Below are 142,884 nucleotides of genomic sequence, written 5' to 3'. Positions count from 1 at the left end.
AGAAGAAATTTGTTTCGGCCAAGAAACACAAGGAATGGACATTAGACCAGTGGAAATCTGTACTTTGGTCTAATGAGTCCAAATTTGAGATCTTTGGTTCCACCTGCCGTGTCTTTGTGCAATGCAGAAAACGTGAACAGATGCAGCGGCATGCCATCCCATGCGGTTTGCGTTTACTTGGACCATCATTTATTTCTCAACAGGACAATGGCCCCAAACACACCTCCAGGCTGTGTATGGGCTATTTGATAAAGGAGAGTGATAGAGTGCTGTGCCAGATGGCCTGGCCTCCATAGTCACCTGACCTAAACCCAACTGAGATGGTTTGGGATGAGATGGACAGCAAAGTGAAGGCAAAAAGGCCAACAAGTGCTTGTGATCTTTGGAAACTCCTTCAAGACTGCTGGAAAACAATTTCCGGTGACCTCATGAAGCTCAACGAGAGAATGCCAAGAGTGTGCAAAGCAGTAATCAAAGCAAAAGGAGGCTAATCCAAAACATTTTTTGAGTTATTTCACACTTTTTTGTTTATATTCGGTATGTGTTCATTCATAGTTTTGATGCCTTGACTGAGAATCTACAATGTAAATACTCAGAAGAATAAAGAAAAAAATATTAAATGAGAAGGTGTGTCCAAACATTTTTAGAAATCAAAGGTTTAAAAGACAAAATAATTAAGAATTTAAATTATGTTTTGCGAAGCTGAAAACGAATTAGATAGCAGAAATCCCAAAATCATGTAGTAATTATTAATATAGCTAAATTAATAATTACATCAGCAATAGAAACATTAAGGGATATTCTTAAATAACCAATCGTGACTGATAGTGATTTATGCTGACAGGTAAGAAAGTGGTACAGTACTGTTTTTAATATATATATTGCACACTGTGTCTGTATTACGGTAAATATAACGGCCAGAATGCTAATGTTGTTTTTCTGTAACTAAATTTAATTACACTTAAATGTAAATTTAAATTTAACTTTTTAAAGGGTAGATGTATGGATTATAAAGATTGTACAGTAATGTCAGTCAGCAACATTGTCTTGTTTATCTGTATTCAAAATTGCAAGATGAAAATTCAAGAAACATTTATATTGAGCTCATTTTCTGAAACTAAATACAGAAGTAAGTGGTTACAAATTTTGTAACACAATCATCATTCCTTTTTGACTTTGTTTCTGTAAAATAATCCCTCCCTCAAAACCTCCATTTACCAACAATGTAGAGCATAGCAGCACTGCAAGTGCCAGCAAGTTTGGATGGCACATATCTGAAAGAGATTCTGACAAAGATGTCAACATGTTAGATTATTTCTTAAGCTAATGGTTTGAGTTCAAGAGCTTGTATCACCCTAATAACTAATGAGAGATATACCTGAGATAAAGTTTAAGTTGGGAAAATATGGACTGGCCAATATATAAACTTGGAGGTCAGATGTATTTGCCAGGTCTCCTTTGGTTTTGGCTTTTAAGATAAAAACTCAGATTTAAAGGTTAAGTTATATCTGCAGATAACTTAAAGTTTGTGTTCCTTCAGTAAATAGAGGCTGACAAGAAGTTTGGAAGCTAGAGACGAGCATGTTGCACAGTAAAGGTGATTGTGGTTTGGAACCCCAGACTGTTCATATGATCTTAATTAAAGTGTAAATATGAGAAAAAATGCAGAATTCACTGTACCATTTGAAAAAAAAGAAAAAAAGAAATGCGGGTGAATTTGAGAAACTAAAGTGAAACTCTAAACACTATGAGATTGTCCTTCAAGTCTTCTTTGGTTTCAATAACTAAAAACTTGCATTGATTCAGGTCAAATTAAATAATATAAGGAAACACCAATAAGCTTCTTTATTTCTTATTCGAAAGCGATGGTAAATTTCTGTTCTTCAGGATAAGACCAGTTTGAACAAATTCTTCAGCTTTCACGTTCTTCCAGTAAAGTGATACAGTCCAATACTTCACTTTACTCATGCAGCAAATAAGACGTTAGTGCTTAATGAAAGGTAATCACGTTAAACCTAACCCTTCATAGTTTTTTATATATTGTCAGTGAGAATGTTTAGTAGTTTTTCGTCTGATGATCAAAACCTTAGGAAACAGTTTTAAATAAATACTACTCGGGGTTGGGGGTCATTGCTGATGATGACTTCGACCTCAAAAAGTTTAAGAGTAAAAACAATAAGTACTTTTAAAATGTTTCATGTAACAAAATGGTAAAGCTGAAACTTGACAAAAATAGTGACTTCAATTATCCCTCAATAAAAAAAAGAAAAATCGCATAATAAATAGGTGTCAGATGCAAAACTTTAATAAATCCTGAATATATGTTTTAACTAGTTAAATGTAGTCATGTTATTATTAAATTTAACAATTCAGACATTTCTGTATTTATTTTTTGTTAAAACAGCAAAGTGATGAATAGTGATCCATAGTTAAATGTAATAAATTGCGTGTATCAAGTTGTATCAGATTTCAAATTACTTTATTTTGTATTCCAACAACATTTAAAAGAGAGTGGGAAAATATATAGTACATAGTGAACTTCAGCTACTTGCACACTGGTTCTATATTACTGTGAAAAAGTTGGTCAGGATACATAAGTTTTAGTAATAAATTAAAAAAATATCACCATAAAATTCTGTGAAATTTCTACAAAAATACATATAAAAAAATACATTCTATTGTTGAGCACTGCACGAGACCAAACTCTTCTTATGTGCTCTTAATAAAGGATTAGGCATCATCACCATACGACAGTCAGAAACATTTAATTGTGTCCCTGTTTAACGGTTAGACAATTGTAGGAAATGTGATGATTCTTAAAGTGTTTAAACAGCAGACTATTCCAAATCAAATGAATATAAACCCATAACTGAGTCATTGATTTGCTTGCTTCATTTACTAACTTTTCCCTGAACAACACTGAAAATAATTTCTATTTTAGGTTTTTAAGATACTGACAAATAAGCAAAAATACATCTGAAATATGAGTAGACCAAGGTCATTAGAAAATGTGAGGCTTGTATAGCTGAATTGAGCTGCACACACACTCAGGTTTGTTACACTACCTGTACGAATTTATCTCCGTCCTTCTTCTGAATAGAGAACAGACGACAAGCATACAAATTTTGTAACACAATAATCATTCCTTTTTGACTTTGTTTCTTTAAAATAATTTATGGAACAGAAACCTGACTGCTGAAACAAAAATGGTAAATACTAGCAGAATAACTGTCAGCAGAAAGGCTGCCACATCAATCGAGTAGTACTGGATGTTGGACATCTTGTAAGACTCCGTCCTTAAGTGCGCCGCTCCTTTGTGCCGCATGACAAACTCGATCCAGAACATGGCTCGGTCCAGCGGTTTCATAGGCTGATCTCTTTGGATGCTGGACAGGTCCTTCATCTTCTCCCTGTAGCATGGTTGGTAGAGTACCTCCTTTAGCGCCTCCAAGAAGTTTTCTTTGTTCACTGTTGCAATATCAAGGACTTTGGCCACACCTCTTGCTTTCATCCTGAAGAAGTTATCAGCCTGGTCAAACATAAGGGGCAGGCCAACCAGGGGCACACCGTGGTAAACGGCCTCCTGTATCCCATTGGTGCCTCCGTGGGCCACAAACACTCTGGTCTTGGGGTGACCCAGGAGGTCATTTTGGGGCAACCAGTCCAAGATTCGCGTGTTATTACCAAGGGTGGATGGTCTTTTGCCTTTGTGCCTCCAAATCACCTTCTGAGGAAGCTCTGCAAAAGCAGCAGCAATGTCTTCAGCGATGTCCTCTGGAAGTTCTTCTACCAGCGTCCCCAGTGTCATCACAATGACACCATGTTCACCCGAGCTCTGCACAAAGTCCTCTAGCTCTTTAGACAGGGGCTTGGAGGGTTTGCACTGAAATCCTGACATGTAGACAACGTTTGGCATTGTGGGTCGAGGGAACTCAAAGGTGAAATCGTTTCTCATCAGCCAGATATCTGCTGACTGAAACAGCTCCATGTAATGTACGTCACTGCCAAAATGATGATGGACAAATGGTTTGTAAGTTGGTTCTGTGACATACCAAATTTGTAAAGTTGAGAAGAAAAAGTAGAGCATATTCTGGACACGCTGAATGAAAGTCATCTTGTCAGTCAGCTCTGACCCTGGTATGGGAATGTAAGAGAGTGGGGAATGTGCAATTGCAAAATGGCCATCACCCTGAATAGTCCATCGGACATTAAAGACAAGTGGAAGACCCAAACGGTGAGCCATAAGAACACCTGTACCAATTGCAGGATCAGTCAGAACCAAATCATATTTGTCATCACGGAGGCTCTGCATCAGCTTGGTATCCTCAAACATGCGTTCCACCATCTCAAGCACTTTGACATGCACTTCATAAAACGCTTTCACTAAATCATATTCTATTGATAAACGTGTCCACAGTGAAGCACCTTGTCGACGCATGATTAGTGTTTTCATAACAAATCCCCCAAAGCACTCTTCATCAAATCCGGCCGAGGAATTTATAGGGATGGTCTTGTAGTGAGGGGACTCTGACTTGATGTACCAGGTATCATTTGGCCGCACCACTGTGACTTCATGACCTCTGGAGTGAAGCTCTTCGATGATGATATTCATGTTGATCCAGTGACTTCCATCCATAGGGAACACCAAGACTTTCCCTCCATTTACCAACAATGTAGAGCATAGCAGCACTGCAAGTGCCAGCAAGTTTGGATGGCACATATCTGAAAGAGATTCTGACAAAGATGTCAACATGTTAGATTATTTCTTAAGCTAATGGTTTGAGTTCAAGAGCTTGTATCACCCTAATAACTATGAGAGATATACCTGAGATCAAGTTTAAGTTAGGAAAATATGGACTGGCCAATATATAAACTTGGAGGTCAGATGTATTTGCCAGGTCTCCTTTGGTTTTGGCTTTTAAGATAAAAACTCAGATTTAAAGGTTAAGTTATATCTGCAGATAACTTAAAGTTTGTGTTCCTTCAGTAAATAGAGGCTGACAAGAAGTTTGGAAGCTAGAGACGAGCATGTTGCACAGTAAAGGTGATTGTGGTTTGGAACCCCAGACTGTTCATATGATCTTAATTAAAGTATAAATATGAGAAAAAATGCATAATTCACTGTACCATTTGAAAAAAATAAAAATAAAAATAAAATAATGAAATGCGGGTGAATTTGAGAAACTAAAGTGAAACTCTAAACACTATGAGATTGTCCTTCAAGTCTTCTTTGGTTTCAATAACTAAAAACTTGCATTGATTCAGGTCAAATTAAATAATATAAGGAAACACCAATAAGCTTCTTTATTTCTTATTCGAAAGCGATGGTAAATTTCTGTTCTTCAGGATAAGACCAGTTTGAACAAATTCTTCAGCTTTCACGTTCTTCCAGTAAAGTGATACAGTCCAATACTTCACTTTACTCATGCAGCAAATAAGACGTTAGTGCTTAATGAAAGGTAATCACGTTAAACCTAACCCTTCATAGTTTTTTATATATTGTCAGTGAGAATGTTTAGTAGTTTGTTGTCTGATGATCAAAACCTTAGGAAACAGTTTTAAATAAATACTACTCGGGGTTATAGGTCATTGCTGATGACGACTTCGACCTCAAAAAGTTTAAGAGTAAAAACAATAAGTACTTTTAAAATGTTTCATGTAACAAAATGGTAAAGCTGAAACTTGACAAAAATAGTGACTTCAATTATCCCTCAATAAAAAAAGAAAAATCGCATAATAAATAGGTGTCAGATGCAAAACTTTAATAAATCCTGAATATATGTTTTAACTAGTTAAATGTAGTCATGTTATTATTAAATTTAACAATTCAGACATTTCTGTATTTATTTTTTGTTAAAACAGCAAAGTGATGAATAGTGATCCATAGTTAAGTGTAATAAATTGCGTGTATCAAGTTGTATCAGATTTCAAATTACTTTATTTTGTATTCCAACAACATTTAAAAGAGTGGGAAAATATACAGTATATAGTGAACTTCAGCTACTTGCATACTGGTTCTATATTACTGTGAATAAGTTGGTCAGGATACATAAGTTTTAGTAATAAATTAAAACAATATCACCATAAAATTCTGTGAAATTTCTACAAAAATACATATAAAAAAATACATTCTATTGTTGAGCACTGCACGAGACCAAACTCTTCTTATGTGCTCTTAATAAAGGATTAGGCATCATCACCATACGACAGTCAGAAACATTTAATTGTGTCCCTGTTTAACGGTTAGACAATTGTAGGAAATGTGATGATTCTTAAAGTGTTTAAACAGCAGACTATTCCAAATCAAATGAATATAAACCCATAACTGAGTCATTGATTTGCTTGCTTCATTTACTAACTTTTCCCTGAACAACACTGAAAATAATTTCTATTTTAGGTTTTTAAGATACTGACAAATAAGCAAAAATACATCTGAAATATGAGTAGACCGAGGTCATTAGAAAATGTGAGGCTTGTATAGCTGAATTGAGCTGCACACACACTCAGGTTTGTTACACTACCTGTACGAATTTATCTCCGTCCTTCTTCTGCATAGAGAACAGAGGACAAGCATACAAATTTTGTAACACAATAATCATTCCTTTTTGACTTTGCTTCTGTAAAATAACTTACGCAACAGAAACGTGACTGCTGAAACAAAAATGGTAAATACTAGCAGAATAACTGTCAGCAGAAAGGCTGCCACATCAATCGAGTAGTACTGGATGCTGGACATCTTGTAAGACTCCGTCCTTAAGTGTGCCGCTCCTTTGTGCCGCATGACAAACTCGATCCAGAACATGGCTCGGTCCAGCGGTTTCATAGGCTGATCTCTTTGGATGCTGGACAGGTCCTTCATCTTCTCCCTGTAGGATGGTTGGTAGAGTACCTCCTTTAGCGCCTCCAAGAAGTTTTCTTTGTTCACTGTTGCAATATCAAGGACTTTGGCCACACCTCTTGCTTTCATCCTGAAGAAGTTATCAGCCTGGTCAAACATAAGGGGCAGGCCAACCAGGGGCACACCGTGGTAAACGGCCTCCTGTATCCCATTGGTGCCTCCGTGGGCCACAAACACTCTGGTCTTGGGGTGACCCAGGAGGTCCTTTTGGGGCAACCAGTCCAAGATTAATGTGTTATTACCAAGGGTGGATGGTCTTTTGCCTTTGTTCCTCCAAATTACTTTCTGAGGAAGCTCTGCAAAAGCAGCAGCAATGTCTTCAGCGATGTCCTCTGGAAGTTCTTCTACCAGCGTCCCCAGTGTCATCACAATGACACCATGTTCACCCGAGCTCTGCACAAAGTCCTCTAGCTCTTTAGACAGGGGCTTGGAGGGTTTGCTCTGAAATCCTGACATGTAGACAACGTTTGGCATTGTGGGTCGAGGGAACTCAAAGGTGAAATCGTTTCTCATCAGCCAGATATCTGCTGACTTAAACAGCTCCATGTAATGTACGTCACTGCCAAAATGACGATGGACAAATGGTTTGTAAGTTGATTCTGTGACATACCGAGTATGTAAAGTTGAGAAGAAAAAGTAGAGCATATTCTGGACACGCTGAATGAAAGTCATCTTGTCAGTCAGCTCTGACCCTGGTATGGGAATGTAAGAGAGTGGGGAAGGTGCAATTGCAAAATGGCCATCACCCTGAATAGTCCATCGGACATTAAAGACAAGTGGAAGACCCAAACGGTGAGCCATAAGAACACCTGTACCAATTGCAGGATCGGTCAGAACCAAATCATATTTGGCATCACAGAGGCTCTGCATCAGCTTGGTATCCTCAAACATGCGTTCCACCATCTCAAGCACCTTGACATGCATTTGATACAACTGTTTCACTAAGTCATGCTCCATCGATAATCGAGTCCACAGTGAAGCACCTTGGTGACGCATGGTCAGTGTTTCTATTACAAATGCCCCAAAGTGCTCTTTATCAAATCCGGCCGAGGAATTTATAGGGATGGTCTTGTAGTGAGGGGACTCTGACTTGATGCTCCAGGTGTCGTTTGGCCGCACCACTGTGACTTCATGACCTCTAGAGTGAAGCTCTTCGATGATGATATTCATGTTGATCCAGTGACTTCTATCCACAGGGAACACCAAGACTTTCCCTCCATTTACCAACAATGTAGAGCATAGCAGCACTGCAAGTGCCAGCAAGTTTGTATGGCACATCTCTGAAAGAGAGTCTGACAAAGATGTCAAGATGTTAAATCGCTTCTTATGAGCAAGGGGTTTGAGTTCAAGAGTTTGTATCACCCTAATAACTAATGAGAGACATACTTGAGATAAAGTTTAAGTTGGGAAAATATGGACTGGCCAATATTTAAACTTGACCACTGCAGGCCAGACATATTTGCCAACTCTGCTGTGGTTTTGGCTTCGATAAGATAAAAACTTAGATTTAAAGGTTAAGATACAGATTTGAATTATTATCTTAAAGTCATGAGCTTCTTACAGCAGTGATCATCCCGAATAGTTGATCTCATTATTGATAAGTTACTGATTATTTGCTAGGTTTCGATACCTTTTTAACACCGTAGCCACAAGGCAACTGCAAAGGTTTTAAATAAATAGATATTACATATTCTGTTCGTATAGGGTTAATGTCTGGGTTTGGGTCATTGCCGATGTTGACTTAAACCTCCAAAGGTTTAAGAGTAAAAACAATAAGAACTTTTAAAAAGCGTCATGTGATAAAAAAAAAAAAAATAAAGCTCAAATCTGTCAAAATAAAAAAGCAACCCTTTTTTTAAAATATAAACAACCAAAACGTAAGTTATGAATGTTTAAGAACACATTAGATGTTATCTAGTCATTCTTATTAAACATAAGAATGACAGTTAAATCCAAGAGGCCAATTTATTTTCCTGATTAGAAGTCGGGATGTATTTAAAAAGCTAACCTCTGAGCCTTGTAATTTCACTTTGGGAATGTGGCATTGTAAAATACTGTGGTATTTTACAATGCACATCGTTAGTGATCTAGATTACTAATCTGAGTAAATAACACGACTCAGTCATTTCAGTTTATGATTGACAGCAAAGGTTGCCGTATAGCTAAAACCACCCTGATTCACACCGCCACCAGTCGTTCTACAAAAGATTTCCAGTTTTTTTTCACTAAGCTGAGGCACCCTACTTTAATACTTGCATAGCAGTGGGTATGAAATTATAAAGCAAAATGTAAAAGCTGCCATTATTTAATGTTAAATGGTAAATGGACTGTATTTGTATAGCGCTTTACTTAGTTCCTATGGACCCCAAAGCACTTTACACTACATTCAGTCATCCACCCATTCACACACACATTCACACACTGGTAATGGGAAGCTACATTGTAGCCACAGCTGCCCTGGAGCGCACTGACAGAGGCGAGGCTGTCGGACACTGGTGCCATCGGGCCCTCTGACCACCACCAGTCAAAAGACCTTTTGTGCTTGCAAGACTTAACATTTTGTCTTTAGTTCCAAAATTAAAATAATCAAAACAAAACTTTATAAGAAAAATCTTTGTTTTGCATCAAAAAAAGTAACTCCATGTTCTCTCTGTATTTAATTTGAGAAAGTCTGAACTTGTGTGACCTTTGAAGCTTCCTTCTTTTTTTCGAAAGAAAACAATTTTCCAAGCTGAAATGCATCCGATTCCAAAACAATTCATTCTTTTTCTCGCTTTTGTTCCTTGTGATCAGAACAAACTATGACTGTGAATGAGGATAGTTTATATAGTGAGATTCCTCCATGCAATCATAAAGCTCAGCCTTGTTATTGTTGAGAGGAGACATCTGGGAAATATTCTGTTCTGAGCTGGTCGGTCATGCATATTTCAGAACAGAACTCGCAGCGTAACTACACAAAGAAATGCTCTATAACAGCATTAAAGGTATTTGGGGTTTACATTAAAATGCCATTTTATCTTCTAAAAGTCTTGCTGATCTTGGGTTTTTGATCTAAGTACTTACCTAGAGCGTCCCTGTAAAAAGATCTCACGTTTCAACCAGAGCCTGTTGTTTGTGTCCAGCCTGCTTCACAGCCCGTCTGAGTGAATGACTGCCGTCGGGCTCTGACGAGCAAAACACCTCTGACCGCATCAGCTCTAAGGTAGCAGGAGTAAGGTTCAGAGCCTTTTGTAGTTTTCAGTAGAGATGGCACGATACCACCTTTTTATGTCCGATACCGATACCGATATCATAAATTTGGATATCTGCCGATACCGATATGAATCCGATATAGTGTGTTTTTTAATCAATAAAACTGTTTTTTTAATATCTTGCTGCTTTTTGTATAAGTTCATACTCAAGTTAAAAAACAACAACAACACTAAAGCTATTCTGTTATACCTGTATGTAAAAAAAACACACTGCACCCAAAATATTTCATAGATCAGCAACACTGATCAATCTAATAAACTTAAACCTACTCCATCCTCCCTATTCTGGTATTTTAAAGAGTACTTAGCAGAAATATTAAGCAACCTAACTAATAGGGTTGCAAACTCCCAGCAAAAGAAAATAGGGAACCACCCCCCACCTCATGATGCTTAATCAACATAATCAACTTTAATTTGATGCAGGGTGAAAAAAATTCACAGAAATCAATTATTTTTCAAGAATAATTAAATAGATTCAACATCTTTCTTCAACAGAATTGCAGACTGCACAGATGGTATTTTCCCAAAGGAAAATGTACTATAGCTTACTAGAGTATATTAGACTTAACAGTTACTATATACAGTAATGGACTTCTATACATTTTACATCAGATTAAAACTTTGGGTGTAAGATTCAGATAATTTTTAAATAATTAAAAGCTCGACATTTTAAATGAGAATAAGAAAGAAAAGTATGTCTTTGTGCCCCCTTTTCCCTGTTCATGCCCTATCGGCCCCCCTGGCTAAACTTTGCTAGATCCGCCCCTGCACAGTTACCAGCTGTCAGCTGCGTAGAAAAAGATCCTGGTGTAGAAAGTAATATTAAATAAATTCTAACAACAGCTTATCAAGCTTAAACGTGCTGCTGTTGTTCAGCCGCTGGTTTCCTCTTTCTGGTGAGAAGTGGGCGATAAAAAAACAAGAGAGACTGACTCGCGACAGAAAAGCCGATCAGCTGATCATTAATCAGTTTCACATTGAAGTAGCAGCAGGAGAGGGAGGGAGAGAGAGAGAGACAGTTGCTCTATATATCGGTTGTTAAGCTTAACGCGGGAATGCTTTACAAACATTCAGAGATGAACTTACACACTTTCTTTACTTCTCTCTGGGATAACTTCCTCGGAGATGAAATGTTTGCTAGCAGGCTACAAATACACACAGCCGCTCTATCACGTGACCACACTGCTCCGACATGCTACGGTTATGAGCCGAGTTACACCGCGTAACAAGTTTTGTGAGGTGCTTTTTTGATATTTAATGGATCGGATTACATTTTTTATTTCTCTCCAATATCCGATCCAGTAATTTAGGTCAGTATCGGACCGATACCGATACGTAATATCGGATCGGTCCATCTCTAGTTTTCAGCAGAAAGGTTGGTTACATAAGAGAAAACTGGATCAAATGTTGTGAACTCTGATCAACAGATGTAGTAGATAATACTGTTGCTACTAGGGATGGGTATTGATAAGATTTTCACGATTCCGATTCCATTATCGATTCTGTTTAACGTTTCGATTCTTTATCGATTCTCTTATCGATTCTTATTTTTAAAAAGAGGAGAACACACAGGTTGATTAGCTTTGAACTTTGTTTTATATCTTATCTTTGAACAAGGCAGAAATGTAGGAGTACAAACTCAATAGTGAGATCTTAAGCGATTCACAGCCTACTGCTCCTCGATGGGGTGCCACGAGAACCCAGGGAAAAAAAAAGTTGTAAATGTAAAATAATAATAAAATAAATATTCTGTTATAGCAATAACAAAGTATAACATAAGTTATTCAGTGGCAATTACACAAGAAAGTCCAGTAACATTCACACTCTCCTTTTTAAAAGTATATATGTAACTATATCAGCCAGCAAAAAATACAGTCAACTCAAGTCCAATGGAACTGTGCACTGTGCAATTCTGCATCCATCAACTATGGAGAATTAAAAATTCTTTTGCAGAAATATAAGCATATCTGCTTTTTCAGGAAGGATACGTGATCTTTCTGGACTTATGGTCTCTCCAGCTGTGGAGAACACCCTCTCAGGGGTGGAGGATGCCTGCACACACAGAAACCTTTCAGCCAGTGCTGACAGCAGGGGCAGAGTCTCTCTCTTGCTCCACCATCATAGGGCGGCGTTATCCTTGCAGGGGATGGGGGTTAGGCTTCTATACAGCTGGATCTCCTGATCCAATCTCTGGGCCAGGGAAAGAACGGGCTGCCGTTGTTGGAATGACTGCAGCTCGTTGTCCTCTTCTTCAAAGAGTTCCTCCAAGGCCGTTTTTTTTTTTTTTTTGCTTTACTGGTGGCGCCTGAAATTAAATGGACATGATAAAGAATTAAGCAAAAAATGAACAATCCATGACATTTAAATTATCATCACAATAAACTAAACTTACATAGTCTTCTTCATCCTCATCTTCGACACACTCTCCCGGTGTGTCTCCTTGCTCCAGGTGCTTGAGTAGAAAGTGGCAAATAAACAAACAAATCAAACTAAGTACCACAGATCCATAGATGAAAGGTCTCACTCTCACAATGGAAATGTGCTACAGTGAAAAACACCGTCATATTGAAATACCTCATCTGCTCCTGCCTCTGTCTTTGCTGCAATTGCTGCTTCCCTGATCCTGGAGCCAGACTTCATCCTTATCCACTTTGGATTTAAATCGGGGGTCCAAGATGGTGGCCTCCTCCAGGAAGCTCTTGATATCAGCGTCCTTAAATTTTTAAGAGGGAGGAAAATGGGACATCATGACAATCCTTCAGTATTTATAACTGTTATTTTATTTATGATAAATCCATCCATCCATCCATCTTCATCCGCTTTATCCAGGGCCGGGTCGCGGGGGCAGCAGCCTAAGCAAAGAGGCCCAGACCTCCCTCTCCCCAGCCACCTCCTCCAGCTTATCTGGGGGAACACCAAGGCGTTCCCAGGCCAGCCAAGAGATATAATCTCTCCAGCGTGTCCTGGGTCTGCCCCGGGGCCTCCTCCCGGTGGGACATGCCTGGAACACCTCACCCAGGAGGCGCCCAGGGGGCATCCTTGTCAGATGCCCAAACCACCTCAGCTGGCTCCTTTCGATGTGGAGCAGCAGCGGCTCTACTCTGAGCCCCTGCCAGATGGCCGAACTTCTCACCCTATCTCTAAGGGAGAGGCCAGCCACCCTTCGGAGGAAGCTCATTTCCGCCGCTTGTATCCGCGATCTCGTTTTTTCGGTCACTACCCACAGCTCGTGGCCATAGGTGAGGGTAGGGACGTAGATCGACCGGTAAATTGAGAGCTTGGCTTTTACACTCAGCTCCCTCTTCACCACGACGGACCGCTGCAACGTCTGCATTACTGCAGCTGCAGCCCCAATCCGTCTGTCGATCTCCGGCTCCCTTCTCCCATCACTCGCGAACAAGACCCCGAGATACTTGAACTCCTCCACTTGGGGCAGGAACTCATCCCCGACCCGGAGTGGGCACTCCACCCTTTTCCGGCTGAGAACCATGGCCTCAGATTTGGAGGTGCTGATCCTCATTCCCGCTGCTTCACACTCGGCTGCACAAAACACATGTAGACTGGTTGGGCAAACTCCCATGCACCCTCAAGTATCCTCGAGAGGATGAAGAGCTGGTCCAGTGTTCAGTGGTCCAGGACGAAAACCGCATTGTTCCTCCTGTATCCGAGGTTCGACTAGCGGACGAACTCTCCTTTCCAGCACCCTGGCATAGACTTTCCCGGGGAGGCTGAGGAGTGTGATCCCCCTGTAGTTGGAACACACCCTCCGGTCCCCCTTCTTAAAGATGGGGACCACCACCCCGGTCTGCCAGTCCATGGGTACTGCCCCTGATCTCCACGCAACATTGCAGAGGCGTGTCAACCAGGACAGCCCTACAACGTCCAGAGCCTTCAGGAACTCGGGGCGGACCTCATCAACACCAGGGGCTCTGCCACCAAGGAGTTGTTTAACTGCCTCAGTGACCTCGCCCCCGGAAATTGGCGGGTCATTCCCCTCATCCCCAGACTCTGCTTCCTCCTCGGAAGACGCGTCAGTGGGATTAAGGAGGTCCTCGAAGTATTCCTTCCACCGCCTGACAATTTTCTCAGTCGACGTCAGCAGCGCTCCGCCAGCACTATACACAGTGCAGGTAGAGCACCGCTTTCCCCTCCTGAGACGCCTGACGGTTTGCCAGAATCTCTTCGAGGCAGTCCGAAAGTCTTTTTCCATGGCCTCTCCAAACTCCTCCCACACCCGAGTTTTTGCTTCAGCCACTGCCCGAGCCGCATTCCGCTTGGCCTGTCGATACCTGTCGGCTGCCTCCGGAGTCCCACAGGCTAACCAAGCCCGATAGGACTCCTTCTTCAGCCTGGTGGCTCCCTTCACCTCTGGTGTCCACCATTTGGTTCGGGGATTACCACCAGGGCAGGCACCAATCACCTTGCGGCCGCAGCTCAATGCAGCAGCTTCGGCAATGGAGACGCTGAACATGGTCCATTCGGACTCAATGTCCCCCGCCTCCCTCGGAATGCTGTTGAAGCTCTGCCGGAGGTGTGCGTTGAAGATCTCGCGGACTGGGGCCTCTGCTAGTCGTTCCCAGCACACCCTCACTACGCGTTTAGGTGCACCAGGTCTGTCCAGCGTCCTCCCCCGCCACCTGATCCCACTCACCACCAGGTGGTGATCAGTTGACAGCTCAGCCCCTCTCTTTACCCGAGTGTCCAGAACATATGGTCGCAGGTCTGGTGATACGATTACAAAATCGATCATCAACCTACGGCCTAGAGCGTCCTGGTGCCACGTGCACTTATGGACACTCTTATATTCGAACAAGGTGTTCGTTATGGCCAAACTGTGATTAGCACAGAAGTCCAATAACAAAGCACCGCTCGGGTTCAGATCAGGGAGGCCGTTCCTCCCAATCACGCCCCTCCAGGTCTCGCTGTCGTTACCCACGTGAGCATTGAAGTCTCCCAGTAGGACAACAGAGTCTCCAGGTGGAGCACCTTCCAGCACACCCCCCCCCCCCCCCCCCCCCCCCCCCCCCCCGGAGGCTGGGTACTCCGAACTGCCACTCGGCGCATAAGCGCAGATGACAGTCAGGACCCGTTCCCCGACCCTAAGGCGCAGTGAACAAACCCTCTCGTCCACCGGGAAAAACCCCAACATACCGGCAGCAAGCCGAGGGGATATTAGAATACCCACCCCAGCCCGCCGCCTCTCACCAAGGGCAACTCCAGACTGAGACAGAGTCCAGCCCCTCTCCAGGAGACTGGTTCCAGAGCCCAAGCCATGCGTAGAGGTGAGCCCGACTATATCTAGCCGGTACCTCTCAGCCTCACGCACTAACTCAGGCTCCTTCCCCACCAGAGAGGTAACATTCCATGTCCCTATTGCCGGTCTTGGCAGCTGGGGGTCAGTCCGCCAGGGCCTCCACTCCTGGCCGCCACCCGGCACACAATGCACCCGACCCCTATGGCGCCTCCTGCGGGTGGTGGGCCTGCGGGAGGATGGGCTCATGTCTCCTCTTCGGGCTGTGCCCGGCCGGGCCCCATGGACTAAGGCCCGGCCACCAGACGCTCGCCCTCGGGCACCCTCCCCGGGCCTGGCTCCAGGGCGGGGCCCCGGTAACCCTATCCCGGGCAGGGTAAACTGTTCCATCGGTGTTCTTTTCATAAAGGTCTTCTGAATCGCTCTTTGTCTGGTCCCTCACCCAGGACCAATTTGCCATGGGAGACCCTACCAGGGGGTAAAAGCCCCAGACAACATAGCCCCTGGGATCCCTGGGACACACAAACCCATCCACCACGATAAGGTTGCGATTCACGGAGGATAAATCAATCATCAATTGTACCTGGTATCGTTTGGAAAGATCTTTCTAAATGCTGTCCTTTATGCTCCTTGTGAAGGCAGAGTCATCTTCTTGTACGGTGTAGTGTTGCTGTAGCTTTTGCAGGATGGGCAAAATCTCATCACAGGTCGGACTTCTGTCACTGGACACTGCTAGTGTGGAGGTGTAGTGCTTCCGCATGAGTACCACAAACTCCTCTGCTTTTCTTAAGTCATCATTGCCCATTTTAGGAAGTCTGCAATATCAACAAAGCAAAAATACAACAGATATGTTGCTTAAAACAAACAAAAATAAAACCTGAGTCCAAATTAAGCCATATTATCATTATTTTTCAATACCACTCACCTTTCCTTTTCTATGGATGGCAGGAAACTGCTCGCAGAATCTCTCCATCATCAAATACAAAGAGTTCTATCTGGTCTTTACATCTAGGAGCAGCATATGCTTGGGCAGCTCTGAGGGGTAACGCGTTCACAACTTAAATGCTAATGTAAGGTCCCATATGGTCCCACATATCTTAGTTTATAAATTTAATTTGATCATGATCTAATGATTATAATATACACAATCTTAAAAACCATATTTACTATGCTTACTGAGCAACTCTTGCTTCTCCTTCAGGACCACTTTTGCCATGTGGGACCTCTTCATCCATACAATCACAGAGCGAATTCTTGCCGCCCAGTTGGAAATGGCAGGACAGTTGTAGAGCTTCTGAGCTCCAAGGTTCAGGGTGTGTGCAAAGCATGGAAACTTGAGAATTTGTTGCTTTTTGACAGCTACATCCATGTTGGCTGCATTATCAACAGTGGCTGCCACAACCTTGTCTTTGATACCATACTCAACTCTGGCCATTCCTGACATAATGCAGCGTTACTGTGAGGTAATGATCTTGACTAAAACTTGTCCATCCATCTGCAGTGATGGCTTCCTTCAACACATGTTTCAGCTGAGAAATCAGATTAGCCTTTTCGACTGCATACCAAGCAGGGATCAAGTGGTTGGTTAAACTGTCTCTGTTTGGGGCTTTGTACTTAGGGTTCAGAGTCTTTATCATTTCTCTAAAAGATATAGAAATGGAAACGGATGAAACATCTGGTAAGAGGAGAACATGCAACTTTGACATTCCCTGACTTAGCCTACAATTAAACATTCACTTACCGAAACTCGGGGGCATCTACTGTGGCAAAAGGGTGCAAGCCTTTTACAACAAACTTAGTCACTGCTCGGTGACATTCGTCTATCCTGGCCTGTGTCATTTTACTTTTCCCTGCCTCTGTGAAAGGAGAAGCCACCCGTAGACTTCAGCGAGAACTGCCAGCATCTGAGCCAGTCTGTCTCTGTCTGTCTCTCTCGTCATGGTTATCTGAATGCACAGTAATAGCAGGTTTTGCAATAAGGTAAATCGCGCTAACATAATATGCAATGCTAGTTGCTTAGTTACCTGCAGTATTAACGGGAGAGGACGTGGAAACGCTACCGCTGCTGCTGGGTTGAGCTTCGCTAGTCCGGAGCGGATCAAAAACACGACATTCGTTGAAAGCTATCGCGTGTTTTTTGAGCAAATGCTTTTGCATATTCGTCGTGTTTCCTCCCTTTGATGAAATCTCTACTTTGCAAGTATTGCACGTTGCCCTGTTGTCATCCTTTCTCATAAAGTGTAACCAAACTTTTGAGCGTTTGTGCCGCTCTGGCGCCATGTTTCCTACTGGGTAAAAGACGCTACTCAACGCGATGGCGTCATTCGGGGCGACTGGAATCGATAAGGGAATCGTTTTTAAAAATGGCAAACGATTCCAAGGAATTAAAATAGTGGGAACCGGATCTCAACAAGAACCGGTTTTCGATACCCATCCCTAGTTGCTACAGGTTACTATAGACAAAGGCAAGTGTATCTGAAATGAATGGATGGTTTTGGGTCAAGACATTTGAGGATAAAATGGAAGTAATTGAAAAATTGAAGGCAACATAGAAATAACGTGCAAATGTGGAAAGAAAACAGTAAAACTTTATGAGAATACTACACATGGGTAATGTGTAATTATTAAACTGTTGTAATTTACTGTGACGTAAGTAGAAGGTTATCGGTGTGCCTAATCAAACAGTGTGTTCAAATAGTGAGTTCATGTACATGAACTTCATTACCTCGCCCTCTGACTTAAAAAAGTGAACGTGTTGGTTCACAAGACAAATAAATTGCACATTAAAACAAATAGCAGGCCATGAGTTAATGATCAGGAAAAAGAACATTAACAAGAAAAAATTCCCAAGTAAAGCTGCAATAGAGTTCGAAAGAGTTAATGCAAGTCTTCAAAAGATACATTATACTGTAGGTGTGTCCTATTAATTGATTAATTAATTAAATGATTCACATGATTCTACTGGATGTCCTCACACGGTAGATTAATTGCATTCAGAGACAACAACTAAAGATAAAAAGGAATCTACATTTCTGTTTATTAAAAACCAAATTGAGCAGCGCTGCTTGATATTAACTGACATGACTGAGTGAAGTCAAGGAAACCAAGACGGTGAGTAAACTAAATGACATAAAAGTTTGTAAGTAAAGATCCAAATCAGGGAGAGAAATATTATGGCATCGGTAAACTCAGTCTAGAACAGCGGTCCCCAACCGTTTTTGCGCCACGGACCGGTTTATGCCCGACAATATTTTCACGGACCGGCCTTTAAGGTGTCGTGGATAAATACAACAAAATAAAACTAGTACCGATACCGTAACACATACCATAACACACGTGAAAAGACCCAGGAAAACCGAGATAACGCTAAAAACGATAACAAAATAACGCTAAAAACTGATAAAAACCCTGAAAACCATACATTTCACACCTGAGTCTCAACTCTCGCGGCCCGGTATCAAACGACTCACAGACCGGTAGCGGCCCGAGGCCCGGGGGTTGGGGACTGCTGGTCTAGACAATAATGAAGGCAGAAATAAACTGACAGAAAGGAAGTGAAAATGCAGAAAGCAAAAAAGAAATTATCCTTCAAAATAAAGCAGGAACTAAACTGAAAAAGGGAAACACTGAGACACAAACTAAGGTGAAAATAAGAGGCGCACAAAATATGAAAGTTTAACATTAATTAACTGTGAGTCAACCCAAAAGCCATGATGGTATAATATTCCTCTCTGCCTTAGAGCCCTAAAATAATTGTCCAAAACTATTAACCACAAGTGGATCATCTTTTTCCTAATTGTTCCTCCCTTCTTCTCCAGCCCCCCCATCCAGAACTCCGTCCAGCAGCCGGACTCCCACTGTGACTCCGTCCCTGCCAAGGCGCTCGGACACCGTCCAACCTCTGCCCTCTCCCAGCAGCACCCTACAGAGACAGCATCTTGACAGACCCCAACCTCAACACACCCAGGTCTCTCCCTCCTCTCATGCGGACGGGAGCTGCTACACAGAGCTGTACCCTGGTCCTCAGAGCTATGTGGAGAGGCTGCAGGCAGAAGAGGGGTCAGCGGGGGTCGACCCACTGAGGGCCGAGGATGGGAATGTGTACTTTTCGCCTGTGGTGGAGACGGTCTCCTGTTTCAAACCCAGCAGGTACCAGTCACCACTGATGGGAAAAGAGAATAAGCCTCTAGAAGTGGGCGTCCTGCGGAGGGTGAAGGAGCTTCTGGTGGAGGTCGATCCCAGGACGATGGCCAAACACATCACCAAGGCTGACTGCATGGTACTGTTTATAGCTGCCCTAATCAATATTTGTAAAGTAATAGGGATTGTTTTTAAGGATGGACTGCAGCTCTGCAGAAAGGTTTAGGGATTGCTTTATTTTAGTCTGAACGCAGTAGCAACTATGCAGAAGGAAAACTAGTGCTAGCCATGCGTTAGTGATAACAAGTAACTATGGGGTATTTCTTTGAATGCAAATTCTAAACCATTTCTAAATCAAAGTGTTATTGATGTGTGAAAACATGCACATGTTTCAGGAGATTTTAAAGTGTATTTTCCTGCTCATCCTGTTTCCGCTAACTGAAATCTAATGCAGCAGTTCTTACATCTGTGTGTGTTCCTAGGTGGCCAGAATTCTGGAGGTCACGCCAGAGGTGCAAAGAATGATGGGCGTTACCTCCGGGATGGAGCTGCTCACGCTGCCACATGGACAACAGTTAAGACTAGACCTGCTGGAGAGGTGAATACTGTTCAACCAGTTCAGCTGTTCATTAGCGTGATAGAACGGTGTTTATCTGACATGAGCCTTATTAGACTTTTGTCCACCAAGTTGGTTTTTAGTTATCTGCAAAGTTATCTACTAGCAAATGTTTTTACAAACTGGAACCATAAACTATAATGCTGCTAATTAAGTTACTAGACTAGACTAGAGAGACCAACCTGGCTTTGTTACCAGGCTATAAGACTTTCATTTATACACAGGAGTCTGTGGGGTTTGGGTCATTTTTGTAGTCAGGCTCAAGTCATTAGGGAAACTGCTGTTTTTGGGACTTCTGCTTCGGCTTCCTTTTTCAGCCACAAAAGTTGTTACTTGAGTGTCACAACAGCAATGACATGGTGTGTTATTCATAATTTATTCATAGTAATTTATAATTCTTTCCATCTTTTTTTAGCCTTCTTTTAACTACATGATTTATTTAGTCTGTTTGAAACCATATGTCTGCTTTCCCTTTCAATGTTGTCTCCCTATTCCTGCTGTTGGAAGTCTTGTTCTGACTTTAAGGACCTCTTTAAGCAAAGTGTGATCACTGCGTGGGCTGATATGATGTGATATAACATAACATTCCTGCAGGTTTCAAACCATGTCGATTATGTTGGCTGTGCACGTGTTGGGCTGCACGGGGACGACTGAAGAACGAGCCTGCCTGCTTCACAAAATCATCCAAATCGCTGCCGAGCTCAAGAGCACAATGGGCAATATGTTTGGCTTCGCTGCAGTCATGAGAGCCTTGGAGCTTCCGCAGGTAAACATGCACTGCACGGAGCTTTGGTTATTTGTGTTCATGGAGATAGGGGAGGGATGCAGGAAACAGCCGGAAGAGCAAGGGATGTGTAACAAAGGTTGCCCGGGGTAAAGTTAAACCAGGGTATAGGTAAGAGATTAACAAATATTGACTTAATGGAACAGCGTAGTACAATAAACAGGAGGCTGTAACCCCTTGCCTACTGTGTATACTGCTATCAGTGTGCTTTATCACATCCTCAAACAAAAGGTGCAAAGTCATTTATTGATAACTTATTAACCTTTCAGTGATTTTATTAACTCAAATGCAGAAAAGTTTCTTCATTTTATATTTTTTCTTAGTTATTATTAATATATATTTTTAACTTGGCCTGTCTTTTCTGGCAAAGTTTCTGTACATATTCAAAACTGTCTTTACATAAAAAAAGACATCACCTCTGAATATTTTTAGGAATCATATACATCTCAACTATATTTTCAGACTGAAAAAAATAAAGACAGGGACAATTTCCATAAGATTAGCTGTCAAACAATTGTGGGTTCAGCTGTGCGGGTAATGCAAATAGTAAGACAAATTGAATAAAACAAATATATACAAAACAAGAGGAAGGAACAAAAGCAATAGTGTTGTTCTTCGGTCTTTCAGGTGTCCCGTCTGCAGGAGACTTGGATGGCGTTACGGCAGCGGCACACAGAAGGCGCCATTCTCTATGAAAAAACTCTCAGGCCATTTATGAAGAGCCTGAACGATGGAAGAGGTAGAGCGTCTCATGAACTCGACACCACATGATAAAAGCATGGAGAAACCATTCCTGCTCATATCTTGGTGCTACACCATTGTTTCCACAACAAACATGATCTCTGTATCTGTCTTTCAGAAAGCTGTCCGCTGTCCAACACCACTTTCCCCCACATCCTCCCTCTTCTGACTCTGATGGAGAAGAATGCGGTGGTGGGTGAGGAGGGGACAGAACTGTGGGAAACGGTGGAAGTTGGGGTGGAAGTGGTCATGTTCCACCTCGGGGCGGCGAGAACCATTGCCCAGCTAGGGGGCATCTACCGCTCTAACGCTGAGAGCAAACTACAAGGTGAGAGACGAAAACAAAATGCAGTATGTCTGCTTTATAACATTAGCAAATTAAATACAAACCTTTAGAAAATTTAAACACGAAAGACCGCAGGGATCCGTCTTGGGACCTGCTGTATTTACTTTCCACACACTTGCCATTCCACTGCAGGAACACGGATCGCATGTTAGGTGCTGCAGCTTACTGCTGTTCTTCATGTTGTTTCTAATGTGCTTTCACTTTTCTTTCCTTTCTTTTTTTAATACCGCTTTCCTCAAGTTCTAGCAGAAAAGTAGCCTAGCATTTCTTAGCAGCCACTTAAGCGTTGGTAGCCTAGAGCATGTTTTTATTTTCAATCTGGAAAAAGTCCAACACAGTAGTTCCAACCAGGTGGCAACCTGCAATAAAAATATAATAAAGTCAGATTGAGGCATGCATGAAATGCATGCAAGTCAAACTACATTTGAAACCTTTTACTGAAGAGACTGGTACATGCTGCAGCATTAAATAATCTGATTATAAAAAATAATTAGGAAAAGTGTTATAATTTCCTAAATCCCATTCTAAGGTCATTCTTGAGCTGATGGTTTATTTTAAGTTGAAGTTTATATTATTATTAATCAGTAATAAATAGCTTTACGACTGGTTGGCCAAATGAACAACCCAAGGCTGTATAGTGAACTGCAAGGACTTCCTCTTTCACTTCTCCTGTAAATAAACTCTTCTTTTCTTCTTCTGCTCCTGATGGGGTCTCCATCCATCTCACCCTATGCCCATCATCCTCTGCTGTCACGCCAACCCTCTGCATGCCAAATCTTTTCTGTGGTCTTCTTCTCTTCCTCCTGCCTGGCAGCTCAACGTTCAGCATCCTTTGTCCATTACATCCACTATCCCTCCTCTACATGTCCAAATCATCTCAGTCTTGCCTCTCTAAGAAACCGCTCAACCTGGGCTGTCTTCTGATACTCTCTTCCTGTCTATCCCGGTCACTTCCAATGTCTTTGTCTTGTCTTTTTGTCAGGAGCACCGCCTCTAAACCATGCATCATAGCAGGTCTCAATACCATCTAGTAAAACTTCTCTTTCGCTCTGGCTTCTGTCACACATCACCCCTCATGCTCATCCACACCCGCTCCACCCTGGCTTCACTCTCTTCTTCACCTTTCTTGTGCACTTGTCTATTCTGATGGTTAACCTCTGATATTTAAACTCTACCTTCATTACCTCTGCTCCTTGCAGCTTCCCTGTTCATCCCTCTCATTCACACATTCTGTTCTTGTTCATGTTTGAGACAGGTCCAGTTACAGGGACCTCTGTGGTAGAAATGGTAGTCCTCTTGTTCCTCTCTACACTCCTGTGCTGCTAATAATGTTAAACTGATGTGATGTTGCAGGTTTCCGGGAGCAGGCCAAAGTCCTGGAGCTTTTCCTGACCGATTTCCAGATGCGGCTGCTGTGGGGGAACCGGGGGGCCGAGGAGAAACAGGCTCTGCGATACTCTAAGTTTGACCAGGTGCTCACCGCCCTGTCCAACAAGCTGGAGCCACCCATCAGACGACACTGACCCCAGCACTGTTTTTAGAGGCCTTGTTTATGAGCTCATGCCTACATACATGGACAATTACTGTGTTGGACACTGAGAAGCTCCTCCACTGAAAGCTCATTAAAAGGGAAAGCGCTGTGATCTTTCAAACAAGGAGGCTTCCTAAGCGTGTAGACACCAGAACGAAGCAGTGCACCCACTTAGTTCAAATCTGTCACATGTAGCAGACCGGGATACTTGAAGAGTGAGACTGAAATTTTATAAATGCTTACCTTCCCGTACCAGCACTTTTCCAGTTCCTTTGAAGCTAAACTGATGTAACTCAAGGTTGAGGAACTTTATCTGAAAGCTTCAGCAGAATGACGACAGCTTGTGAAAGAAACCACTAAATGCTTTGATGGAGTCTCCAGAGAGTGTTTTTATTTTTGACTGAGGACTTGCACTGCTTCAACAACGTCACAGATCAACATTGTCCTGTGTTAGTTTACCTAACAAAGGACTGCATCTACTCCACAGTGGCACAGGATGACATGATTTGGAAGTGTAAATATGTGGTGCTATTTGAGGTTACCGAGGCTGTGCCTCAGTCTGATAGGCTCATGTTTGTAAATGTTTGAATCTCCCTAAAGGCTGGACCTTAGCTAAATCCACAAACATATGTCACATTGTAGAATGTAATAACAGAATAACTTTTTGTATCTTTTCAATTATTAGGATTTTATAATTTGAAGAGAATATTAAATGTAACCTGGGGTCAGTTTGTGTTTCCTCTTTGTTTCTTTTTTCTTCTTATTATAACGATGTCACTTTTAATGTGAGGGGAGTGAACTGATCCTAACTGCACGAGTACGGCACACAGGTGCAGATCATTTTTGTAATCTTAAACAGTTTTGCTCTTTATTTATCAAAAAGTGTAAATAAACGTTTATTTCACTGGAGGATTTATTGAATAAAAACAGTCATGCTTGTGAGCTAGCTGGCAACTCGAGCCGCGCTGCAGCATACACACCAACATGCCTCACTTTCCCCGGGCCATATAACAAAGCCAACCTCCTACTTTTTGTGGTCTATTTAGCTGTAAATTTCCCCTCTCTGCCTTTGACATGTCGGTGCTGAAGCTTTTCTAAATCACTGCCCTACTGTTTCAACGCTTCCACCATTAAAGCTTTTACCTACAGGCTTGAGGGGGTTACCGATCACTCCCCAATGTCAGTCTGTGTGTGGCATATTTCTGTGGAGTGATGAACTCGGGCCCTAAATGCCAAACTCTTCCTGTATTCTTCTGCTGTGGTGAATTTACATTTCAAAGTGAATCACCTGCTTCTAAACCCAGTTACAATCAGGAAAATGAAATTAACAAAACCACTTCAGATTTTTGACACTCATTAGTTAAACTGCAGGAAAAGACATAAAAACCTGGATGACCTGTAACTTTGCGATTCTAAATTCAGATAAAACTGAGGTTATTGTAATAGGACCGAAAAATCTAATATGATGAGAAATATGATATCTTACTCCAGATGGCATTACTTTGTCCTCCAGTAACAGTGTGAGGAACCTTGGAATATGTCTTCCATTTGCGCAAAACCTCTAAAATACCTGTTTAGTTGTAAACTTGTTATTAATCTTTGTCTCTCTTCCCCAGCATGTCTTTATCCTGTCTTCCTCCCCTCACCTCAATCGGTCACTGCAGATGGCCCCGCCCCTCCCTGAGCCTGGTTCTGCTGGAGGTTTCTTCCTCTTAAAAGGGAGTTCTTCCTTCCCACTGTCGTGAAAGTGCTTGCTCATAGGGGGTCATATGATTGTTGAGGTTTTCTCTGTATGTATTGTAGGGACTACCTTCCAACATAAAGTGCCTTGAGGCAACTGTTGTTGTGATTTTCACTGCTATGCAGATGACACCCAGCTCTATCTGTCCATGAAGCCAGATAACACACACCAATTAGTTAAACTGCAGGAATGTCTTAAAGACATAAAGACTTGGATGGCCACTAACTTTCTGCTTCTTAACTCAGATAAAACTGAGGTCATTGTACTCGGCGCTGAAAAGCTTAGAAATATGGTATCTAACCAGATTCTTACTCTGGATGGCATTACCTTGGCCTCCAGTAACACTGTGAGGAACCTTGGAGTCATTTTTGACCAGGACATGTCCTTCAACGCACATATTAAACAAATATGTAAGACTGCGTTCTTCCATTTGCGCAACATCTCTAAAATTAGAAATATCCTGTCTCAGAGTGACGCTGAAAAACTAGTTCATGCATTTATTACTTCCAGGCTGGACTACTGCAATTCATTATTATCAGGATGTCCAAAAAACTCACTGAAAAGCCTTCAGCTAATCCAAAATGCTGCAGCAAGAGTACTGACAGGGACTAGAAAGAGAGAGCATATTTCTCCTGTTTTGGCTTCCCTTCATTGGCTTCTTGTTAAATCCAGAATTGAATTCAAAATCCTGCTCCTCACATACAAGGTCTTAAATAATCAGGCCCCATCTTATCTTAATGACCTTGTAGTACCATATCACCCTATTAGAGCACTTCGCTCCCGCTCTGCAGGCCTACTTGTTGTTCCTAGAGTATTTAAAAGTAGAATGGGAGGCAGAGCCATCAGTTTTCAGGCCCCTCTTCTGTGGAACCAGCTTCCAGTTTGGATTCGGGAGACAGACACTATCTCTACTTTTAAGATTAGGCTTAAAACTTTCCTTTTTGCTAAAGCATATAGTTAGGGCTGGACCAGGTGACCCTGAATCCTCCCTTAGTTATGCTGCAACAGATGTAGGCTGCCGGGGGATTCCCATGATGCATTGAGTTTTTCCTTTCCAGTCACCCTTCTCACTCACTATGTATTAACAGACCTCTCTGTATTGAATCATATCTGTTATTAACCTCTCTCTCTTCCACAGCATGTCTTTTATCCTGTCTTCCTTCTCTCACCCCAACCGGTCGCAGCAGATGGCCGCCCCTCCCTGAGCCTGGTTCTGCCGGAGGTTTCTTCCTGTTAAAAGGGAGTTTTTCCTTCCCACTGTCGCCAAAGTGCTTGCTCATAGGGGGTCATATGATTGTTGGGTTTTTCTCTGTATCTATGAAGCGCCTTGAGGCGACTTTTGTTGTGATTTGGCGCTATATAAATAAAATTGAATTGAATTAAAAATTTGTGACTTTTGTTACAGGGTAACACGTGCAAAAATGCAAAAACCATAGAAACAAATCATGGAAATGCATCATTAAAAATGTGTCTGTGCCAAAACCCATATATATAAACCCAGGTAGAGAACACTGAACAAAAAGTTCAAGTTTTAAGTGAAGATTCTAAGTTTAATAGACTAGCAGAATTTAGTCTTTTAAGTTCTCCAAGGAGAAGTTCTGGTTGGAGGCGCCGTCTGAGAAACTGAGGAAGCAGCTGGAGGAAGAGCTGAGGCTGAGTGGCACAAACCTGAAGAGCCACGCTTGGTACCACGGATGCATCCCCTGGCAGGTCTGCCTCTGACATACGCACATGCAAATACACACTTTTTATTTTGCAGCTGTTGCATAAAAATTTCAGAATTTTTAAAAACACTTCATTACTTGTGTTATTTAGGGTTACACAAAAAGGAACTATGAATAAAGGATGTTTTTAGCTTTCATGCATTAACTTCAGACAATGTTGGGAGAATCAGTTCTGGACGTTATGCACTGTTACTTATGCAGCACTCAGCAGGAAATAGTGTGTTTCAGTCCTGAACATACTGGCTGTTCAATGTTTAGGCATCGAGGGGTACTCAGTTTGTACCAGACAATTACACAGCGTCACTTGCATGGAACTGGGCATCACACGGGCCAGACTGTAATGGACTGTTTAATTTTGACCAAGCATTTCCAGGGCTGCAAAAAGAAACCAACACTGAAGTGGCAAAAACATGCAGTTCCTCCAATGGCCACTTGAGGCTGACGCCATGTCAAAGTATATCCAGCAAACATAGACATGTTTACAGCCTTGTTCAAAAAACACTATTGAGCTCTCTTATCAACTGTATGGATTTTATTAATCTCAAGGGGATGACTGTTTTGAATGACAGGTGTGTCAACAGGTAGACCCAACAACTACCTGCTAGGCCTGACCTCCATTAAATTGACTCACTGAACTAGACCTCTCAACCAAGTTTGGTATCTTGCGGAGCACTTTTAATGATGCTATCTGGCAAATAATATGGCTTGCTTTGTAGTAAATACTTTCCATGAATTTGGTTGTAGGTAGCATTAGCTAGTAAGTTTAAATATGTATGAATATTCCAGCTCTAAGAAACCAAGAAATGTGGTATTGACCAAAGACGAAGCTTCAAAATGCAGAGGCTTAAATCAGTGAGTGATCTCACAATGGCTACGTCTATTTATAGTCCAATTGCCCAACTGTGGTTCTGACGGCTACGTCAGGTAATATCTGGAAAAGTATATGTGGGGGAGAAAAAAACAGTTCCCAGCATCTGCCCTACAAGTGTGTTTTCACCACAAACCAGCTGTGAACATTACGTAACAAAAATGGCTTTAGTTTCTTAGTTACTGATCGACGTTAATACAGACTAGAGCGTGGGATAGTAATCGATTAGAAATGCAGCAATGAAACAAAAACAAGAGAGTGGAAATAGTGGGCGGTGGTGGTTAAGGGGGTGTGGGGATGGTAGTGAGTGGGGGGGGGGGGAGGGGGGTATGCTCTCAAAAGTTGGTTTAATTTTAGTTTCTTTACTTTTCCTTTCACTTTTTTAAAACATTGGACTCCAGCTGCTTCATCACCAAAGTTGTGAGGCTCGTGATGAAGCAACTGGAGCTAAAGAAAATTAGTATACTTAACCAATCAGGGAAACCTTCAGGAGGACTACACATCTCCTGACCCAGAGTGTAAGTGAGCGTGAACCAAAGAGTCAAAGTTTGTTTCTCAACACGCAACAAAAGTCTTGTAGGAGTGTGCATTTCCATACTTGTTCATACAGTCGAACCCACTAACAGAAAAATATTTTTCCTGTGATGTGCTCTGTGGGCTGTTTTTTCACCGAATCGGTTGTTGGTTTTGTCAGATATTTGTCTAGGCTGTGAAAGGAAAGGATTTTTAGGTGTTCTCCTTATTAGGACAGGGATTGTTTTGTGCAGATATGTGTGAATATGAAAGGTTTAGTGTTAGATTGTTAATCGGAATCTACACAGGTGATACTGAGTAACAAAAAAGTAACATAAAGAGTAATGTAACAAAGTAGTTCTGCAGAGAATAAAGAAGAAAACTAAAACATAAAATGAAGTTTAAAAAAATATGTAATGCACCCATCAAGAAGTCAGATGTATCCAACATCCTATGATGGAAGGACAAGCTGACTGGCTGATGTGGGAATGAAGGCTACCTGAAGGGAAAAGGTTGTTGTTTCAGGGGAAAAGCTCATGCTGGTTAAAAAGCATCTTCAATCTAAGAGACTAATGAGCTCACTGAAGCATGGATAACTATATCACCATTAGAACACCTTTTCTTTTGCATCTTTTCTTTTTCTGTCAGATTTGCTGTATTGCTTCCTGATAAAACAGAGAGTATCTTTGGGTTTTGAAAAAACATATTATTAAAGCAAGCTTGTTTTAAAGAAATGCCTTTGCCCCATCCAGCTAGAACTGGATTCAGAGCAGAACTGAACAATCAGAACCTGTAGAAATAACTTCCATCGGTTTTCTTAATTGCTTATCCAGTTGAGAGTCAATGGGGCCTGTCCCAGCAGACAGAGGGTGAAAGGTGGAGTGCACTCTGGACAGTTTGCCGGTTTATCGCAGTGCTAACAGAGAGACAGAAAACATTCACATTTGCAAAACCCAGAGAGAACCCATACAGTCACAGGGAGAACCTGCAAACCCCACACAGCAAAGCCCAGACTGCAAAGCTAACCACTGCATTTATTCAGATACCACAGTCATGTAGCTATTAGGCCACAAGGGGGAGCATCGGGCTAAACTTTGGAGACAGAATAACGTTAGAAGGAGTTCAGGTATACTTTATATTACAAAACCCCTTTAAAAGGTTTTCCTCTCTGTTCAATACATGCCAGCCTCTATTCTAAGTTTTCATTTTAAATACAAAAATCAAAAAAGCAGAAGCAGAAAAGTTGATGCTTCCACAATTCTTATCAGTCATTTAGTGTCACTACAAAAAGGGAATTTATTGAAATAAAGGTCAGCATCATAGTGTTTGGAAATGCTTGTTTATTTTTCATGAATCCTGTTTACTTTAAGTTAGTTTGACTTAGGGATGCACCGATACCGATACTGGTATCGGGTATCGGGACCGATACTGTAAAACCGATAACGAACCGATACTAACTTATTTCATTAATCAGAGGGTGGATTGTCATTTTTGTTGTAGTTTTTTAGATTGGCCACTAGGGGGACATCCCGCGCAAAACAGGCACAGGGTTAGACGAGTAAAAAAAGAGAAACTGGAGGCTGCTGTAGCTAGGCTAAACAAAATGTCATTAGTGTGGACCGGAACAGCCAACTTTAACTCAGGTTTTGGAAAAGCGATGAAAAATGTCAAGAGAAAATCCACAGGCAGTTAAAATAAGAGGCTCTGACTCATTTTATTGCTCTGGATGACCAGCCAATGCCGGTCGTGGAAAACATAGGATTGCACCGTCTTCTCAGCATACTCGAGCTGCGATTTGAAATTCCCAGCCCATACATCAGGGAGATAATGGTACCAAAACTTTCTAAAGAGGTAAAGACAAGCAGTGTGTGCGATGTCAGTCCTTGGTTTAACGGCACAGTGGACTGATGATCCACGGGCAGATGGGGAGTTCGTTCGTCAATGCCAAATACTTTCGTTATTTTGTTCGTTTGTTTATAATATGGACACTCTGCAATAATTTAAAAGTTTATTTTATTCTCAAACCTAATTTGTATTTATTTTATTCCAAACAGAAGTGTTTATTTATTATTCTGAAAGCTCGAGACAGTGCCAATAGTTCAGTGATATTTTGTTAAATTACAATGTGGAGATCAATAATTTAAGAGAAGTGCTTATTTTTCACTTGAAATTTTTTTGTGGTCATTTTTATTAAGATATTATTTATTATCGGCAGAGAATAAAATAAAACCTGTCTTCCAATTCATTGCATTTGTGTGTGTGTGTGTGTGTGTGTGTGTGGTAGAAGTATCGGTTTTTGTACTCGGTATTGGCAAGTACTCAGATCCAAGTATCGGTATCGTATCGGTTTGAAAAAATTGGTATCGTTGCATCCCTAGTTTGACTTTATTTTTTCCCCTGGTGGTTCACCCTCCAGCAGCAGCCCTATCCAAGCCTCACAGTTTGAGAAACACTTTCAGGAATGAGATTTAAACTGACTTGGATTTCTTCCTCTAAGTGTTTAGATGTGCAAATGTAAAAAACTTTCACAAATATTCTTAATATCACTATTAAAAACAGATACATTTTGAGTTATGTGACTAGTATTGTATTTTTTGAACCCAATTCATTCCAAACATTTTTAAAATAAAATTAATATATCAATTAGACAGCATAATATAAAAGTGAAACATCACACTGCATCTTTAATCACATCAGTATAAATGTAAAAATGATGAAACGTCTAATAACTAACAGAAATTAAAACATCTGTTCAGGTGTCGGAGAGCCTTGTGGTGAACCATGGTGACTTTCTTGTCAGGGACTCTCAGTCCAGTCAGGGTGACTTTGTCCTTACCAGCCGGTGGGAGCAGAAAACGCTTCACTTCCTCATCGGGAAGGCGGTGGTTCAGTCCGCTGAGACGTACACTCGGGTTCAGTACAGCTTGGAGGGCGAGGCCTTCGACTCCTTACCTGCCCTTGTTCATTTCTATGTGGGCAGCCGGGCGGCTCTGACTCGGTGGAGCGGAGCTCAGATTCACCAGCCAGTCAACAGGACGTTGCCACTTAGCTACCTGGAGACGGCTTTCCGCACCACTGCCGTCACCTCATCGGGTCAAAAGGGGCTGAGGAACGGTAGCATGGGAGGAGAGGAGAGGGTCTGTCCGAGAAGGTGCGGTTCCACTTGTTTAATTCCTTTTAAGTCACGATTTTTATGTGTAACATAATAAACGCACAGCGTGAACTCATGTGAAAAACTATGACACACGAGGGCTGTAAATGAATTGTCTGACTTTTGACTGTTTAAGGCTATAAAGTTTATTTTATAGTAAGAAAGAAAAACATAATCCAATAAAAAGTTTCCCATGTTGAATTTCTTGATTCACTTGGGGGAAAACAATGGGGGGCTTCATAGAGCAGTCAAGTAAAAACATGAGCTCATCCTCTTTACAATCTTGTATTGTATGTGGTGGATGAAATTAAAATGAGTCCCGTGGTTCTATAATATGTGCCATCTCTCTCCATGTAGTCCTTCCTCTAACAACCACAAGGAGGCAGACGTGAACAGGCAACAGGATGGCCAGCTGAGTCCTGGAGAATTGTTTCTTTCTACTCCTTCCAGCTGCTGTAAGTTAAACCTTTTCTCCTCTTGCCTCACAGCTTGATAATCCCCAAATATTTATCAGAATTATGATGAACTAATAGTAAAGCAGTAAGAAGAGAGTCAAGAAAAAGAGACTTAACTTGGGTTGTTGTCGCTCCAACAGCCTGGTCTGCCTGGCTTTTAGTCAACAGCCAGGAACTTCAACCTGATTCAGAGGATCTGTGGCTGTTTGCTCTCTGGCTTGTATAACCTCAGCAGCAGGTCACTTGTGTAGACCTGGGCTAAACCCTTAACCTTAACCTCTTAACATACACCGAATTAGGGTCAAGCAGTGATTTAGCCACATACTAACTGAGCATTCTTTCAGAATCGACATGATTTTATGTTTTAAATATAATATTTTTTTGCTCTGTAGTTTACAGTAAAAGATGACATCTGATGAATAGTAAGAGTTAAAAGAAATCATTCAAAATTTAGCTTAAAGTGTTTCCTTATCCAGAATTTAGATACTAATTAGTTCAGTCTTAAGAGAAGCGTGACAGTGGACAGGCTGGACACAAACATAGTTGCTGTAATCTAGCTGATGTTTAATGCAAGGATGGGTCTCTGAGTTTCTATGTATAATGAAGAATATTTATATTTCCATGTTTTAAACACAAAAGGAACAAGGAAACAGGAAAAAAAGAACATAAGTATAACAAGAATAATCAGGAATTCTAATAAAGACATCAAACTGTTGATAAAGGTTCAAATTTAATTTCAAATTTAGGAAGTAATCATCACGGTTGATGCAAAATATCATTGTCAAATACATTTCAATAAACTTTAATTCACTGTGAAAGCCATGTGCTAAACATGGTCAGAATTTTAAATGAATGAAAGAATACATATTCTGTTTGGTTTATGAGGCTTAATAATAGGGTAAGGTTTATGATTGGGGTCACTGCCGATGATGATGCACACTACCAGTCAAAAGTTTGGACACCTTCTCACTTAATGGGTTTTCTTTATTTTTACAACTTTCTAGTAAAAATAAATGTTTCTGCTTTTGTAGATACATACTGAAGACATCAAATATATGAAGCATAATATCTGGAATTATGTATTTAAAAAAAGAAAGAAAAAAGATAAATAACTCTAAGTATGTCTCATATTTTAGATTCGTGAAAGTAGCTACACTTTGCTTTCTTGACATTGCTGCAAACCTTTGGCCTTCTCTAAATGAGTAGTCACTCAATGATGTAGTCACCTGAAATGGTTTTCACTTCACAAGTGTGCCTTGTCAGGCTTCATTTGTGGAATTTCTAGCCTTCTTAATGGGATTGGGATCATCAGTTGTGTTGTGCAGAAGTCAGATTGATACACAGCTGACAGCCCTATTTAACGACCGTTGGAATTCATAGTATGGCAAGAACCAATCAGCTAAGTAAAGAGAAACTACAGTTCATCATTACTTTAAGAGCTGAAGGTCAGTCGATCCGTAAAATTGCTAAAACTTTGAATGTGCCCCCAAGTGCAGTCGCAAAAACCATCAAACGCTACAACGAAACTGGCTCACATTAGGACCACCCCAGGAAAGGAAGACCAAGAGTCAACTCTGCTGCTGAGGACAAATTCATTCGAGTCACCAGCCTCAGAAACTGCAAGTTAACACACCTCAGATTAAAGCAGCAGACACATCTCTACATCAGCTGCTCAGAGGAGACTGTGTGAATCAGGCCTTTATGGTCAAATAGCTGCTAAGTAACCACGACTAAGGAAAAGCATCAAGCAGAAGAAATTTGTTTCGGCCAAGAAACACAAGGAATGGACATTAGACCAGTGGAAATCTGTACTTTGGTCTAATGAGTCCAAATTTGAGATCTTTGGTTCCACCTGCCGTGTCTTTGTGCAATGCAGAAAACGTGAACAGATGCAGCGGCATGCCATCCCATGCGGTTTGCGTTTACTTGGACCATCATTTATTTCTCAACAGGACAATGGCCCCAAACACACCTCCAGGCTGTGTATGGGCTATTTGATAAAGGAGAGTGATAGAGTGCTGTGCCAGATGGCCTGGCCTCCATAGTCACCTGACCTAAACCCAACTGAGATGTTTTGGGATGAGATGGACAGCAAAGTGAAGGCAAAAAGGCCAACAAGTGCTTGTGATCTTTGGAAACTCCTTCAAGACTGCTGGAAAACAATTTCCGGTGATCTCATTTAGCTCAATAAGAGAATGCCAAGAGTGTGCAAAGCAGTAATCAAAGCAAAAGGAGGCTAATCCAAAACATTTTTTGAGTTATTTCACACTTTTTTGTTTAAATTCGATATGTTTATTCATAGTTTTGATGCCTTGACTGAGAATCTACAATGTAAATACTCAGAAGAATAAAGAAAAAAACATTAAATGAGAAGGTGTGTCCAAACATTTGTAGACATCAAAGGTTTAAGACAAAATAATTAAGAATTTAAATTATGTTTTGTGAAGCTGAAAACGAATTAGATAGCAGAAATCCCAAAATCATGTAGTAATTATTAATATAGCTAAATTAATAATTACATCAGCAATAGAAACATTAAGGCATATTCTTAAATAACCAATCGTGACTGATAGTGATTTATGCTGACAGGTAAGAAAATGGAACAGTACTGTTTTTAATATATATATTGCACACTGTGTCTGTATTACGGTAAATATAATGGCCAGAATGCTAATGTCTTTTTTTTCTGTAACTAAATTTAATTACATTTAAATATAAATTATTATTTAACTTTTTGAAGGGTACATGTATGGATTATAAAGATTGTACAGTAATGTCAGTCAGCAACATTGTCTTGTTTATCTGTATTCACAATTTCAAGATGAAAATTCAAGAAACATTTATATTGAGCTCATTTTCTGAAACTAAATACAGAAGTGGTTACAAATTTTGTAACACAATCATCATTCCTTTTTGACTTTGTTTCTGTAAAATAACTTATTGAACAGAAACCTGACTGCTGAAATAAAAATGGTAAATACTAGCAGAATAACTGCCAGCAGAAAGGCTGCCACATCAATCGAGTAGTACTGGATGTTGGACATCTTGTAAGACTCCGTCCTTAAGTGCGCCGCTCCTTTGTGCCGCATGACAAACTCGATCCAGAACATGGCTCGGTCCAGCGGTTTCATAGGCTGATCTCTTTGGATGCTGGACAGCTCCTTCATCTTCTCCCTGTAGGATGGTTGGTAGAGTACCTCCTTTAGCGCCTCCAAGAAGTTTTCTTTGTTCACTGTTACAATATCAAGGACTTTGGCCACACCTTTTGCTTTCATCCTGAAGAAGTTATCAGCCTGGTCAAACATAAGGGGCAGGCCAACCAGGGGCACACCGTGGTAAACGGCCTCCTGTATCCCATTGGTGCCTCCGTGGGCCACAAACACTCTGGTCTTGGGGTGACCCAGGAGGTCATTTTGGGGCAACCAGTCCAAGATTCGCGTGTTATTACCAAGGGTGGATGGTCTTTTGCCTTTGTGCCTCCAAATCACCTTCTGAGGAAGCTCTGCAAAAGCAGCAGCAATGTCTTCAGCGATGTCCTCTGGAAGTTCTTCTACCAGCGTCCCCAGTGTCATCACAATGACACCATGTTCACCCGAGCTCTGCACAAAGTCCTCTAGCTCTTTAGACAGGGGCTTGGAGGGTTTGCACTGAAATCCTGACATGTAGACAACGTTTGGCATTGTGGGTCGAGGGAACTCAAAGGTGAAATCGTTTCTCATCAGCCAGATGTCTGCTGACTGAAACAGCTCCATGTAATGTACGTCACTGCCAAAATGACGATGGACAAATGGTTTGTAAGTTGATTCTGTGACATACCGAGTATGTAAAGTTGAGAAGAAAAAGTAGAGCATATTCTGGACACGCTGAATGAAAGTCATCTTGTCAGTCAGCTCTGACCCTGGTATGGGGATGTAAGAGGTGCAATTGCAAAATGGCCATCACCCTGAATAGTCCATCGGACATTAAAGACAAGTGGAAGACCCAAACGGTGAGCCATAAGAACACCTGTACCAATTGCAGGATCAGTCAGAACCAAATCATATTTGGCATCACGGAGGCTCTGCATCAGCTTGGTATCCTCAAACACGCGTTCCACCATCTCAAGCACCTTGACATGCATTTCATAAAACGCTTTCACTAAATCATATTCTATTGATAAACGTGTCCACAGTGAAGCACCTTGTCGACGCATGATTAGTGTTTTCATAACAAATCCCCCAAAGCGCTCTTCATCAAATCCGGCCGAGGAATTTATAGGGATGGTCTTGTAGTGAGGGGACTCTGACTTGATGTACCGGGTATCATTTGGCCGCACCACTGTGACTTCATGACCTCTGGAGTGAAGCTCTTCGATGATGATATTCATGTTGATCCAGTGACTTCCATCCATAGGGAACACCAAGACTTTCCCTCCATTTACCAACAATGTAGAGCATAGCAGCACTGCAAGTGCCAGCAGGTTTGGATGGCACATATCTGAAAGAGAGTCTGACAAAGATGTCAAGATGTTAGATTATTTCTTAAGCTAATGGTTTGAGTTCAAGAGCTTGTATCACCCTAATAACTAATGAGAGATCTACCTGAGATCAAGTTTAAGTTGGGAAAATATGGACTGGCCAATATATAAACTTGGAGGTCAGATGTATTTGCCAGGTCTCCTTTGGTTTTGGCTTTTAAGATAAAAACTCAGATTTAAGGGTTAAGTTATATCTGCAGATAACTTAAAGTTTGTGTTCCTTCAATAAATAGAGGCTGACAAGAAGTTTGGGAGCTAGAGACGAGCATGTTGCACAGTAAAGGTGATTGTGGTTTGGAACCCCAGACTGTTCATATGATCTTAATTAAAGTGTAAATATGAGAAAAAAAGGCAGAATTCACTGTACCATTTGAGAAAAAAAAAAAAAGAAATGCGGGTGAATTTGAGAAACTAAAGTGAAACTCTAAACACTATGAGATTGTCCTTCAAGTCTTCTTTGGTTTCAATAACTAAAAACTTGCATTGATTCAGGTCAAATTAAATAATGTAAGGAAACACCGATAAGCTTCTTTATTTCTTATTCGAAAGCGATGGTAAATTTCTGTTCTTCAGGATAATAATAATGGATTGGATTTATATAGCGCTTTACAATACCACTATTCATTTACTCTCACACTGGTGGAGGCAAGCTACAGTTGTAGCCACAGCCTGTCAGTCTGAGAAGCGAGGCCAACACCAGTAGGCAGTAGGGTAAAGTGTCTTGCCCAGGGACACAACGACCAGGACAGAGAGCCCAGGGATCGAACCGGCGATCTTCCCGTTACAGATGCGATTCCAAACACCCTGAGCCACGGTCGCCCCATGAGATAAGACCAGTTTGAACAAATTCTTCAGCTTTCACGTTCTTCCGGTAAAGTGATACAGTCCAATACTTCACTTTACTCATGCAGCAAATAAGACGTTAGTGCTTAATGAAAGGTAATCACGTTAAACCTAACCAGGGGCGATTCTAGGATCAGAGCTTTGGGGGTGCTGAGCACCCAGAGAGCTGCCCATCCAGGCAAGGTACTGACTCTGTCAGTCCCTGCATCCCTAAATGCCTCCAGTTGTCCCGAGTTCTCTCTGACTGCTTCCTTGGTGCATTTAAACCCCTGTTCCTCCCTGTCCTCATCGTCTGTTGTCTTCATCTCCATTATCAGTCATCATAATTTTACCCTCTCTGTGCAAGTCTGCAAATTTCTTTATTAAATCATAAGATTCTTAAATTCATCAAGTCTCTCTGTGCCTGGGTCCTCGCCACAAAACATGACATCACTGTTTTGTACATTGTAACACAATTTAATCCCCACATTTTTGAAAGAATAGCAAAACACTTTTTTGAAAAGTCTGTAACAAAACCATAAAATCTGATCAAGGTTATTAAAATGCTGCCAAAGAAGAATGGATTGGAATTTAAGAAAAAATACATATCCTAACCTTAATTACTGGGGAAAAATGATAAATGATGCTCATAGTGAGTAAAAAGTAAACTGTGTGCATTTTTTGGACAGAGATTCACTTCTAATGTGTATGTATAATACAATACAGATACATAAAAAATACACTCCAAAAATAGAAGAGTCCTTGAAATACACAAAATATTATTAGAAAATGGAGACACTTGGCCTTTGGTACAATGTATACAATGTATGAAAATATCTTTACTGCAGATACTACTATGGCTCTGCAGATTTTTTCTTTTCTTTTAACCTATGTCGCCTCACCTTGAGGTTGGTAAATCCGTCTATCACATTTTGGTGGTCAAGTCTCTCACGCATCTCTTTCTCAACTGACATCACAGCCAGGTGCTGGAGTCTGCTTTGACCCATGGTCCTTCTCAGCCAGGTATGGAGCTGACTCAAGACACTAAAAGACCTTTCACAGCTACAGCTGCTAACTGGGTTTGTCAGGGCAACCTGAATAACAGTTTTCAGTTTGGGGAAGATCTGATTATCCAGAAGATTGTACAATGTTAACATATCTGGAATGGCACCAGCCTCACTCTTGAGCTTTATAAAGTCTTTGGCAACCTTCCTCTGACTGAAGCTCAATATGGTAATGCAGTGCCAGGGCTGACAACCCAGTTTGTTTTGCAGATTCTGTATAGCAGCTTTAATATAGGGAGAACACAACTTCCAGATTGTATGAGTTGTTTGTATTAGTTGTTTGTCTTTCTTTTTCTTTGCCAGTTTAACAGTTCCTGTTTTGCCTGTTAGTACTCCCTGTCTGTTTTCTTACCTGGTACTTCCTGACCTTGTACTTTGTCCTCATGTTCCCCTCTTTCCTCTCTCCCTCTTTGGACTGACAATCTGTACACACACACACACACACACACACACACACACACACACACACACACACACACACACACACACACACACACACACACAACAGGAGTTATAAGGTTAATGGGCATCCAGTCAGTTAGCTAGTTAGTACCTTGGGTTCAATATCGGCACATGCACATATGGCAAAATAACCAGTTTCTCTCATTACATTTCAAACAGGACAGTGGTAACAACAGCAGGCTACGGACAATGTTAAGTTTTAGATTTTAAATAGGCTGTATACATTTCAATGAGATCAACAGGGCAGTCAAATATCGCTAATTTTACTACAGAGCAAACATTGTCGGAAAACACGTTTTCAACTAGGGCTGCCACAAACGATTATTTTGATAGTCGACTAGTCACCGATTATTTTTGTAATTAGTCGACTAATCAGATCATGCATCCATTGGATGTACAGCTTACAGCTTATTGCACCAGCATGCATCTGCTCTTATATAACTATCATTAGCTTACAGCTTTAAGTGTTTAAGGTATGTGCTAACTAAAAATAAAGACAAGATGATAGTTTATTAAATTTGAATGAAATTTGCAGATTGTTTCGGTGAAGTTTAATAAACTCATTGTTATCTAAAATATAACAGGACACCGGAGTATATTCTCGAGCATCTTGCACTTCTGATAATCAGTTGTCTGCTTGACGTTTATTCAGCTGTGTAAAAACTATAACTTTAATCTCAGCCAAACCGATTCACTCAGGAACAAATAAAATACTAAAAAAAAGCCAAACAATAACATTTTTAAGTTATCTAAGTGACTTATATATGTTTAACCTGAGTAGCAAAAGACCGCAGTGGGTTTGAAAACGATTTGCCGGGAGTCCGGTGTTCTCAGCGGCTCTAGTGAGCCTTGCCCCCGGCTAGCTATCAAGCTAGTGGGTAACAGATGTCTCCGAAAACGTCAGAGCGCTTTTGAAAATATGTGGTGTCTTGATAAACTGAGCAGATATTTGAGGTTTACACAGCTACATTCTCGCCTGAAAATATGCTAAACGTTTATTTTGTGACCCAGAAAGAATAATAAGAGTAATATTAAAACTAACTAGCTGCCGCCATTGTTGGAAACTGAGCTGGGCCGCGCTATGAATTCTGGGACACAGCTCCTTCTTCGGGGTTTATCGGCAGCTGGCATCCTTGTACATGCAGTGCTGCCATCTTCTGTTTCAGTCCGTTATTACACTCTTAAATTCTACTACTTGTTCCTGCGTCTTTTGTGATCTTACAAAGCTTCAAAATGACGTGTCGACTATTAAATCAGTGATAGTCGACGTAATCGTGACTAGTCGACTAATCGTGGCAGCCCTATTTTCAACACAGCAGGTTATGTGGTGTAATGTTTTTCAGTTAAAAAGAAACATGGTCTGACTCCTACCTAACTATATAAAGAGTAACTGAAAGTTAAATGCAGCTATTATGTCCTGTTATGAGCCAGGCACTTCCACCTCCGCTCTGCTGCGTCTCAGCCACCATAGCTCTGGCAGCAACGGCACTAGAGCATTGACTGTAGAAAACAGTTTTCTACAGTCAATGTGCTAGAGCAAGTAGAAGAGAGCCGAGCTGGAACAAACCATTTTGGGAGGGGGGAGGGGTTATCTATACTTTTGTTGTTAAAATGTTCCATCTCAATTAAGTACTGTATGCTTTTTATACTTTTAGTGTGTGTCCCACAAACAGCAAATATTTTCAAAAAAAGTAAGACATCTTTGGGGGTGCTTTGATTCATTTTGGGGGTGCTGAAGCACCTCTAAAACTGGGCTAAAATCGCCCCTGAACCAAACCCTTCATAGTTTTTCATATATTGCCAGTGAGAATGTTTAGTAGTTTTTTGTCTGATGATCAAAACCTTAGGAAACAGTTTTAAATAAATACTACTCGGGGTTGGGGGTCATTGCTGATGATGACTTCGACCTCAAAAAGTTTGAGTAAAAACAGTAAGAACTTTTAAAATGTTTCATGTAACAAAATGGTAAAGCTGAAACTTGACAAAAATAGTGACTTCAATTATCCCTCAATAAAAAAAGAAAAATCGCATAATAAATAGGTGTCAGATGCAAAACTTTAATAAATCCTGAATATATGTTTTAACTAGTTAAATGTAGTCATGTTATTATTAAATTTAACAATTCAGACATTTCTGTATTTATTTTTTGTTAAAACAGCAAAGTGATGAATAGTGATCCATAGTTAAATGTAATAAATTGCGTGTATCAAGTTGTATCAGATTTCAAATTACTTTATTTTGTATTCCAACAACATTTAAAAGAGTGGGAAAATATACAATACATAGTGAACTTCAGCTACTTGCACACTGGTTCTATATTACTGTGAATAAGTTGGTCAGGATACATAAGTTTTAGTAATAAATTAAAAAAATATCACCATAAAATTCTGTGAAATTTCTACAAAAATACATATAAAAAAATACATTCTATTGTTGAGCACTGCACGAGACCAAACTCTTCTTATGTGCTCTTAATAAAGGATTAGGCATCATCACCATACGACAGTCAGAAACATTTAATTGTGTCCCTGTTTAACGGTTAGACAATTGTAGGAAATGTGATGATTCTTAAAGTGTTTAAACAGCAGACTATTCCAAATCAAATGAATATAAACCCATAACTGAGTCATTGATTTGCTTGCTTCATTTACTAACTTTTCCCTGAATAACATTGAAAATAATTTCTATTTTAAGTTTTTAAGATACTGACAAATAAGCAAAAATACATCTGAAATATGAGTAGACCGAGGTCATTAGAAAATGTGAGGTTTGTATAGCTGAATTGAGCTGCACACACACTCAGGTTTGTTATACTACCAGTACGAATTTATCTCCGTCCTTCTTCTGCATAGAGAACAGACGACAAGCATACAAATTTTGTAACACAATCATCATTCCTTTTTGACTTTGCTTCTGTAAAATAACTTACGCAACAGAAACCTGACTGCTGAAATAAAAATGGTAAATACTAGCAGAATAACTGTCAGCAGAAAGGCTGCCACATCAATCGAGTAGTACTGGATGCTGGACATCTTGTAAGACTCCGTCCTTAAGTGCGCCGCTCCTTTGTGCCGCATGACAAACTCGATCCAGAACATGGCTCGGTCCAGCGGTTTCATAGGCTGATCTCTTTGGATGCTGGACAGCTCCTTCATCTTCTCCCTGTAGGATGGTTGGTAGAGTACCTCCTTTAGCGCCTCCAAGAAGTTTTCTTTGTTCACTGTTGCAATATCAAGGACTTTGGCCACACCTCTTGCTTTCATCCTGAAGAAGTTATCAGCCTGGTCAAACATAAGGGGCAGGCCAACCAGGGGCACACCGTGGTAAACGGCCTCCTGTATCCCATTGGTGCCTCCGTGGGCCACAAACACTCTGGTCTTGGGGTGACCCAGGAGGTCATTTTGGGGCAACCAGTCCAAGATTAATGTGTTATTACCAAGGGTGGATGGTCTTTTGCCTTTGTGCCTCCAAATCACCTTCTGAGGAAGCTCTGCAAAAGCAGCAGCAATGTCTTCAGCGATGTCCTCTGGAAGTTCTTCTACCAGCGTCCCCAGTGTCATCACAATGACACCATGTTCACCCGAGCTCTGCACAAAGTCCTCTAGCTCTTTAGACAGGGGCTTGGAGGGTTTGCACTGAAATCCTGACATGTAGACAACGTTTGGCATTGTGGGTCGAGGGAACTCAAAGGTGAAATCGTTTCTCATCAGCCAGATGTCTGCTGACTGAAACAGCTCCATGTAATGTACGTCACTGCCAAAATGATGATGGACAAATGGTTTGTAAGTTGATTCTGTGACATACCGAATATGTAAAGTTGAGAAGAAAAAGTAGAGCATATTCTGGAAACGCTGAATGAAAGTCATCTTGTCAGTCAGCTCTGACCCTGGTATGGGAATGTAAGAGAGTGGGGAAGGTGCAATTGCAAAATGGCCATCACCCTGAATAGTCCATCGGACATTAAAGACAAGTGGAAGACCCAAACGGTGAGCCATAAGAACACCTGTACCAATTGCAGGATCGGTCAGAACCAAATCATATTTGGCATCACGGAGGCTCTGCATCAGCTTGGTATCCTCAAACATTCCTTCCACCATCTCAAGCACCTTGACATGCATTTGATACAACTGTTTCACTAAGTCATGCTCCATCGATAATCGAGTCCACAGTGAAGCACTTTGTCGACGCATGGTCAGTGTTTCTATTACAAATGCCCCAAAGTGCTCTTTATCAAATCCAGCCGAGGAATTTATAGGGATGGTCTTGTAGTGAGGGGACTCTGACTTGATGCTCCAGGTGTCGTTTGGCCGCACCACTGTGACTTCATGACCTCTGGAGTGAAGCTCTTTGATGATGATATTCATGTTGATCCAGTGACTTCCATCCACAGGGAACACCAAGACTTTCCCTCCATTTACCAACAATGTAGAGCATAGCAGCACTGCAAGTGCCAGCAAGTTTGGATGGCACATCTCTGAAAGAGAGTCTGACAAAGATGTCAAGATGTTAGATCGTTTCTTATGAGCAAGGGGTTTGAGTTCAAGAGCTTGTATCACCCTAATAACTAATGAGAGACATACTTGAGATAAAGTTTAAGTTGGGAAAATATGGACTGGCCAATATTTAAACTTGACCACTGCAGGCCAGACATATTTGCCAACTCTGCTTTGGTTTTGGCTTCGATAAGATAAAAACTTAGATTTAAAGGTTAAGATACAGATTTGAATTATTATCTTAAAGTTATGAGCTTCTTACAGCAGTTGATCATCCCGAATAGTTGATCTCATTATTGATAAGTTACTGATTATTTGCTAGGTTTCGATACCTTTTTAACACCGTAGCCACAAGGCAACTGCAAAGGTTTTAAATAAATAGATATTACATATTCTGTTCGTATAGGGTTAATGTCTGGGTTTGGGTCATTGCCGATGAGGACTTAAACCTCCAAAGGTTTAAGAGTAAAAACAATAAGAACTTTTAAAAGCGTCATGTGATAAAAAATAAAATAAAGCTCAAATCTGTCAAAATAAAAAAGCAACCCTTTTTTTAAATAAAAACAACCAAAACGTAAGTTATGAATGTTTAAGAACACATTAGATGTTATCTAGTCATTCTTTTTAAACATAAGAATGACAGTTAAATCCAAGAGGCCAATTTATTTTCCTGATTAGAAGTCGGGATGTATTTAAAAAGCTAACCTCTGAGCCTTGTAATTTCACTTTGGGAATGTGGCATTGTAAAATACTGTGGTATTTTACAATGCACATCGTTAGTGATCTAGATTACTAATCTGAGTAAATAACACGACTCAGTCATTTCAGTTTATGGTTGACAGCAAAGGTTGCCGTATAGCTAAAACCACCACCAGTCTTTCTACAAAAGATTTCCAGTTGTTTTTCACTAAGCTGAGGCATCCTACTTTAATACTTGCATAGCAGTGGGTATGAAATTATAAAGCAAAATGTAAAAGCTGCCATTGTTTAATGGTAAATGGTAAATGGACTGTATTTGTATAGCGCTTTACTTAGTCCCTATGGACCCCAAAGCACTTTACACTACATTCAGTCATCCACCCATTCACACACACATTCACACACTGGTAATGGGAAGCTACATTGTAGCCACATCTTCCCTGGAGTGCACTGACAGAGGTGAGGCTGCCGGACACTGGCGCCACCGGGCCCTCTGACCACCACCAGTCAAAAGACCTTTTGTGCTTGCAAGACTTAACATTTTGTCCTTAGTTCCAAAATTAAAATAATCAAAACAAAACTTTATAAGAAAAATCTTTCTGTTTTGCATCAAAAAAAGTATTTAATTTGAGAAAGTTTGAACTTGTGTGACCTTTGAAGCTTCCTTCTTTTTTTCCAAAGAAAACAATTTTCCAAGCTGAAATGCATCCGATTCAAAAACAATTCATTCTTTTTCTCGCTTTTGTTCCTTGTGATCAGAACAAACTATGACTGTGAATGAGGATAGTTTATATAGTGAGATTCCTCCATGCAATCATAAAGCTCAGCCTTGTTATTGTTGAGAGGAGACATCTGGGAAATATTCTGTTCTTAGCTAGTCAGTCATGCATATTTCAGAACAGAACTCGCAGTGTAACTACACAAAGAAATGCTCTATAACAGCATTAAAGGTATTTGGGGTTTACATTAAAATGCCATTTTATCTTCTAAAACTCTTGCTGATCTTGGGTTTTTGATCTAAGTACTTACCTAGAGCGTCCCTGTAAAAAGATCTCACGTTTCTACCAGAGCCTGCTTCACAGCCCGTCTGAGTGAATGACTGACGAGCAAAACACCTCTGACCGCTTCAGCTCTAAGGTAGCAGGAGTAAGGTTCAGAGCCTTTTGTAGTTTTCAGTAGAGATGGCACGATACCACATTTTTATGTCTGATACCGATACCGATATCATAAATTTGGATATCTGCCGATACCGATATGAACCCGATATAGTGTGTTTTTTAATCAATAAAACTGTTTTTTTAATATCTTGCTGCTTTTTGTATAAGTTCATACTCAAGTTAAAAAACAACAACAACACTAAAGCTATTCTGTTATACCTGTATGTAAAAAAAACACACTGTACCCAAAATATTTCATAGATCAGCAACACTGATCAATCTAATAAACTTAAACCTACTCCATCCTCCCTATTCTGGTATTTTAAAGAGTACTTAGCAGAAATATTAAGCAACCTAACTAATAGGGTTGCAAATTCCCAGCAAAAGAAAATAGGGAACCACCCCCCACCTCATGATGCTTAATCAACGTAATCAACTTTAATTTGATGCAGGGTGAAAAAAATTCACAGAAATCAATTATTTTTCAAGAATAATTAAATAGATTCAACATCTTTCTTCAACAGAATTGCAGACTGCACAGATGGTATTTTCCCAAAGGAAAATGTACTATAGCTTACTAGAGTATATTAGACTTAACAGTTACTATATACAGTAATGGACTTCTATACATTTTACATCAGATTAAAACTTTGGGTGTAAGATTCAGATAATTTTTAAATAATTAAAAGCTAGATATTTTAAATGAGAATAAGAAAGAAAAGTATGTCTTTGTGCCCCCTTTTCCCTGTTCATGCCCTATCGGCCCCCCTGGCTAAACTTTGCTAGATCCGCCCCTGCACAGTTACCAGCTGTCAGCTGCGTAGAAAAAGATCCTGGTGTAGAAAGTAATATTAAATAAATTCTAACAACAGCTTATCAAGCTTAAACGTGCTGCTGTTGTTCAGCCGCTGGTTTCCTCTTTCTGGTGAGAAGTGGGCGATAAAAAAACAAGAGAGACGGACTCGCGACAGAAAAGCCGATCAGCTGATCATTAATCAGTTTCACATTGAAGTAGCAGCAGGAGAGGGAGGGAGAGAGAGAGAGGCAGTTGCTCTATATATCAGTTGTTAAGCTTAACGCGGGAATGCTTTACAAACATTCAGAGATGAACTTACACACTTTCTTTACTTCTCTCTGGGATAACTTCCTCGGAGATGAAATGTTTGCTAGCAGGCTACAAATACACACAGCCGCTCTATCACGTGACCACACTGCTCCGACATGCTACGGTTATGAGCCGAGTTACGCCGCGTAACAAGTTTTGTGAGGTGCTTTTTTGATATTTAATGGATCGGATTACATTTTTTATTTCTCTCCGATATCCGATCCAGTAATTTAGGTCAGTATCGGACCGATACCGATACGTAATATCGATCGGTCCATCTCTAGTTTTCAGCAGAAAGGTTGGTTACATAAGAGAAAACTGGATCAAATGTTGTGAACTCTGATCAATAGATGTAGTAGATAATACTGTTGCTACTAGGGATGGGTATTGATAAGATTTTCACGATTCCGATTCCATTATCGATTCTGTTTAACGTTTCAATTCTTTATCGATTCTCTTATCGATTCTTATTTTTAAAAAGAGGAGAACACACAGGTTGATTAGCTTTGAACTTTGTTTTATATCTTATCTTTGAACAAGGCAGAAATGTAGGAGTACAAACTCAATAGTGAGATCTTAAGCGATCCACAGCCTACTGCTCCTCGATGGGGTGCCACGAGAACCCAGGGGGAAAAAAAGTTGTAAATGTAAAATAATAATAAAATAAATATTCTGTTATAGCAATAACAAAGTATAACATAAGTTATTCAGTGGCAATTACACAAGAAAGTCCAGTAACATTCACACTCTCCTTTTTAAAAGTATATATGTAACTATATCAGCCAGCAAAAAATACAGTCAACTCAAGTCCAATGGAACTGTGCACTGTGCAATTCTGCATCCATCAACTATGGGGAATTAAAAATTCTTTTGCAGAAATATAAGCATATCTGCTTTTTCAGGAAGTATACGTGATCTTTCTGGACTTATGGTCTCTCCAGCTGTGGAGAACACCCTCTCAGACGGGGTGGAGGATGCCTGCACACACAGAAACCTTTCAGCCAGTGCTGACAGCAGGGGCAGAGTCTCTCTCTTGCTCCACCACCATAGGGCGGCGTTATCCTTGCAGGGGATGGGGGTTAGGCTTCTATACAGCTGGATCTCCTGATCCAATCTCTGGGCCAGGGAAAGAACGGGCTGCCGTTGTTGGAATGACTGCAGCTCGTTGTCCTCTTCTTCAAAGAGTTCCTCCAAGGCCGTTTTTTTTTTTTTTTTGCTTTACTGGTGGCGCCTGAATTAAATGGACATGATAAATTAATTAATTAAGCAAAAAATGAACAATCCATGACATTTAAATTATCATCACAATAAACTAAACTTACATAGTCTTCTTCATCCTCATCTTCGACACACTCTCCCTGTGTGTCTCCTTGCTCCAGGTGCTTGAGTAGAAAGTGGCAAATAAACAAACAAATCAAACTAAGTACCACAGATCCATAGATGAAAGGTCTCACTCTCACAATGGAAATGTGCTACAGTGAACGACACCGTCATATTGAAATACCTCATCTGCTCCTGCCTCTGTCTTTGCTGCAATTGCTGCTTCCCTGATCCTGGAGCCAGACTTCATCCTTATCCACTTTGGATTTAAATCCGGGGTCCAAGATGGTGGCCTCCTCCAGGAAACTCTTGATATCAGCGTCCTTAAATTTTTAAGAGGGAGGAAATCATGACAATCCTTCAGTATTTATAACTGTTATTTTATTTATGATAAATCCATCCATCCATCCATCTTCATCCGCTTTATCCGGGGCCGGGTCGCGGGGGCAGCAGCCTAAGCAAAGAGGCCCAGACCTCCCTCTCCCCAGCCACCTCCTCCAGCTTATCCGGGGGAACACCAAGGCGTTCCCAGGCCAGCCGAGAGATATAATCTCTCCAGCGTGTCCTGGGTCTGCCCCGGGGCCTCCTCCCGGTGGGACATGCCTGGAACACCTCACCCAGGAGGCGCCCATGGGGCATCCTTGTCAGATGCCCAAACCACCTCAGCTGGCTCCTTTCGATGTGGAGCAGCAGCGGCTCTACTCTGAGCCCCTCCCGGATGGCCGAACTTCTCACCCTATCTCTAAGGGAGAGGCCAGCCACCCTTCGGAGGAAGCTCATTTCCGCCGCTTGTATCCGCGATCTCGTTCTTTCCCACAGCTCGTGGCCATAGGTGAGGGTAGGGACGTAGATCGACCGGTAAATTGAGAGCTTGGCTTTTACACTCAGCTCCCTCTTCACCACGACGGACCGGTGCAACGTCTGCATTACTGCAGCTGCAGCCCCAATCCGTCTGTCGATCTCCGGCTCCCTTCTCCAATCACTCGCGAACAAGACCCCGAGATACTTGAACTCCTCCACTTGGGGCAGGAACTCATCCCCGACCCGGAGTGGGCACTCCACCCTTTTCCGGCTGAGAACCATGGCCTCAGATTTGGAGGTGCTGATCCTCATTCCCGCTGCTTCACACTTGGCTGCGAACCGCTCCAGTGCGAGCTGGAGGCCCTCACCCGATGAAGCCAACAGAACCACGTCATCCGCAAAAATCAGAGATGAGATTCTTAGGCCACCAAAGCGAAAGCCCTCTGCCACTTGGCTGCGCCTAGAAATCCTGTCCATAAAAATTATGAACAGAACCGGTGACAAAGGGCAGCCCTGGCGGAGCCCATCACCCACCGGGAACAAGTCCGACTTATTGCCGGCAATGCGAACCAAGCTCTTGCAACGGTTGTATAGGGATCGAATGGCCCGTAGCAATGGGCCAGACACCCCACACTCCCGCAACACCTCCCACAGGACACCCCGAGGGACACGATCGAATGCCTTCTCCAAGCCCACAAAACACATGTAGACTGGTTGGGGAAACTCCCATGCACCCTCAAGTATCCTCGAGAGGATGAAGAGCTGGTCCAGTGTTCCGCGACCAGGACGAAAACCGCATTGTTCCTCCTGTATCCGAGGTTCGACTAGCGGACGAACTCTCCTTTCCAGCACCCTGGCATAGACTTTCCCGGGGAGGCTGAGGAGTGTGATCCCCCTGTAGTTGGAACACACCCTCCGGTCCCCCTTCTTAAAGATGGGGACCACCACCCCGGTCTGCCAGTCCATGGGTACTGCCCCTCATCTCCACGCAACATTGCAGAGGCGTGTCAACCAGGACAGCCCTACAACGTCCAGAGCCTTCAGGAACTCGGGGCGGACCTCATCAACACCAGGGGCTCTGCCACCAAGGAGTTGTTTAACTGCCTTAGTGACCTCGCCCCCGGAAATTGGCGGGTCATTCCCCTCATCCCCAGACTCTGCTTCCTCCTCGGAAGACGCGTCAGTGGGATTAAGGAGGTCCTCGAAGTATTCCTTCCACCACCTGACAATTTTCTCAGTCGACGTCAGCAGCGTTCCGCCAGCACTATACACAGTGCAGGTAGAGCACCGCTTTCCCCTCCTGAGACGCCTGACGGTTTGCCAGAATCTCTTCAAGGCAGTCCGAAAGTCTTTTTCCATGGCCTCTCCAAACTCCTCCCACACCCGAGTTTTTGCTTCAGCCACTGCCCGAGCCGCATTCCGCTTGGCCTGTCGATACCTGTCGGCTGCCTCCGGAGTCCCGCAGGCTAATCAAGCCCGATAGGACTCCTTCTTCAGCCTGGTGTCTCCCTTCACCTCTGGTGTCCACCATTTGGTTCGGGGATTACCACCACGGCAGGCACCAACCACCTTGCGGCCGCAGCTCAATGCAGCAGCTTCGGCAATGGAGACGCTGAACATGGTCCATTCGGACCCCGCCTCCCTCGGAATGCTGTTGAAGCTCTGCCGGAGGTGTGCGTTGAAGATCTCGCGGACTGGGGCCTCTGCTAGTCGTTCCCAGCACACCCTCACTACGCGTTTAGGTGCACCAGGTCTGTCCGGCGTCCTCCCCCGCCACCTGATCCAACTCACCACCAGGTGGTGATCAGTTGACAGCTCAGCCCCTCTCTTTACCCGAGTGTCCAGAACATATGGTCGCAGGTCTGGTGATACGATTACAAAATCGATCATCGACCTACGGCCTAGAGCGTCCTGGTGCCACGTGCACTTATGGACACTCTTATGTTCGAACAAGGTGTTCGTTATGGCCAAACTGTGATTAGCACAGAAGTCCAATAACAAAGCACCGTTCGGGTTCAGATCAGGGAGGCCGTTCCTCCCAATCACGCCCCTCCAGGTCTCGCTGTCGTTACCCATGTGAGCATTGAAGTCTCCCAGCAGGACAACAGAGTCTCCAGGTGGAGCACCTTCCAGCACCCCCCCCCCCCCCCCCCCAGGGACTCTAAGAAGGCTGGGTACTCCGAACTGCCACTCGGCGCATAAGCGCAGATGACAGTCAGGACCCGTTCCCTGACCCTAAGGCGCAGGGAACAAACCCTCTCGTCCACCGGGAAAAACCCCAACGTACCGGCAGCAAGCCGAGGGGATATTAGAATACCGACCCCAGCCCGCCGCCTCTCACCAAGGGCAACTCCAGACTGAGACAGAGTCCAGCCCCTCTCCAGGAGACTGGTTCCAGAGCCCAAGCCATGCGTAGAGGTGAGCCCGACTATATCTAGCCGGTACCTCTCAGCCTCACGCACTAACTCAGGCTCCTTCCCCACCAGAGAGGTGACATTCCATGTCCCTATTGCCAGTCTTGGCAGCCGGGGGTCAGTCCGCCAGGGCCTCCGCTCCTGGCCGCCACCCGGCACACAATGCACCCAACCCCTATGGCGCCTCCTGCGGGTGGTGGGCCTGCGGGAGGATGGGCCCATGTCTCCTCTTCGGGCTGTGCCCGGCCGGGCCCCATGGACTAAGGCCCGGCCACCAGACGCTCGCCCTCGGGCACCCTCCCCCGGCCTGGCTCCAGGGCGGGACCCCGGTAACCCTATCCCGGGCAGGGTAAACTGTTCCCTCGGTGTTCTTTTCATAAGGGTCTTCTCAATCGCTCTTTGTCTGGTCCCTCACCCAGGACCAATTTGCCATGGGAGACCCTACCAGGGGGCAAAAGCCCCCAGACAACATAGCCCCTGGGATCCCTGGGACACACAAACCCCTCCACCACGATAAGGTTGCGATTCACGGAGGATAAATAAATTATCAATTGTACCTGGTATCGTTCGGAAAGATCTTTCTAAATGTTGTCCTTTATGCTCCTTGTGAAGGCAGAGTCATCTTCTTGTACGGTGTAGTGTTGCTGTAGCTTTTGCAGGATGGGCAAAATCTCATCACAGGTCGGACTTCTGTCACTGGACACTGCTAGTGTGGAGGTGTAGTGCTTCCGCATGAGTACCACAAACTCCTCTGCTTTTCTTAAGTCATCATTGCCCATTTTAGCCAGTCTGCAATATCAACAAAGCAAAAATACAACAGATATGTTGCATAAAACAAACAAAAATAAAACCTGAGTCCAAATGAAGCCATATTATCATTAGTTTTCAATACCACTCACCTTTCCTTTTCTATGGATGGCAGGAAACTGCTCGCAGAATCTCTCCATCATCAAATACAAAGAGTTCCATCTGGTCTTTACATCTAGGAGCAGCATATGCTTGGGCAGCTCTGAGGGGTAACGCGTTCACAACTTAAATGCTAATGTAAGGTCCCATATGGTCCCACATATCTTAGTTTATAAATTTAATTTGATCATGATCTAATGATTATAATATACACAATCTTAAAAACCATATTTACTATGCTTACTGAGCAACTCTTGCTTCTCCTTCAGGACCACTTTTGCCATGTGGGACCTCTTCATCCATACAATCACAGAGCGAATTCTTGCCGCCCAGTTGAGAATGGCAGGACAGTTGTAGAGCTTCTGAGCTCCAAGGTTCAGGGTGTGTGCAAAGCATGGAAACTTGAGAATTTGTTGCTTTTTGACAGCTACATCCATGTTGGCTGCATTATCAACAGTGGCTGCCACAACCTTGTCTTTGATACCATACTCCACTCTGGCCATTCCTGACATAATGCAGCGTTACTGTGAGGTAATGATCTTGACTAAAACTTGTCCATCCATCTGCAGTGATGGCTGCCTTCAACACATGTTTCAGCTGAGAAATCAGATTAGCCTTTTCGACTGCATACCAAGCAGGGATCAAGTGGTTGGTTAAACTGTCTCTGTTTGGGGCTTTGTACTTAGGGTTCAGAGTCTTTATCATTTCTCTAAAAGATATAGAAATGGAAACGGATGAAACATCTGGTAAGAGGAGAACATGCAACTTTGACATTCCCTGACTTAGCCTACAATTAAACATTCACTTACCGAAACTCGGGGGCATCTACTGTGGCAAAAGGGTGCAAGCCTTTTACAACAAACTTAGTCACTGCTCGGTGACATTCGTCTATCCTGGCCTGTGTCATTTTACTTTTCCCTGCCTCTGTGAAAGGAGAAGCCACCCGTAGACTGGAGCGAGAACTGCCAGCATCTGAGCCAGCCTTTCTCTCTCGTCATGGTTATCTAAATGCACAGTAATAGCAGGTTTTGTAATAAGGTAAATTGCGCTAACATAATATGCAATGCTAGTTGCTTAGTTACCTGCAGTATTAATGGGAGAGGACGTGGAAACGCTACCGCTGCTGCTGGGTTGAGCTTCGCTAGTCCGGAGCGGATCAAAAACACGACATTCGTTGAAAGCTATCGCGTGTTTTTTGAGCAAATGCTTTTGCATATTCGTCGTGTTTCCTCCCTTTGATGAAATCTCTACTTTGCAAGTAGCCCTGTTGTCATCCTTTCTCATAAAGTGTAACCAAACTTTTGAGCGTTTGTGCCGCTCTGGCGCCATGTTTCCTACTGGGTAAAAGACGCTACTCAACGCGATGACATCATTCGGGGCGACTGGAATCGATAAGGGAATCGTTTTTAAAAATGGCAAACGATTCCAAGGAATTGAAACAGTGGGAACCGGTTCTCAACAAGAACCGGTTTTCGATACCCATCCCTAGTTGCTACAGGTTACTATAGACAAAGGCAAGTGTATCTGAAATGAATGGATGGTTTTGGGTGAAGACATTTGAGGATAAAATGGAAGTAATTGAAAAATTGAAGGCAACATAGAAATAATGTGCAAATGTGGACAGAAAGCAGTAAAACTTTATGAGAATACTACACGTGGGTAATGTGTAATTATTAAACTGTTGTAGTGTGTGTGTGTGATGTAAGTAGAAGGTTATCGGTGTGCCTAATCAAACAGTGTGTTCAAATAGTGAGTTCATCTACATGAACTTCATTACCTCGCCCTCTGACTTAAAAAAGTGAACGTGTTGGTTCACAAGACAAATAAATTGCACATTAAAACAAATAGCAGGCCATGAGTTAATGATCAGGAAAAACAAGAACAAGAAAAAATTCCCAATTAAAGCTGCAATAGAGTTCGAAAGAGTTAATGCAAGTCTTCAAAAGATACATTATACTGTATGTGTGTCCTATTAATTGATTAATTAATTAAATGATTCACATGATTCTACTGGATGTCCTCACACGGTAGATTAATTGCATTCAGAGACAACAACTAAAGATAAAAAGGAATCTACCTTTCTGTTTATTAAAAAACAAATTGAGCAGCACCGCTTGATATTAACTGACATGACTGAGTGAAGTCAAGGAAACCAAGACGGTGAGTAAACTAAATGACATAAAAGTTTGTAAGTAAAGATCCAAATCAGGGAGAGAAGTATTATGGCATCGGTAAACTCAGTCTAGACCAGCGGTCCCCAACCGTTTTTGCGCCACGGACCGGTTTATGCCCGACAATATTTTCACGGACCGGCCTTTAAGGTGTCGTGGATAAATACAACAAAATAAAACTAGTACCGATACTGTAACACATATCATAACACACGTGAAAAGACCCAGGAAAACCGAGTTAACGCTAAAAACGATAACAAAATAACGCTAAAAACTGATAAGAACCCTGAAAACCACACATTTCACACCTGAGTCTCAACTCTCGCAGCCCGGTACCAAATGACTCACAGACCGGTAGCGGCCCGAGGCCCGGGGGTTGGGGACCGCTGGTCTAGACAATAATGAAGGCAGAAATAAACTGACAGAAAGGAAGTGAAAATGCAGAAAGCAAAAAAGAAATTATCCTTCAAAATAAAGCAGGAACTAAACTGAAAAAGGGAAACACCGAGACACAAACTAAGGTGAAAATAAGAGGCGCACAAAATATGAAAGTTTAACATTAATTAACTATGAGTCAACCCAAAAGCCATGATGGTATAATATTCCTCTCTGCCTTAGAGTCCTAAAATAATTGTCCAAAACTTTTAACCACAGTGATCAGCTACACTGATGATATTTTTATCAGTATATTTCATTGTCATGGGTTCATTAGTCTATAATAATCATCCACAAAGAATGTGCCACTTCCTCTTATTATGTATCTCAAGTAGTGTCTGAAATGTATATATTTATTCTGCTTTATTTGGATAAATATTTGTAAACATCTTTTTCCTAATTGTTCCTCCCTTCTTCTCCAGCCCCCTCATCCAGAACTCCGTCCAGCAGCCGGACTCCCACTGTGACTCCGTCCCTGCCGAGGCGCTCGGACACCGTCCAACCTCTGCCCTCTCCCAGCAGCACCCTACAGAGACAGCATCTTGACAGACACCAACCTCACCACACCCAGGTCTCTCCCTCCTCTCATGCGGACGGGAGCTGCTACACAGAGCTGTACCCTGGTCCTCAGAGCTATGTGGAGAGGCTGCAGGCAGAAGAGGGGTCAGCGGGGGTCGACCCACTGAGGGCCGAGGATGGGAATGTGTACTTTTCGCCTGTGGTGGAGACGGTCTCCTGTTTCAAACCCAGCAGGTACCAGTCACCACTGATGGGAAAAGAGAATAAGCCTCTAGAAGTGGGCGTCCTGCGGAGGGTGAAGGAGCTTCTGGTGGAGGTGGATCCCAGGACGATGGCCAAACACATCACCAAGGCTGACTGCATGGTACTGTTTATAGCTGCCCTAATCAATATTTGTAAAGTAATAGGGATTTTTTTTAAGGATGGACTGCAGCTCTGCAGAAAGGTTTAGGGATTTCTTTATTTTAGTCTGAACGCAGTGGCAACGATGCAGAAGGAAAACTAGGGCTAGCCATGCGTTAGTGATAACAGGTAAACTATGGGGTATTCGTTTGAATGCAAATTCTAAACCATTTCTAAATCAAAGTGTTATTGATGTGTGAAAACATGCAGATGTTTCAGGAGATTTTAAAGTGTATTTTCCTGCTCATCCTGTTTCTGAAAACTAGTGCAGCAGTTCTTACATCTGTGTGTGTTCCTAGGTGGCCAGAATTCTGGAGGTCACGCCAGAGGTGCAAAGAATGATGGGCGTTACCTCCGGGATGGAGCTGCTCACGCTGCCACATGGACAACAGTTAAGACTAGACCTGCTGGAGAGGTGAATACTGTTCAACCAGTTCAGCTGTTCATTAGCACGATAGAACGGTGTTTATCTGACATCATACATATATTGCAAAAGCATAAAAATAGTTTTTTTGCATAGATTATATATAAAAGATTGATGTAAGTGAACTGTAACCTCACCACGTGCCTTCTAGACTGCTGTTTGTTGAGCCTTATTAGACTTTTGTCCACCAAGTTGGGTTTTAGTTATCTGCAAAGTTATCTACTAGCAAATGTTTTTACAAACTGGAACCATAAACTATAATGCTGCTAATTAAGTTGCTAGACTAGACTAGAGAGACCAACCTGGCTTTGTTACCAGGCTATAAGACTTTCTGCTGTTAAGTGGGGCATTTATACACAGGAGTCTGTGGGGTTTGGGTCATTTTTGTAGTCAGGCTCAAGTCACTAAGGAAACTGCCGTTTTTGGGACTTCTGCTTCGGCTTCCTTTTTCAGCCACAAAAGTTGTTACTTGAGTGTCACAACAGCAATGACATGGTGTGTTATTCCTAATTTATTCATAGTAATTTATAATTCTTTCCATCTTTTTTTTTTTTTAGCCTTCTTTTAACTACGTGATTTATTCAGTCTGTTTGAAACCATATGTCTGCTTTCCCTTTCAATGTTGTCTCCCTATTCCTGCTGTTGGAAGTCTTGTTCTGACTTTAAGGACCTCTTTAAGCAAAGTGTGATCACTGCGTGGGCTGATATGACGTGATATAACATAACATTCCTGCAGGTTTCAAACCATGTCGATTATGTTGGCTGTGCACGTGTTGGGCTGCACGGGGACGACTGAAGAACGAGCCTGCCTGCTTCACAAAATCATCCAAATCGCTGCTGAGCTCAAGAGCACAATGGGCAATATGTTTGGCTTCGCTGCAGTCATGAGAGCCTTGGAGCTTCCGCAGGTAAGCATGCACTGCACGGAGCTTTGGTTATTTGTGTTCATGGAGATAGGGGAGGCACGCAGGAAACAGCCGGAAGAGCAAGGGATGTGTAACAAAGGTTGCCCGGGGTAAAGTTAAACCAGGGTATAGGTAAGAGATTAACAAATATTGACTTAATGGAACAGCGTAGTACAATAAACAGGAGGCTGTAACCCCTTGCCTACTGTGTATACTGCTATCAGTGTGCTTTATCACATCCTCAAACAAAAGGTGCAAAGTCATTTATTGATAACTTATTAACCTTTCAGTGATTTTATTAACTCAAATGCAGAAAAGTTTCTTCATTTTATATTTTTTCTTAGTTATTATTAATATATATTTTTAACTTGGCCTGTCTTTTCTGGCAAAGAAAAAAAATAAAGACAGGGACAATTTCCATAAGATTAGCTGTCAAACAACAGTAAGACAAATTGAATAAAACAAATATATACAAAACAAGAGGAAGGAACAAAAGCAATAGTGTTGTTCTTCGGTCTTTCAGGTGTCCCGTCTGCAGGAGACTTGGATGGCGTTGCGGCAGCGGCACACAGAAGGCGCCATTCTCTATGAAAAAACACTCAGGCCATTTATGAAGAGCCTGAACGATGGAAGAGGTAGAGCGTCTCATGAACTCGACACCACATGATAAAAGCATGGAGAAACCATTCCTGCTCATATCTTGGTGCTACACCATTGTTTCCACAACAAACATGATCTCTGTATCTGTCTTTCAGAAAGCTGTCCGCTGTCCAACACCACTTTCCCCCACGTCCTCCCTCTTCTGACTCTGATGGAGAAGAATGCGGTGGTGGGTGAGGAGGGGACAGAACTGTGGGAAACGGTGGAAGTTGGGGTGGAAGTGGTCATGTTCCACCTCGGGGCGGCGAGAACCATTGCCCAGCTAGGGGGCATCTACCGCTCTAACGCTGAGAGCAAACTACAAGGTGAGAGACGAAAACAAAATGCAGTATGTCTGCTTTATAACATTAGCAAATTAAATACAAACCTTTAGAAAATTTAAACACGAAAGACCGCAGGGATCCGTCTTGGGACCTGCTGTATTTACTCTCCACACACTTGTTCCACTGCAGGAACACGGATCGCATGTTAGGTGCTGCAGCTTACTGCTGTTCTTCATGTTGTTTCTAATGTGCTTTCACTTTTCTTTCCTTTCTTTTTTTAATACCGCTTTCCTCAAGTTCTAGCAGAAAAGTAGCCTAGCATTTCTTAGCAGCCACTTAAGCGTTGGTAGCCTAGAGCATGTTTTTATTTTCAATCTGGAAAAAGTCCAACACAGTAGTTCCAACCAGGTGGCAACCTGCAATAAAAATATAATAAAGTCAGATTGAGGCATGCATGAAATGCATGCAAGTCAAACTACATTTGAAACCTTTTATTAAAGAGACTGGTACATGCTGCAGCATTAAATAATCTGATTATAAAAAATAATTAGGAAAAGTGTTATAATTTCCTAAATCCCATTCTAAGGTCATTCTTGAGCTGATGGTTTATTTTAAGTTGAAGTTTATATTATAATTAATCAGTAATAAATAGCTTCACGACTGGTAGGCCAAATGAACAACCCAAGGCTGTATAGTGAACTGCAAGGACTTCCTCTTTCACTTCTCCTGTAAATAAACTCTTCTTTTCTTCTTCTGCTCCTGATGGGGTCTCCATCCATCTCACCCTATGCCCATCATCCTCTGCTGTCACGCCAACCCTCTGCATGCCAAATCTTTTCTGTGGTCTTCTTCTCTTCCTCCTGCCTGGCAGCTCAACGTTCAGCATCCTTTGTCCATTACATCCACTATCCCTCCTCTACATGTCCAAATCATCTCAGTCTTGCCTCTCTAAGAAACCACTCAACCTGGGCTGTCTTCTGATACTCTTTTCCTGTCTATCCCGGTCACTTCCAATGTCTTTGTCTTTTCTTCTTGTCAGGAGCACCGCCTCTAAACCATGCATCATAGCAGGTCTCAATACCATCTAGTAAAACTTCTCTTTCGCTCTGGCTTCTGTCACACATCACCCCTCATGCTCATCCACACCCGCTCCACCCTGGCTTCACTCTCTTCTTCACCTTTCTTGTGCACTTGTCTGTTCTGATGGTTAACCTCTGATATTTAAACTCTACCTTCATTACCTCTGCTCCTTGCAGCTTCCCTGTTCATCCCTCTCATTCACACATTCTGTTCTTGTTCATGTTTGAGACAGGTCCAGTTACAGGGACCTCTGTGGTAGAAATGGTAGTCCTCTTGTTCCTCTCTACACTCCCGTGCTGCTAATAATGTTAAACTGATGTGATGTTGCAGGTTTCCGGGAGCAGGCCGAAGTCCTGGAGCTTTTCCTGACCGATTTCCAGATGCGGCTGCTGTGGGGGAGCCGGGGGGCCGAGGAGAAACAGGCTCTGCGATACTCTAAGTTTGACCAGGTGCTCACCGCCCTGTCCAACAAGCTGGAGCCACCCATCAGACGACACTGACCCCAGCACTGTTTTTAGAGGCCTTGTTTATGAGCTCATGCCTACATACATGGACAATTACTGTGTTGGACACTGAGAAGCTCCTCCACTGAAAGCTCATTAAAAGGGAAAGCGCTGTGATCTTTCAAACAATGAGGCTTCCTAAGCGTGTAGACACCAGAACGAAGCAGTGCACCCACTTAGTTCAAATCTGTCACATGTAGCAGACCGGGATACTTGAAGAGTGAGACTGAAATTTTATAAATGCTTACCTTCCCGTACCAGCACTTTTCCAGTTCCTTTGAAGCTAAACTGATGTAACTCAAGGTTGAGGAACTTTATCTGAAAGCTTCAGCAGAATGACGACAGCTTGTGAAAGAAACCACTAAATGCTTTGATGGAGTCTCCAGAGGGTGTTTTTATTTTTGACTGAGGACTTGCCCTGCTTCAACAACGTCACAGATCAACATTGTCCTGTGTTAGTTTATCTAACAAAGGACTGCATCTACTCCACAGTGGCACAGGATGACATGATTTGGAAGTGTAAATATGTGGTGCTATTTGAGGTTACCGAGGCTGTGCCTCAGTCTGATAGGCTCATGTTTGTAAATGTTTGAATCTCCCTAAAGGCTGGACCTTAGCTAAATCCACAAACATATGTCACATTGTAGAATGTAATAACAGAATAACTTTTTGTATCTTTTCAATTATTAGGATTTTATAATTTGAAGAGAATATTAAATGTAACCTGGGGTCAGTTTGTGTTTCCTCTTTGTTTCTTTTTTCTTCTTATTATAACGATGTCACTTTTAATGTGAGGGGAGTGAACTGATCCTGACTGCACGAGTACGGCACACAGGTGCAGATCATTTTTGTAATCTTAAACAGTTTTGCTCTTTATTTATCAAAAAGTGTAAATAAACGTTTATTTCACTGGAGGTTGTTTTATTGAATAAAAACAGTCATGCTTGTGAGCTAGCTGGCAACTCGAGCCGCGCTGCAGCATACACACCAACATGCCTCACTTTCCCCGGGCCATATAACAAAGCCAACCTCCTACTTTTTGTGGTCTATTTAGCTGTAAATTTCCCTCTCTGCCTTTGACATGTCGGTGCTGAAGGTTTTCTAAATCACTGCCCTACTGTTTCAACGCTTCCACCATTAAAGCTTTTACCTACAGGCTTGAGGGGGTTACCGATCACTCCCCAATGTCAGTCTGTGTGTGGCATATTTCTGTGGAGTGATGAACTCGGGCCCTAAATGCCAAACTCTTCCTGTATTCTTCTGCTGTGGTGAATTTACATTTCAAAGTGAATCACCTGCTTCTAAACCCAGTTACAATCAGGAAAATGAAATTAACAAAACCACTTCAGATTTTTGACACTCATTAGTTAAACTGCAGGAAAAGACATAAAGACCTGGATGACCTGTAACTTTGCGATTCTAAATTCAGATAAAACGGAGGTTATTGTAATAGGACTGAAAAATCTAATATGATGAGAAATATGATATCTTACTCCAGATCGCATTACTTTGGCTTCCAGTAACAGTGTGAGGAACCTTGGAATATGTCTTCCATTTGCGCAAAACCTCTAAAATACCTGTTTAGTTGTAAACTTGCTAGACTAGAGAGACCAACCTGGCTTTGTTACCAGGCTATAAGACTTTCTGCTGTTAAGTGGGGCATTTATACACAGGAGTCTGTGGGGTTTGGGTCATTTTTGTAGTCAGGCTCAAGTCATTAGGGAAACTGCCGTTTTTGGGACTTCTGCTTCGGCTTCCTTTTTCAGCCACAAAAGTTGTTACTTGAGTGTCACAACAGCAATGACATGGTGTGTTATTCATAATTTATTCATAGTAATTTATAATTCTTTCCAACTTTTTTTTTAGCCTTCTTTTAACTACGTGATTTATTTAGTCTGTTTGAAACCATATGTCTGCTTTCCCTTTCAATGTTGTCTCCCTATTCCTGCTGTTGGAAGTCTTGTTCTGACTTTAAGGACCTCTTTAAGCAAAGTGTGATCACTGCGTGGGCTGATATGATGTGATATAACATAACATTCCTGCAGGTTTCAAACCATGTCGATTATGTTGGCTGTGCACGTGTTGGGCTGCACGGGGACGACTGAAGAACGAGCCTGCCTGCTTCACAAAATCATCCAAATCGCTGCCGAGCTCAAGAGCACAATGGGCAATATGTTTGGCTTCGCTGCAGTCATGAGAGCCTTGGAGCTTCCGCAGGTAAACATGCACTGCACGGAGCTTTGGTTATTTGTGTTCATGAAGATAGGGGAGGCACGCAGGAAACAGCCGGAAGAGCAAGGGATGTGTAACAAAGGTTGCCCGGGGTAAAGTTAAACCAGGGTATAGGTAAGAGATTAACAAATATTGACTTAATGGAACAGCGTAGTACAATAAACAGGAGGCTGTAACCAGTGGCGGTCCTAGCCTTTTTGGCGCACTAGGCGAACCCCCCCGCCCTCACATACACACATAAACTTTATGTGTATGTGTGTGTATAAATGTGTGTATAAATATTAAGGATTGTACATAAAACATAACAAACATAAAACTGTTGTCGGAACCATACTGAATTTCACCAGAGAAACATACACACACGCACACATATGAAGAGAGAGAGAGTGAGTATGCATATGCAAACAGCTACCAGACAGCCATCATAATTTGTCATACAATGAAAACAGGACAAGTCAACAATTGACAATGACTAATTAATATTAAAACATAATCTGTAACATTGTTTGGAGTTTAGTCTGTTACTTTTACTATTTTTACCATTTCTTCTTGGAGCAACTGTAGCCCACATCATTTCTTTAGGGGTTAATAAAGCATTTTGATTCTGATAGTTTCAGGATACATGACCTGCCATTATCCAATGACACATCTGATTACCTGTATCTTTTGCTTGTTTCTCCTCCTCTTCTTTTCTCTTTTTTCTAAGCTGAGCACCTGATGGTTTTGAACTTTTCTTGTCCATCTTGGTTTTAATTTTGCACTCCAGTAGGAACACCCATTCCCCAACCCGAGGATCACCACAACATAACCTAATAGACCTACACCTTAGTTCACAGATTCACTTTGTCTAGGGTTTATGTCTGGGATTTCGCACAACCCAGGATTCAAATCATGAATACATAATGGGCTTGGACTGACAACATTATGAATGAAATGTACTCTATTTGGAAGCAGCCGGCTGCCTGCCCTTTCGACGGGTTGTGTGTGAGACTTTAAATCATCAAACTATAAATTTTAAATTGTTATTGATCCCTTTACCCCTGGTCCTAAAGTGTATATTTATTTTCTTACTCTTCTTATATTTATTGTTTGTTTACTTGCACTGCTGTAACTGGAGCCTCGTCGTCTCGTCTCTCTATATACTGGACTGTATGTAGCGGAGATGACAATAAAGTTATAAAGGCGTAAAGGCGATCATGGCTCAAAGAGTTGGCAGTTCGTCTTGTAACCGGAAGGTTGCCGGTTCGAGCCCCGGCTCGGACAGTCTCGGGCATTGTGTCCTTGGGCAAGACACTTCACCTACCGCCTACTGGTGATGGTCAGAGGGGCCAATGGCGCGATATGGCAGCCTCGCTTCTGTCTGTGGCTACAACTGTAGCTGCCTCCACCAGTGTGTGAATGTGAGAGTGAATGAATAGTGGAATTGTAAAGCACTTTGAGGGCCCCGAAAAGTCCTATATAAATGCAATGTGTCTGTGAAGGTTCTCAGTCATCCAGGTCATTGTAGTCAAAGGAGCTTGCAAAGAAAAGCGTCTGGACTTCTTTAAGTTGCTTGAAGACGTTTCACCTCTCATCTGAGAAGCTTCTTCAGTTCTAAGGTCAAATGGTGGAGAGTCCCAGATTTAAACCTAGTGGGAGTTTCCCCCCAAAAAATATAAATGCAATCCATTATTATTATTACTGTGACTCACCTTTAGTGAAGATGCTTAATTTCAGGAATAGCTAAGAGGCCCTCTGATATTTAATGTTATCGCTTACATGATTTAGCCTTCGGCCTTCTTTTGGGTTTCCCTGCCTCAAGGTGTCAGGCTGTAAAATGTCACAATTCTGATATCAGTGTGCTTTATCACATCCTCAAACAAAAGGTGCAAAGTCATTTATTGATAACTTATTAACCTTTCAGTGATTTTATTAACTCAAATGCAGAAAAGTTTCTTCATTTTATATTTTTTCTTAGTTATTATTAATATATATTTTTAACTTGGCCTGTCTTTTCTGGCAAAGTTTCTGTACATATTCAAAACTGTCTTTACATAAAAAAAGACATCACCTCTGAATATTTTTAGGAATCATATACATCTCAACTATATTTTCAGACTGAAAAAAAATAAAGACAGGGACAATTTCCATAAGATTAGCTGTCAAACAATTGTGGGTTCAGCTGTGCGGGTAATGCAAATAGTAAGACAAATTGAATAAAACAAATATATACAAAACAAGAGGAAGGAACAAAAGCAATAGTGTTGTTCTTCGGTCTTTCAGGTGTCCCGTCTGCAGGAGACTTGGATGGCGTTACGGCAGCGGCACACAGAAGGCGCCATTCTCTATGAAAAAACACTCAGGCCATTTATGAAGAGCCTGAACGATGGAAGAGGTAGAGCGTCTCATGAACTCGACACCACATGATAAAAGCATGGAGAAACCATTCCTGCTCATATCTTGGTGCTACACCATTGTTTCCACAACAAACATGATCTCTGTATCTGTCTTTCAGAAAGCTGTCCACTGTCCAACACCACTTTCCCCCACATCCTCCCTCTTCTGACTCTGATGGAGAAGAATGCGGTGGTGGGTGAGGAGGGGACAGAACTGTGGGAAACGGTGGAAGTTGGGGTGGAAGTGGTCATGTTCCACCTCGGGGCGGCGAGAACCATTGCCCAGCTAGGGGGCATCTACCGCTCTAACGCTGAGAGCAAACTACAAGGTGAGAGACGAAAACAAAATGCAGTATGTCTGCTTTATAACATTAGCAAAATAAATACAAACCTTTAGAAAATTTAAACACGAAAGACCGCAGGGATCCGTCTTGGGACCTGCTGTATTTACTCTCCACACACTTGTTCCACTGCAGGAACACGGATCGCATGTTAGGTGCTGCAGCTTACTGCTGTTCTTCATGTTGTTTCTAATGCGCTTTCACTTTTCTTTCTTTTCTTTTTTTAATACCGCTTTCCTCCAGTTTTACCAGAAAAGTAGCCTAGCATTTCTTAGCAGCCACTTAAGCGTTGGTAGCCTAGAGCATGTATTTTTTTTTCAATCTGGAAAAAGTCCAACACAGTAGTTCCAACCAGGTGGCAACCTGCAATAAAAATATAATAAAGTCAGATTGAGGCATGCATGAAATGCATGCAAGTCAAACTACATTTGAAACCTTTTATTGAAGAGACTGGTACATGCTGCAGCATTAAATAATCTGATTATAAAAAATAATTAGGAAAAGTGTTGTAATTTCCTAAATCCCATTCTAAGGTCATTCTTGAGCTGATGGGTTATTTTAAGTTGAAGTTTATATTATTATTAATCAGTAATAAATAGCTTCACGACTGGTTGGCCAAATGAACAACCCAAGGCTGTATAGTGAACTGCAAGGACTTACTCTTTCACTTCTCCTGTAAATAAACTCTTCTTTTCTTCTTCTGCTCCTGATGGGGTCTCCATCCATCTCACCCTATGCCCATCATCCTCTGCTGTCACGCCAACCCTCTGCATGCCAAATCTTTTCTGTGGTCTTCTTCTCTTCCTCCTGCCTGGCAGCTCAACGTTCAGCATCCTTTGTCCATTACATCCACTATCCCTCCTCTACATGTCCAAATCATCTCAGTCTTGCCTCTCTAAGAAACCGCTCAACCTGGGCTGTCTTCTGATACTCTTTTCCTGTCTATCCCGGTCACTTCCAATGTCTTTGTCTTGTCTTTTTGTCATGGGCACCGCCTCTAAACCATGCATCATAGCAGGTCTCAATACCATCTAGTAAAACTTCTCTTTCGCTCTGGCTTCTGTCACACATCACCCCTCATGCTCATCCACACCCGCTCCACCCTGGCTTCACTCTCTTCTTCACTTGTCTGTTCTGATGGTTAACCTCTGATATTTAAACTCTACCTTCATTACCTCTGCTCCTTGCAGCTTCCCTGTTCATCCCTCTCATTCACACATTCTGTTCTTGTTCATGTTTGAGACAGGTCCAGTTACAGGGACCTCTGTGGTAGAAATGGTAGTCCTCTTGTTCCTCTCTACACTCCTGTGCTGCTAATAATGTTAAACTGATGTGATGTTGCAGGTTTCCGGGAGCAGGCCGAAGTCCTGGAGCTTTTCCTGACCGATTTCCAGATGCGGCTGCTGTGGGGGAGCCGGGGGGCCGAGGAGAAACAGGCTCTGCGATACTCTAAGTTTGACCAGGTGCTCACCGCCCTGTCCAACAAGCTGGAGCCACCCATCAGACGACACTGACCCCAGCACTGTTTTTAGAGGCCTTGTTTATGAGCTCATGCCTACATACATGGACAATTACTGTGTTGGACACTGAGAAGCTCCTCCACTGAAAGCTCATTAAAAGGGAAAGCGCTGTGATCTTTCAAACAAGGAGGCTTCCTAAGCGTGTAGACACCAGAACGAAGCAGTGCACCCACTTAGTTCAAATCTGTCACATGTAGCAGACCGGGATACTTGAAGAGTGAGACTGAAATTTTATAAATGCTTACCTTCCCGTACCAGCACTTTTCCAGTTCCTTTTAAGCTAAACTGATGTAGCTCAAGGTTGAGGAACTTTATCTGAAAGCTTCAGCAGAATGACGACAGCTTGTGAAAGAAACCACTAAATGCTTTGATGGAGTCTCCAGAGGGTGTTTTTATTTTTGACTGAGGACTTGCACTGCTTCAACAACGTCACAGATCAACATTGTCCTGTGTTAGTTTACCTAACAAAGGACTGCATCTACTCCACAGTGGCACAGGATGACATGATTTGGAAGTGTAAATATGTGGTGCTATTTGAGGTTACCGAGGCTGTGCCTCAGTCTGATAGGCTCATGTTTGTAAATGTTTGAATCTCCCTAAAGGCTGGACCTTAGCTAAATCCACAAACATATGTCACATTGTAGAATGTAATAACAGAATAACTTTTTGTATCTTTTCAATTATTAGGATTTTATAATTTGAAGAGAATATTAAATGTAACCTGGGGTCAGTTTGTGTTTCCTCTTTGTTTCTTTTTTCTTCTTATTATAACGATGTCACTTTTAATGTGAGGGGAGTGAACTGATCCTAACTGCACGAGTACGGCACACAGGTGCAGATCATTTTTGTAATCTTAAACAGTTTTACTTTTTATTTATCAAAAAGTGTAAATAAACGTTTATTTCACTGGAGGTTGTTTTATTGAATAAAAACAGTCATGCTTGTGAGCTAGCTGGCAACTCGAGCCGCGCTGCAGCATACACACCAACATGCCTCACGTTCCCCGGGCCATATAACAAAGCCAACCTCCTACTTTTTGTGGTCTATTTAGCTGTAAATTTCCCCTCTCTGCCTTTGACATGTCGGTGCTGAAGCTTTTCTAAATCACTGCAATCAGGAAAATGAAATTAACAAAACCACTTCAGATTTTTGACACTCATTAGTTAAACTGCAGGAAAAGACATAAAGACCTGGATGACCTGTAACTTTGCGATTCTAAATTCAGATAAAACGGAGGTTATTGTAATAGGACCGAAAAATCTAATATGATGAGAAATATATTTTACTCTGGATGGCATTACCTTGGCCTCCAGTAACACTGTGAGGAACCTGGGAATATGTAGGACTACTTGCTACCATTTGCGCAAAACCTCGAAAATACCTGTTTACTTGTAAACTTGTTATTAATCTCTGTCTCTCTTCCCCAGCATGCCTTTTGTCCTGTCTTCCTCCCCTCACCTCAATCGGTCACTGCAGATGGCTCCGCCCCTCCCTGAGCCTGGTTCTGCTGGAGGTTTCTTCCTGTTAAAAGGGAGTTCTTCCTTCCCACGGTCGCTAAAGTGCTTGCTCATAGGGGGTCATATGATTGTTGGGGTTTTCTCTGTATGTATTGTAGGGACTACCTTCCAATATAAAGTGCCTTGAGGCAACTGTTACTGTGATTTGGCGCTGTACAAATAAAATTGAATTGAATTAAAAATTTGTGTACATAAGTACAAAAACCATACAAACAAATCATGGAAATACATCATTAAAAATGTGTCTGTGCCAAAACCCATATATATAAACCCAGGTAGAGAACACTGAACAATAAGTTCAAGTTTTAAGTGAAGATTCTAAGTTTAAAAACTCAAGCAACAGGAGCAACAGCATAAATTAAAAGAGCTGCAGAAGATGGAGAAGAAACGTGTAGAGATAACACATCACAAGAGAATGACAGGTCTATTTTTACACTGTGAGCTGAACAGGGATGGGAAACAGGAGACAGCTGGAAGCAATGAAGACCATCAGTCAAAAAGTCTGAGTCAAGAAACTAGAGAAAATGATCAGAGTATAAAGGAAAACAACCCAACTACAAAGAACAGCAAGAAAACTCTCATTAAAAATGATACAGTGGAACACTGGTTAGGTGAAAAGAGTCCCTAGAGTGATAAACCAAAGACAGGAAGTTAAAACTTAAACACTAAAACGCTCAAAGCACATCCTGTGCTGAAGCAGCACCAACATTCCTTAGTCTGTTTCCCAAACCTCAAAAACATAAACCTGAGGAACTGAAGGTATACACCCAATTACCATTATTCAAGATGTTTTAAAATGTAACATTGCAAAATATTGTATTTTAATCATACGCATGAAACGTAGGTCACTGTTAATAAAACTACAAAAACAGACATCTCACTGAGGTGCATATCTTGCTGGGAAGTGTGCTGTCCATGACAAAAGTAAGGCGGAAAAAACCCCATACAAACAAATTAAGTTATTTTATTTTGCAAGGATCCAGAATGTTATAACACATGACTCCATCAAAAATCATTTTCACATTAATAGCTCCCTCTGCTGTATGCAGGACACAACTTGATTTTATAGCTCTGGGGTTTTTTTGTGTTTTGTTTTGACTTGCTAATAGAAGACCTTTCACAAACACAAACACATTTTATTTGCATTTTTCAAAAATCTACATGCATAATTACATAAAATGGATATTAAACATGTTTAAGAAATTAGTGCGAATTGCATTTTTAAGTATGATATTTTAACCCAGATGGTTTGTCTCTGTTTCATTTGGAGCTACAACAACAAAGTTTATTTTAATATCCTGTTGTTTAAAGTTCCTAGAAAGTATGGAATCATACCAGGTAAATAAGTAAATAAATAAATAAACATCAAAGTGATAAAAAAAAAAAGAGGTTTAGAGCCATCCCATTTAGGTTTATGAATATAAATTATATAACCTATTACTTTACACCATGTTTCCTATTTTTACCCATGTTCCAGTATGCAAGATTCTATTGATCTATTTATCTAGTAAAATTGAAGGCTACATTATGTATGTGGCCTTTCCGCACTTATTAGTCTACCTTCTGCTTCTGTTTCACTGTTACCTAAACGCCATATGGAATATCTGTGAATTAACTGGAGGTCTCAGGTTTAGGTTTGATGTTTCGACTAAAAACAAGAAAGTTTGTGACTTGTTAGCAACAACCCTGTTAAACTTGGTGTCACAACTTTCTTTCAGACAAACAAACAAACAAACAAAAAATCCTGATACCAGACCGTTTCGACCTCTTATTCCCCATTCCAGTTAAAATAAACGGTAGACCAGAAACTGCGTCTATCATGTCAGGCAGATTTCTAGTAAAGTTTGCCAAAGTCTTGCGTTTTTCTGGACTGTGATCCTCCAACGTGTCTTACAATTCACGCCCCGTGCTGGATGATCTCTGGGAATTGTAGTCCAGTTTGTCACTGAGCTTCGTCTTTCTGCGCGCCTTCCGGGGAGGAAAAAACTACAAAATCAGCCGGTAGCGATAAGGAGAAGCTCCAAACTGAGCTTTTCTGTCTGCAAGCAGGCAGCCAAAATGTTGGCGACACTGTTAGTGCTGTTTTTGTTCTTTTGTAACCCAGTCTGCTGCGTTTTCCAGAAACTATACTGCACCATCTCGGACAGCTGCGACTGTGACTTTAAGCCGAATATTAGAGGTGAGACGTACTTGTGGATGCTAACCTACGGAGGCTGCTTCGTGTTAGCCAGCTAGCTTTGTACCAAAACAAAGTGCAAACAGCTTGTTAATGAAACCGTACTTTATTGTTGCTGTATTATACTATATATGTTTCCTATAAAAATTATATCCGCTAACTTCTTTTTGTTTTTTTAGTGTACAGTGTTCCCGAGGAAGCAATTAAGGCTTTCATTGTAGCTTATTCCTGCTTTTCTAACTGGTATGCTAGCTGGCTGAATACAAGAAATCTCTTACAATATCTGTAATTAAATTAGCTAGTTGTCTACTTTGCAGGTTTTTCATGACAACAGCCACGAGAAGTAGATTTTTCTTGCTTTGTTTTTTCTTGCTCTGCTCTGTTTAACCCTTTATTGTGGTTATTACAGGGCACCCCACCCCTCTAGTATCGCACGAAGAAAGATTGTGACTGTCCTTTTTTTTCTGATCGCCAGACTTGGAGTGGGACCTCTACAAGAATGTCTATGGACAGCATCTGGCTCAAGACATTGTGTCAGAGGAGGTGGGAAGGTTCCTTCATAATAAAAGCCCCAGTCAGCCACTGGTGCTGTCTTTCCACGGCTCCTCTGGGACGGGAAAGACGCTGGTCAGCTCTATGCTGGGAAATCATCTGTACGGCTCAGCCATGAGCAGCCCGTATGTCCACCAGTTTGTCCCCACGCTGCACTTCCCCTTGCCCCACCAAGTCAAGCACTACAGGGTATGTTGAGAAAGACAAATGGTTATATCTAAAATCAGAAGTAATGTACTAGTTGTTTTATTGTGTGTTCACTATAAAATGTTTGTTGACCATAACAAAGGGAAGTTTGAATGCTGTCATTCCTAATGTGCAAACAGGACTCTGCTTTCTTCTTAGGAGCATGCATTCAGAACTTACGAGACAGTCCTGTGATTTTGCTCCCAATTTCAGGGAAGATGGGCTGGTCAAAACAAAAATGATCACACAAGTAGACACAAAAAAGATACTTGACTCATATGATCATTTTTGTTTTATGTTCAGCAGACTCTGTCTATAGAATTAACTAAGTGGGAATTAGTTAGTAATCATTTAATTATATACTAAAATTTCACAAGCGAGTGCCGCCTTTTAGACAACAGTATTTGCAGTTATACATGTTACACAGCCTATAATTAAGTAATAAAAGCAGAACAGCAGCAGATGTAATTAAAAGCATTGTTAGTTGCAGTCATAGGTGATGTGTTGGGAGCTTGTGAAATTAAATATCCATCCTTTGGTTTTGTAGGAGGAGCTGAAGGACTGGGTGCAGGGAAACCTGACGGAGTGCGCTCGCTCCGTTTTCATTTTTGATGAGATGGAGAAGATGCCTCCAGGCCTCATTGATGTCCTGGAGCCTTTCTTGGGTCCGTCTCATGTTGTATTTCGCACCAACTACCGCAAGGCGATATACCTCTTTATCAGGTACTTAACACTCCCCTAATGCAGTGAGGCATGTCCAGTGTTTAGCTTCCTAAAGCACCAAGAAGGATCTATATGACACTAATTCTGTGGATATGAACTCTCTCCAAAAGAAGTTGTTGTATTCTCTTTGTCAAAATAACTTAAAGCTTTCATGAACGGTTAATGCTCAAAACTTTATTTCTCTCCCGGTGATGCTTAAAGAAAAGGTTTTTTTTAATTACAAAGGGACGGGCAGCTTATTTTGTGTTTCTTGTGTGCAGCACTGCAGGAGAGGAGGTGATAAACAAAGTGGCTCTGGAGAACCGTCAGGCTGGACGAGAGAGAGAGGAGATCAAATTGGACAACCTGCAAGAGGCCATCGCACAGGCAGTTTACAACAATAACACAAGTAAGACTCATTTTACATGTTTAACTACTCCACACTCTTAGGGTAAGGCGGTTTCATCTCAAACCCCTTCAGAGTTTGATTAAAGTTCAGTATTTTCTGTGTATAGGATAGAATAAAACAGAATAGAATGGCCCTTGTCGTTGTACATGTACAACGAAATTGTGGGAGTTCTCAGCTGATCAACTGAGAACTGAATAAAATATAAATAATAGTAAATATAGTAGAAATAACAAAAAGGAGAAATATAGACAAAAACAAGAGGAAGGCAAATATTAGAGAACAAGTTGCAAAGTGCTTGAAGTAGAAAAAGTAACAATAACTATGATAAAATGTTAATGTTTTCTATTTACAGAGCACATAAAATGCTTTACAGATCAATACTTACGTTCAATAACATTTAAAGGGAGAAATAAATTAAAAAAGAAGTAACTGACCTTGTGCACGAGAAAATGCTAACTTCCTGGTTTGAGACCGGATGTGGGGTTGTACATTTCCGGTAGCTTTACTTTGCGGTCAATCGCTACTGCGAAGATATACTCCAAAATCATGTCCAAAACTCGAAAACGGAAAGATCGCGTTAAGTTACAAAGAGCAGAAGGTGGGAACACTCACCACTGTTGTGTCATAAAAAATCTAATGATCAATTTTGACGTTTAAAGAGTTTAGATCGATCAGTTGTTTACATCACTCAACACAAGCAGAACTGCATCACTGCAGCAGAAGACACATCGTCCACATTCAGAAGCACATCTCTGTATAGTGACTGGTCTTATGATTAAAACAGGCAAATGTTCAGCATTCAAACTACAGGTGAAGAATAGTAGGGCTGGGTATCGTCACTGATTTCTAGAATCGATTCAATTTCGATTCACAAGGTCCAGAATCGATTCGATCCACGATTCGATTTAATTCGATTCGATTCGATTCACTTCGATTTGAATCTGGGAAATTTTGACAGTCAGAAATATTATAATTCAGATCAGTACATTTACATATTTTTGTATCTATAAAAAGGAAGCTGACACACGCAAGACTTTATCAAAGGTGTGAGCATCACAGCAGAGGCCTTTGTGTCAAAGTAGCTGAAGATAAAACACAGAAACACATGAAGGTGATTTTTCCTGGCCTGGGATTTTATAAAAATATTCTGCAGTACATCAAAAACGAAAGAAAACCATTAATCAACATATGAACATCACCTCTGAAGTTACAGCGGTTTTATTAGAGACATGGCTAAGCCTTTTGCATTTTGCATAATTTTAAAAAGTTTAAATTTGTTCAGCATTGAACGGCAGAAATTAGGTTTTCTTTTCGGAAGTATATAAAACGGAAAGAAAAAAAAAAGTCGGCCGATAGCCTGTAAACAAAGGTAGACTTGTGCGTAACAAGCAAGCGAATAATGCAGAAAACCATACAGAGAGAGAGGGGGAGAGAGAGAGAGAGAGAGAGAGAGCTGCATCATGGTAGAAGCAAAACAGTAAAAGTAAGAGTGAATACATGACGATGTTTATGTGAAGCGTAGTTTGGATCTTCTTTTGCTGCTGGTTCGGTCAATATTGTTTGGAGAGACATCAAACTAACAGCTTTACAATCAGCTCATAAAGGGCGTGAACACAAAGCGCGGACCCGCCGACAGATCAGAATCAGCGGGCTGTCGGCTTTCAGCCCCGACTGTGAGAAATTCGACATCTGATTCTGATCCGCGGGCTGCGCTGTGTGTTTAAGTCTTGCAGAATCCGTGTTCCTGCTCTCATTTACTGTTTTAGCTGTTTGGTGGTTGTTGAAGTTTTGTGAGATTTCACCAGAGATTCTGGCATTTCGGGCAAAATAAATTTATATTAAAAAATCGATTCAGGATTTTAATGAAACGATTTTACGTAATCCAAGCCAGAATCGATTTTAATCGATAAATCGATTATAAAAACCCACCCCTAAAGAATAGTCAAACCAGATGTTTCCCCGTTATGTCGAGTTCAGCTAGTCAAGTACACACCTACACAGCATGTTAACAAACTGTGAAAAAAGCCACACAAAAAGTGAATGATTGCTGGTGACGGTTTCTATACATTAGTATGTACGAAGGGTATGTTGTGACTTACCTTCAAAATGACAGTGGTCCCTCGCTATAACGCGGTTCACCTTTCACCTCGCTGTTTCGCAGATTTTTTTAGTGCAAGTTTGCATGCTTTTTTTTTTTTTTTTTTTACGTCACATTGCGTCCTGATCGCTGCAGACGATCTCCTCCGTGACGTCTCTCCTGTACAGTACAGAATCGCTGCATCGATCAGTGTGACTCTGAAGTGCAGTGCTGTATGTCCACGATGTCCACGAAACGTTTTGCACCGTCAAAAAATAAAATTGGCTACTTGATTTCACCTATCGCTGGTTATTTTTAGAACATAACACCCGCAATAAACGAGGGACAGCTGAGAAATATAACATTTGAATCCCTTTTCTCTTTTGCCCTGAGGCTCGGGGAAAATATATCGACAAGTCGATGAACATCATTTACAGATATATTGGGTAAATGCCCGAGACATCTATAGAAATGTAAATCGCCGCTTGATTCATTCATTTGCTTAACTTGTTTCAGACCGTAAACAGGGCGCGAATAGGACATCGGAAACAAAGCTCCCCACAGGAGTTTCCGCACCGGAAGTAGCATATGCTAACGTGCACATAGTCAACTGCAATCAAATTAAATGGGTCATGAACGCTTGGCCAGTAGGCTATAGCCTCAGCACCAGATAACAGTCACATGAGAGCCTGGACAAAGACTCAGATTGTTGAGTAAAGGTCTCTTAGTTCAGATATGTAGCACAGAGAGAAGCCATGAAGGACCTTGAAATAGATCCTAAAATCAATTCTAAGTCATACTGTGAGCCATTATCAGGAGGTTTAGGGAAAGGTGTGATGTGATGACTCCGGCTTCTGTACAAACTGGATTTTCAGTTGAAGCAGGTGAAGATGTATGTTGAAAGTGTGAGAAGGTTAAGACATTTTAAATGCTGGTGTCAGGAGGTAAAATAGTTTTTTTCATGTCAGTGTTCTCGCCTTGGTTTGTTCAAACACAGTGTTTTTGTTTTTTTACTGCATGTTCACTAGAAGAGGAAGAAGGCAGCGATACTGATGCTTTGGTGCTCTTCCAGAGCTAAAACTGGTCTTCTGACTTTGATTCATTTAATTTAATCATGAATATAAAATTAAAGCCCATAATAGAAGCAGCATCATCGCTCTGCAGCAGTGCATCATAATGAACACAGAAATTAAGCAGCCTCTTTGAGCTAATTTTCCAGTGCATTGCTGATGAAAGCTTTCATTACTTCAGTAACTGAAGTGAGTTTTTACCCCCCATTCAGGCGGCCTCTTCAAGTCCAACATCATTCAGCAGAAGCTCATCACCCGCTTTGTTCCCTTCCTGCCCCTGAGCCGATACCACGTCGAGCGCTGTGTGCACTCACAGCTCTGCCAGCGGGGCAGCTGCAGCCGCAACGACGTGGTGGAGGCAGTAGGGGGCGACATGAACTACACTCCAGCTAAGGGAAAGTACTTCTCCAGCACTGGCTGTAAGACTGTCCCTGCCAAAATCAACTTTTTCCTGTGAGCTGAGGGGAACTGGGTTTAACTTTTAGGACTGAAAGGGAAAATCTGAGAAAGATGCTCACATGCAGGTCAGAGCATCATCTGGAGGCTAGGATGCCCTGGGAGCATGAAATCAAGGGGAGTGGAACTCCTGACTGTCCGGATTTGCAATCAGTGAGTGTCTCCATGAAGGTATAGTTGGCGTTTTCTGACTTTTTCAGGAGTCATGCCACACTCTACCTCAAACCCAGCTCTACCTTTTAATTTTTATATATTTTTGTTGGTATGGTGTGGTTTCAGATTTCAAAGGCTTCAACTGGAAGTGATTAATTGATGTTTTCTTGTTTTTAGGCTCATTATTTATCCAGTCTTAATTTATTCTTTGTCAACACCGCCATCCCTTCACTGTCATACTGATGAGGAGTTGTCACAGGTGTCCAGAGCGGACTAAACAGCTGGAGGTTATTTGGTGAAAATGAGCGAAGACCTTTTTTTGTTTGTTTTGTCTTCATTTCATTTTTCTAATATTTTTTCCCAAAGGGGATCACACAAGATTGTTTTTAATGTTTTTGTTTTGGGTAACATTTGTTAGCAAAGGGCGCCTTCTGGAAGATTTTTGCTAAGTGTTGACTTTCGACGATCATTATCCAAGTTTTTCACCCGGATGAAGCGACATATTTGGCTTGTGGCAAAGAGAGCTTGACATGAAAGTACACGTCATCAGTCGCTTATTAGAAAGTAGAATAAATTTTAGGACTGAAAGATGTCACAGGATAAAGGAGCTCCTTTGCCAGATCATTTTAAAACAAATGAAAGTAGAAGAGATGAGTTTTACTTGGAAAAAAACCCCAACTTGTGTGCTGCAGCCCTGCAGGCTCGATGCCATATTTTGGGAGCATGTGACCACTTCTGCCATCAGGTGGCAGTAAAGACTTTGTTTTAGACAAGTGTAACGGAGGTGAAGCAGAGTTCACCAAGAGCTCAGTGCATTTTAATTCACTTACTCCCATGTGAACGAGTTCTGTAGTGCTTTTATTTTGTTTCATTGCTTTAAACTGTACTGTAAAGGCAGCAGGTAGGGAGGTTTTTAAAACACTGAAAGTGCACTTTATGGAGTATTAAAAAGACCTGATGTTCTTTGTCAATTATGAAATATTGCCAAAAGTTTGGATTGTTTACACCAAATTACTAATTATAAACTATTAATTTTTTCTTGTAATAAATTGCGTGTTAGATGCAGTGAAGAACAAGGGTAACGGAGTTCACAGGATGAAGATGAAATTCTTATCGTATCGGGGTGAAGGTTGGCACACACAGAGGCTCGTGAAACTCAAGACAGCCGCAGGGATCAGCGTTCATTAGCTTTGCTTTCAGTACAGAAAAGTCTAATAGTCAAATCAAACGCCAGTTTTTTTGATTGATTTTTACTTTTTCCACTCAGCTTTGCTGTGTTGCTATGGAGAAGGCAGACTCCAGGCTAAAACTCAGTCATGTTTTGTATGAAAATTTTTATGCCATCCATAATCGGCGACAGTTAGACTCCTCACACTACCATGGTTAATACAATCTCCACAACAAAATACTTTGGTTTTTGTCCTTGTTGTTTCTTCTGAGTTACACAAGTTTCAGCTTCTGGACATTCGTGACTGAAGCGTTTGAGGTATTGTGCACCTTTTACTGCTACAATGTAAAGCAAAAATAAAATTAATGGCACAAGAAAGTTGTTTTGTGCCTTTTGTCCAGTATTTATTTATTAAAACAGGGAGATTTCTCCGTTTTCTTGCATTTTAATGGAAAATATTCTTTTTACTTCTGAGAATATCAACAAATATTTCTGGAACAACTTCACCAATTCCAAGGTGCATGGAGAAGATCAAACATCTGATGGCATGAAGACTCAGGCAACAAGTTTTAGGGAACAGCTTTATTAGGTGACCAATGCTGGTTTTTTTTGGTCAGTTGATCCTGGTGAAGGCCACAAGCTGAAACGCGTTTGATGTTCCCATTACTTCTGTGAATATGACATGTAACTACAGCTTTATTTGTTTATTTATTTCTGATTCCGTTTTTTAACAATCACCACTCTGATTTCAAAGAAAAACAATAAAGGGTCCAATTACTTTTTGACCCTTTGGGTGCTTTATGTTGAATCAGGCAACTGGTCACTGCAGAGGTCACTGCAGGACTCCAGGCCTCAAGGGCCGGTGTCCTGCAGGTTTTAGATCTCACCCTGGGTCAACACACCTGAATCCTATAATTACTTCGTTACCAGGCCTCTGGAGAACTTCAAGACATGTTGAGGAGATAATTTAGCCATTTGAATCAGCTGTTTTGGATCAAGGCCCTGCAGGACACCGGCCCTTGAGGCCTGGCATTCCCCATTCCTTTGCTAAATTAATCTTCTTTTTTTTCGCTTAACCAACTCAAAGTTACACTCATTCTTTTGTTTATAATTTATTGTGATTTATTTGCCACATTGGAAACCCAAGTGCTCAGAGTGACTGAATCGAGAAGTTGTTTAACATAAATACATTCGGAGTTCTGTGTTTCTCATTCTGAGAAAATTATTCCTCCAATCATAATGACACTCATACTGAAAATGCTTAGTTAGACCCCACAATCACAAAAAACTAAGACATTTGCTGCTGCATTCATTGAAAAACTTTGAGGAGCAAGACCCCAAAAGGTTGATTTTGTTCATCCGGCCGTAGCATTTTCAGTGGGAGGAAAAACGCTACATCCAAGTGACTTCTTCAGTCTCAGCTGACTGCAGGAACAGAATCAACCTTTTGGGATTTACTTACCTGGATGATTGAGCATGCATCAAGACTTTGGTGGGCAAGACTGTGCATGAAAAAGCTGCTGTTAAATTTACTACACTGACGATGCTTTCTAAAGATAAGTCACTGTTTTGTACGGATTGAATCTGAATTGTAACTTGAATAAAAGCTTTTGAAAACTGAATTTGAATGAGTCTAATTTGAAATTGAATTTATGGTTTGAAAATGATCATCACTAAATTGAAATTGAATTTTATATTTTGAAAATGAATTGATTTGCTTTGAAACTGCATTTTATCCTTTAAAAATTCAGCTCTCGAATAATTTCAGATTCACTCTCACCATTCAGTTTCAGTTCTACAGTTCCAAAATTCAGTTCTACAGTTCCAAAATTCAGTTTTTTGGGACTTACATCCGGTTCCGGTTCAAGCACAGATTAATAGAACTACGTTTTACTAGCGGACCGAAAGTGTTACTGACAGGAATCTACAGCATCTTGAGCTGAATTAAGACTTCAGAAGTCATTCGTCATGTCGAATGACCAGCGGATAAACTCTCAGGTTGGTAATAAATGTATTACATGTATACGAACAAGCGTCATGTTAACAAATGATAGCCGTACAGTAACTTTTATGCTTATTGTAGCTGTTAGCTAAAAACGCTAATTTAGCGTAGTTTGCCCTGATTTCAGCTTTGACAAACAAATATGATCGACTGTTTCTAGTAGAATTCCAAAGTTCCCATCTTGGACCCTCTCAGAGCCCTGTATGCGTGCAGAGACCCCTACAGTAGGGAAACATGCAAAACGGTGTCCTAACCTTTGTATTTTAGCTTTATTTATGTCTTACACAGCACCCCAACTCTTTAGCTAACTTAATAACTTTAGCTAAAGTGAATAGTTAGTATAATTCATTAGTGCAGCATTACTGGATCACCTCTGTTTGATCAATTTAGTGATGATCATTTTCAAACCATGAATTCAATTTCAAATTAGACTAATTCAAATTCAGTTTTCAAAAGCTTTTATTCAAGTTACAATTCAGATTCAATCCGAGCAATTCAAATTCAAATTTAACTTATTCAAATTCAGTTTCTGATGGCACAGATTTCTGCCCATATAACTCAACAAGTAGATAATGGTCATGTAATACAACAACATGTTGTTCATTTAAAGCTCATCCTTTCTCAACATTATCCAGCACTGAAAACTGTATAAAAGCCTGTTTTTCTGGTATTTTATTACAAATTGCTTCAAAAAGGGTGAAGCATGATTTTTTTTATATCCACCTGTCCTTGATTGTGAATGACTGGAGCTGCTGTGTATCAGCTCTCTGTACGAGATGCGATGCTGATTAGATCTCTGAGAAAGACGTAGTTCTGATATCTCCTTGAGCAGGAAATTAATAGTTTCTCCATCGGAAATGAACAGGTGTCAGAGGTCTTCAGGAGGCTGTGTTTGTTCACTCTTTTCAGTCCGTGGAGCTACATTCTCACTTGTGTGGACATTTCTCTTAACTTACTTGACATTAGATCCAACTCATTTACGCATGACACCTCATTTTTACACTGAGTTGGCACAGTGGGGTGGTACTTGGCACCATCCTCTCACAGCAGGAAAGTCCTGGGTTTGAATCCTTTCTGTGTGGGTTCTCTCTGGTTTTATCTCACATGGTTATCATTTTCAAGTTTCAGAAAGGAGAATTGTCCTGGGTATGCTCGTTAATTAACAATTTGAGATTGACAAGTCATTAGCCGGTAGATCTGTCCCTTGCTGTCACATCTGGTTTCAACACAACAGCGGCTCAAATGCACGAAGCCTCGAAACTGGAGTTCACTAACCAATAGGTGACAGCACTGGTGAGTGGTTCTTCATCACTACCATTGACCATTTTGTAAATTAAAATTTAACGATCAAATTCTGGACGTTTCACTGGAGAAACAAAAGGGAAGGCTGGTGCAAGATGGTCTTGAAATATGGGAAAGTATAAACTTATTCAACAAATCACTGAATTTATAACTAACTCACATTATTTTATGTACAATTTGTGAAAAAGTTCTTGCATTGATTTCGATATAAATATTGGCAATACTTCACAGTCCCTAGACTAGATGTTCCTGTTCATGAGATTCTCATCCACCTAACCTAGACAATTATACCTGATAAACATCAGCACATCAGCTGATATTAGTATTTAGGTAAAAGCACCACCCCATCAGATTTCTTATCTACCCTCTATTGCAGGGGTGGGCAATCTCAGTCCACGAGGGCCGGTGTCCCTGCAGGTTTTAGATGTGTTCTCGAACCAACACAGCTGATTTAAATGGCTAAATTAGCTCCTCGACATGTCCTGAAGTTCTCCAGAGGCCTGGTAACGAACTAATCATGTGATTCAGGTGTGTTGACCCAAGGTGAGATCTAAAACCTGCAGGACACCGGCCCTCGTGGACTGAGATTGCCCACCCCTGCTCTATTGGGACACTGAGTAGCATGTAAATAAAAAAACAATGCAATAATTTGCAAATCTCATAAATGCACATTTTAATCACACAAAAAAAGAAAATATATATTTCAAAAGAGCTAGTTTTGAGTTTGATGGCAGCAAGATGTCTCAAAAAAGTTGAGACAGGGACAGCAAAATGCTGTAAAAAGTTGGTGTTACTTAAAGAAAACCGCTGGAGGAATATCATGTATTTAACTGGTGACAGGTTAGGATAGATGGAGATTAGTAACATGATTGGGAATGATACGAGCAACTTAGAAAATCAAAGTTTCTCAAAAGTAAAGGCAGAGGCTCAGTAATCCATAAAAAATGTATCTACAAATTGTGGAACAATTTTAATGATCTTCAGTATAAAATATCTCATCACCTACAGTACATGATATCAAAAGAGTCAGAGATTGTGTAATGGATAAAAGTTTGGAAACTAAATTGGATGCCTGTGATCTTATGGCCTGCAAGGCAACACTGGATTAAAAAACAGGCATGATTAATTCATAGAAATCATTGCATGGGCTCACAAACACTTCCACCAATCAGTGTCTGTGAACAGCTCATGGAGCCATCCACAAATGCAGAGCAAAGCTCCATTATATATGGAAGAAGTCATATCTGTACAGATCTCATTCTCTGGCCCGAAGCTTGTTTAATATCAACTGAGGCAAAGTGGAAAACAAGGATGCACCATCCTCCAGACTAAAGAGGAGAGTGGCCTTCTGGCTTGTTAAAAGCACTCATACTATCATTAACACTGTGGTTTCAAAGTATTCAGTGTTCTTACTTTAAAGTTTTGATATGTTTTCTATATTGTGAATAAAATAACTGTTTATGAGATTTGTAAACAATTGTATTTGTTTTTCTTTACATTTTACACTGTCTGGCCACGTTTTTTGGAATTGGCTTTTTCTAAATCCTACCACACAGTCGCCTAAACATGAGATTTAAAAATTAACCCTGGAGTCAAAACCTCGGGGTGAAAGTTATTTTTTAAAATTGACATCTTCATATGTTCATTTCAATTCAGTTTTATTGTGTCGCGCCCATTTTGCATGTGTGGACATGTGTTGCATTTTCTCTTTGCGTCTTACAGCTAAATGCATTCAGTAATTAGATAAGGGAGCACGAGAAAGAAGAGCACTCCAGTGCCAGAATACCTTTGTTGGTAGTGTGTGTGAGCAGCACTGTGCTTTGGGTTAACTTCTTGGGTTTCTCTTTGTGTGACAGACTTCTAGGTTTTGTTTGTCTTTATTTTAGGTAAACCTAACAGATGTAAACGGAAACTACCTTTATCCCTACACTGCACTTTCACACCATTCACGCTGTGGTATGTGTCAACACGACGTGTAGTTACGTTTCCTGTGAGGGAGGTGCACGTCAGGTTTCAACGTAGAGTTAAAATGATGTAAGTAACGATGTAGATCTGACACAGAAGTATAATTTACCTGTTTAAACAACACCTGGCAACTGTGGGGAGGAAGAACTCCCTTTAAACATGAAGAGGCAGAACTAGGCTGGTTAGAGTGTGAGCAGAAACTACACAAAATAAGGAATTGTGCCACATAAATTCATGGGAAAACTGGAGGAGAGGTGCATTGCTGGAAGTTTCCGATTTTTACCAGTATTCCCAGATGAAAGAAGGCAGACTTATTTGAATTAAAGAACATAAATTAATCACAAATCACCAAAAATATTAATCACAGAAGAACTGGAGTCATGTTGGTGTCATCCAAAGTAAGAATCATGCTGCACGGTGCTTCAGAGATTTGAGAACATGGTCGTTTCTCAAACATAATGAAGCAGTTTGGTTGTAGATTCATGTTAGGAGATGAGGTTGGCGTGAGACAAAATTCGGTTTAAATATTGTTTCTTCATTTTGTCAGATTTTACTCTCTTGAGCAACGAGATGTGCTTGAAGTGTGCACCCCAAGAAACCTCAAGTTAAACAACATTAGAGTCAAGTTTGTCATTTAAATGTCAAATTTTGAGCCAAGGCCAATGAAAACTTTTCAGATGCTGCCAGATTTACTGTAGCTTGTTTTCTCAGCCAACTTGGTTTCTTTGGAGATGCCCAACTGCCATTTTTCTCACCTGCTGGAGGTGACCGACCAAACAGGAAACCAGCCAAAACCTCCAAACTTCAGTTTCCTCTCTGCTTGATGAAATTTTGGAAACATCTCCTCATCCTTTCAAAAGGCACCAGGCTGCCTCCTATATATGCCACATCTCACCACGACCCTGCTGTGATGACTTCATCAACCCCCACCCTCTGCTCTCCGCCCTCCACCCCACCACCCACCAATACCACCACCACACAGGCTGTGTGAGGAAGAGGAGGGGTTCAAAGGTCAGCTTAGAGGCCTCTTCACCCCAGCTGCTGTTGCTGTGTGCTGCCATCTATGCAGTTCAGGACAATGAGAGATGCATGGAAAGAAAAAGCCAGGATGACCGTAACACACACACACACACACACACACACACACACACACACACACACACACACACACACACACACCGTGACCTTTGAGCTTTTTTTCACACGCTCCCAGTAGAACAGCTGGACAAGCCTTTATTTTTTCCTAGGTAAGAGTAGTGTAGTTGTATTAATTTATTCTTCTGCAATTTAATGTTGTGCTCCACCTCCAACCCCCTATTCACCGCATTTACTTCCTCCCTCTTTTTATCCTCTTCCTCCTCTCTGCTCCTCCATCAAAATCTGTGTAAAAAGCAACTTTCACCTCACACTTTACCTCCTCACCCCTTGCCAACCCTCCCTTCTTCCTTCCTTCCACCAGAGCTGGGTGGTGACGGTGGCGGGGGCAACAATGGGACGCTGCTCCTTCCTCCCCCCTCCCTTTGCACCTCCACATCTGTGAGTGCCCCTCTGTCTTCTCATTCTTCTCCCTAACCGCTCCATTATTAAGCCTCTTTCACTTGTAAATGTGGCCAGCGATACTTCTGATGGGTCTTTTATGCACGCGGCCGGGGTCAGGAGAAAGGTAGGGGCCACAGTGGAGGGAGGGGGGTGGGTCATGGTTGAGGGTGGCGAGATGGTGGAGGGGCAGTGGATTCAGGAGTCTTGTGCTGTTTTGTTTTTTTTCCTCCCTTTGCAGGCCGGAGTGTGAGGGGACAATTGTGACAAAGAGTTAAATCCTTTTTTGTGTGTGCAGTCATTTGGGACGGTTGGGACGGGCCTGCATTCCTGCAGCCGGCTGTCCCCCCAGTAGGATGGAGAGGAATGGGACGGCATGCAGGAATGAGGTGTAGGAATGACCAGAGTGAGAGCTCACTCAAAAGTTGCACATGATATTTCAATAAATTTGTGTGTGCAGAATAGCATACCGTCATATGCAAAAGTTCATAGATTTTAAAAGGAAATATAATTGTGACCACGCTGGCTTCTATCAACCTTAAAATGTAATGGGAAAAAAAAAAAAATGGAATAACGGTCATTTTAGTAATCTACTGCCTGAAGTTTGACTTCCAAACATATCTGACCCTGTACAGTGTACAATACTGCAGCTTTAGCAGTGTCGGGCTTTTATGATTTATATTTCGACAGCAGCAGCACTCGGTGAAGACACCAAGTGTTTGACATCTAACCGAAACCATAAAGTTCAAACACATGATGTAATGATCAAGACAGAAAGAAGCCTGCCAAAGCAAGTCGACCCCACGGACTCCCATTTTAAAACCCCCAGCTTTACCAGAGAAGTAAACATGTTTACTGTAGCCAATTTCCCCCAGTATTATAGCTGGTATACAAAGCAGGTTACAGGAGAAGAGATTACCAGGTGTGTTTGCAACATAGGTGGCTCCAGCTGCAAAATACACTCTCAGCTAACTGAGTAAATGGTCTGTACTTGTATAGCGCTTTACACATCCAGTCATCCACACACTGGTGATGGCAGCTGCATTGTAGCCACAGCCACCCTGGGGCGCACTGACAGAGGCGAAGCTGCCGGACACTGGCGCCACCGGGCCCTCTGACCACCACCAGTAGGCAACGGGTGAAGTGTCTTGCCCAAGGACACAACGACCGAGACTGTCCAAGCTGAGGCTCAAACCGGCGACCTTCCAATTACAAGGCAAACTCCCAACTCTTGAGCCACGATCGAGTAACTGAAATGGACCGCTACATATTCTGCTAAAGTCTCTCAAAGGAATTTTACTGCAACTATGTGACCAATAATCTGGGTTGTTGTGAGATTAATTGTATTCACAATCATTCAAGAAGTCTGCGTTGCCGTCAGTGTAATTTTAGTTGTTGTTTTTTTTCAAGTCAAGTCAAATTGCTTTAACGTCATTCCAACCATGTGCAATGGTACAGTACACAACAAAACAAGACAACAATCCTCCAAGACCATGGTGCTACATGTGACATAGGCAATCAACACAGGGCTACATAAAGTGCAAGTGTGCAAAAATGACAAAAAAACCAAAACAAAGACCAGACAGAACAGAACGATACAACAACGACACAAGTTACGCATGTTACTCATAACTAATTAGAAAGTATCTGTGTCTTTGCTGCATTCATGACATTTGTTGATGAAGAACCGAACTTGGTAGCATTAGCTGACAGCTAAGCACTACAATGGTCTCAATATAATCACTTTTGACGTGCTAGAGTCATAGACAGTGGTTAATAGGTACCGTAAATAAATAGCATTGGTAGTTACCAAGCTAATGTTTCTGTAAGCGTCACTTCACCATTATGTGCAAGCTCTATAATCAAAATAATATTTTAATGCTAAAATACAATTGCTGTCATTATCAATGAATTTTAAAATGTGCTGTTTTACAAAGAAGCTGTAAAAATGGCAAAGAGCTTATTTTGTTGTTAAATTACTTTTGTTTACTTGCATTCCTGAACAGAATATTTTCATCTTAATGGTGGAATGCTGTATTTAATTAATTACCAACTTAGCCAAATTTAAACTGCCACTAACTTGATTTTTGTTTGTTATTTGCCAAATAAATATGTTTTAAACAAGTTGACAGATGTTTGAAATACGGCCGAATACATTTTTTAAGCACTGCAGCTTCTGGATCAGAAAACTTGTCACCAGACGTTGTGGTGCTGACAGCTGTGGTTTAGTGAAAAAGCCTGCAGAAGCTTTCCTTCTTCAAGTTAATATGCTTTTGCCAACTAAATATTTGTCAAATAGCTGCCTGGCTCAGACTCACTAGCAATTTTTCTTTTTCTCTTCCAGGAAAAGTCACATTCTTGCGTCTTTCTGAAGTCATGGTGAGATGCTAGAAACAAAGTCTCAGAATTTAACATTAAGTGTCTCCAACCCCAGAAAACCCCAAAACTAGACAAGAACAGCAACCTGTGCAGAACAATTTACAACCACAGCTGTCATTCTAATACAATTATTTACAGCTTGCAAGGTGCTGCAGTCCTCTTTACAATAGGAACGGTGATCCAACCCAGCTTCTCCAGTTCATCTCAATGGACAGCAAACACAGGACTGGTTGGTGGGGTGTATACACACACTAGACAATATGGTGGGGACATGAAAGGAGAATGGAATGTACCATTCAGTAACCTGTAACAAAGCTTACAGCACACTAGACTATTATTTCGAGTCCAACATTTTGATTATACTTGATATATCTGGTGACATTTTTGCCAGCCTTGGCAAATGTAAAATGCTATTTTATTAAACAGATATGGTTCCTTTACACAGAAGGTGTACTTTGATGGCAGATCATGACACGCCATATTAAAAAACTTGTGTCAGTACCTCCTAAATTTTCAAGCCACTAGATAATTCTTTTTATCTAACTGTTTCATCCCAAAAGCATAATCTTATTCCTAAACCTAACCTAAAGTTCTTTTTTGTCAGGTTGAAATCAAAGGTTGACCCCATGCAGACCAAAAACAAACAGGAAAAGCAACTAAATGAGAACAAATCCAAAATGCACAGGCTCAGACAAAGAGGAAAGAAGGACTATTTATACACCGAGGAGTAACCAGGGACTAGAAACAAACAAACAGATGAAAGTAATCAAGACAACAATCTATCAACCAATCGACCAAAGTAAAAAAGGTCACAACCTAAAACACCTGTTCCTAAACATGGAGACAAGAATACTCCCATCAAACACGAAAACACGATGAAGGGAACACAGAAGGACAAATGCATAAACACAGAAAGCGAGAAAAAGGACAAATGAAAAGGGAAACACAGAGGGAACTAAACACTATAATAAAACTAAAGTTAACCATCCAAGAATACTAAAGAAGAAAAAATCAGGAAAAAAGAAAAAAATTAATCTCACTTAAAATCAAAACTTCAAACATAACAAATAAGCAGAAACCCAAATATATTAACTAATAATTCAGAAAGAAACACAATATCTGAGATCAAAGCATGTTTTTGAGTGCCTAAATCTAATGAGCATGGGGAAATAACTAAACAAAGTATTCCAACCAGCAATTTATGTAGCTGCCATCACTCTGATCTCTCAGTGCATAGTAAATGACAGTTGCTGTTAATCTTACTATCTGCACACAGCTACTGTCCCTACACTTAGAAACACTGAGGCATCGGAGTGAATAAGAACAGAGCACAGATGTCGACGGATTTTTCCTGACGTGTCTCCCAGTCCACGTTTTCTCCAGAGTGACACTGACAATAGTTCAGCCTTATTGTTTCTCTAAATATAAGACTCATTTCTACATCTGTGTTCGCCTAATAACGTTTACCTTTAGGCTTCTGATTAGCTAACATTTCAATACTTTTGGGGTTATATCATTACTTTAGCATGTTTGATATAGATTTATGGATTTAAAGGGGTTTTTTTGTAAAAATGAAAGAGTAAAATCTCTGTTTTCAGAAATACTGTGTACGTGTGGATATAGCTTAAACTGGACCATTACTTCTCAGTGGCCTGTTTGACCGCAGCCACTGCATCAAGGCACCCAAAGGACACAATGTGCGACAAGGTAATACACCTGTACCATGTGATAGAGCTGCCTTACTTTACATCCCAAGATGAGCATTAACCTTGAAATGGTGCCTCGCAGAGCTTTTAGCTAAGATGTCCTGTTCCATGTGTCAGTCACTGTTTAAAGCAGCAGGTGAGTTTAAAAGACCCAATGAAAAAGCCAATTTGTCTGCAATTGGCTTTTTCAGAGGTTCCAATGTTGAATTTTGGCGTTCCCTTTTTTTGGCATTCCCTATTAACCGGCACGCTACCTGCTCAGACCTGATTGGCTAATAGAAGGAGACTAAAGTGAAGCCAGAAAGCTTCCAGATTGGTGTTTTGGAAAAAGCTTTAAGTTGTTTGTTTCTATGTTGTGTGCGTATTTTATGTGATACGTGTAATTTTCCTTTTGTGAAATTATTGTTGTTTAGGTTGCCACTGAGTGGCCTCCATGGTGTCATAGCCTGATCGGTGCTCTGTGGGATTATCTGTTATTTTAGCTTCTGTCCTGACCTCTGCCACACACACACACATGGACACACAGTAGAGGGGGGTCTCAGTGGCAATCGAGTCTCCCGGACAACAGGTGAACAAAGGGGACGCAGTGGGGGGAATGTGAGGCGAGGACGTCGCCGAGTGGGCTGGGGGTGAAGGTTGATTCCTGGAGAGGGCCGATGGGAGATGAGTTGTTAGTCGGGGGGGGGGGGGTGTGATCAGGTTGACCTTGGCCTCAATGTGATGGTCAGATGGGGTGCGAAGGCCACCGGCCGTGTGGGAGGAGGCAGAGGATGAAGAGCAAAGAAGGATAAAGGGTGTGACGCCTCTCGCTCTCTTCAAACCTGCAGTGATTAATGACAAAACACACACGCTCACACACACACACAGAGCACCCCGGCTGACCCCTGTGAGCCTGCTGCTCAAACAGCCAGCCCCGGGTCTTTGGCGTGGTCACTTTCCCAACACTTCTGATTGATGAGCGATTTCTTTCCCACCACATATTATGGTAATAGCGCTGAAAGAGATGAGGAGCTGCGACTCTGCAGCTGCTCTGCACAGCTCGCTGATCCCACCGAACAAGCAGCAGCACAATCGCAGTGTTTGCTTTTAAAAGTAGATGTCATTTCGGCAGATTGTTTACGTGCAGGAATGAGTGCATCAAAAGCCTCATGGGTGTGTATGTATGGAAGAGGAAAAAATATGTGTTTATTAAGTTTGCCATCTTTTATTTTTATTTTTATTTTGCACATTTAAAGATTTTTTTTCTCTAAATTGAACCTTTTCCACACACAAAACCCTCCTGACCCTTAGGTAATAATAAAAGTAAATTATTTGAATTGATACTTTTTAAACCTCATATTGTATCCAGTCTAAATATCATAATCCAATCTAAGGGTTTCACATAGTTTAAAATACTTTAACATTTTATAGTCATTGTTTGCATAAAAATAACAGTTAAATACTGTTTCCTTGTTTTTTTCCACCACTTTTAAAAAACCATAGATGTGCTTTTTTAAAAAATATTTTTCTCAAATTCTGAAACCTTTAATCCAAGATGTGTCAGATTTATTTTTCTTCTTCAAAATTCATAAATAAGTCTATTTGCTGAAAAGAAGGAAAATCATGTAACTTGGAGAAAAGAAAGATTGCTTCAAGTTATTTCATTCAGAAAAAAATCTACACTTTACAGTCTTGTTACATTTTTATTCATGTGAACACTGTTTAAACAGAGTAATCTAGAACTAATCACTTCCTTGTGGGAAAGGACAATTATATTTCAAGACAGCGGGGTGCTATGGCTTTTCTTTTTCTTCCAAAATTGCTCAATAATAGTCTAAATCACAGGTGCAAAATCCTTGGAGCTTCCTTCTAATTCTCAACAGTGCAAAAATACTATAACCCAGTCAGTTTATCCTCTAACCAGGAGTGTCTAGCATACAGCTGGACGCATTGTTTTGGAGGTTTTTTAGAATGGATCGCAGCGATTTTACTTGATTTGTATATGGACCAAAATGATTTTGACACCTCTGTTGTTTAATGGTTCCCAAATGGTGTGCTGAGGTACATTGGTATGCTGCGAGGCACGGCCAGGTGTGCCTTCTGATTTTTCTGTGTCAAACATTATTATTAGAGCAGTATACGCACTCACACCTCCTGAGAAAATCCTTAACACTTCTGTTAAAAGGAGCCTCAGTCTTTCTGTACAGTTGCCAGATGCCAGATTAAACACTGTGATTGACAGCAGGGAGGCTGTTATGAAAAACGGACCACTTCCTGTGGGTTAAGATGCTAAGATTTTCATAGTGACCACGATGGACAGGATTAGACATGAGTTCATCACAGGAACAGCTCAGGTTGGGCAGTTTTATAAAGTTAGAGAGGCAAGGCTGGGATGGAGTGGACATGTGCAGAGGAGGGATAGTGGATGTTTAAGATGGAGCTGCCGGGAAGACCACAGAGAAGATTCGCGGTTGTAGTGAAGTTGGTGTGACGGGAGGATGCTGGGATAGGTTAAGATCCCAAATCAGGAAAAGAAGGAAAATAATCATTTCAACTGAGCAATTATATTTATAAACAACTTCCGGAAGTTGTACTCCTACCAGCATCTTTACTGTTAACAAATTTACCCATAAATCTTCACCCAGATGCTTTGACTCTTTCCAACTGCTCACCAGACACAATCAGTTAGTGATGATTCAGAGTAATTAAATCAGGGAATTAAAGAGTTCTAATAACATTGTCTTTAAATATTAGTGCTTTGAAAGCAAGACGACGTCCAAAGCCTAAAATAGAGCCAACGCAAAGTGCTGAACATGAATGAAAGGAATTCCTTGACTGATTTATTGAGAAAGCACCGCGACCCGAGGTCAGTTCGGCCTTTCCTCCATGAAGGCTTTTTTTTAAAAGCTGTCTTTTTTTATTTGTGGCACTTTAGCCAAACTCTGCATGGCTGCATTTATTGCAACCGCACAGGCGTCATCGCAGTGATGCATTGCTGCGTTGATAGTTGAAGGACTTTTCTTTCTATTCACTGTTTAAAACCCCCCCAAAAAACCTCCCACCCTCTTTACGATATTGATTAAAACACCTCTACTCCTCGTTACAGGAAAAGTCGACCACACAGACATGTGAAATCGCTGCTACATTAAAAAAAAACATGTCCTCCACTGGCCAAGCTGTAAATGTTGCTTAAAATAAACAAAGCAGATGATTGGCTGGAAGGAGGCGGTGATGTCAGAGCGCCCCTGCTGAACTGCAGCTGTGTGTCTGCACTGGGATTGAACAGTGGTGCAGTGTGGGGTTAGAGAAGGTGGTGGTGGTGGTGGGGGGTGGTATGGTAGTGATGGCAGCCTGGTCGCAGACGGGTGAAGACGTCCCAGGCGTCGCTGGCTGGCAACGAAATGGTAAAGCAAATGGCGGCGCGAAGAAAAGGGTGTAAGGATGAAAAGGGTGTAAGTTCACACAGGCAGCACGCACGAGTCGTAAAGGTAGCCACTTTTTTTTTAGAGCCGTTGTTTTAAGGGCCAAAACATGGCCGCCAGTTTTCCCTGCAAAGCGCCAGCGGCGGTGATATTTTCACTGCTGCTGCTGCTGATGGCGTTTGGGTGGGTGTGCGTTGTTGGGAATGAGAAGGGGAGGGGATCATATCATATGGACATCTGCAGTCCCTCTGACACCTCCAACCAAAAGCATTAACCCCTTTCAGCCTCACCAGCGCTCAGCGGAGGCGACCCGCTTATTGTACCTGTCCACAACCGCCTCTGCAGACGGAGGGGCTCACCCACACACAGATGTACCTACGAACGGCCTCCTCGCCTCTACTGAAAAGACGTCACGTCTCCGTGGAGTCACAGGAGGTCATTTCCGTGGCGTTCCTGTAGACGCCTGTGAGATGCTGGTTCTGCTGCCTGAGTGTGTGTGTGTGTGTGTGTGTGTGATGGGAATAAGGGAGGGAGGGATGCTGGGAAGGAGGTCGTGATGTGACGTCACCTCTGTGATGCTCCCACACCCCCTCCTTTTCTTCTTCCTCCTCCTCCGCCCACATCCGGTCCCCTCCCTTCATCTCTATCTCCGTCCTCCGTGCTTTATACTCTGCGGCGTTAAATGTGTGCGTGCGCGTGTGTGTCCCGTCGATGACACAACCCGGGTCACGTGACTGTGGAAGTGATGGTGTTCTTGGGAACAGAAGGAGGTGGGATGTGAAGGAGGAAGTGAGTGACCCAGAGCAGAACGCAAGCGAGACGAATGCCGTCCGGCGGTGGCCAACATGGAGGCCGAAACCGGAAGAGAAAGCATTTTCAAAGGTTTTAAAGCTGCGTCAGCACCTGGAATCATATTTATGTTCAATTAATCCGGAGAATATGTGTGATGAGACAAAGAGATGAAGACGGACATGAACTCGTCCTTTTGTTCTGAGATGCAGGCCAAAGATGTCTGCCTGAAACAGTGAAGCAGCAGCTGACGTGCTCACAAAGGAGCTTTTTCAAACCTATATGTCCAAATGCTCATTTCTTTTCCTATAGTTTGTGATTTCAAGCACAAAGATTTCAAGTTACACCAAACAATCCCGAGTTTCACCATCGAGCTTTCAGGACCCCAGAGTTAGTGGAAACACATCAGCGATCAGTCCATACCTCATCAGCAGATGCCATGGAGGTTAAATGGCTCTAATGATCCCTCTAATCATTACACTGCTCTCCTAATTGTTTCCTCAAGATATCTTTGTCATCAATATCACTGCCGATACTGATCAATCCCTCGTTGAGCTGCACTCAGCTGCAAGTGCGCCTGAAGTTACCCTCAATGCCACAACGAGTGAAGCTTCAGCTACATCAGCACTTCAGCTGCAAACGGTTTTGCGACTTTGTAGAATTTCTTCAAATGATGGGAATAAACTGAGCGTTTGGTTCTATGCTTGAATGCTCTTCAAAGCTGAATCACTATATAACATTCCCACTAGAAATGTTATCATTTATAATTTTATATTTTCAAAAATTATTCCTCAGAATAATTTTTTAAAAAGCTGAAAATGAAACCAAATGTAATAATCCAGCAAATTTAAACCAATTAGTCAGAAGCCCAGAAATCCCTGCCAATGTTACACAGTTATTAGTTTTTTTGTTTTAGGGCTCTTGCTTTAAAATTTTTGCCATTTTCTAGTAAATTACTGGATGATTTTTGTCTCCTCGGGCATCTAAAAGAAATGAAAGCGAGCACAGATGAGGGGTTGCAAAAAGAGAACTGGTTTTATGTAGAGTTTTACAGAAAAGTGGAAGAACCAGACATTTTTTGATTAACCAGTCTGAGTCTTTACATCAAGAAACAAAATCAGAAAACAGAGACTCGGATTTTTACTTTTAACCTCATAATTCCAGATTTTGCCAATTCAAAACTGATACCAGCTACAAGAACTTTTCCTGAATAAAACACTCTTTGGTTTTAAAGGAAAATCTAGTGTTTTATCCAAATTATGGCTAATTTTGTTACCTGAAACTCAAATTTAAAGCATTCCTGATCTCAAGATGTTGTTTGGATATGAGAGGGTCTCCTGTCTGATCCACTCATTATGGGGCATTCAGTGACACTCAGCAGACAAACATTGTGGTTTTCTTTCGTTCTTTCTTTTGTCTCCCCAACTTGGGTGGTGGTGCATTTACCACACACACACACACACACACACACACACACACATACACACACACACACCTCCCTGAGTTTTTAATCCTGTGAGCTCCATCCCAGAGCAGCTCGGCTCCTCGGGCAACACGCTGAGAGCGGATTACAGCAGCAAATTAGTCTGAGGACACCCAGCGCACCCATCTGACGCTGTGGTGTGAAAATCAAACAGACCCCTGTCCCAAACGCAAAGGAGGCCAAAGTTAAACTGAGCGTTTGGTTTACCCTGCTGCTGACAGCGTTTCAGATTCCTGTGGTGCCACAGTTTTCACACGATTTTAACTGAAAAAATACAATTAAAGATCTTCAGTGGGTTGTTTCAGGTAGAAAAATCTCACTGTGGGAACAATTCTATTTTAAAAAAATATTGATATGAATTGCAATTGTATTTTTTAATGGATTTATTTAGTTTGTCTTACATCTAATGAACTTAAGAACCAAAATTTTCCCAAACTTGGCCATTTCTTTCTTTTTTTACTTTCTTTTTTGTGCCAAAATCCAAACTTCTCATGAAAAAGAAAATAAACTGGGACTCCAAAACCAAGCACCCAAAGAAACTGAACATGGTGGGCCTTTTGGATCAAAAGAAAATTTCATTTCATTCATTCCTTTTCCAACTTTTTAACATGATAAACTTTAACGTATGCTCTGATAAATTAAATATGAATTAAAAAAAAAAGGTGATGCATGTGGAGGGAAATAAACACAAAAACATGAAGAAAAGAAGAAAAATGGAACAAAAAAAAATCGGATTCTTCCAATGATCATTAATTCTTTATTATTCATTAACAGTAGAATGAGTACAAACGAATTCCTCTTTATTGGCTTGTAATGGCGTCCTTTATCAAAAGGATAAAGGGTTTGGAAAAGGTCACGGTTTGTTAAACAAAATTAAAATGATACATTCCTGAAGAATTATGCAAATTATAATCCCCAAAACGCCAACAAAAGGCGGTAACAAAAGCTCACCAGTGGAGCGACAATAAACCTTCCCAGCGAGGTTTTCAGCAGGAAAAGTGCGAATAAAAAGAGAAGCTGTGGAGCTGGGCCTGCCGGAGAAATATTAGTTTCACTCCAACAACTTAGAAAAAACGTCTCAGCTTGTAAAATACTTAATTATCAGTCTTTATTTATTTATTTACTTATTTTGCTTGGCCTCCTCCTTCTCTTCCAACTCCTGCAGGCCCGTAATGAAACGAAATCTGGAGGGGAGGGAAAGCGAGTGTTTAAATGTTTTCTGATTCGCTAAAAATGAATCAAAAATGAGGAGAAATGAAAGTTAAGATGTCAGGAAAAAAAATTACAGTGGTCCTCTGATAGAAATCCCTGAGCACACATCAAAATGGAAACAAACGCGTTAAACGTGATCATGCTTTTAAAAGAAAAACCAAACGAGGAACATGCAGAGGAGGGAAAAAACAGACTTTATCCTGGTGAAGGAGGTGCAGGAGGTGCAGGAGCGTCCAGCAACAGATGTCCAGGCACAATTCTCGGGTTGGATTTGAAATTTCACAAGAATTGCGTTTGGACAATCAGCAGCTAGAGCTCAAAATAAGACAAATAAATGAACCAGAAAAAGGAGCCAAACTGAGACGCTCGTGAGGGAGAGAGAGGCTTTAAAGGAGGGGGTTCAGGTGTTTACAAGTGACTCTCCTTCATCACGATTCAATCTGAGCTCAAAGTGAGGTCAACAGCAGCGCCACATAAAGCCACATTATCCAATTACAGCCGTTAATTAGCCACTCTCCAAAATAAAATCTCCCAAAACAGCAGCTGATGGAGCGGGAAAAAGCAAATCTCCCTCCATTCACAAACACCAAACCCAGACACGAACTCATCTGCTGACCAAAGGAGGAATCCGGGAATCAAAGCAGTTTTGTGCCCAAAAAAAACCCTCTCCGCCATATCTGCACCTGTTAAGACGCATCTCTCCTCCATCCTCCCATCCTTCCTTTCCCCTTGTCGCCCCCCCCCCATTACCCCCCGAAAAAGAAAGAAAAAAAAGCTAAAAGAAAAGAAAAGAAAAGATGAAACTACCATCTACCTCTTTTTCACCTTTTTTCCCCTGAAAAAAAAAAGGACAAATGACACGCAGGTTGCATGATGCACCTGCTCCTCCGCGTGTAGTTCCAGGAGAGCGAATTGGAAGCAGCAGGCTACTCCAGCAGCACGGAGAGGAAAAGAGGAAAAAAGATGCTGGAAATGGAAGCAAAGAGACGGACAGCGAAGCTGGACGCTCCCCCGGATGGTCGCATGGAGAGACGGCGTGCGAGTGGACAGCATACCGCTGCCACCAACAGCACCGCAGCTGCTGACTCCCGACTCCTTCTGTCGCTGCTGCTCTCCTCCTCCTCTTCATCCTCCTCATTCTCTCCTACTGGCCGATTTGGTGGGCTTTTTCTGGGGCTCCTCCAACAATGAGCCCCCGTGCGTCCGTGTCACCGAGAGAGAGCTCCGGAGTGGGGCCGCTCCGCTCTTGGTACAGAGATTTGAATAAACACATACACACGCACCGCGGGGGTGATGATAAATGCCCATTGTGCCCCGAGGAGGAGAAGAAGAAGAAGAAGTAATGAATCTGCACTGAGAGAGAGAGAGAGAGAGAGAGAGAGAGAGCAGCTGCCAATGAAGGAGCAAACCTCTTAAAGAAACAACCGTCTCATTTTCCCCCTTTCTCTCTCTCTTTTTCAGCTTTTTCTTCTTTCCTAATTACAATCAAAACACTGTTAACCCTCCTACACAAACACTGCACTGTAACTCTCTCTCTCTGTCACACACACGCACACACACACACTGTGTGTGCATGACGTTTTCCTTTTTGCTAAGATAGTTGGAGCTTGCAGAGACTTCCCTCGCTGATGATGTGATGGTGGGAAAACAACAACAACAACAAACAAAGAGGGGGGGACATAAAATCACAGTGACCTCAAGCAAAGAGATTTTTTTTTTAAGGAAACTTGTGCATCATAAACAGCCAGTGTTTTTTTTTTTTACCCTTAAAATGTTCCCTATTTTAAAGAAAAGGTCTTTATTCATTCTTTATTATATTCTTTATTTCTGTCCTGAAGCAGATCAAATTTTTCGTTGAGCTTGAAAGTTAAAAACAACATTTAAAGAAGAAATGCTGCTGGTTCGAATCACAGGAGCCTGTGAAAGTGAGTCTTAATTAAAATATATAATTAAAAATATAGAGAAACTTTCTTTGGTTGTAATAATTAAATTTTTGAATATGTTATGTATGTGCTTGGAAAATATTTTAATTAAGAAAGAAATCATGTAAATTATAAAACTGTACATTTATTAGCATGTAAATAGATTCTAGCTGTTCATTAATTTAACTAAGAGCATGAAAGAAACCACGACCAGCGAGCAGTTATAGAATTTCCCAGCTTATCTCAGTAATCATGCTAAGCTAAAAGCTAATGAAATTCTCTTCTGGGTCTCTCTCTGACTGGAAAGATGGAGCTTTGTACAAGACAAATTAAAATTAATTCATTAGTAAATAAAGATTAAAGAAGGATTTAAAGACTTACATTTTGTGAATTAGGTGGTCAACAACCTGTAAAAATGCAAAAAATGCGTCTTTTTTTCTATCAACGTGACAGAACAGATGTTGTAATATGAGCTGTGGATCATGAAAACTAAACTTTCCTACAGTTTTTCTATGTTTGCCTACAAAAACAAAACAAAACAAATAAAAAAAACAAACAAGTAAAAGCCTTTTTGACCTTGTAAGTCAACATAAGCATAAAAATCTATTCCTGCGAATGAATCATAATTTTTTTTTAAGTCAAATAATAAACACACTTTGAGCCATGTTTGTGTTGCAGACCTAACACCTGAAAAATATTAATTGATGCAAATTAATATTTTGAGGTTAAGCTTTTGGTTAATCCATAAAGAACTCTCTCCAATTTATCATCAGATTATTAAGAAAACATAAACAGAGGCTTTTGTTAAATTTTATCCTTAATCCAACTTATAGTAAAGTATATATAAATAAACTTACCATATTAAAGTTAAAGAGAAATATAAAATTAAATTTAAAAAAAATTAAAAATGTCCTTTGTTTAGATTTTGAAAATAATAATTAATAACAATGTAAACTTTCCTGTTTTGATCACTGTTAACCCATCAAGGAACACTTTTCCTCATATATCTACTGATATAAGTGTGCAATTACTTTATTGTCAGCAGCTGTGAACATATTGACAGTTTATGGTAGTGAACAATCATAAAAGTGAAAGTCACAGACAAATCACAAACTCTCAGTTTGATAGCTATTTTAAATGATAAAAATCACATTACCAAGAGAGCTTGTTTGCACTACCAGAAAATGAAAAAAAAAAAATCTCAAACGTTTTTTGAGGTCAAACAGTTTACTCACTAACATCTGGGAAATTAGCTCAAAATTGAGGAAATAGCTTGAAATTTTGATCCGATTTTTTATTTTTTCCAGTTTCAGAAACAACCCTTTTTGTTTCCTCTAATATAACTCCTTATGTTTTACAATTTTAATTGCTATAATTTTGGACACAAACAAAGAAGAAAAATTAAAAATACCATAGACGCTTGACGAGGTTAGTGAAATGGGCTAGCTGACATATAACGATATAGCTAGAGTACTAAGGTTAGGCTAATTAAACACATTAGTATGGGGAAAATGTGAGGGTTAAATTGTTCCCTCAGTTCATAAAAGAGATGAATGTATCAAACATCAGCAAAGAAAACGTCTAAAAGAAGTCCATCCACAACAGGAGGTTGATCATTACAACGTTTCTACATGGTTTAGATTATGTTCTATGAAAATCTCCCGAAACCAAGCTTAATGTCCACTCTTAAATCTTAGTTGGCCCAAGACTCAGTCTTCAATGATTGATATAGCACATTAAAAAGATGAGAACTTCAATGAGCGGAGGGTTGATACATGATCACTTAATCCTTACCTTCAGTTGTATTTATACATTGTTTCCATGGTGAATGTTTAAATTAAACATGGCCAAAGTTTCAAACGATGAAGTCAGTCAACCATTAATCTTATAAGAACAAAGCTCAGGTTTCAGACGGTTCTAACAGGCTGAATTTCTGAGACCTTTTTTCAACACTTGGATCTGTATGATGTCATTAAAGGAGACATCCCTAATATGGTCATCTGAAGCAGGGAAGCCCCGCCCACCTGCTATTCAAACTTTCTCTTTATGAGGGGCAGCCAGTCAGATTAAAGTTGTCTCACAGGGAGGGGGGAGGGAGGTAAAAGAGCTGGTTTTAGACAGACTATTAACTGAGGGGCTGCTCCAGTGCCCAACCGAGCATAGATAGAGTACTTTTGTATAATGCAAGATTAAATATATAGAAGCTGGAAATTAGCAGAAGAGGCGCCCTTTCCTATATTGAAACCTTGAGGGCCATCTAAGAGAAACCTCTTATATCTGGTTTAACAGTAATAATATAGCATATGTGTTATTTTATTTGAAAAATGACAGTGTAAATACTTGTTTCAGCTGTCTCTGTTATGAAATGATGTCTTTTAAAGAAAAAGAAAAATATTCTGGCAAAAATTATGTGCAAAGCTGTGTATTTTACACATTTACCAAAATATTTCTATAGTTCTAAAATATCTGAATGTGGCAACTACAGTATGTTAAGGATTTTGGAAACAATATGATTATAAATTGTATTTTACTTTGAAAGTGTTACTACCTACTGCACTACAAACAAAACTCACTTGGTGCAGAATTATACAAAATGAGAGAAATGCTTAGAAATGTACGGCTGTGTGTGAAATCCAAAGTATATCTAAATATTGGCATCGGTCATGGTTGACATTTGGTTTTTCATGGTGGTCTGAAAGCTTGAAATAAATCCTACATTGTGGAGTCAACATTCTTTTTATTCTACGGTTGCACTCCTTGAGCGCTGCTCTAAATAAACCCATCAGCTTAAAGCCAAATGTAAACAGTTAGACAAGGGGTTAAAGGATAAATTACCCAGCAGGCTTTGCCTTCAGGGCGATGGCAAATGTTTCCATCCCTTCTCATCAGACATGCCAGTGGTTTCCCTCTGCCCTACTCTGCTCTATACGGTGAGTTAACATTTCCGTTGCTGGGAACATCTTTGCACGTTGGATGCTCATTTGCCTCTTAAAGGGCCCCGCTGCTGCCTTTTCATGGGCCTGTAAGAATAATTTAGTGCGGGAGGCCTGAGATCACTGGAGATTATGGCTATGAAAAGAGAAAAGGACGCGTTATTAATGCTTGCTCATCGGAAAGAGGCGAATGAGAAAGGAGTCCCCAATGGGCCTGGATTCACTGTAACACGCTGAACTGCCATGGGAAACCAGGATGGCTTCAGTTTATTCTGTGATGATGGAAGAAAAAAAAGAAACTGTAGTGATACTGAAGGACCTCAGATGCAGCACATGTCCCTGCTGTAACATTACAGTAATAAATGAAGAGATAAAACACACTAAGGTCGCTGTTAGCTTACTATTTAGCACCACAGTGAGTCCCTTAGGATATATAAAGGATATATTTAGGAAATCATGAAGGTATTCTCAGCCATACTATCATCATAACTCAGTACAGTATTGTAAGAATATAATTTTAAATAGGTTAACAAAATTTCAGCTGTAAAAAAAAAAATATTGGCACCAGTCAGAAAAACAACAACAAAAATAGAATTCTTAGGTTTACAAGCCTCACCTTTACTGTTACTTCAGTGGGAAATCTGCCGTAGCTACATCATAGGTGCAAACTCCTCTGAAACCCTACATTGCAACTTAAGGAGTAACGGCTTAATTATGCTTTGGGAAATTTACATTGTAACTTATGACGTAACCGGAAACGTTACGTCATAAGTTGTTGTGTAGGGTTAAGATTCTCAGATTTCTGTATAGTTTTTTTTATTTCATATTTATATCCTGTTCATAGCCTGTACATAGCTTGTACTCACTACAGCCTGTACATACTTATAGTTATAGAATATTCACAACATACTTAATACCGTGTACATTATAATATACCATAATAGACCCATTTCTGTAATATACTTACATATCTATATTATTGCTAATATATATTGTAATATATCTATATCACTAAAGCACTTCTGGATGGATGCAAACTGCATTTCGTTGCCCTGTACCTGTGCATGTGCAATGACAATAAAGTTGAATTCTATTCTAATTCTATTCTAAGAGGGGTTTCTGGTTACGTCGTAAGTTAGGATGTAGATTTCCCGCGGAAGTCAAATAAATATAATTTAAATATATTTGTACATATTTCAAAAACTGCCGGGAACAATCAGACCAGTCACAGTATTGTGGACTGTACTGACTTGATGTAATTGCATTTCTAGAACAGAATTTATCTTCCAAAGATGCACAATTAGGATTTTTGAGGACTTCACAGGAGCGCATTTGCCACAACCGCACATATTGTACCACCACAGCATAAATTCCAACAATGACGTTGACCACTTATGTAGTTTACATTATAGGCTGTCTCATGAAGTCTTCGGACAGCTTTGTCTTGTTTCACCATAAAACCTTTTTCTCCAGAAGGCATTTGGCTTGCAGAAAATTTCAAGCTTGAACATGTCAGTCATTGAGCTGAAGCTTCTTTCTCTGCCAGCACCCTGGTGTTCCAGCACTTTCAATTCATGGCAGGCTTGAGTCTTGGTGGCTTCTGGGTTTGTTCTTGAACATCCTAATCAATTATCTTATGGACTGCACTGGTGACAGTTTGGGTCTTTGTTCCAGACGCTGGCAAAGGGGCGACATATTAGAATAACTTGTACTTAGGTAAAATTGTGCAACTCTACTATTCTTGGACTTTCCCACTGCTTTGAACAATGATCAATCCGATGAGTTCAGAAAGAAAAACTACCAGCTATAGTCAATCATGATTACTAAAGAGAAGTTAGGTTAGGCCTTGTCAACTTAGAAGAAGCTTTAGCCCCACTTATTAAAAGGATTAAGTGAGTGTATGTATTTGAGCCTTTATGTATACTTTTGACCCTGTGTGTATTAGAGAAAATCCAAAATAAATTCAAACTTGTGTCATTAAAGAGGCATCTCTCTCTCTCTCTCTGATAATAGTTATTGTAGCTGTGTTTTTATAGCATGACAGCATTTACAGAGTCAAAGCACATATTCAAAGTATGGAAGTATGTGATCATTGACACTGTATGTACGTTATGAACCTCTAAGCTGAGTCAGAGCTAAGACATTAGTTTAGTGGTTTTAGATTTAACTTGAAAAACCCAAGAATACTCTGAGGATAGTTCTTGATTTTGTTTATCCCACTGAAAACACATCCTCAAATTCAATAAGCTGCTGTCCCCACACTTCTGCCTAATCAAACTGTTCATCAAAGACCTGTTCGGATCATCATATTATGAGGTCACTACATGTAAAGATAATCCCTGTTATCCCAAAAGTTCAGGCTTCACACACTTAGTTTCAAGGAGTTTTTTCCTACATTTGGATCAGTATGATGTCATAAAGACAGGAAGCCCCACCTACCTGCTTTTCAAACCTCCTGAAACCAATCAGAAGGAAGCTAGTTTAAAGGCAGGATCACCTTAAAGAAAGAGGAACCCCAACAGCTTATTTCACATTAGGGATAAACTGAGGGGCTGCAGCCCGTCCCAATGTAAGACGAATAAGGATTATTTTGAACTCTGAATTGCCCTGAGCTGCCCTGGTAGAATCAAAGTATAAAAACATGGAGCTAGAAATGTGCGAAATAATCCATTAAAGTTGAGACATTTCACTCAGAAATATAAGTCTTTGGTCAAGCTTTGGGAAAAGTCTGGAGTAGGGTTCACCAAGTGAGGACCAACTTTTATTCAAGTGTGGAAAATGATGTTCTAAAGGGCCAAATATAAAGTATCATTGATAAAATATATACATACCATTAACATAGCTCTGCTTAATAAGCTAAATTATCTAAATTCCCACTGCCAGCGGAGTCCGAGGGCTCGTTTTGTGCTACTTCAGAGGGAAGACCCCCCACTGGGCTGCTATTCCAGGGAATAGAGCGCAGGGGGAGGGTTTGAGGGCTGTTCTTGAATAAATTTAGTTTTTTTCTCTAAAGGTTGGGTGTTCAGCCTGCTTTTGACCTTTGACCCCCACAGAAGAAAAGTTACTGAAGCTGCTGGTAAGGCCTCATAAAGCTGACCAGAGAGGAAGGGCTGGGAAAGTGGCCTGATGGAGGCAAAAGGTGGCTCAACGGGGTCACAGCAGAGAAAGATGGGGGGGTTTTAGGAGGGCGAAGGGTGTTCGTGTGTGTGTGGTGGGGGGTGTCATAGAAGTTTCCTTTGAGCTCCCCCCTTTCTCTCCCTCATGTCCACAAGTGTGTCCCTACAGCTATTGTACGTCTGAGCTACAGCAGGACAGAAGGCCTCAAAAATCTGGGTCTAAACAATGTTTGCCCCCTTTTGTTTCTCGCCTGCCTTTCTTCTTCTGCCCTCCATCGCAATCTACTGGCCTCCTTTGTATTGATTTCCCTCATTCAGCGGCTCGTCAGCCTCTTTCCGCTGTTTTCTGCCCTTTTTTTGTACGCCACCTCCCCCGCCAAACCCTCCATTCCTCCGCTAACCTTCCTCTGGCATTCTCAGCAGTGTGAGAATGCAGCGCACCTCTTGACGGGATGCAACTCATTAAAGACACATAATTGATGAAGAGGCGCAATTAGTGGGACAATCGGAAGAGGAAATCAATATGTTTTTGGCCAAAAGAGCCACAACGGGGAGGACGAGCTGGAGAGGAGAACCGTATGTCGGGGGCAGAGTCACTCTCAGATACAAAAAAAGAGAAGATGAGCTTAAACAAGTCTTTGTTTTAGAGCGGTTCAGCTCCTTGTACTGACATTGCTCACAAATAAAAAACATCCAGGAAGCCTCTAACTTAACATGATCATCAAATAAAGAACAAAAAAATCAATAACACACGACTGAAGGCTCAGAGACTTTGACCTTTGACCGACTGCAAGAAGAAAGTGCAAATGCAGAGTGCAAAATATAATAAACTGTGGCTCCCATCACATATTAAGAAGAGTATTTCATATATTGTATGCGTCACTTGTGGGAGGTACATTGAATATTTTTAGATATGTCAGTGTGTCCGTGCAACTATGAATGAACTGCTGTGGATCAGAGTGAGTGCAGTAGGATTAGGGTGGTGGTTATAATGGCTGCCTGCTCCACTCTGTGTGTAGGACTCATACAGATACACGCATGTTAGTTTGGCTATCTTTGTGAGGACATATTCATATTATAAATATTTTTTGGCACACTTTGGGCCCCTTATTACCAGCTGAGGATTACTTTAATGCCACAGCCCACCTATTGTTGTTGACCACGTCCATCACTTTATGATCAGAGGGGCCTCTTCCAGCAGGAAAACACACCATGAAGCTCAAATCGTCTCAAACTTCTTGAACATATCATGGCTTTACTGTACTTTAACAGCTTCAACAGATCTCAATCCAATAGAGCACCTTTGAGATTCACATCATGGATGTGCAGTCAACAAATCTGCAGCATCTGTGTGATGCTATCGTGTCAACATGGACCAAAATCTCTGAGGACTGTTTCCAGCAGCTTGTTAAATCTGTGCCAGGTAGAATTAAGGCAGCTCTGACCTGTATGAGCACGGTGAAGCTCATGGTCAGTGAGTTTATTAGAATTAGTCGGTCAGGGCAGGTATTATTAGTATTAGTATAGTAGTACTGGTGTCAGAGAGTCTATAGTTTGCAGATTTTAAATGTTTTTAATGTAAATAAATGCTCAACTGCTCTTAATGTGCATGAAAATCAGATAATCAAATTTATTTTGTTTAATAACGATTTATTTTCATATCTCACAGACATCACACTGTCCTCTGCCACAGACTGAGCCAAGCTTCTGGCTTCACTGCCAGCTTTTCAGCGAAGTGAATAAAGAAAAGTGGTTCATCGTGTAGGGAACAAACCTGAAGACAACAAGATTTCTCGGTTCTCCTCTTGTTCTCTGAGACTTTTCATGTAACAACATCACCATTAAGTGAATAAATACAGATAAAGTGGTTCATGTTTTCTCTTTGAGGCGGTTCTATGTGTGATAACAGAGTTCAGGTTTCAGCTTCAGCTCTGAGCTGCTGCAGAGTCCTCAGCTGGTGAGCCTGAGCGGGCCCTCTCGTTTCTCTTCTGTGCAGCTTGTCTGCCCCCTGCTGGTGAGGAGGGGAGCGGGGAGTCCTGTTGTGAGTCCTGCTGGGAAAGCTGGGAAAGGAGGAGGTCCACACTCTGGACCAAAACAGAATCCAGGAGTTTCTGTTCCTCTGTGGTGAATCTGCCCAGAACATGACGGTCCACAGACGTTTTCCCTGTCGGCCGGCCAATCCCGATCCGAAGTCTAGGCATCACCTGCAGGAGAAAAAAGATCCTGGTGTTAAACAATGTACATGTTTTTTATTTCTGCGTTTTAAGCTGTAAACACTTATATTTTCATCTAATTGTTATTTGATACTATTTTATATTTGGTTGAGTATATGTCCATGTTTTCAAGGTGCATTTGACTACAGTAAAATACTAAAGTCTCAATCTACGCCTCAATTTTTAAAGCTTGAGCAATAGTTCTCCAGGTTTTCATACTTTTTCTTAGGAGACGGCCTATTTTTTTTACTTTTTCAGTCCAGTCCTTTTACCTGACCAATATCTTTTCTTTTGCTGAGTGGCATGCCTAAATAATATCTACAGTAGATGATCTGCTCTAGATATCTGAAAGTCAGGTTCCTAAGAAACTGTGGGGAAAAATCCAGAAAAGACCTGCAGCTGATCCATCTACTGTTTGAGGAAGCGTCATGATTCAAACTGTCATCAATATGTACAGAGGAGGTCGAGAAAGAGGTACAGCAGCGAGTGCTGTTAGGGATCATGTCAAAACGGAATAAGTTATGAACATGATGAAGTGCAAAATGTTACAATGCAATACCACCTGGAAAGCATCTGATTGGCAATGGCTTCGTATTTAAGCATTAAATTATCCCAAACACATCTTGATGCATGCACCTGTCCCTTGATGCACTTATCCCAAACACACTGCCAGTGCAGTAAAAGCATACATGGATAGAAAAACACAGTGGAGCACTACCAGTCATGGATTGGCTTCATTGGAGCCTGGACCTCAACATTATTGAAGCAGTGTGGGATCATCTTAACAGAGAATGCAACAAAATGCAGAAACATCCAAAGAAAAGCTTTGAGTGTCCTTAAAGAAGCCTGGAGAACTATTCCTGAAGACTATTTAAAGAAATGACGAGAAAGCTGCTCACAGAGTTCAGAATGTGTTGAATAAGAATGATGGTGGTCATACCAGCCTGCTAGAACTGAAAACTGCACTTCCATGTACGTTTGCATGTTTCAATAAATCGTTACATCTATTTCCCATTTTCCTAACAAAGTATAAACAAATGAGGGGCGGCTCAGGACTTTTGCATATGGATATTAAGTGACCGGCAAACTATGTTAACAGTTTCGTCTTAATGCATGCTTAATCATCCAGGAAAGCAAATCTCCAAAAGTTGATTCTGTTCATCTGGACGTAGCGTAGTGGGAAAAACGTTTCGTCACTCATCCAAGTGACTTCTTCAGTCTCAGCTAACTGACCTCCCAGCCCATTGTTCCTTCAGTGGGCTGGTTTCAGTCATTATGCAAATGTACTGTTTATAAGATAAGGAAACCTGCAGTCAGCTGAGACTGAAGAAGCCACTTGGATGAGTGACGAAACGTTTCTCCCTCAAAACGCTACGTCCAGATGAACAGATCAACTTTTGGAGATATGTCAACAGTTTTTTTTTTTGAATTTTTATTTTAAATTAATTTAATTACACTTTTAATATGAACTATTATTGTTTTTAATCACCACTATAAGAACAGGACAAACAGCACGAACACCACAGTATAAATCTGACATTAAAATAAAATCAGAGCAGAATTCAGCGTGATAGTGAACACACACACACACACACACACACACACACACACACACACACACACACACACACACACACACACACACACACACACACACACACACACACACACACACACACACACACACCTGCAGAGTCAGCAGTGACTTACATCAGTCTGAAGACAGTCCACACAGGAGCGGACTCCATTATGACCTCTGTGGGGAAGGAGAAGCAACATTTATTTTATCAATCTGACAGCCTCTTTTCTTTGGTTTTGTTGTCCATCTTCAGGATACCAGATGCACCAGTCGCAGTTTCTTGCATTACATTAAATTTTCATAAATCACCATCTGGTTATACACGGCTGGAATGCCCAACGTAGCTTTTCATGCAGGATTAAACTGCTTCATACAGCTTGCTGTGAGTAGCAGTGAAAAGCGTACTGAGAGGGGACGCCTCTTAACTGAACACCATTCTTATTGTTAGTAAGTATAATGACAAAACAGTTAATGAGATACAACAAGCGTCATGGCATAAAACTAATAAAATAAGGCATAAGAGTCTGAAGAGCTCAGGGAGGCTTCATCACAACAGCGCAATCAAGAGCAAAAATAGTAGCAGGAGGAAGAAAGAAGAGAGAAGAGGCCCAAGAGAGAAGCTGTGTGTGCTGATTAGAAGTTTGTTGGTTTTAAAATACAGGCCTCACTTCGCTGTTATTTCTGGTTGTGCTGCTTCTGTCTTCTCGTCTCGACATTGGGAAGACACCAAGGTTTACAGCAGGCAGAGCTCAGGCAGCTCCCACATGCTCAAAGTTTGAACAATCTTTGTGTACAAAGACAATTCCCAACAGCAGTTGCTTCAAATTGCTTTATAGTGAAAGGTAAAGACCCTAAAATATTAGAGAGAACAGATAAAAGAGAAGTGGAAAAAAGGAGAGTATAGAGAGAATAAGGACAAACACAAAGTGCATAGGAAAGAAGACTCGAGTTAATGACATGCAGTGGTGACGCATAAACACACAGGGAGGGAATAAAGGGGGTGGAGAGAAGTGCTGAGCACATCATGGGAAGTCCCTGAACAACCTGAGACTATAGCAGCATCACTAATGGATGCTTTGAGGTCACCTGATCCCTCCATCTGATCCAGGTTTGATCAAAAAAATAAGTTTCAAGTAAAGTTTTCAGCCTAGTTTCAAAAGTAGCGAGGCTGTCTCCTGAACCCGAACTGGAGCTGATTACACAGAAGAAGAGCCTGAAAGCTGAAGGCTCTGCCTCCTATTCTACTTTTGGAAGCTCTAAAGTAAACCTGCAGTGGGAGAGAGAAGTGCTCTACTGGGACAAGACACTGTCAGGTCTTTAAAATATAATGGAGCCTTGTTGCTGTTGTTTTTTTCCCCATGAAGACAGAAACTTTCCAGTCTGAAAGTTTGGACGAATGAGTGCAAATGGAGTTTAAAAGCCGCACTTGCACTTCCACGCAGAAATATATTTGTTCTTATTGACCTTAAAGTTAATGTTAAATGTACCTTGATGATACTTTAGTGACTGCTTTCCCTCACCACTGTCAATACATCGCTTAAGATAATGAATACTGTTGGTGATGTAAACAGATCGCGGCAAAGCAATCCAAGACCCAACACTATGATAGAGGATGACCCACCTGGCGCTTCCTCCATGTTTGATGGCGATTTTCCCCAGAGGTTTGTCCAGTTCATCGTGGACCAGCAGGATATCTTCAGCCTTGACGCCATATTTGGCAGCTAAACAAATCAAAACATACAAAAAAAAGTTTCTTAGTTTGGTTGCTTCTAATAATATAGCAGGATAACAACTTTATTAGTACAGAACCCTTAAAGACTTTGAACCTGAGCTTCTTTTTGTTCATATACATGTGCAAGTAAAATAAACACACAGACACCACGTACACCTGTAAACTGTCAAAAGGTCTGAAATAATAAAAATCAAAGTTCTTACATGTAAAATAAAGAAGATGTGTAAATGGCCTGTATTTGTATAGCGCTTCACTCGTCCCTAAGGACCCCAAAGCGCTTTACACATTCAGTCATCCACCCATTCACACACACATTCACACACTGGTGATGGCAAGCTACATTGTAGCCACAGCCACCCTGGGGCGCACTGACAGAGGCGAGGCTGCGGGACACTGGCGCCACCGGGCCCTCTGACCACCACCAGTAGGCAATGGGTGTAGTGTCTTGCCCAAGGACACAACGACCGAGACTGTCCAAGCCGGGGCTCGAACCGGCAACCTTCCGATTACAAGGCGAACTCCCAACTCTTGAGCCATGATCGCCCCCTGTCAAAGTCTTTATTCAGATCAACACAAGACTTCTCTCAGGAGAAGCGATGTCCAATGAAGGCCACGTGAAGTGGTCGACTAAGAGTCTTTTTGGTTTTCTGTGAGATTGAACATTTTTATTATTATTGTAGAGGCTAAGCCTACGCCTGAAGCCACTGAGGTGTTCGATGGTGGGGGTCATGCGGTGCCACTGTTAGGAATGAAACTTGACATAGTCCAATAACTCGAGCCGTACTTATCTTGCCTGTTTAACAACTTTATTGCATTCCATCGGTTGTATTTGTTGTTCAACAGTTCTCTTAGTATCCAACGTCATTTAACATAACTCACAACAGCGCAGCGGTCACAAACTGTTCACTTCTTCTGACCAACAACACCTGATGCTAATTACACATCTACCTTAAATACAGTCCCATAAACACAACATCCTGTAAAAACACAAAAATGTTACACATAAGGTAACAACACAAAAAATGGCTCCTACAACTATGATATTATAAAAGCAGGAATGAATAGACAGAACTCTCAGAATCCATCCAAGGCATGTACTGAGCAGCTGCTTCTCTACATAAAATATTGTACAAGTCTCCAATTCATGAACTAAATTTTCTTATATTCAATAATATAATTCACTGATTGTTTTCAATCACATAGACAGAAGTCTGATATAGTGACAGGGCTGAATAACACAGGTTGAACCGCAATGGAGTTAAATTTCCAGCTTGAATTGTTTCTGGCTGCCTGAGTGACAGATGACGGAGGTTGATCCACCTCAGTATGCTTGTGCAGAGACATGCCACACTTCACAGCTGATGATAAGAAAGAATAAAAGCCTAATTTATTTAATGAAAATCACTTACAAAGACAGAAATGACCTCACCTGCTTTGGCCACTGATACTCCATTGACATTCATCAGCAGCCGGGGACGAAGCAGCACCACATTTGTTTGCTGGACTTCTGACAAAATGACCTCACCAGACACGTACTTGTCGCCACGCCAGCGGTCTGCCACACCGAGCCGGGCAGCGAGAGCACCAAGTACTGTCATACCAACGCTGTGTCTGGTACCCTCCATCCCCGGATTACCCAGCCCCACCACCTGAAGCAAACGCAGACGCACAGTTAAAGGCATACGGCTCTGCAGTGAAGCTAGAGAAACAGAAGACTGTCTGAGTCAAAGGAAGCAGACTGTTACATTTTTATACGTATTTACACATATATTCAGACAAAGTAAAAGCAACTGAGTAAATAAGCTTTTTAAACTGGAGCTAGATGCAAACACAGAGAGATTCTAGATTTAGACTCAAAAATGACCAAAAACTCATTAACACGAACTTCAGCGATATAACTGAACTTGAGTGTAAATTTCGTTCATTTGGTATTCGCTTCATCTGAGCAGTGATCATGTTTTTAAGTGGGGGAAAAAACAACAACAACAGAAACATGAGATATTTTGTGTTTTGTTCAGGTGCCATCTACATAAAAATGCTTCTTCTTCCTCACAGAAAACGTCAGGAGGCAGCTTCATGCAAGCAGATACAAACACACAGGACACGTAGAATATACAGCCATTGCCTTGTATTGATGGTACTGATACACTGGCAGCAGTAACAGCTCTGTTAACAGGAAAACCAACTATAGACAACATTGTATTGCACTGTATTGTATAAAGCTTCTATAGCTGCTTACAAACTGCAAACACTGTAGGGTCTTTATTGAGGTTTCATTCATTTTTAACAAAAGCCTATGAAGGCAAAGACAAGTTAACACAGGGGAGGACAGCTGACATCATTTTAAAATAAAACTGTTAGATATGCTGATTAAAATAAAATAGAAAAAAATACAACAATAAGGAAAGACCCAAGCTGGCTCAGAAAGCATTTTCCTTCTAAAAATATTCCCACACTAACCAGTAATTAATTTAAGGGCAACTACGCCAAATTACAAAGGGGGGTTTGAGTAACTCAGTAAGTGTTTTGAAAATGTAGTAAGGTGATGAACAATTTGACAAACCCTACAAACATTTTAAGTTCTCAGATCTTTCAATGGAGTTTGGCGAGATCTGACGACTGGTTTTAGGGGCTTACAAAACCTATAGCAGTAAACACATACAGCTGCCCGAGAACTTGGAGTGTAGTAGACAGTATGTAGCTGATTACGAGGTTTAACACTTACCATCTTTCGGCGGCCTTGATTGTGTATTTCTGCTTCGATTATCATCGCAGGTGAAAACGGATCGCTTAGCAGAACTCTGTTTATGACTCTCGTCAAAAGTCGTCGCATCATTAGAAAGTTAATCAACTTCTTGAAAAAGTTTAACAAATACTGGCAAAACTTACTTAAAACTGAGCCCTTTTTCATTCGGCTCATAGAACCGATTGTCTTCTCTTGACAGTTAATAAGAAATCAGTCGTTTCCACATGTATTTACAGTCATGAAGCAACAGTACCTGTTTGGGCATTCATGTCGATTCTGTCAATTCATCGATTTCGTCTGGGGTTCACTATATGAACTGTAACTTTGTCAGATATTTATTATCTGTTTGCAATTAATCATAAGAATTTCCGTAATTATTGCCAGTCTTTAAAATGTGAAGTAACCTTTTCCTGCCCTCCTGTCATGCTACTAACCGCTCAACGAGCGCTAGCAAGAAAACATGGCGGACAGACTTTTTCTCCTCTGTGGGGACACAGCGCCATCTAGCTCGGCGACTTGATTATTACAGCAAACACAAATTTGGAAGTCTATTGACTGAAAACAGCAAACAATGAACCTTTTAACACTATTTAAATTTCAATAAATAGTTAATTTAAACGAGTTTTGATTACATTTATCGAAATGTGTTTTTATGTACAAACTGAATTTTATTTTACTTTATTTTACTTCATCTTCTCTATTTAGAACTACTTTTTGTTTTTGTGTTTAATGGCTGTGGCTGTGGTGGAACACAGTAGTTTCCCAATTTCTGCCAATTTCCCTTTCACTTTAACTTTTGGAAACTTTTCATCAACGGATGAACAGCAAAATGTAATGCATGTTATTAGGAGTGCCACAGATCATCGGTGCATGTACTGAAAGAGGACATGCAGAGGCCTGGGGTGACAGAAGAAGATGCTCGGGATAGGGTGAGATAGAGACAGATGGTTTGCTTTGGTGACTGCTAAAGGAAGCATCTGAAAGAAGACGAAGAACAAGTTTGCAAGTTTATTGGTTAGGCAACCAAATGCACAACAGAGGAAGTAAACTATAGCAGTTCATGTAATCCTAAAAGATTGATGCCACATGTTTAAAATTAGTTTGTAGTTATCAAAATAAGCAGTAGGGCTTTGGAGCTCAATGGGTCAAAATTCTTTTAAATCCTCCAAAAATTAAAGAATACAAAACAACGATTCACCTTGAATTTTGATTGCGCTTTATTTGAAAAACAAAGCATCAGCAGACTCATCATCAGTTTTGATCTGGGGAGCAGGGGACAGCATCAGGCACTGGCTGACACCGTTCCACCACAGCATTGATTTCGCCAACACTCACGCCGTCATAGGTGCCTGTGATGTAGGTCCAGTGGGTGTCTCCGTTGTGGTTGGTCCTGCTCAGCCGGCCGGTGAAAGGGATGTCAGCCTTCATCTTTCTGCCATCCATCCTCACGGTGCAGGAGTGATTGGGTGGGACCAGCAGCTCCACAGAGACAGCGTGACTGATTGACTCCACAATGGTGGTCCCCTTTGAGAAGGTCACCGTCTGCTCCTTGGACAACTCCACATTACCCGGACCAAAGATAGGAACTTTGGCTGTCATGGTGGACACAGAGCCATTGCGGGTCTCCCTGCCGATGTCCCATTTCTTCTCCACTGTACTGGTCTTCTCCAGTGTCACTGTCTTCTCCACATCTCTGCACTCCAGGTTGGTGACCTTAGTGAGCTTCAGGGCTTCTGGAGGATGGTGGAACAGCTCCATCTGGTCAATGGCATACTCCACATGAGAGATGTGCTGGCTGTAGCTGTCTCTGTTGATAGCAAGCACCTGGTATTTTTTGTACCAGTACTCATCCCCCTCCCAGGGGAGGAAGAAGGCTTCATGTTTGGTCACCACTTTACCAAGACCATACTTATTCTTACCCACATATATGTCTGAGTTGGGACAGGTTTTGATGGCATACTCAGGAACAGAGCCATATGAATCTTCAACCCACTGCAGGAACTCAAAGTGGTCCACGTTAACCAGGACTTCGAACTTGGAGGATGCATACTCTTGGTCAGCGTAGGGGTACTGGCAGAAGTTCCCTTTGCTGGGAGTGTAGAAACCGGCCTCACAGTTGACTTTGCACACATAGTCGGTACGTTCGGTGTAGCCGTTGAAGATGGCAACAGCGCCATTTGGGAGGGAACCGCTCCATGTGACCCACCTAAGGTTGACATGTTCACCAAACATGGGGCTTGAGTGTGAAGTCGTCTCAGTTTCTGAGGTTTCTACAACTTTAGGAGGGCTGAGAGCTCCCCGGGAAGGAACAACATTGCCCAAGGTGGGGTTAAGCCATGGCTCTGTAAGAGAAGATAGAAAGATAGTGGCTGTAGGATTTATTCTCGACAAACAGAAGTTTCAACTCATTTGAAACATTTACTACCAAAACTGTTAAGACATGTTCTTAAAAAAATTTAAAAAAAGCGGAATCGAGTTTGAATGAAAGACTGACACTTGCTTTCAACCAAAGTGTTAAGCAGAAAGAAACATTGTTGACATCAGGTAGTTTCATACCTATTTTTTAAGCACCGTGAGGATGAAAGTGTATCCACTAGTGACAGTTATTGGGTTAGGGTCTTAATATAAATTCAGCACCTTCACAATCTTAACACAACCTTACGCGCACCATAGCACTATACATGAGGTGATGGAAAAAAGTGTTACAAAGCCCTTAGATTAAACCTGGTTGCTATTTCCTCTGAACCTTTTCCAACATTCCTCTTATTTTTAGTCCCTGCCTGACTAACTGGACTTACACATCTCGGATGCAAGTTGGACATGTTCTACAGAGCCAAAAGACCAATGCGTCATTTGAATATATTTTGGGGGAAGCAAAATGAGAAAAAACTAAAATAAAGAAAGCCAAATCTGCCAAGAAGGCTGAGTAGGGTTGGTGTGGCCAGAAAAAGCTCCCTTTTTCAGTGCTTTAACCCCTTAATGCCCAGTGTGTCATATTTGATACATGAGTTTATTTAAGTTTTAAGACTTTAAATTATCAGTGTAATTTTTTCTCCCCTGAAAAACCTAAACAAATTTTAAAACACATTTTTAAGCAATGCATTTTTTAGAAGTTAGAAGTCTTCAAACTGCAGACTTTGCTCCCACGAACACTGATGATCCTTGACATATAGGTTTTATCAGTCTGACACAGAAGTAGATGATTCAGCTGTGTGCAAGTTCGAGTGTTGAAATCACAGGTGCAAGTGATTAGAAGTGGAGCTCAGATACGGTTCTTATTTTTCTAGTGGGAGGAGTCATGTAGTCATTAATGTAACGTGCTGTGATAAACTGTAGGATTATAATGTGACTGACTGCTGGGTTTTTCTTCCCCATCCTGCTGCTGGAAAACGTAGAGCAGCGGGTCAGACTGCAGCGCCGGGCTGCACAGCTGCAGCACTGCCAGGAGAACAGCAACACACCACCTCATCTGGACACACAAAGAAACACCAGCAGCAGTATGTCATCATCAGTTGGCAATCACTGTGCGCGAACGCTGCAACATGGAAATGTACACTTCTAAAAGCTAAAAATAAAAAACTATTAAAAACCTCATGTGGTCAACACAATTTTAAATCAATGGAAAAAAAATGGAAAACTATTAAAAATAGGAGTCAAATTTAATCCAATTAATTTTTTGCTTATTTTTAATTAAACAGATATAGAGGAATACTTACCAGTAATCTGCGTTGGACAAGTCAGAATACATTGAAAGAATTATTATTCATGTCCGAGGCAATCAAAATTATATTACTTGACTTTTAGTTTAATGATATAAATATTTAGTCAGAAAACAGACGTGAGAACTTTATACAATAAGATGCATTTGTAAACTTTTACATTTGTATGCGTAATATATGCAACACTTTGCTGATTACTCTGCCTGTGTGTGATGAGCCTTTGACACACACAGCTGACTTAGCTTGTCAGTTTAAAATATATATCTTTAATTAGTGTATTGTTAGAAAAGACTGTTATTTTGTTGTTTATGTAAAGATCACTGGTGTTTATAAATGACTGGACCCATATACACAGCTATGTTGCTACAATTCATCAAGTATAAATCCCTATTTACAGAAATCTTTCTCTAAAAATGAAACAAAATGAATGAAAAAAGAACCATCTCTGAATCTAAATAGTACCAGTATCACATGCCCTCACATACAATGTATAGAAATGAAAAAAAAGAAAGTCACATCTGCAGGATGTCACAGCAGGATTAGCGTCACATAAATTAGTAATTAAGGCAGTAAATTATAAACTGAATGTCCCATTACTGTATGTTTATAAGATTACTAAATGAAGATCAGACTTAAGAAATCATCCCTGAATGCTGAGTATAAAACCAAAAAGTAAGAAAGATTTTGACCTGAAATTTGTTGATCTGTTTATTGATTTCCCATGGCAGATAAGACAGAGATAAAAAAACAGAACCCCTTAAATTCAAGCCCACAGCAGCCGTTCATTCAGATATAGAGAAGTTGGGGTTTTTTTGTAGTTTTTTTTTACCTTGACAGGTTCCTCCTGCAGTGACTCTTACCTGCAGTAAGTGCGAAGCTTTAAAACCTCCCAGACTTATTGCCCTCAATAAACAGGAGAGATAAAGCTTCTCGTCTGGCTGGTTCACAGTTTGCTCTGTCCTGCTGCTCACTTTGAATCGAAACGTTTTTATTGAAAGATTTGAAGAGAAAATAACTGCACGTGAAACTTCAAATCAAACTTCTATGGAGGGAGGAAAACTAACTGAGTTTGTTTGAGCTTCTGCAACATACTGTTACACTCATATGGTGTGTAATCATATTGACAGTTACAGCCAATTGGCAGCTTTAATGTCTTGTTCAAGGACACAGTCTTACACAGGCTGTGAGTGTCATGAAGTCTTCTGCCTGCTCAGAGGAAAAACTAAAATAGGTCAAACATCCAGGGTACGAATGCTTGTTTCTTCTACTTTACAATGCAGATGATGAATTGGTGCAGTTTTGCTATTTGCTATTGGCTATAAGTAAAATAATTTTGAAAGAAGTAAGAAAGAATTTGGTTTTCTATTGTGATTCCCAAGGAGAAAGTTTATTTGGTTGCACTGTTTTAACAACTTAAATTTTTTCAGCCCTCAAAATGAATCGTGAATATCTCCTATGAGGTGATGAAATGCTGGAAAAATTGTGTGAACTCACTGTGTGCGTACATAGGGACAGGTCAGGTACTTAGATAATGTGGAACATTTTAATAGTATGTGGCGAAACTTTTCAATGACCTTGTTAATGTACTGTACAAAAAAAAAGAGCTGCTCCTGAGGGGGTTTGTGGACTGATTATTTTTTTAGAATAACATCAAGACACTGAGATATTCCATCATTTGGTGTTTGATGAAAGCTTTTTATCAGTGTACAAAACTCCAACAGATGTACGAGGAGCCTGGCTTACAGCATTGTCTTCCTCATCAAACCTATGATGAGGAGCACTTTCATCTGTTGTATTGGTTTTTAGTCACCATGAGAACCCAAAACATGCCAGCCACAGTTTCCCTTCACTGTGGAAGTCAAGATTTAAGGGTTTTCCTTAAATTTGCAAAGAGTTTAGGTCAGCTTAAAGACTCATGAACGGATGGCTGCTGTTGACCTTGACCTGAAAGCCTGTAGCTCATGAGTGTTGGAAACAAAAGTCCTCATGCGCCTGACGATAACAGGACTCCTTATTGATCCTTGCTCTTATTTAATAAGCTCGTTAAAAGTGCCTCATAAATAAATTTGCTTGGATTTAGTGTGCCGTATCTACTCGATCACATGATGTCCAAAGTGCTGTGGCCTCTCTCTCGCCGCGGATGAAAAGATCCTGTACGTTGAGATAAGCTCGGACAGAGAACAAGTTGATTAGATCTCCTGTAATAGCGGGTCAGTGATTAAGACAGGCCTTGTTGCGTAATGTCGCTGGCTGCCAAGATTCAGCTGGAGAAGAAGCCGCTCAGCACGGACATTGTTCTCCACACACAGTGCTATCATTGAAAATCGCTGATGTCAGGGCCATCTCGGTGCGTCCTTCAGACAGAAAGTTATTATCAATTTATTTATTTAGGTCTGAATGAGGACTGTGTATCAAACAAGGCTGTGCAAAGGTCATTTGCACTGATTAAACTGCACAGTCACCAGTTTCAGCTGCTTCAGCATTCAGTCTCTGTCTGTAAAGAACATTTGTATTATGCTGTTCAGATTCAGCCTATATCAGTGAGCGTGCCAAGCAGTTATTCAGTCAGACAGCTGATGATGTTTTTCTGTCTCACCATTTTATTTTCACACAATAGAGGCTAAATGTTCTCAGTGTGATTTACAGTTTCAAATTAAATGATTATTTTATTCATTGTCAAAACTGGATAGTGAATTGTGCTACAAAACAAATTAAAAGCGCTTTTTTAAAAACTCTACTATGTGTTAGCACATCATTTCCTGAAAGTTTTTCTGTAGCTGTCCAACACCAACAAATTATTTTCTTACCCATGTTTGAAATCAGTTTGCGTCGCTGTCTTGAAAAAATGACTGAACCAATGTCTCTTTTCCCCTTATTCAGTCTTCTACCAAAACACATTTATATCTATGATACTAATGTGAATTGTGAATAAAAGCTTAACCAAGAACTGAATCATTAACTGATAATTTATGGCAAAGGGGTGGGATTAAATAAGTGTTTACTTCTTCCCACTCCCTTTCAACATGTAAATTAATCAGAACGTTTTTTTGGTATGTAATTTGTATAGTATTTTTTTTTTCTCTTATTTTCTTTTCTAAATGTACTTGTATATTGTTCACATGTTGAAATAAAAATTACCAATCAAACCAATCAATCAAATATAAAGGGAAGAAATATATATATATACCCCAGGGTATATATATATTTATTTTATATAGTTATTATGCCTATAAACCCATACTGATACTGCCTTGGGTTGCTACAGTGAGACCAGATGAAAGCTGTGGGTAAATATTTTCTTGCAAAAAGAGAAATTTGAATGTTTTAGAACTTAGCAAACATTTTAAAAGTTCTGACAGTGAAAATAAAGATAAACCTTTTAATTGTGTAACTCAACCTGTAGTCTTGGTTCACCTGTTAGAATTACAGCATTGTGATAATGAGTAGCATGACATCAGAACTGTGTGTCAGAAGTCAAATTATTATTAAAGAGAGACCGTCTTTGTGTCAGATCATGGCTGTAACTGAAGTTTTCTAAGGCGACAGTGCAGGGAACTCTAAAACACCGGGATCTAAAGCACCAGAAGTGAGACGTTAGAAATTATGTACATCAAGCTTGGTTTACTTAAATGATTTTTGTTTGTTTTCTAGACTGATTTAACTTTTCCCTAAGCATTTTAAAAGTTGATATTTCCACACCAACATGAGCCCCACAGAAACAATGGAGAAAAACCTGCAAGCAACAAATGCATCATTTTAAAAATTGGACCCAAATATACACCTGCTTATAATAATAATCAAAGTATGTTAACAATGAATAGTTGAAGTACCATTTAATTCACTTTAGTTTAAAAAAAATTAATTTATGCCTTCTAATGAATCTGAAATAGTACTATGTTTGCTTTGCTGTGGGTTAATAGAGGGATATGTCTTTATTCAAAGTAGATAAAGTATTGTGCCAATTTACAAACGATATAGCAGAAATAGAAAACCATGCTTGAGTACATATCTAGCCTCAGTTGCCCGGTTACCCTTTTTTTTTTGGCACATTCTGGTGATAGGAGCATTCTGGGGCGACCGTGGCTCAGGGGGTTGGGAAGCACATCTGTAACCAGAAAGTCGCCGGTTCGATCCCTGGGCTCTCTGTCCTGGTCGTTGTGTCCTTTGGCAAGACACTTTACCCTACTGCCTACTGGTGTTGGCCAGAGGGGCCGATGGCGCGATATGGCAGCCTCGCTACAACAGGGCAGCTGTGGCTGCAACCGTAGCTTGCCTCCACCAGAGGGTGAATGAATAGTGGTATTGTAAAGCGCTTTGGGTGCCTTGAAAAGCGCTATATAAATCCAATCCATTATTATTACAGATTTTAATGAGCTAAATTAACAAAATGCAGAAAACAGGAGAGTGAAACGTGCCAAATTGCTTTATTTTTTAATAAACTCATACACTTGCCCACATGAAAGATATTATAAATTTACCAACAAAGACATGAGTGGTATTTTTTATTGTTATCATTTGCTTCCATTATCACAATCACCAGATAAGATCAGAAAAATATGATTTAGTGTGTCTTCTCCCAGGTTTTAGGGGCAAGGCTTGGCATCTATGACAGGTTCACAGCGGTTCACCACTGCCCGGACTTCTCCGATCTGGACTCCGTCGTACGTCCCGGTGATGGTGGTCCACTGGGTTTCTCCGTTGCGGTAGGTTCGGCTGAGGCGAGCCGTGTAGGGGATATCGGCTTTCATCTTGCGACCCTCCATGCGGACTTTGCAGGTGTGGTTTGGTGGGACTGTGAGCTCCACAGACACGGAGTGGCTGAGCGTCTCGATTACGGTGGTTCCCCTCGAGAACTGCAGCGTCTTCTCAGCACCAAGCTCAATGCCCCCGGAGCCGATGAAGGGGATTTTGGCTGTGATGCTGCCCGTGACACCAAGCATCGTGGCTCGTCCGATGTTCCAGGTAGTCTCCACCTCTGAGGTCTTTGTGATGGTGACTGTCTTCACTACTGTCTGGCACTCGTTGTTGGTGATACCAGAGATACGCATGGTCTCAGGAGGATACTGGAAGATGGTGACCTCATCAATGCCGTACTTAACATCAGAGATGTGCTGGGTGTAGGCGTCCCTGTTGATGGCCAGGACCTGGTACTTCTTATACCAGTACTCATCGCCTTCCCAGGGCAGGAAGAAGGCCTCAAACTGAGGAACAACCTTCCCGAGACCGTACTTGTTCTTCCCAACGTAGATGTCAGCTCCTGCACACGTCCTCACTGAATGTTGTGGCAGTGAACCGTACGAGCCTTCCTTCCATTCCAGGAATTCAAAGTTGTCCTTGTTAGCCAGGATCTCAAACTCAGGGGCGTAATACTCACGGTCACCATAGGGGTAGCGGCAGTAAGGTCCCAGGTTAGGGTTATAAAAGCCAGCCTCACACTTGTACTTGCAGACATAGTCAATGCGCTCGGTATAGCCGTTGTAGATGGAAACGGCTCCATTGGGGAGAGATCCATCCCAGGTCAGCCACTGCAGGTTGACATTATCGCCAAAGAGGAAGGAGGAAGGCAGATCCTGTTGCTGCTCCAGGTCAGCAGGATTTAGAGGACCCAACACCTTTCTGTTACCAGTTGGTTCAGGGACCCGGCCCTCCACCTCTGGTTTCAGTAAGGACACTATATAAGAAAGAAAAGAAAAAATGCCATAAAACAGAAGAGATAAGTGTTAAACACATCAACAACAATTCAGGCAACAAGCTTTAGTCTCTTTTTAACCTCTTAACACTTGAATGATCCTGAATTAAGGTTGTTTTTCCTTTCTTTTTTTTCTAGCTACAAAATATGCAAAATATTCAGAAACTAGATTTTTGTGGGGGATCTTTGGATGTTGAACGCAACACACTTCAGGTTTACTTCGGTTTAAGTGTTACTATGGGGGTAACACAAAGCTGTTATCCATATCTCTATACAATATGTCATAAAACACATGATGTGCTTACCTTTTCTGAGTTGTATGCTGTTCTTCACAATGTCCTGCAGACTGGCTGAGGACAGAGCCAGCAGGGCCGAGAGCAACAACACAGACAGCTCCATCTGAAGGTGAAACACAAAACCTCTAAGTTATGAGATCTTTTTACAAACTAAATCTTTAACATGAGAATCTATTATTCCACCAATCCAGCTATCCAAATGACAAATTAGCTCAGATATTTTCTGGCATAATATTTTACAGTTTCAAATATTATTTCTTTCTTTCAGCTAGTTTCAGTTATTACAATTTTTTATTTTCACCAGTGTCAAACACCTTAAACGACAAAGAACTAAATTTACAGCCGTATTTTTGACTTTACTCTGAAAGGTTAGAATCCAACATAGTGAACTCCATTTTCACTGAAAACCCCCAAAATATAGAAGAAATAAACATCTGTGCCACCGCAATAACGCTTTATATGTAGTTTATCTTCTATGTTACATTTTTGTTACTGTGTTACTATTTATTCTACATTTCCCCCCATCCCACCGACCCAAAAGAGACAGTATTTATGACAGTAGTATGCATCAGTGAAACAAAACAAACACAAATTTAAAGCATTATAAATTTATATTTGATTTATATTTTTAATAGTTTTTAAAAACAATCATGTTATTATTTCCAATATAGGTCAGGTGGAAGTTATGAACACACATATAGCGCATAAAATAACTCTACATTTGATGACTTATTGCCTTAAAATGGTAATATTAAAGCATTTCTTAAAACCACACTATATATTAAAATAGTAGAGTTCCTCTTGCCACATCTGATTAGGTTTTTATTTGACATACATTTATAAAATAAAATGAAATATCCCACTTTATAAGAAAATTAACATCTGAATATGTCAGATTATTGTCATTAGAAATTTGAGCATGAATGTGCTGAACAGCACTCACCCTTACTGTCGCTCTCCGGTGAGTCCACCTCGGGACACCTCCAGGTTTATATAGCTGCTTTATGGCTGAATCATAAAGCAGACTGTGCACTTTCACTGTCTGGATACTGACTTTGAGCAATAAACTGGTCAAAGAAAACTGTGTGTGAATGTGTGTGTGAATGACTGAATGACTGAATGTAGTGTAAAGCGCTTTGGGGTCCATAGGGACTGAGTAAAGGTGTCATGGTTAGCTGTGTGGCAGGCAGGCAGGCGTGGTGGACCCAAAATGCAGGATTCAACACGGAAGTCAAACTTAAAGCACAGCTTTAAAGTAGTGATGGGCAGATGAAGCTTCATGAAGCACTGAAGCTTTCCATCCAATTGGTTCACCCCAGCGCAAAGCTTCTTGAAGCTTCATTTGCTCTAGTAGGACACCTACTGGACGTAAAAATATTAGTCGGCATGAATTTGAAGAGTGTGGCCTTTTGCACACAGCCTGTAAATGTCAACAACAAAAGGAGCGTGTAAAACATGTATATTGTAGTGATGGCAGTATACTGTGTATATTTATACTGGCAGTATGGAAAATGATTATTTGGAAATGCTTAAAATGGAAATGATCATTTACTGTGAGGTGAGGTGTGGTTGGGGTGTGGACAGTGGTTGTGCTTTTGTAACGTTGAGGTATGGACAGCTACACACTGAGGCCTCAGTCCTGCCTGTTCACATTTTATTCTGTAAAAACTAAATTTTCACTCCGAGGTCAAAGTTTAACGCGGCAGCGCTCCTCAGCCAGCACTTTTTATTTTATTGTTCTATAAAAAAAAATCAAATACTGTATTAAGTTTATTTTTTACCGGTAGTGAACTGTAGTGTAGCCTACCATTTCCACACGTAGGCGTTAAGTGCACTGGGCAGCTCAAAGTATAAGATATGATTTCCTTTTTGAGCTGACATACAATACACAGTGCAGGAGAACGATGATGTCATTCTGACATTATAAACAGTTAACAGTTTGCTCATTTCTTCCGACACTGTACCACTAATGTATACACAGTTACATGCACTACATTAGTTTGTGTCAGCTAACATGTTGTGAGGGGATTGTCAGTCGGCCACCGTCAGAACAACAACCGGGGCTGTGTATGAACGCCACCCATTTTTCTGAGTGAAATATCCGCATAAACATTCATTACAGTTTCTCCCCTCCGCTGTACTAAGTGTAACTAACTTGTACACATCAAATATATCAGTGATATTGGCAGGCGGCTAGCATCTGTAACACAGCTCCGCTTAACTGCCTTGAAAAACTCTGAAATAGTAGAACAATAAAATAAAATGCAACGAACCCATCTGGGATGATCCTGCGATCAACAACAATTAAAACGTCAATTCACCGAGTATACTGTAACATCGTGAAACACGTCCATTCCTATATAACATTATAAGCTAACAAGCATGCTAACCGCTAACCGTAACTGTACCGTAACTGTTTTCCTGTAAAAATAGTAGACACCAAACTATTTCTCTTTTTGTTACTCACCTTCTGTTCTTCCATTACAGTTTTTCTCCATTGGTTTAGCTCATTTCTTGAAACAGAAATTACATTCTCAAAATAACATGGACAAACCTCCAAACCTCTTGGCAAATGTTCACAACAGAATGGCATTTCTCATTCATTTTATCAAATGGCAAATGCCTTAGTACATGTCTCAATTGTCTCAGTGCATCTTTGCAAATGATTAAGTACAAGTAGCCTACAGTTATACAGTTAGCCCACATTTAGCACATTTTCCAAATGAATAGATCTTGTAGATCTAAACTGATTAGTTGATTCTCAGTCAAATGATCATTCTCTCCAAAACATGTCAGCATGATTTCATTGTATAAGTACTCGCATGCACAACTGTCTGTTCAATTGTCAAAATTGGTCAAGAACATAATACCATGAATACCATATATGAATTTCTTTGAATATTTGATAAATTGATGACAGTCATTGACAGTCAGGTGAAACTAGGTGTCACACACAGGTGTGTTCCATGATTGTGTGCTGCCAAACACAGATATATAGAGCTTGACCAGAGCCAGTCCGATCTCTGAACATGGATAGACAAGGCCAAGCAAACGGACAAGGGGAAGTTCTTCCTCAAGGAAGAAGAAGAAGAAGAAGAAGAAGAGGAGGAGGAGGAGGACTGAGAATGCGTGGTGGAGGAATAGGGGGAAGAGGAGCGCGAAGACACTGTGCTGTCCCGAATGAAATTCGGGCCACAATTATAGACCATGTCATAAACCATGGCCTCACAATGGCAGAGGCAGGTCGTCGAGTGCAGCCTAATGTGCCTCGCTCTACAGTCTCCTCCATTATCCAAACCTTTCGCAGGGAAAACAGGTATGTACTCTATGTAATCTATGATGGAATTATATGTTGTATAGGACAGGGCACTGTGCGTGAGGCACAAAATGTATAACTTACTGTAGAGACTTTGTGTGCATCTGCCTACAGTGGTAGGTCTATACTAGCAGGTGGAGAGGACTAGTGGAATGTTTTGATACTAAATATGACAAAAAGTATATTGAACAAATTACTGTAAACTATGGAATTACATAATTGATACAGTTTAGAGTAGTATTCCAGTCACTGTGCAGCGGGAGAATGAGTACAGCGACCACTGAATAAGTCCTTGTTTTTTGATTTTGTGTTCATACAATTTACTACTGTAATGTACATTTTCTTTTTTACATATGTATGAAACTTTCTTTTGCGTGTGAATAAAAAATGGTTATCATTTCCTTGGTAGTGTGAGTGCAATCTGTGATGTCAAACCTTGGAGGCTACTCTTTTCTGTTGTATATTGTTGGTCCTCTGCCATAGTGACAAAACATCTAAACATTTTGTATGGCAGAACTCACACAATGCCAAAGGGACGATGCATTTTGGGGGCACTGACTATTCAGATTAGAAAGAAATGTAGTTTTGACACATGAGTGAACTGTTTTAGGGGAGATATGAGCTTTTGCAGGTGGACCATGTTGTTGTGATCAACCATCCAGGTTTATTTTGACAAAAGCACCAAGAATGATGAGAATGTCCGATCTGTGTCGAGAAATGAGCCAAAGCTATTGAGAAGGATCTTTGCCATTTTGGAGACACTGACTGTTTAAATAAGAAAGGAATTTAGATTGAAGCCTGAGTGAACAGTTTTGGAAGAGATATGAGCTTTTACAGGTGAGCTATAGTGTTGTGCTAAACTGTAAGAGTGTTTTGCCAAATGATCTTAGAGTTTTGAGAATGTAATTTCTGTTTCAAGAAATGAGCCAAACCAATGGAGAAAAACTGTATATCCACCATATTTAGTGAATTAGTTCTCCACCTGCCAAACTGGACAAATCGCTGTCACTGAAGCTGGAAGCCTGCAGGTGCCCACCTCAAAATTCTGAGATTAAAGTCAGAATTCTGAGATTAAAGTCAGAATTCTTTTTTTTTTTTTCAGTGTCCCTAATCCTCTTCCGTAGACCTGACACTGAACTGAACCTAAACTAAACAAGAGACACAACCTAAGAACTAATACCTCACAAAGAATAACTGAAACACAGAATAATACTAATAAACAAAGCATAACAAAAGGATCAGAATACAAACCATAATACAAAGGAATTTAAGAACTGAAAACGCTTGTTTGATAACATCATGGAGAAGCTCACGGCTCTCCAACGGGAGATTGAGAGACCAGTGTCGGACTGTTAGAACAGCTTTGAAATTCATATGAGTTGTTTGCACTAAAGTAAAAAACACCATCACTTCATGCGGATACCCCTTCGGCGCCAGCAGTGGTCTCAAGGCTGGAGCTGAACAACAACACCCTGATAACGACTGTGTTTAGACTAGAGATGGACCGATCCGATATTACGTATCGGTATCGGTCCGATACTGACCCAAATTACTGGATCGGATATCGGCGAGAAATAAAAAATGTAATCCGATCCATTAAATATCAAAAAAGCACCACACAAAACTTGCTACATGGCGTAACTCGGCTCATAACCGTAGCACGTCGCAGCAGTATGCATCACGTGATAGAGCGGCTGTGTGTATTTGTAGCCTTGCTAGCAAACCAGCATTTCATCTCTGAGGAAGTTTTCCCAGAGAGAAGTAAAGCAAGTGTGTAAGTTCATCTCTGAATGTCTGTAAAGCGTTCCCACGTTAAGCTTAACAACAGATATATGGAGCGACTGCCCCTCTCTCTCTCTCTCTCTCTCTCTCTTGCCGCTACTTCAATCGTGAAACTGCTTAATGATCAGCTGATCGGCTTTTCTGTCGCGAGTCCGTCTCTCTTCTTTGTTTTTGTCTCACTTTGCACCAGAAAGAGGAAACCAGCGGCTGAACAACAGCAGCACTATTAAGCTTGATAAGCTGTTGTTAGAATTTATTTAATATTACTTTCTACACCAGGATCTTTTTCTATGCAGCTGACGTAACTGTGCAGGGGCGGATCTAGCAAAGTTTAGCCAGGGGGGCCGATAGGGCATGAACAGGGAAAAGGGGGCACAAAGACATACTTTTCTTTCTTATTCTCATTTAAAATGTCGAGCTTTTAATAAATAATTATCTGACTCTTACACCCAAAGTTTTAATCTGATGTAAAATACATAGAAGTCCATTACTGTATATAGTAACTGTTAAGTCTAATATACCCTAGTAAGCTATAGTACTTTTTCCTTTGGGAAGATACCATCTGTGCAGTCTGCAATTCTGTTGAAGAAAGATGTTGAATCTATTTAATTATTCTTGAAAAATAATTTCTTTCTGTGCATTTTTCCCCCTGCATCAAATTAAATTTGATTACATCGATTAACCATCAAGCATTAAGAAGTGGAGGGTGGTTCCCTATTTTTTTTTTTGCTGGGAGTTTGCAACCCTATTAGTTAGGTTGCTTGATATTTCTGCTAAGTACTCTTTAAAATACCAGAATAGGGAGGATGGAGCAGGTTTAACTTTATTAGATTGATCAGTGTTGCTGATCTATGAAATATTTTGGGCGCAGTGTATTTTTTACATACAGGTATAACAGAATAGCTTTAGTGTTGTTATTTATTTAAACTTGAGTATAAACTTATACAAAATGCAGCAAGATATTAAAAAAACGTATTGATTAAAAAACACACTATATCGGATTCATATCGGTATCGGCAGATATCCAAATTTATGATATCGGTATCGGTATCGGACATAAAAAAGTGGTATCGTGCCATCTCTAGTTTAGACTGTTCCTCCCATTCAGAAATATGACAGCAAAATATTTTCAGGAAACTCCCTCACATCCTACTTTTTTCCCACTGGCCCCTTTATAAGAGAGTGGAAAGAGAAAGTAAGCACACACATACTTAATCACAAGGAAGTCACAGGGCAGTTGAAACAAGCGAAAGCAGACCGAAGATGGAAGGTGAGCACTGCTTATTGTGTTCTTTACCAATTTTAACAAACATTACACATTTTCAAAACAGGTTGTAAACGTTTAGCTCCTCTTTCAAAAGGAATTCCCCATCTTGAGACAGTTCAGACTCTTGACTCAGTGTCTTCATAGCTTTGCTGTTCAGAGCTTTTATTGATTTTATACACTCCTGATTACATGTTTTTTCCCCTGCTTTCATATCCCACATACATTTGCCAGTGTTGTTGCTGCTGATCCTGCTAATCCTGCCTTCAGCCAGTTCTCATGACATTGAGAACAGTACGCAGCAGAAAGACGGTAAGCACAAACTGTCAGCAGAAATTTGGTAAATTATATGCTTATAATCAAATGTCTGACAGCAAATGTGATACAGAGGCTAATAATTTAATTTCATACTGTTTCAAATGGGTTTAAAAGTAAAAGGAATAGTGTGCCAAACAGACAACGCCCAAGCAGTATATACTTGTACACCTTTATTTGGAGCTGGGCCCAGCTCTTGGCTAAATTTACAGCCAAGAGCTGGGAATGGAAATGAAATTTCCATGGAATGGAAATCCCCCTCCAAGAAAAGAGCAGAAAAACAACCACTCCCTCCCTTCCCTCTTATATTGAGTTAGGTTCCCAACACATGTTGTCACAATCACATTTTAGGAAAAAAGTAAAATATTAAGGAAATATTATAATATTTTCTTAATAGTATAATAAGGAAACATATAGAAGTAAAATGATAATATATCATATTTATGTATTTTTTTTCCTATTGATGCTGTATAATGATGCTATTATACGGTGTATTTCAATAGCACCTGGTCATCAAGCAAAGTGATGCAAATGAAAGCAATTAATAAAAATCTCAAAAAATCTTTATATTGCTACCTTTATTCTGGTGTTTAATGATTTTTCCATCATTTTACTTTTTGTGTGTCTGTATTTTAAAATTTCATGCATGTCCTTTTCCTTTTTATCCACTTTTATCCACATGAACAGATTCCAGTGGCATCCCTCCAACTGCAGTGAATGGACCGATGCAAACAAATCTGCCACTTCTAAGTGTTCGTAACTTTAGACAGAAGAGGCAAGTTCAGTCTTCCTCCGTTGTCCCTATCAATGGCACTAACCTGATGTGGGTGACCTGGAACAACTCTCTTCCTAATCATACCGTCTCGATTTACAATCGCAATACTAATCAATTTGATTATATCTGTAAGTCTAAGTGTAACGCTGGCTTTTATACGCCCAGCAAGGGTCGATATTGCTCCTTTTCCAGTAATAAAATGACTAAAATAGGTTATCAATTTGAAATATTGGTTAACAAAGACGACTTTGAGATCCTGGAGTGGAAGGCTGATTCGTATGGTTCAGTACCGAAGAATTCAGTCTGGACCTGCCCAGGGGAGCAAATATATGTGGGCAAGAAGCAATATGGACTGGGGAAGGTGTCCACTAAAGATAAGGCTTTGTACTTGCCTTATACTAATAAAGAATATTCAGACAACTATGATGTCCTGACCATCAGTGAAAATGTAATCAGCCAACTGATCTACAATGTCAGATACAACAATGATGATTCTAAAGTCTTCAAATTTCCTCCTGAGGTCATGCATGAAGCAACCATCAGCAACCATGAATGTCACCCAGTAGTGAAAACAGAGACACTCTCAAAGACATATGAGGTGCAGAAGAGGTGGGACTTCGCCTTTTCTTTCAAGATTGGGACTAAAATAACCATTAACACTGGCATTCCACTCCTTGTGGGAGGAACCGTTGAAGTCAGCGCAGAGATGCAGTTTCAGTATACAAAGGGAGGCACTGTGACAGAAAGTATGACTGACACTGCCGCTGTGGTGCTTACCGTGCCACCAAACCACTCCTGTAAATTTTCCACTGTTCGGCGCAAAGAAAAAGTTGATATCTCATTCACAGCACTCCTCAGGCGTACTTTTGGTGATGGAAAGATCCGCTCAACGTCAATCACTGGGACATATGATAATATTCACAGTGGAAAAATCCAGGCTGTGGTCGATCGATGTGAACTTCTAGAAAAATTCAAGCCTTGTCCAGTCCCATCCAGTTCCACTGAACAGAAAAATGCTACAAACCACACAGAACACAACAGAAATAGGAAAAAACACAACAGAAATAGGAAAAAACTGAGGCTATTGTCAGTTAATGTGAACTTCTTAGAAAACCCCAAACCTTGTCCAGTCGAATCGAGTTCCAGTATGTCTAATAATGTCAATCTTGTTTTTCTTCTCTTAACATCATTTTACCATTTTTGTTTGCTTTGAATCAGTTTGAGAGGAATGTGATTAGACAGAAATGCATGGAAAACCTCTTTTTTATTATGGTTTTAGGGTCTTTACAATATAAATTGACTGCTGTTGTGAACTGGTGCTAAATTATGACTAAAAGTAATTTAAAAAATGACCCATCCAATATTTTTTCTGCAAATAATTACATTAGTTTTGTTCAACTTTTATGGAAATTGTTCTAAGTGTTCTAACTGTATATAGATATGTATTTGCTTATATATTGTGAGATTATTATAATGTCATATGTCACATTATACCTTTAATCAAGGTATAATGTGATGAATATGACATGCATCAGTTACAGTAAATGGTCAATTAAAAAGCTAAAAACAGACAAAGAAGTTCCTTGGGAGCCAAGGTCATAAGTCAGGCTCACTGAGAGATAGAAAGCATGTGTTTAGGTTTTTATGACTAGGTGGGGGCCATCAGAGGGTATAAGAGTTTGAGTAACGGTCCGACATTTTGAGATCTGCTGTGATGTGTTTGTGCTTTAATGAGAAGATGACATTTTTTAACTGACATCTTTGAACTGAAATACTTTTATTAACAGAAATAATAGTGCCTCTAATGATTGGCCTGATTTAAACTTTTGTATACAAACCATGGATGTAGTTTCCAGGTCTGAAAAGTGAAGCCTATGTGGAAGTACCTTAAGTCTGCATTTTTCTAATGATCAGCAAAGAGTCAACTCTTGTATTTGTGTAAACACTTCTGGTCACATGAACGTCTGGGAAAATAAACCTCTACTGCTCCCTTCATCTGTGACATCACTTTTCTGATGTGACATTGTTAATCATGTGGCAATGTGTTTCAGGTCAGTTCTTACAGAGTAATGCAAAAAATAATGTAATGAATAATGTAATGTATTGCTTTCTTTGGCGAGTAACTAAAATAAAGAAGTTAAAAACTCTATATCTTCAGATTATTCTAAAATGTGAAAAATAAAAAAAATGTTTTTAATAACTTGAATGTGATAATTGTTAAGGATTGTTCAATGATAGATAGATAGTCTGAATCTCAATTACTTTCTCCTTCAGTTCAGTGACATTAAAAAAACCCCGAAACGAAACATAAAAGTCTTTAATGTTGGGGCTCATTCTGTTTTAATCATGTGTATTTATATTGAGGCTTGAGTTTGATGTTTGTTTTAAGCCAAATAGCTGGATTTACTTCATGGTTTGGAGTTTTTCGCGACTTCACATATGACAGCAAATATGTGGACAGAAAAATAAGCACAGGCAGCGAGCCCCTCTAGTGGACTGATAGAGTAACTGTCTTTTGGCAAAGTAACTCTTTCTTGATGGCCATCAGGAAGTTTCTTGTGAAGTGCAGAAGTAAATATTTTCACTTATACTTTTCAGCCATTCCACTGGAGAAGGTATAAACTGCAGATCCATGCAGACATTGATCCAGATTAAAATAGTGCAGAATCTGTTGTGATGAATCTGAATCTGTGGTATGCATTCATGCTACCTAGAACAACCTTAAAACAAAAGGCTTAAAACACACAAACTCTAATATCAGTTACAACTGATAAAACATGGTAAGATTTTGAGTTTTTGCAGTGTGGTAGTGTAAAAAAGGTTTTATTTATGGTATAAAGCAGACTTTCACAGTCTGCATCTTTACTGTTTTTTATTTTCTGCTTTTGTTCACTCCTAGTCTGATAAAAAACAACAACAACAACCCATAGACATCCACTAACCACAAACACAGAACCCACCAACTAAATAACTATTAGCTGCTCCCCCCCACCGCTAAACAGTCACTCAGTTGACTGAGAGACTCTCGTATTTCCTTAACTTACATCCTATGTTCTATTTAAATTCGGCTTCCCTTTATGGTTTGATGAGAAATTGGTTAAACCATTGCTCACCTTATGGCTGGATGACAGCAGATAATTCTGATGAAATGGAAACTGACCCGTAACTAACTGTAAGCACTTTGCAGCTGAGTCGAGAGCGAATAAAAATAAGACCATCCGGTGTTGAGCATGACTCTGGTGCGGTTGGACATTCCATTTGGGACATCTGTTACTGTGTAACTCTGGGTGTAAGCAGCAAGTCATATATAGTAGGCATTTTGGGGATGTTACAGTGGGATAAATAAAACTCACATATTGTCTATAAAGTCTATTGTCTAACATAAACACAGAATATGTATATATTCTGTGTTTATGTTGGACAATTGTAGACAACCAAATAGACTTTAATAAATCACAGAATCTAACTTCACTTGAAAACATACCATTCAGGTTACAAACATTAAGAATTACAGCGTCTTAAACATCTACAGTAAGGCCAACAAAAAAGGCAGAAAAACTGATTTCATTACACTTGTACTGGAGATATCAAAGCTAGGCACGGTTGTGGCACTGATTCAGTCTTTGAGCACTACGGTCACCCCGGTGTGTCGGCCAGAACAGCACTTAAGACCAAATTGTCCCCGAGTATGAAAGAAGGAGCTTGAGGTTCCGTTTGAGGCACTTTACTGTCACCACTTAATTTCTGGGGCTGTAAACACAGTTGCGGGTGTACATGTGTGTGTGTGTGTGTGTGTGTGTTTTCCTACAAAGGAAATAAACAATACAAATAAAGGATAAATAAAGAGAATAGACAAGTGACATACTCAAATATAGACATGATACAACATAGTTAACATAATCATATACAAAGATCAGAAAAATATAGTACACTTCAACTGCTCACACTATGCAACTAAACAGCATTAGTGCGAGGTTAAGTTACCGTTAGTACACAGGAACTACTTCCTGTGTACCAACGGTTGTACAAAATAAAAGCGTCCCCATTATAATCCGCTATAATGCTCTGATTGTGAAAGGCATTGTTCGCTACAAACTCCGTACTTTAAAGTAAACAATCACAAGCATCACATATTACTTACTTTAGTTGAACAGTTACAGCTCAGTTTGATCTGATTTGATTTGATACCCCTGAGCAAGATACCATCCCTACACACTGCTCCCCGGGCGCCCAATGGCTGCCCACTGCTTCACAGAGTGAATGGGTTAAATGCAGACAGGAATTACCCTACGGGGATCAATAAAGTATAAAGTATACATTAAATCTTTGAGTGAGTAATGGATAAACGCCTTTGTGATATCATTGAGCTTAGCCCAAACCAGTGTGGATTTGTCAGGGGCTCCGGCACCACTGAAACCACCCATGCCGCTCGACTGCTTATGGAAAAACACAGGGAGAAGAATTGGATGGTGCACATGGTATTCTTGAACTGGGGAAAGCTTTCAACCATGTCCCACACGACCTTATCTGGAAAGCGCTTCTGACACATAGCGTCCCAGAAGAATATGTAAAAAAATATGCGTGCAGCTACTCTACCAGAATGTCACCAGCGAAGTCAGATGCCCTGCAGGTACCTCACCACCGCTTAGCATCACCGGTTGGCGTCCATTGAGGCTCGCCGGAATGCGCATCCTGTGCGATAGGAGGATGCCCGAACACCTCAATCTAAGATCTACAAGACAGTCATACGGCAGATCCTCAATGCTATGGAGATGAAAATGCTCCAAGTGGATGATCGGCTTAACCCGCCTGAATCGTGTGACAAATGAAGGTGTTTGGAAACGACTCTGAGTTGCCCCAATTGAAAAGAAGATGAGGGAAGCGTGCCTACAGTAGTATGGACACATCATGCGCAGTGAGGAGAATTCGGTGTCAAGAACAACCCTCCAACTCGAGGCCGCCGACCGCGAGGAAGACCGAAGAAGCGGTGGATGGATGCAATCACCGAGACATGCGCGCAGTGGCTCTCGCCCCCAGTGTTGGGTAAGTTACTTTAAAAAAGTAATTAATCACTAATTACTAATTACTTAGTCAATATTGTATTTAAAATACTAATTACTAATACTAATTACTAATTACTGTGTCAGAAAAGTAACTTAATTACTAAATAAGTAATTTAACTAAATACTTCTTAAAATCCCTATAAACCTTGAGTGGACAAACAATAGAAATTAAACTCTTTAAATAATAAATTTTTTTTTTTAAAGATGGAGACTCTACAGTACGCAGTGGTAGCATCTCTTCCACAATGTAGCCCGCAATCATTTTTTTAAGCTCACCCGCTGAAGTAAAATCAAGTTTTGCCTGCTTAGCAGAAGTTGCCACGGTGTTATCCATGGATGATGAACAAGGATCACTCAGAAGTGTTCGTCCCTGCTCTCGTGTCAGGCGCTTCAGTAGATTACTCGTACTATTAACAGCAGCCGATAGTTTTTCCTTCCCATGACATAGCTTACATATTACTGTAATATTCTTGTCTGCTTGTTTCAGAAAAGTGAAGAGACGGGAATATGTCCACTTCATAAAACAGCCACTCGCTTCAGCCGAGTCCGACATCTTCCGCTTTTGAATACGACTATGCAGCAAACTGACGCGAAATGACGTGCACCTGCTGTCAGGGTCCAGGAACCAGGAGCAGTTATGAATTATATTATTATTGTATGTATATTTGGTGTTGCTGTCCTTCTCCCTGTTTGCGTGTGTGTGTGTGTGTGTATGTGTTTATGTGGGTGCCTTCAGGCCTGGTGGGTGTGGCCCTGCTGGCGGACTGGCCACACCCGAAGCCACACACCTGCTGCTGATCAGGCCTCGTCGGTGGGAGCTACTTAGGAGAGTCTTGGAGCTCCCACCGACGCGGGATCATTGCATGAGACTCCGCCTTAGTCTTCCTGTTGAGCTTAGTTAGTGTGTATATGCCCGCGGTTATATGTGTCCTGACGGCTGCTTCTGTTGTGTCCCCAGGAGAGGTGTGGAGTGCCAGACAGCAGCCAGCACGGGGAGTGCTGAGACACGGGAGCGGAGAGCACAAACACTGGGAGAAGACACGACATGGGAGTCTGGGGAAAGCACGGGGATTTATTGTTGTTTAGTTCCATACACTGTAAATAAACGCACTGTTTACACACAGAGCACTGCACCTGGGTCCTCCTTCCCTACACCCCCACGGTCTGCCATGCCAAACCGTGACAGAATGATCCCGGAGCTCAGCGTGCTGCCACCTGAACTCTTTTCTTGCAGTGATGGGCCGCCTGAGGCTGTTTTGTGGCGTCTTTTCTTTTTTTTGCACCGCTGCAGGATGCGCGGTCTGACTCTGGGACTGTAAACTGGGAGGGTTTGTTGTTTTTGCTTGTTTTGGTTCTGTGAAGTGAAGCAGGAAACATTTTAGTAATGTAATAATGTGGAATGTTCAGCCACCTACTTCCTTTACACTTTCACCCTGTTGCAGTTCCACATTCTTTAACAGCTGTTTGTCAGAGATGAAAATGCCAAACATGCACAAGGAAGATAACAAGCAGTTGTCATCAATGGCACAAACATTAATGAATGCATCAACCTTAAATATGATCAACCTCTCTCTTAATGATCTACAAACCAAAGACCTTCAAGCTGACAGGAATTATACAATGACACAAAAAGCCATCACTTATTCCAGCTGTTTTAACTAATTATAGGCCGATCTCCAACCTTCCTTTTATCTCAAAATTCTTGAAAGATTAGTTGTCAAACAGCTAACAGATCATCTGCAGAGGCTTATTTGAAGAGTTTCAGTTAGGTTTCGGAGTTCATCACAGCACAGAAACAGCATTAGTGAAGGTTACAAATGATCTTCTTATGGCCTCTGACAGTGGACTCATCTCTGTGCTTGTCCTGCTAGACCTTAGTGCAGCATTTGATACTGTTGACCATAATATCCTATTAGAGCAATTAGAACATGCTATAGGTATTACAGGTATTGCACTGCAGTGGTTTGTATCATATCTATCTAATAGACTCCAATTTGTACATGTAAATGGAGAGTCCTCTTCACACACTGAGGTTAATTATGGAGTTCCACAGGGTTCAGTGCTAGAACCAATTCTGTTTACACTATACATGCTTCCCCTAGGCAGTATCATTAGAAGACATAGTATACATTTTCACTGCTATGCAGATGACACCCAGCTCTATCTATCTATGAAGCCAGATAACACACACCAATTAGTTAAACTGCAGGAATGTCTTAATGACATAAAGACCTGGATGGCCGCTAACTTTCTGCTTCTTAAGATAAAACTGAGGTCATTGTACTCGGCCCTGAAAATCTTTAAAAATATTGAATATCTTGAAAATATTTTATCTAACCAGATTCTTACTCTGGATGGCATTACCTTGGCCTCCAGTAACACTGTGAGGAACCTTGGAGTCATTTTTGACCAGGATATGTCCTTCAACGCACATATTAAACAAATATGTAAGACTGCGTTCTTCCATTTGCGCAACATCTCTAAAATTAGAAATATCCTGTCGCAGAGTGCCGCTGAAAAACTAGTTCACACATTTATTACTTCCAGGCTGTAAAACTGTCCTAAAAACTCATTGAAAAGCCTTCAGCTAATCCAAAATGCTGCAGCAAGAGTACTGACAGGGACTAGAAATAGAGAGCATATTTCTCCTGTTTTGGCTTCCCTTCATTGGCTTCCTGTTAAATCCAGAATTGAATTCAAAATCCTGCTCCTCACATACAGTCCAGTTCAGTCTGTTGCTCTGGGGCTGCTTCTCTCCAGCAGGGACAGGGAAGCTGGTCAGAGTTGATTGGAAGATAGATGGAGCCAAATACAGAGCAATCTTGGAAGAAAACCTCTTGGAGTCTGCAGGAGACTTGAGACTGGGGCGGAGGTTCACCTTCCAGCAGGACAAATACCCTAAACATAAAGCCAGGGCAACAATGGAATGGTTTAAAACAAAACATATCCATGTGTTAGAATGGCCCAGTCAAAGTCCAGATCTAAATCCAATCGAGAATCTGTGGCAAGATCTGAAAACTGCTGTTCACAAACGCTGCCCATCTAATCTGACTGAGCTGGAGCTGTTTTGCAAAGAAGAATGGGCAAGGATTTCAGTTCTAGATCTGCAAAGCTGGTAGAGACAGACCCTAAAAGACTGGCAGCTGTAATTGCAGCAAAAGGTGGTTCTACAAAGTATTGACTCAGGGGGCTGAATAATTACGCACACCCCACTTTTCAGTTATTTATTTGTAAAAAATGTTTGGAATCATGTATGATTTTTGTTCCACTTCTCACGTGTACACCACTTTGTGTTGGTCTTTCACGTGGAATTCCAATAAAACTGATTCATGTTTGTGGCTGTAATGTGACAAAATGTGGAAAAGTTCAAGGGGGCCGAATACTTTTGCAAGCCACTGTATGTGAATCAAAAAGTGCTGCTGAGCCTGCATCTGCTCAACTTACCTGTTTTATTAAATGCTGTCCCTTCTCTATCATAGCTACAGCTTTTCTTACTAATTAATTACTTTTGTGTGCTCCATCTTCTCTGCATCAACATGTTGACCAAGGTGATTAGAAAGATAAAACTCATTTGTTACGATGCTAACTGTAACAAATAAAATTGATTCATTTACTTGCTAATGCCAGTGGCTAGCTTTCCATGTGAAGCGTGGCTAGTAACTGTTGTCAGAACACTGAAAGCAGACCGCTTTGCTATGAGATGAGATAAGTGCAACTTGTGGAAACTTACTTACACTTAGCACGTTCCTCCTACGCCGGGTGGCGCATCGGGCACCTAGTGATCTCCATCAATGTCGGTCAGCAGCGACTGCTTCAGCTTCGTCCCAGGCAATGTCGACAGTTCTCAGATCGTCCATGAATGTTCGACGCCATGTGGTCGGTCTTTGGTCGGCCTGGCTTTCGCTTGCCAGTGCGTGGATGCCATGTCACGGCAATCTTAGCTGGACGATGAGGGGGTAGGCGTAAAATATGGCCCGCAAAGCGGAAGCGCCTTTCTGCAACAACATCGGCTAATGGGCCTGGTCTTCGTAGGACCTCCTCATTTGTTATTCGGTCCCGGTAGGAAATTCTCAGGATTCGCCACAGGCCACGTTGTTGAAGCACGTTCAGGTGTTGAATAATTCCACTTGTTGAGCGCCAGGTTTCACTAGCGTAAAGTGCAGTAGGGAAGACGATAGAGTTCAGTAGTCTGATCTTGACCCTAACATTCAGGGAGGTCGAGTTCCAAATAGGTTGGAGACGTCGCAGGACACCAACTGTCTTCCCTACTCTGGCGTCGACATCCCGATCAGACCCCGTCATTCGAGATGATGCTGCCAAGATATGTAAAATTCTCCTTGTGGAAACTAGATGGTAGTAATATCAAGGATGAATGAGCATATTAATTAACAGGGCAGGAGCTTTATGACAGTGCTTTCCGAGATTAAAAAAAAGAAACTACTTTACTTTGTTGTTCTTTATTTTTAGATTAGACAAGGCAATTTTCATAATATTATGTCTACAGAATCCAATCCAGACAGTCTATTGTAAAGGAAGTGGATGTATTAGAGGGGTCAGCTCTCTTCTGTGGGAGACAACTGTCTAACTCTGGTGTCAGTGGGTATGTGGGTAGGATTTTTGTTTGATTTCAGAACAGGATAATCTAGCATTGTAGGTGATTTTTTTTTTTTTTTTTTTTTTTTTTTTAACACATTTTAGTGTGAAATTCCTTTGTTGTTCTTTTTTTTTAACAAAAAGTGACAAACTTCAAAATTGAAGCAGGAAACCTTTTAGTAATGTAATAATGTGGAATGTTCAGCTACATACTTCCTTGACATTTTCACCCTGTTGTAGTTCCTCATTCGTTTGAAATAAGTTGTTAGTGAGAGATGAAAATGCCAAACATGCACAAGGAAATAAACAAGCATTTGCCATCAACAGAACTGAAATGAAAAATGTTGAACTGTCAGGGCCTTTGGCAAATATAAATATTTATATCTGCTCCTAGACAAAAAAAAAAGATCACTTTTTATTTAATTTAATGAAAGTACAATATTGGTAATCTGCTCAAAGAGAGCCTACCATTAATTAATGCATCAACCTTAAATATGATCAACCTATCCTATCTCTATTAATGGTCTACACACCACAGGCCTTAAAGCTGGCAGGAATTAAACCATGACACAAAAAGCCATCACTTAATCCAGCTGTATTAACTAATTATAGGCCAATCTCCAACCTTTTTTTAATCTGAAAATTCTTGAAAGAGTAGTTGTCAAACAGCTAACAACCGAGGAATGGTTTATTTGAAGAGTTTTGGTCAGGATTCAGGATTCATCACAGAGTATAAAGCTTAATAAAAGTTTTATGATCTATACATTGAACAAAAATATAAACGCAGCACTTTTGTTTTTGCTCCCATTTTTCATGAGCTGAACTTAAAGATCTGAAACATTTTCTACTCTTTGATAATCCATCCCACATCACAGGTGTGGCATGTCAAGGTGCTGATTAGACAGCATGAATATTGCATATGTGTGCCTGCCCACAGTAAAAGGCCACTCTGAAATATGCAGTTTGATCACACAGCACAATGCTACAGATGTCGTAGCTTTTGAAGGAGTGTGCAATTGCCATGCTGACTGCAGGATTGTCTACCAGAACTGTTGCCTGTGAAATGAATGTTCATTTCTCTGTCATAAGCCATCTTCAAAGGTGTTTCAAAGAATTTGGTAGTACATCCAACCGGCCTCACAATCGCAGACCACATGTAACCACACCAGCCCAGGGCCTCCACATCCAGCATGTTCACCTCCAGGATGGTCAACCAGGTGGAGACCCGCAACCTGGACAGCTGCAGCAACAATTGGTTTGCATAACCAAAGAATTTCTGCAAAAACTGTCAGAAACCGTCTCAGGGAAGGTCATCTGCATGCTTGTCGTCCTCATCAGGGTCTGGACCTGACTGCAGTTCGTCACTGAGACCATAACCTCATGTTACAGCATGATAATGCACAGTCGCATATTGCAAGGATCTGTACACAATTCCTTGGAAGCTGAAAACATCCTAGTTCTTGCATGGCCAGCATATTCACCAGACATGTCACCCATTGAGCATGTTTGGGACGCTCGGTTCGGCATATATGACAGCATGTTCCAGTTCCTGCCAATATTCAGCAACTTTGCACAAGTATTGAAGAGAAGTGGACCAACATTTCCACAGCCCACAATCAACAACCTGATCAACTCTATACCCATTGCACACCATTTGCCTCACACAGTGCAACACATGTGTTGACTGTGTGAGGCAAATGGTGGCCACATTTTTTCTTAACTCAAATGTTTTTCACCCACTGCGTGTTGTCTTTTTTTTTCCTGTTTTACTCCATTTCCCCTTAACTAGTCGTGGCAGATGGTTTTTTCTCCCCGAGCTTGGGGGAGAATTTGCTTGCTCACAAGAGTTCTTCTGATTATGATGGTTTTATCAACCCTTTTTTTTGTTAAAAAAAACCCTTGTTATTTGAATTCAATTCAATTCAATTTTATTTATATAGCACCAAATCACAACAACATTTGCCTCAAGGTTGTTGTGACAGGCGACCATCTGTTGTGATTAGGCTCAAAGTTTGGTTCTGTATATTTAAAATTGGATACATACTGAATGTTCTGCTGTGCCAAGGATATATTGGGAAAAGCAGTGAGATACAGAACGTTTTAATTAAAAAGAAAAATCCCCAACATTCTTTTTAACCTTCCACTGGACCAGTTGGACCAGTAAAGACAAAAGAAAGAATGCCCAAAGGGGCTCAGCCACATTCCAGCTACAATATATAAACCTGCAGCAGACTGAAGGTGTATCAAGTTTTGCAGACTGGTGCAGTGGTGAGTACAACTTAATGCTCTTTCTGTCTTCATCTTTCATTTTAATTCACACATACAAATGGTTAAATGGCATGTTTCATTCATGTGCCATTTTTTGAAATATTTAAAAAAAAAAAATTTTGTTAAAGATGTGTTCAATAAAATTTTCTGAGAAACTCATTGACTTGAGTCAGTCAAACTTTTGACTAAGTGTCTTGATGACTTACAGTTTAGTGACTTCATGTTTTTTATACACTGCAGGTAGCTGATAAATATATTTGCCCTGTTTTTTCATATCCAGATGAATCTGTCAGTGTTGCTGCTGCTGGCCTTGCCAGTTCTATCCTCAGCTCAAGATACTGACCTGAGAAATGGTAAGCACAAAATGCCAGCTCAAATTTGTTAACTTTACCAAAACGATAAGTTATTACATTTTAAGCTTATGCTATCTCCTGCTCCTTTTTGAACATGAAAGTTATTTGTAGTTGTGGTTGCTCGTTTTCCTTTTGTTTTGCTTTGTTCATTTGTCTCTTTTAATTCTATGTTGTTGTACTTTTTCAACATGTTCAAAATAAAGATTCAATCAAATCAAATCAAATCAAATGTTTGCTTACCACCATTTAAAGCAAAAAAGCAGGAAACATTTAACTTTACAGGCCTTGAATCATGTCACAGTACTGCACAATATTAACATATAAAAATGACGAAAAATTAGGGTCCTTGGGAAAATTTGTTTGAGATATAATGTTTCACAGTACCCAATCTTAAGTACATGAAAAAAAAGCATTTTAATTCAATAGAGTCTACTGTTTTAAGAACAGATTTTAGAACCTCTTGAGATGTATTTGTTTAATGCAATATTTGGTTACATAATTAAAACTGACTTTTTCATCTCTGTTTTGTGTTAAAAATATTTGTGTCTCTCCCTCTTCTTTTTTATCCACTAATGAACAGATTTAAATGATGGTCCTGAAGCGACAGTGGACACATCAGTGTTAAGAGTGGAAAATGCATCTGTGCTTTTAAGACAGAAAAAACAGGTTCAGTTTTCTTCTTCCACTGCTGAAGAAAGAACGGTCTTTTTGCATTGGGTGACATATGGAGACTCTCTCCCCAGCAATGCAGTTTCAATTTACAATGATTATGTTGGTCGCACTGATTATGTTTGCAAATACGGTTGTGACACTGGGTTTTATACCCCTGGCAACGGTCCTTATTGTTATTATTCCTACAATAATAAAGAACACAAAGGCACCCCCTTTGATATACTAGTTAACAAAGACAACTTTGAGCTTCTGGAGTGGAAGGATGATTCTTATGGTTCAGTGCCTCCGCATTCGGTCTGTCCCTGCTCCGATGTATGTGTAGGCAAGAATAAATATGGACTTGGCAAAGTGGGCATCAAAAATAAGGCTTTCTTCTTGCCTTATAATGGCGATGAATATTGGTACAAATATTATCAGGTCCTTACTACAAGTGACAATATAGTCAGCCAGAATTTCAACGAAGTCCAGTACAGTCTGCCAGATTATAAATTCACCCCACTTAATACTGTGGTATTGAAGCAATCAACCACCAAAAACTCTTGCCAGCCAGCAGAGAAAACAGACAACCTTGAAGTGACATATCAGGTGGAGAAGACCTGGGAAACCTCCTCTTCTGTTGGATTTGGTGTTAAAACAACCATCACGGCTGGCATCCCTGAATGGATCAGCGCAAGTGTTGAGATCAGCATGGATGTGACATTCCAGTTTAGTGAGGGAATGACTGTCACAGAGAGCGTAAGTGATTCTTCTAGTTTGAGATACACTGTGCCGCCAAACCACTCCTGCAAAGTTGTAATGAAGGCACTCAAAGCCAAACTCAACATCCCATTCACAGCACGTCTCAGCCGCACCTATGGTGATAACAAGATGACCACAACTCACACATTCTTCACCGGAATGTATGTTGGCGCTCAGATGGTAAATATTGAGAGTGAGTTGGGCCAATGCGAAATTTTAGATAAATCGAAAAAATGTTAATGAAATCTCAAAAGCTGAATATAATGCGCAGTTATGTCTAACATTTTTATTAATCAATTTTCCCTTTAAAGCTCCTGATCCTTGAGCAATTTGATATTATGACTATATAAGTTGTTGTTCAGCACCATAAGATTTTGCTTGTTTGTTATCAGCTCCACTACATGTCTAGAAGGCTGCTGAGGAGGCAACGTTTTGCTTCATGTTTTAAAGTTTACTTTATTTTTATTTTTTTAAATCTCACAATAAAACTTGCAAATATCAAACTTTGGCAAGTGCAAAATATTTAAAAGCTCCCTCTGATTTTTGTGTCAATCAGTAAAAACTAATTTTTAGCTGATTTTTTCATGTAATGCTGATTTATTTGCTATCAGCTACATACTTTAATACTACTCTTTGTAGATCAGTTATTTTTAAACAGACTTGATTGATTTATATTAGCATGAAATGATTTGTATTAGTGAATATGAGACTTTAAAATGTAAAATAACTTACATGTGCTATATAACATTTTGCTTGTTTGTTTTTTGATCAGACTGTTATGCAAATAAATACATATCTTTAAATCAATTATTTTGTATGTCAAAAGTCTCTTTTTTTTTTCCCAATGTGTAACTTTTAACTGGTTTAAATGTCTATTTTTTTTAAAGGAGTATTGTTTTAAGTAGAATCCAGTGCAGGGATTAACACTGTAATTTGATTCCACTACTAACTGAATTCCACTGTATCTCACATATGAAATAACACTAAAAGAAAATTAAAGGGTTACTTCTGACTTGCATAAACAAGGAGTAACTTGTTTTTGGCAGAAATCAGAAAAAGCTTTCTTTAAGCACATACTATTTGTGAATGAGGCTCAGAGGTTTGTGAACAGCCAAAAGGCACCCTTCAACAGCACCAAAACCTTATAAACCTGGAACATGGAAACACTGGTCATTGGGTAGTGATCTTAAATACTTCACACAAGATACTTAATGCCATATCTTTTTAATAACATGGCAGGATGGCACAGACAGAATCATAGCCACATTGGATTAAAATCTGTCATTTGTGGGTCAACACCACCCCGTGGTGGACATTACTCAAATGCTGCTATGGTGACACCTAGGTTATTAGCAAGAACAGGTTCATATGTTAACACAGTAACTACAACAGGCAGAGGCGGTTCTAGCCTTTTTGGTGCCCTGAGCGAATAATCCCTCTGAAGACATCCTTCTTGTTATTTATAATTGAGTGATCTGTATATATTATTGCTATTTCTTAAATTTGTAAAATCTATAACATATTATATTGTTTAAATAGTTTGGTCTGTTACGGTTTTCAAAATTTATTTTTGGAGGAACTGTAACCCACAAAATTTCCTTAGGGATTAATAAATTATTCAGATTCAGATTCTGATTGTTTTCTGCATACATGACCTCTCATTATCCAGTGACACATCTACTTACACTATAAAAAAATTAGTAGAAAAACAGAAAATGTCCTGGTAATTTTCTGCTAGTACATTTTCTGTTTTTTTATGGACGTTTGACAGACTTTTGTGTAAATGATAAAAGGGAAAATTTTTGTAGATTTACAGTATACTCTCTGTACTATTTATGGACATTTCCTTCAGCTATAAAACAGAAAATTCCATTTATTCTGTCAAGAGATATATTCTTAAACAGTTCTTCAGCTGGGAATCAGAGAGGAGAAACACACAGTTTTACTTTCATTTCAATTC

General features: G+C 40.8%; 8 protein-coding genes and 6 pseudogenes across 12 annotated transcripts in view; 7 read left to right on the top strand and 7 right to left on the bottom strand.

Moving 5' to 3' along the window:
- The window catches only part of LOC148100331 (SH2 domain-containing protein 3C-like), a 32,536-nt pseudogene extending 8,074 nt beyond the window's left edge, over nucleotides 1-24,462 (top strand). The window contains exons 5-10 of the transcript XR_015719886.1: nucleotides 19,219-19,679; nucleotides 20,023-20,138; nucleotides 20,751-20,922; nucleotides 21,568-21,679; nucleotides 21,800-22,009; nucleotides 23,381-24,462. The product of XR_015719886.1 is annotated as an SH2 domain-containing protein 3C-like (transcript). The remainder of the gene's footprint in view (nucleotides 1-19,218; nucleotides 19,680-20,022; nucleotides 20,139-20,750; nucleotides 20,923-21,567; nucleotides 21,680-21,799; nucleotides 22,010-23,380) is intronic.
- LOC148100328 (UDP-glucuronosyltransferase 2A2 pseudogene) lies at nucleotides 3,153-45,125 on the bottom strand (annotated as a pseudogene). The gene is made up of 3 exons (XR_015719867.1): nucleotides 45,096-45,125; nucleotides 38,765-38,835; nucleotides 3,153-4,734 (listed from the first exon to the last, which is right to left on the bottom strand). The product of XR_015719867.1 is annotated as a UDP-glucuronosyltransferase 2A2 pseudogene (transcript).
- LOC148100332 (UDP-glucuronosyltransferase 2B31 pseudogene) lies at nucleotides 6,580-10,065 on the bottom strand (annotated as a pseudogene). Its single transcript, XR_015719866.1, has 2 exons — nucleotides 9,962-10,065; nucleotides 6,580-8,190 (listed from the first exon to the last, which is right to left on the bottom strand). The product of XR_015719866.1 is annotated as a UDP-glucuronosyltransferase 2B31 pseudogene (transcript).
- On the top strand, nucleotides 24,633-32,236 carry LOC148100330 (SH2 domain-containing protein 3C-like). Its single transcript, XM_087849641.1, has 5 exons — nucleotides 24,633-24,638; nucleotides 26,881-27,009; nucleotides 31,161-31,555; nucleotides 31,913-32,010; nucleotides 32,151-32,236. The coding sequence occupies exons 1-5, from the start codon at nucleotides 24,633-24,635 to the stop codon at nucleotides 32,234-32,236; spliced, it is 714 nt and encodes a 237-aa protein (XP_087705767.1).
- Nucleotides 34,914-36,454, bottom strand: LOC148100329 (UDP-glucuronosyltransferase 2A2 pseudogene; annotated as a pseudogene).
- LOC148100327 (UDP-glucuronosyltransferase 2B31 pseudogene) lies at nucleotides 41,766-45,130 on the bottom strand (annotated as a pseudogene). Its single transcript, XR_015719885.1, has 2 exons — nucleotides 45,096-45,130; nucleotides 41,766-43,360 (listed from the first exon to the last, which is right to left on the bottom strand). The product of XR_015719885.1 is annotated as a UDP-glucuronosyltransferase 2B31 pseudogene (transcript).
- Nucleotides 45,131-52,493: 7,363 nt separating this feature from the next.
- Nucleotides 52,494-59,251, top strand: LOC148100326 (SH2 domain-containing protein 3C-like). Its single transcript, XM_087849639.1, has 7 exons — nucleotides 52,494-52,515; nucleotides 54,798-55,258; nucleotides 55,596-55,711; nucleotides 56,457-56,628; nucleotides 57,149-57,260; nucleotides 57,381-57,590; nucleotides 58,959-59,251. Exons 1-7 carry the CDS (start codon nucleotides 52,494-52,496, stop codon nucleotides 59,126-59,128), a joined length of 1,263 nt encoding a protein of 420 aa, XP_087705765.1. The 3' UTR covers nucleotides 59,129-59,251.
- A 1,564-nt stretch (nucleotides 59,252-60,815) lies between these two features.
- Nucleotides 60,816-66,510, top strand: LOC148100325 (SH2 domain-containing protein 3C-like). The gene is made up of 4 exons (XM_087848790.1): nucleotides 60,816-61,348; nucleotides 63,626-63,737; nucleotides 63,858-64,067; nucleotides 65,424-66,510. The coding sequence occupies exons 1-4, from the start codon at nucleotides 61,187-61,189 to the stop codon at nucleotides 65,591-65,593; spliced, it is 654 nt and encodes a 217-aa protein (XP_087704916.1). The 5' UTR covers nucleotides 60,816-61,186; the 3' UTR covers nucleotides 65,594-66,510.
- Nucleotides 66,511-69,126: 2,616 nt separating this feature from the next.
- On the top strand, nucleotides 69,127-77,682 carry tor2a (torsin family 2, member A). Its single transcript, XM_006797690.3, has 5 exons — nucleotides 69,127-69,295; nucleotides 69,768-70,033; nucleotides 70,578-70,753; nucleotides 71,014-71,141; nucleotides 74,501-77,682. Exons 1-5 carry the CDS (start codon nucleotides 69,175-69,177, stop codon nucleotides 74,743-74,745), a joined length of 936 nt encoding a protein of 311 aa, XP_006797753.2. The 5' UTR covers nucleotides 69,127-69,174; the 3' UTR covers nucleotides 74,746-77,682.
- A 25,665-nt stretch (nucleotides 77,683-103,347) lies between these two features.
- On the bottom strand, nucleotides 103,348-110,522 carry ptrh1 (peptidyl-tRNA hydrolase 1 homolog). Its single transcript, XM_006797688.3, has 5 exons — nucleotides 110,061-110,522; nucleotides 108,765-108,984; nucleotides 107,225-107,324; nucleotides 105,735-105,780; nucleotides 103,348-104,015 (listed from the first exon to the last, which is right to left on the bottom strand). The coding sequence occupies exons 1-5, from the start codon at nucleotides 110,253-110,255 to the stop codon at nucleotides 103,737-103,739; spliced, it is 840 nt and encodes a 279-aa protein (XP_006797751.2). The 5' UTR covers nucleotides 110,256-110,522; the 3' UTR covers nucleotides 103,348-103,736.
- A 798-nt stretch (nucleotides 110,523-111,320) lies between these two features.
- On the bottom strand, nucleotides 111,321-114,753 carry LOC102791442 (natterin-3-like). The gene is made up of 3 exons (XM_035910734.2): nucleotides 114,630-114,753; nucleotides 113,436-113,550; nucleotides 111,321-112,423 (listed from the first exon to the last, which is right to left on the bottom strand). Exons 2-3 carry the CDS (start codon nucleotides 113,548-113,550, stop codon nucleotides 111,333-111,335), a joined length of 1,206 nt encoding a protein of 401 aa, XP_035766627.2. The 5' UTR covers nucleotides 114,630-114,753; the 3' UTR covers nucleotides 111,321-111,332.
- Nucleotides 114,754-118,362: 3,609 nt separating this feature from the next.
- LOC148100324 (natterin-3-like) lies at nucleotides 118,363-120,916 on the bottom strand. Its single transcript, XM_087848789.1, has 3 exons — nucleotides 120,729-120,916; nucleotides 119,795-119,888; nucleotides 118,363-119,471 (listed from the first exon to the last, which is right to left on the bottom strand). Exons 2-3 carry the CDS (start codon nucleotides 119,886-119,888, stop codon nucleotides 118,384-118,386), a joined length of 1,182 nt encoding a protein of 393 aa, XP_087704915.1. The 5' UTR covers nucleotides 120,729-120,916; the 3' UTR covers nucleotides 118,363-118,383.
- An 854-nt stretch (nucleotides 120,917-121,770) lies between these two features.
- Nucleotides 121,771-128,450, top strand: LOC102791148 (natterin-3 pseudogene; annotated as a pseudogene).
- A 10,702-nt stretch (nucleotides 128,451-139,152) lies between these two features.
- On the top strand, nucleotides 139,153-141,453 carry LOC148100323 (natterin-3-like). The gene is made up of 3 exons (XM_087848788.1): nucleotides 139,153-139,161; nucleotides 139,442-139,514; nucleotides 140,095-141,453. The coding sequence occupies exons 2-3, from the start codon at nucleotides 139,442-139,444 to the stop codon at nucleotides 141,162-141,164; spliced, it is 1,143 nt and encodes a 380-aa protein (XP_087704914.1). The 5' UTR covers nucleotides 139,153-139,161; the 3' UTR covers nucleotides 141,165-141,453.
- The last annotated feature ends 1,431 nt before the right edge of the window (nucleotides 141,454-142,884 follow it).

Source organism: Neolamprologus brichardi, chromosome 12 (assembly GCF_056152115.1).
Source record: "Neolamprologus brichardi isolate AB-2024 chromosome 12, ASM5615211v1, whole genome shotgun sequence".
Taxonomy (NCBI): Eukaryota; Metazoa; Chordata; class Actinopteri; order Cichliformes; family Cichlidae; genus Neolamprologus; species Neolamprologus brichardi.
This window is presented reverse-complemented; position numbering and strand designations above follow the sequence as displayed.

What these genes read in the sequence shown, in the direction of transcription:
- LOC102791442 (XM_035910734.2), bottom strand. Translation starts at nt 113,550, where the DNA reads ATGAGGTGGTGTGTTGCTGTTCTCCTGGCAGTGCTGCAGCTGTGCAGC. An exon ending in TGGGGAAGAAAAACCCAGCA is followed by an intron (nt 112,424 to 113,435) that starts GTCAGTCACATT and finishes CTTCTCTTACAG; the next exon opens with AGCCATGGCTTAACCCCACC.
- LOC148100324 (XM_087848789.1), bottom strand. Translation starts at nt 119,888, where the DNA reads ATGGAGCTGTCTGTGTTGTTGCTCTCGGCCCTGCTGGCTCTGTCCTCA. An exon ending in CAGCATACAACTCAGAAAAG is followed by an intron (nt 119,472 to 119,794) that starts GTAAGCACATCA and finishes TTTCTTATATAG; the next exon opens with TGTCCTTACTGAAACCAGAG.
- LOC148100326 (XM_087849639.1), top strand. Translation starts at nt 52,494, where the DNA reads ATGGAAACGGATGAAACATCTG. An exon ending in TCACCAAGGCTGACTGCATG is followed by an intron (nt 55,259 to 55,595) that starts GTACTGTTTATA and finishes GTGTGTTCCTAG; the next exon opens with GTGGCCAGAATTCTGGAGGT. An exon ending in GAGCCTGAACGATGGAAGAG is followed by an intron (nt 57,261 to 57,380) that starts GTAGAGCGTCTC and finishes TCTGTCTTTCAG; the next exon opens with AAAGCTGTCCGCTGTCCAAC.
- LOC148100323 (XM_087848788.1), top strand. Translation starts at nt 139,442, where the DNA reads ATGAATCTGTCAGTGTTGCTGCTGCTGGCCTTGCCAGTTCTATCCTCA. An exon ending in AGATACTGACCTGAGAAATG is followed by an intron (nt 139,515 to 140,094) that starts GTAAGCACAAAA and finishes ACTAATGAACAG; the next exon opens with ATTTAAATGATGGTCCTGAA.
- tor2a (XM_006797690.3), top strand. Translation starts at nt 69,175, where the DNA reads ATGTTGGCGACACTGTTAGTGCTGTTTTTGTTCTTTTGTAACCCAGTC. An exon ending in CTTTAAGCCGAATATTAGAG is followed by an intron (nt 69,296 to 69,767) that starts GTGAGACGTACT and finishes TCTGATCGCCAG; the next exon opens with ACTTGGAGTGGGACCTCTAC. An exon ending in GCGATATACCTCTTTATCAG is followed by an intron (nt 70,754 to 71,013) that starts GTACTTAACACT and finishes TCTTGTGTGCAG; the next exon opens with CACTGCAGGAGAGGAGGTGA.
- LOC148100330 (XM_087849641.1), top strand. An exon ending in GAGAGGGTCTGTCCGAGAAG is followed by an intron (nt 31,556 to 31,912) that starts GTGCGGTTCCAC and finishes CTCTCCATGTAG; the next exon opens with TCCTTCCTCTAACAACCACA. An exon ending in TTCTACTCCTTCCAGCTGCT is followed by an intron (nt 32,011 to 32,150) that starts GTAAGTTAAACC and finishes TCGCTCCAACAG; the next exon opens with CCTGGTCTGCCTGGCTTTTA.
- ptrh1 (XM_006797688.3), bottom strand. Translation starts at nt 110,255, where the DNA reads ATGAGCCGAATGAAAAAGGGCTCAGTTTTAAGTAAGTTTTGCCAGTAT. An exon ending in AGTATCAGTGGCCAAAGCAG is followed by an intron (nt 107,325 to 108,764) that starts GTGAGGTCATTT and finishes TGATTTGTTTAG; the next exon opens with CTGCCAAATATGGCGTCAAG. An exon ending in TGGACTGTCTTCAGACTGAT is followed by an intron (nt 104,016 to 105,734) that starts GTAAGTCACTGC and finishes TTTCTCCTGCAG; the next exon opens with GTGATGCCTAGACTTCGGAT.
- LOC148100325 (XM_087848790.1), top strand. Translation starts at nt 61,187, where the DNA reads ATGTCGATTATGTTGGCTGTGCACGTGTTGGGCTGCACGGGGACGACT. An exon ending in GAGCCTGAACGATGGAAGAG is followed by an intron (nt 63,738 to 63,857) that starts GTAGAGCGTCTC and finishes TCTGTCTTTCAG; the next exon opens with AAAGCTGTCCACTGTCCAAC. An exon ending in CGCTGAGAGCAAACTACAAG is followed by an intron (nt 64,068 to 65,423) that starts GTGAGAGACGAA and finishes GTGATGTTGCAG; the next exon opens with GTTTCCGGGAGCAGGCCGAA.